Source organism: Ischnura elegans, chromosome 8 (genome assembly GCF_921293095.1).
Source record: "Ischnura elegans chromosome 8, ioIscEleg1.1, whole genome shotgun sequence".
NCBI classification, from domain to species: Eukaryota; Metazoa; Arthropoda; class Insecta; order Odonata; family Coenagrionidae; genus Ischnura; species Ischnura elegans.
Genome location: NC_060253.1, coordinates 18,552,475 through 18,692,044, shown reverse-complemented (window position 1 = coordinate 18,692,044; position 139,570 = coordinate 18,552,475). Strand labels below are relative to the sequence as shown.

Sequence of the window (139,570 nt, the reverse complement as noted above, 5' to 3'; positions counted from 1 at the left end):
TCTAGTCGTGCCAAGTTTCCACGTCAAAATATCTTCTCGCTTCGAGCTCATTATCGTGACAGTCCCGTCGAACAACAGGATCGATGTACAGAGAAAACCGTACTCCAGGGTCACTGCAAAATTACACCGAAGAATATAGCATTAGAAAGGTTTTTTGAATTAGTTGCACTTTATAGACATTGCACTAATCCGATTGTTTGAATAACTGTTAAAAGTGTTATCATCGTTATGTGCATAACTCCTATGGAATATGTCGATAAGATTATGAAACAAACAAATGTTTGTCTAAAATGTCAATAAATGACCACATTCTTTACGTGGATTAAATATATTTCTGAGATACAGGGAGGTTATCTGAGAAATTGAATAAATTAGTCGAAAAGTATTATGGGACTGAAAAGCCAAAAGCAATGTCGATAATCCATCTAGTGCAACCCGATAAGTCTATGTAATTTTAACGAGGGATGACCATTGACATGACAGCGCATAGGGCGCCATTGCACACTCGCGGTGGTGCGTAGAACTACATTTGACGGAGATTACGAAATTATAATTATAATGTCATCGCCAACTCAATCGCTGCCTCAAACGGAGGGTTCATTTGCATAGACGTAAATATGGAAAGTATAGCACTCACAGTTGAACAGCTTACTCCGTACTCCAATTCTATATTAGCAGTAAATCAGATACAATTGAGGCATCTTAAGATCATTTCCCAGAAAAAAGAAAGGAAACATTTATTTGAAAAAAATGCACGCAAGAGACCGACATTTACGGCCTGGTTACACGATACATTAACACGTACAAGTTAATGGGTAAATGTATGAATGCGTGAATGAACACGAAAATGCACCGTGTAAATATACAACTTAAGCGAATGCACGTACAGAAAATAGAATCTGTTCTAATTTGGCTTATGCATTAGTACATGTTCCGTTCATACCCACCAAAATCGTTCATTAATTCACACATTATCTCCTGCGTGATAATGTACCGCTTAAATATGCCTTAAACAGAAAGACATATCGTTGGAAGGGAAACCAATTTTCGCGCACATGGGTTAAAACGCAGGGCGGCCAGATTTGTGACGCGTTTCCAAGTCTAAAAGTGGAGAAAATTGCATCATAAAACGCAAAAATTGACCTTATTGATGTATTTTTATGGAAATTTTCCGAACAACGACGAATCAAGCAATGAAATGCACACTATACGATGACAACCAAAATACACATTAATAATATTTTACTCACCTACCCAAACATTTCCAATCACGTTAATGTCCTCCCAGCAAGCCGCTGTCTGCGCCAGGTTTTCTTCTAACTCTGACATCACATGCACAAATTGTTTCACTGTTTTTATATTTCCCCAGCAAACTGTGTGTGCACCAAAAAACAGTCACGTCGCTGCACCCGTGTGTACATTGGGTCCTTACACAGATGTCGTTGAAATTAGGGTCGGTGGTCCGCTGATGTACACTCTATGTCCCGCTATCAGTGTGCAAACAGTTTGAAATGACAAAAAAGAGAACGAGTCATGGTGCGATGACGGTTAACAAGACCGTTTAGCTAGGGTGTGGGAGGAAATTCAGGATGTGGGGAGGATTTGAAATAGAATGAAGGGACGGCTAGTTGAATTGAGCGTTTAATATCGTCGGAAAGTCAAAAGGGCCCGCGCACTAAGACTATCGATCTATTTACGCAACACAAGGAAATTAGACGTGACGTCAGGGAAACAAAAGACAATCGGTGTTCGAAAGCGTTGATCAAAAAGTGGGGTTATATATAGTTTTTAAAATTATTTTAAATAAATTTAAAAACAATATTATATATTAAAATTAATTTAAATTGAATATTACTTATTACCTGAACACTGATAATCTATTTTTATTTCTTTTAAGAAATAAATGAGAATAAATTTTTCATGACGTCATAAACGTCCTTCACTCACGTGACGAATCGCACCCGCGGAGCTCCGACCCTTCTCAGTTTCCTGCCGACCGTCGTGGAGTTAAGACGTAAGTAACCAAACCATATATAAGTTTTTTTATTTCCCCGTGTCGTACATATGTCATTGCTATATCATTTCAGTTTTTAAGATATCAGTAAATTTGCTGTGGTTAGTGCTGACAATAATTCGTGAGTTTCTCTGCTTTATTGAGATTTATCCAGCCTAAGATTATGTTTTTACCTTTTGCAAAGAACCTCAAGGCTTGAAAGTAGCGTAATTGTGGTATCTTCGCCGGTGATTGTATGATTTTATTGCTCCTGCCAAAGATACGACGATAGTGTGGATATTTTTTTTACATTTCCAACTCGTTCCTTATTCATCACAGCTTTTTCGCTTTCACGGATTCGATTGATGTCGTGAAACGAGATGCACGTAACTTGTTCATAATTTGAGTTAGATGTATAGTGATCTAGTTTCAGTAATGTTGTCAGCAAGTCTCACATATCACATGTTGGTAAATTGTCCGTTGCAGCGATCCATTCTGCGACGTTATTTTCACTAAGGCGGATTCTGATTAGAGAGACATTATTGCGATACTATGTGAATTGCTTACGAAGTGCTTTTCCCCAAGGTCATTCATACTTACTACTTCGATGATTTCTTATAGGTTTTGAGAACGGCTTACATGTATGGAAATGTTCCCCATCGTTGGCTGAAAACGATTGTTATCGAGAATTATCGTCTTCGTATCTCTTGCCGCGAGAATGTTCCGAGTTTTATGGGGCTTGTCACCTAGGTGATGGAAGTTTTGTAAGGCTGCCCCACTTGACCGCCGATGGTAACACCCAGATGTTTTCAGTCACGAGAGGTTATGCGGAGATCTTACTGGCTTATCCCTTAATATTTCGTGTTAATATTTATAATACAATTCTCTCCTATGTTTTATCGGCAAGTGGTTGTGATCGCGTAAATTCATCACAGTTATTCGGATATTTCGTCTGAATGCAACCAAGAAAGACTTCTCAGTTTTCTTCTTTAATTTTCTCTTCCTGACCGTTGAATTAAAAGACATAGGCAATCGATAAGAGAATTGAGTAATTAAGTGAGTTCACTATCATTTTTCACCAATTTCATTTACTTCTTACTGAAAATTTTCCCTTTTCGCTATAGCCGGACGTTGCTTCGATAACGGTTCATTATTCAGATTTTGTGCTTATTGTACTCTAGGTTTGCGCATGATGACAGCATTGTGTTAATATCTCCGTTTCTTATTATTTCCAGTAAATCGATTCCGTGTGAAAATAGTGCCGTGTCAGTTGTACGAGTGAAATTTCTGTGAATTATTTTACACCGGAGAGAGTTCCTGAGGGGAGAAATGGTAAGTAGATTTCATTTTTTTTCATAATATTTCATTATGTTATATGCCATATTGTTGACATTTGTATGCTAAATTTGACTTGAAATAGAAGCAATTGTTTTTTTTACATGCACGAGATTATATGATTCCGTCTACGAATAGACGATTTCATGTTTCTTTGGCTTGTTTGGGATGAATGGAATTATCAGAAACAACTACAGGGAAAATACTAAAAAAGATCGATAGAACTTTATGCGATTAGGTTTTTTTGTGCACATCTCAAGATGTAGGTGACGGATTAAAAAAAATTCTCATTGCATAGTTTACTTGTTTTAAAATTTATCATTTTACCACTTAGTAGCTTCTAAAACTTTACCTACACTTGAGTATTCGTCATGGATATTAGCGGAATAGGAGTAGGGTTGCCGAGTGACCTTCCGGGTGTATTTGGACTTGGAAAATGGTCGACCCTATTTATTTCGCTGCTGTTGTTATTTGGGAACAGTTGATTGTTTGCTTGGCAACATTAGAATGTTTATGCCTCCATGCTACTTATTGATTCGCCTGCTGTTATTCGATAATATTTGAACGTGATAAATAGTAGTAGATAAATAGTATGTAGTCTTGTCTTGTGGGCAATTATTGAAAACCTACTCAATAATATTCAATGAACTCCCTTCTTTGCAACGCAAGTACCTTCTGATATGTTATTGCGTCGGTCTCCCTACTGTGTGTTTAAAAGCATGGCAAAGGCTTATAACTAACCTTTCACTTCTTCCGAAAGCATTAAATCATACTGTCAGTTGAGAATTATTTGTCATTAGGAGATCCTTGCCTTATATATTCAAGGTTAACTCCCAAACAACCTATTCAGCTGTTTTCATTTACCGTATGAGACACCAAAATTGGAGTAATAGTCTTCGTAATGAAAAAAGCAACATAATGTCCAGCAAATATATATGGTTGAGAGCACGATCGGATGAAGATAACTTGGCTGCTTACTCCTTTACGAAAGAGAGTCGTTGACCTTCTGAGTTATTGACTTGAATTTTAGTATTCGCAAAGCTTTGCCGGTTCCAAACACTGGTTGGTTTAGGCCCTTCTTCTTATGAAGGTTGACCTTGTTGCTGCGGACATGACTCCAAGCTTAACTGCATGTTTTTCTTTCTTTCTTTTTTTTGATGTCATTGTTGGCTGTGAATCTCATTTCTGTCGCAAACACTTTTACGGATGGAATTCTCAATCGCCATTTTTTTATTTTTCTAAAAAGTGAAGTGAATCAGTCAGTAGATGACGTACCCCTATACCATTGGCGTACTTAAACATAGAAAAAATAAGGCCATCGCGGATTAGTGAAGCATGAAAGGACGAATTCGGCAATAGAGTTTAAAAAAACTTCAGTAGTTGCCGAAACAGTGTAAAAGCCAAACCATGTATGAATGTACGAAATTTTATGTTCCATTGCACCCAAAATGCTTGAGTATTTCATAACTAGCCATTAATTGTTGCTATTCAATCTGCAATGATAAAATTAAAGGCAAAGAAAAAATGTGAAATACATATGTACATATAAAATCAACAGATTTAGGCGTTACTTGGTGGAACGATGAGATATTCATGGTTAAATAAAAAACACAGTACTATTCCACAACCTTATATTTGCAGTCTACTAGTTTCAACGTTACAACGTCTTGATAATGACGTTGTAACGTTGAAACTAGTAGACTGCAAATATAAGGTTGTGGAATAGTACTGTGTTTTTTATTTAACCATGAATATGTACATATGCTCTTCCGAGAAAATTTCGCTTCTTTCAAACCGTAAAGCATGTTTATTTTATAGTGAATTTAGGTCAAATAACAACAACATCTCATTTGAAACATAATATCTATGGATTTTATTTATCCATTATGACGATATTTGTCATATACGTGGCATAAAAAGGTATAGGATTATATCCGACAGTAAAAACAGCATATTCCCATGAGACGGCATTGTATTGTAATGCGGGTTGCATGACTGCATACAGATACCGGATTCGGCCAACGTTGCGAAAACGGAACATTTTTTTATTACCATAAGCAAATTTTTTTGGAGGCCCATATTTTCAATTTACCTTATTTAGCAGGTTATTAGGTAAAATGAAGGGAAAAAATTATATATTTTCAAGTATTTCTTTACTCGGCCGGTAATGGGTTAATGGTTCCGGCGAAAAACGAATTCACAGGTCTATCCGTTCTTAATATCTCTCTTAATTTATCGTTTCTGTGGGACTTATAAATATAGTGGGTCTCTATTATTATGTCCTCCGAATCGCTCTTAAAGATGTCCATTATCAATTGTTCAAGCAATCTAAGCCTAGCTCGCAGCCTCCGAGTCTCCAGCGGCTCCCAACCTAATTCGCTTAACATCTGGGTAACGCTGTCTGTACGCTTGTTGCTATTTTTTAACGAATCGCGCTGCTTCCTTATGTATTTTATTAAGTTCGCGGATTAACTCTTTCTACACCGGATCCCATACGCTCCCTAGATATTCAAGGTGTGGTCGGACGAGTGCGAAGTAGCACCTTACTTTTACTTTCTCATTCAAAAATCTTCCCACAATGCGCTTGACGAATCCTAATTTCTTCAGGCCTCTGCAAGTAATATTCCTTATATATGTTCCTCACAAGTTGCCCCCTTTGATTCCGTGCGTAAAAAGAAAAGATAATAAAACATAATGTTCTACAAAATATGGATGAAAATACGATCAAATGATTCTAACTTCTTTGCTTACACCCCTGTGATACAGAGACGCTGACCTTCAGAGCCATTGACTTGAATTTTAGTCTTTCGCGAAGCTTTGCTGGTTCCAAAGACTGGTTACTATTTGTTTGTTATTTTAAAGGTTGACCTTGTTGCTGCAGCCATGACTACAAGCATAACTTCATTTTCAGATATTTCTACCTTTTACATTCTATTGTTAGAAGTGCATACTATATTCTTATCGCCGGCACTTTGGCGAATGAATTCACAGTCGTCATTGGTATTTTTCCGCTAGTTTTTTCTTCTCTAATATTCTGCATGAAGAGGTGTTGCCTGAGTAAATGATTGATGAATAGGGTAGCTTCCTTTATCAAAGAAAACGAAAGGCAGTGATTGCGATTCTTTACCCGCCATTAGTGTAATCATAATATATAAATTATTTGGTTTTCGAAATCCCAGTTCAGACGAATGGCAATGGCCATTTTTAACCACATTTGAAAAAGGCCAGGTTGGCGCCCAGGCGATGCCACTCCACGTGACGTCACAGGGACCTAGTTTCTATACGAGTAGATAGAAGTTTTACATCGTCTGAGATTACCAATGCATGGATGAGGCACAGAGCTCATGGAAACATCTCTTAATAATCACCTATTAAAATTGCCTAAAGTGGGAAAGTTTCCTTCGTTTGATAAGGTATTAATAATCCTTATTTAAGCCAAACGCTACTTGATAGCAGGGTACTATGCTACCTGATAGCAGCCTGCATCGCAGCGGCGCACACATCCTCGCCCCAAGGTCAGCTCACACGCCGAGAGCGGGAACCAGAATGGCGTCAAACGGGCTTTTCCCAGCGTTTATACTTAGCCATCGCTTTGTCGCGCGCTTGAAATTTTTCACTTTTAATTTAATCGCAAAAAATAGTTATCGTCATTAAAAAATCTAAATGAGTAAAATGCGTACTCCAGGAGTAATAATCCTTCAATTTAGGCAATAAAAAATAATAGGAAACCACCCTATTTTAATTTTTGTTTGGATTTTTGCTGGCATACACTCCCATACTTATCGTAACTGAGTGTTCTGTATTTATTTTGTTTTAATGTTTGTTCATTGTTTTGCGGTCCATGGATACTTTTTTTCCGGAGACTATTGTCGTATAAAAGGTTATGCCGTTTTTAGTGACGTCCAATTTTTTAAGCGGCGATTGCGTAAAATCAAATATTTTCTCATTTTGATCTTTTTTCCGTTGGTTATTTTCCACATTGGACATCGTGTGGTGATTGCTCAGTTAGTTTTATGTCGGCCCACCAAGTTCTTGTAACCCTCTTCTAAGATCACATTTATGCAACTTCATATTTGGTCATTTCCCACTTCCTTTGAGTCCAAAACCATGTGTCACAGCACACTATATGGAAAACTAATCAGGATTTTCTTCCCAGCGTCAAACACTAATGCTACTATTAGCTAACTAACTACCCATGGCTTAACTTAGGACCTTTTGGGGCCTCGCCAAAGTATCACGAGCCCTGAAATTTACTACGAGACATTTCTTTAATCAAATGGTTTTCTTGGCTGACGAAATCTTTCTTTTGATCTCAGAGGAACAGTTGAATATATTCTCTGTAAATATTCAAACAACACACCCCTTCCACCGGGGAAATATTACTCACGTCGCGGTTTAACAACGCGTATCAAATGCGACTGGGTCTTCCAACTCCTCATAAATTTATTACTCATCCTTTCGCCCAACCGGGATGGAGTTTTCTCTAGTTGGAACATCTGTGAACTTAGTCATGATTTCGAAAAATTAGTCGAAAAAAGTGGACATTGAAGCTACGAGAGAGCGCAATGTTTCATTGTTGCTGTGGATTTCGTAGCATGCTTTGAAACAAAGATTCTTTGTATTAAATATTAGTGAGGGATGATAAGGTATTGCACGCGCAGAATTTCTGATCATTGTAATTTCGCAGAACCGAGTGTGAGGCACAGAGAATGTCACATGACTGCACATGTACAACCTGACTTTTTAAAACTACATACCCCTCGTACTTGGGAAATTTAATCCCGTACGTCGCAGGAAGACAACTGGTAAACGAACCCTCTACGATTTCTTCCTCAATTTATCGCCCACGCTTCACTGGAGCCCTATCCAGTAACTACGTCTTCTCGTTTCCGAGATTTCGAAATCGAAATTTCCGTTTCCGTTACTCGGAAGCTCTTTTACGCTATCCACTATGCTTATCGGGATATGTTCCGTGCCCTCCCCTCGTCATCGGGAGGAGAGGCGGAGATTGCCGAAGTTACTACAGGCTACGTCACGGAATGCATGACGAATATTCACGCAGCCAATGGCTGAATATCATATGGCAATTGTTAATCATGCCATTGAATATGGAAAGCGGAGGGGGTATGTGAAAAATGTTTATTTTAATGAATATTGTTGTTTTAGGTCGCAAGAAACTATATTCACAAACTCTCCCAGCATTGCGTATCCCGGTCAAGACGAATGATTCTTTTCTCTGGGAAATAATGTGCTCAGCAGTCCAAACCGTCTTTTTATGTATATTCCACAAATCTCCAGTGAAGGTTATGAAGTCGCAGTAGCTCAAGCGCCTAGAGCATCAACCCGGATATTGGGGGATCCGGGTTCAACTCCCAGTCGCATGGATTGTTTTTTTTTCGGAGGAATCTCCATACAATTGTCTTGATTGATATTATCCTTTATATCCTCAATATAACTTTAAATATTTTAATGGGTTTTTGCTGGTGACCTAAGTTGATTTTAATCCTGAATCTTTGTAATGGCATAATTTGCTCAATAACAGAAGTTTATCAAATTCACTACGGACACTGGCCAAAGTGGTTCTCTAATACGGGTGACGCCCAGGGTGTCATAGGAGCAGAAGGTACTATCTACATCTACATAATACCCTGCGAGCCACCTCTAGGATGTTTGGCAGGGGGTGACCAATCACCAACATGCAGCATGCAAGAGAACCGCCACATGCACACCGCACGGTTATAGAAATATTACGTACACTAGAAAAATATACATGCTTATTCATAACATAATTGCTAATGGTTAGTAATTCCTAGAGCAAATACATGCAAGGTTAGACCTATGAAAAAACATGCAATGAGTGATCCTAGCGAGCGACGCCATTATTCCTATCAATTGAGACAACGTTGCTATCCTTAATAGTACGAGGGAAGAATGACATTTTAAATCTCTCTGTTTTGATGTGTATTTATTTTATTTTATTCTCATGATCACGTCTACTATAGTGCGATGGTAAACGAAGGATATGATTCACGTCGTCTGAGAAAATATCTTCTTCGAATTTCCTAGGTAAGTTAAGCCTTCGCTCTACGCTCGGTACTTCGATCTACGCTCCTGCAAAGATTCCCATTCTAACTCGTTTAACATACTGGAAACGCTGCACTTTTTGTCGTAACAACTCATCACAAATCTGGCCACCCTGCGATGTACTCGATTGATTTCACCTATCAGTCCTACTTCGTAATGGTCCCACACGCTAGCAGCATATTCCTAGTGAGGCCTCACTAGAGTCACGTAGCTTATTTCCTTCACCTTTTTCACCGCATTTACCGAGAATTCTTTTTACAAATCCAAGTATTCGGTTAGATTTCCCGCATGCTTTGCGTATGTGTTTACTCCACGAACGATCCCGGGTAATGGTGACCCCCAAGTATTTAACGAATTCGGCATTTTGTAGTGGAATCCCGTAAGCGGTGTAGCTCCTCCTTGAAGATATATCCTTGTCCCAAAAGTTCATCGCCATAATCTTTTCAAGATTTAATTCTAACTCCCAAGTACTGCACCAGTCATTTATGGCAACGAGGTCCTTTTCTAATGCTAATCTGTCGCTATGGTCGCAAACTTCTCTGTATGCAACTACATCATCTGCGAAGAGGCGGATTTTGCTCGTGACCACGGTGGTTATATCATTAATGTAAAGAAGGGACAAAAGAGGACCGATAACACTTCCTTGGGGTACTCCTGAGGTAACTTAAATTGTATCCGAGCTAACACCATCCAAAACAACTCTCTGTTCGCGATCATTTAGGAAATCTTTGATCCAACCAATTACGTTTGTATCTATGCCGTATGCTTCCAACTTTTGAATCAGCTTTAAATGCGGAACCTTATCGAATGCCTTTCTGAAGTCTAAAAATATGGCGTCGACTTGAACATATCTGTCGCCCGCGGATAAGATATCGTGAACGAAGAGGACAAGTTGAGTTTCACAAGACCTCTCTTTTCTAAATCCGTGCTGTTCTTATACTAATAGATTTTGGTTTTCTAGATGACCCATTATCGAACTGAAAATAATATGTCCCAATATTTTGCAAGAAATGGAAGTAAGTGAAATCGGACGGTAATTACTAGGCTTTTCCCTATCCCCACCTTTAAATATAGGCGTGACGTTCGCTGGATCCGGGTTCAACTCCCAGTCGTAGCGGATGGGTTTTTTTTTCGGAGGAATTTCCATACAATTGTTTTGATTGATATTATCCTTTATATCATTGATATAACTTTAAATATTTTAATGGGGTTTTGCTGGTGACCTAAGTTGATTTTAATCCTGAATCTTTGTAATGACATAATTTGCTCAATAACAGAAGTTTATCAAATTCACTATGGACACTGGCCAAAGTGGTTCTCTAATACAGGTGACGCCCAGGGTGTCATAGGAGCAGAAGGTAGAGCTCCATAATTTCACAGCGAAATTCAGGGGTATGGCCGCCAGCAAAATCGTTGTATTTCAAATTTAAAAAAATAGTCGAGCTAGCTCATTTTGGCAAGTCCTCTTAACTATTCATAATTTGCAACAACCTGTTTTCCCTCACCACCTCGCCAGCACGTAGCCAGGAAGGGGAATGGGGGGCTTCAGCCCTCGCCCTACCCCCTTCAAACTATTTTCCCTCGTGTTAGCACCCCGCGATGCATATGCTAAGGAGACCACTATCTCAGGGTAATTTATCCTCTGGCACTCTATTTTTCGATGTAGCTACATTTCGTCATGCCTGACATACAGTTACATTTGGGTGCTCAAATACGGGTCACGCCTTGGATGTTTGGGTTGAAATTTGAAAAGCGTGAATGCCTTGTACTATCAATTTGCTTTGAATTTTGACATTACATTTGGATTTCGATCGGCTAGCATTTTAATTTATGCTTTTGGGATTTTAACGGGCCTCCTGTACTTACTCTTTTTCGGAATCGGTACTTAGTGGCGTTTTTAGGCGAAGGCTAGATAAGGCTTTGACTTCGCACCGAGTGCATATTGATTTTCTTTTAAGATGTAGCTAGTACTCGAAACATCTTATGATGTGTCTTTTATCTTTGATAGGTTATCATTGATTTTTCGAGAAAGTTCGTTTGCTTCAGGATTTCGTGGCGATCATCTCTAACTGTTTTTCACATTTGGCTACTCCATTCCCCTGTCATCTGATATTTCATTGGCGTTCACGTTTGAAACGTTTTCGGGTTTGATATCCTCTAACATAAAAGATAGTTATTCATAAGGTCAAAAGAAATCAAATTCTCAATTGTGATCGTGCATTCCAATTTTTTTACAAAAAATTTCAATTAAATGACGTTAATTTCGCTTTCGACAATTTTGTAAATTTAAATTACAACGATTTTGTTGGTGGCCAAACTCGGATTTTCCATCATAAAATTAACGAGTTCTTGCTTCTCCTCCTATGACAACCGTATTAGTGCACCCTCTGGACTGATACCAGTAGTGAATTTTGTAAACTTTAGTGCCTGAGCGAAAAATGATATTAAAAAAATTCAGAATTAAAATTTGCTTTGGTTACCAGGAAAAATTCATCTAAATATTAATAATGATACCAACGAAGTAAACCTTGTGCAAAACATCCACAGAGAAAAAAGTCAGCTTTGATCGGGATTCGATCTCGTATTCCCGAGTATCCGATTGTCTACTTTTATCAGTTAAGCTATCATAACATCTAATTCCTTTCGCGGAATTTTATGGCCTATAACAAACAAGATAGTTTGAGAAAAAATCATTAGCCTTGACCGGGATACCCAACACTGAGGGAATTGGTTAATATAATTGTCTGCGATCTAGAACAACATTTATTAATTGAAGCTCTCGCGGCTCATGATGATTAAAAATAAGTCACATACGGGTGTATGCCGCGTGTCGTGATGGAGATAACCCCGACGTTTCGCGACCTACTGCTGGTCACTTTTTCAAGGGAATAATATTAAGATTGGGTTTTTGCTGCCTTTTTATATTTAAGTTGGGAGGGGTGGGCGGAGGATGTGGAAGTTAGGACTGGAGGGGGAAGAGAACAAAATGTTGCGGATGACTGGGTTCCAAGGATTGCTGATTCTTAATCCGGTATCTCTATTGTAGTTGTTCTTGTTTTTCTTTATTTCTATAGCCTCGCGGATTAGTCGGGTTTTAAAATGTTTTATCCTCGCGATGACTCTTGATTTTTCGAAGTCGATCGCATGTCCGGTAGCATCGTGCTCCGCTACGGCTGACTTTGAAGGGTAACCCAGTCGAATGGCCCGCTTGTGTTCTTCTATCCGAGTTTTGACTGTTCGTCCGGTTTCCCCGATGTATTTCTTCTCACACGATCGGCAGGGGATTTCGAATACTCCTTCAATTTGAAGTGGCATCCTATCCTTGGCATTTCCTCCACGACACCTCTTCGGACAATCGTTCATGTGGCCTAGTTGGTAAAAATGTCATGCTACGGATCAAAACTTAATAATGAATGATTGTGTTTTGCGCATACAATGTGCACATTTTTCTAATCACAAAAACTTTGCAGAAAGTCGTGTGAGGTGTGGAGGATTACTGTAGAATTCTTATGTGCTTAGGTATTTGTTGGAATTTTAAACTCCTACCTTCCATAACCATTCCGGCAGTTGACCGTAGAGGAAGTTTTTAACCTCATATTTCTCGTTATTTTTTCGGTTCCACTAACCGTTAGCTTCGCTTATTATGCATCACGGCCTCGTCTTCCTCGTCCATTCGAAGGGCAAATTCCTCGATGCTCGGCAGATTTGAGTGAAAACATTGGATGAACTCTGAATCTTCAATCTGGATATTTTGGGCTTTCGCATGTGTATTTTATCCGAAGCATTGACCAAATGATCGAGCGAAAAGAAATAAAATCCATAATAGATAACTCCAGGCTTGACTTTGTGAAACCTCTCCATGTTGGAAGTATAGGAGTAAAACTTTGTCAGGTTCACTATTTTATATTAATATGGGCACGACCCGGGTTTCGTAACGTAGTTACATCTTCAGGCGACTGATCTTACATGCATCTTGTATTTATGCGTACATATTGAATACGACAGTAAGGACATCTATCGGAAGGGGGTGAGGGTTAAGCAGGGAATGGAGGGGCAGCCTTGGTTTGGGACGAGGGTTTTTCCCGTGTGGATCTGACCAGCGAAGGGAAGGGAGGGTGAGGAGACACGAGGGCTGAGGAAGGAAGCGGCGTTGGAGACTAGAGAGAGGATTAGCGGGGGTACATTGAGTTATCCAAGAAGTCACAATGGTCTGTGGTAGTCCGGCTGTGGATGGTGCGGGCGTGGGATGATTTCCCCGAAGGACATGGGTCGCTGGGGAATTTTAGTAGAGGCATTTCCTGGTATTCTTTCTTGGAAATGTTAGTGGCCCACGGGTTGATAGGCACTTAGTAATTTAAAGGTTGTCACCGTAGGAGTTCACTGATAGGGAAGAGAGAGAGAGAAAGGGAACAGGGAAAAGAGAGGGAAGTGGGAGGGGAGCACTTGTTCGTTATGCCTGTTCTACACGCTCGGCTCCGCGCCTAGGATGAGCCGTCCTGGCGGCTGATCTTGCCGTGTAGAGACGTTGCCACGGCTCAGCCGAGGTGGTAGGATCATCTCGCCTGGGACCCCCAGCTGCGCTGTTGTCATCACCTTTCACTCACATGGCGCGTGCATTTGGCTGTTTTCGGTTTTCTTCTGAGTGTGGTTCTTCTCACTGAGCTAATAAATGATTAAGTTAGCGGAGCGTGCTCGAAATGGGATTGCGGATGAGAACAGCGTCCTTACTGGAATATTATAATACGTTCCCAGTGAACAAGAACTTTGAAAGCCTTTACCGTCGTCGCCTTCTCGTCGGCGTTCTTGCCATCTTCTCGCGGTTACCTTCATAACCATTCCATTGATGATCCAAAACAGTCGTAATATTTAATCAACGGAGTCATAATATACCAAATATATATTTCAGATTTTTTCGATGCATAAACTTCAAAATTCTCTACTTAACCTATAACAAAACCTGAGGAAGCAATGTATTATCGTCCTAGCTGACGAATAATCATCTTAATTATTGTAAATTCATCTCCTTCCGTAGAAGTACCTCGGATATCAACTCTGGAATTCACTGACCTGCAAAAATAAATCCGGTAATTATCTGCTTTGCTAGAACTTTTTCCAGTTTTTCCATGAAATGCTTCAGCGCTCGCCGATTCTCAAGTGCTCTTAGGCTTTCAGTTATTGTCATCAGATGGCGAGGGGTCGACTTAAGCTTCTCGTTAAGAATGGGTTCGCGCTGAGCGATTTGATTGAGCTAAGCCGGATGAGGTGATCCGAGCGTGTAGAACAGGCATTAGTAAGGGGGGGTGTTTTTCTTTAAATGTTGGATTGTCTCCAACGCTTCCAGGACATCGAGTCTCCTCCAGTTTCCTTTTGGGTGGAGGATGTCCGGCTTCAAATCACTCTTTTGTTTGCACTCTAATAAATGATTGGTGAAGTTGGAAAGCTCCTTTTCCTTCATGTAGCAGTTGTGATGTTCACTTACTCTGACCTTAACGCTTCTCTCCGTTCTACCGATGTATTTCATACCACAATCATCGCACTTTAGGCAATATATTCCACTTCTTTTTTCTGGTGGGAAACGATCTTTGCAGTTGGGCAAGATTGTTTTGAGAGTTGACGAGGGGTAATATGCAATTTGGTAATTTTCTCTCGGGAAGTAGGAGATAATATAATGGGAAATCTTCCCCAGGAAGGGAATCCTGGAATCCACTTTTTGGAGTGTTGATAGGGGAGAGCGAGGACACCATTGATAAGGCCTGTTTCTTCCGGACTTTATTGAGGACGTTATCAATGATTGCTGCTTGATATCTGGTAAATAAAATCTGACAAAATTTGCATGGCACTTCAATTAATTACTAACCTTGCACACATTAAATTAATTTTTAAATTATTAAATTATTTACGAAGGAGGTAACATAATCTGAGAAATATATTACAATACACGATGCACAAAGGGTAAAAAAAAACTTTGCTGTTCCACAAAAAAAATATATTAGGGATGGTCGAATCGGATACCTCGGATCCAAATATCCGCGGATATTGTCCTTCGTCGGATACATCGGATCCAAAGTCACGAAAGACATCAGATTTGGATCCGAAATTTTAAGCAATAGCTTCAGTGAATGCATAAGGGCGGAGAGAGCTCCGATGCTCTCTTCAAATGCGCCGTCGCATGCGATTCTTGTCCTACGTATGAACCGTTTTGTTTGAAAGCTCTCGCAGAGGTTACGTAGCAGAACTTAGCCGTGGATAATAAAAAGGCAAAACACGACTGGCATATAGTGTGACTCTTCCCAAGAGATTGAACAATCATCGGGGGAACATCAGCGTCGTAGGATAATAACCACGTCAAAAGTAACTACGTCGCAGATTTCAGAAAACCACCCTCGGCCGTCCATCAGCCCGTGCCTCTGTTTTTTCTTCCGAAATCACAAGAACCATAACTCATTGTCTTATAAGGAAAATATCAAATTACACGAGAAAAATCGGAGCGTGTTCCCAACTGACCTTTCCAGTCTCACCAACTGATCTTTTTGGGCCTATCTGCTTCAATTCTCCGTTTCTAGACGACAAATGCTAGGTGAGTGCAGACTTTCTGGGCCCGAAAATGTCTCGTTATCTTCGACAATTAGATGGCATTCACGAGATTAGAAAAAGAATTAGACCAAACGCGACGCATTCCTGACGATATTTCTGTTTATTTTTCAGCTCTAATTGATTGCCACTAAGTTTTCTATTTACAATTAGACTATACTAGTATGCAAGATTGTCCAAACAGCACAATTTTAAAAGAAACAAGCGCAGAATTAACCCATAAAACACGTAGAGATGGATTGGAAACGCCAACTGCATATATGACGCAGCGCGTCCGGCTTCGCTTTGAAGCCAACGACGTCACTGAAGCAAGAAGTCACTGAAGAAGAAGAAGCAAGTCACTCATTAACTAATGTGATGGTGGGTGTGGTTTGGCCCACTAAAATTTCCAACTGCTCGAGTGGGGAAAGAAATTATCTGTTTTTTCTTTATGTAGGAATATCGGTTCGAAATCGCAAGTGTGGTCGGAATCCATGAGATGTTTGGCAAAGTGTGAGGCTTGGTTGTTGTTAATAAAACATGAACTATGTTCCTTGGTCCGAATGCTGAAATTCCGTCCAGTTTTTCCCACTTAACAGGAATTACTGTAATTACAATGGATTTTATAAACTCCGCTTTGTTCTTCGGCACTAATTTTGTCTTTGGTACTCCCTAGCAGTTTGCCGAGTGTATTTTATTGTAGAAGGCAGCTTTTCCTTGGTCTTTCGGTAATAATTTTTCGGTTCTGTTTGGTATACGGCCGAGATAGGGGATTCTACGCCATTTCCTGTCATCATGTCATGTTGTTAAGTTAGAAAATTTCACCCGAGGTCAAATCTGGTAAATACGGTGAAATAAGTAGTAGTTGAAACTTAAATTCTGTAATTTAGGCTATTGACTCCTAACTGGTGTGCAACTGTGCATATTCTTGTTGAAGGAAGAAATTTTTCTGCTTCCAATGAGGGCGCTTCTCTTGATTTCCGCCATCATACGTTCCAATAACGATGCGTGATACTCTCCTGCATTCGTTTTCCCCTTTTCCAATTAATCGATGCCGATAATTCAGCATACATTCCAAAATGTCGTCTCCATGACTTGACCGGCCCATTTCAACATATTTGCCTGCTTTGGAGCCCATTCATGTTCAAAATTCCATTGTTTTACCTCTTATTTTGTTTTTAAAGTGTAGTTACGATTCCATATTTCATCAAAGGTCACGAATTGATGCGGAAAATCCCGATGATTGCGAAGGAAAAGAGGTAAAACAGCCGATGAGTTGACTAAACGATTACGTTCATTCTCCAACGTGAGAAAACGCGGATGCGAACTTGCAGATATTATTTTCACACCCAATTTTCCTGGCGAAATTAAAGCAATTGCGCATTGTGATACGACCCTGGACTAACCTGTATCACGTGCTTTGATTCGTCTATCACTTGAAATCATATCGTGAATTTTTCCTATTATTTCGGGGGTAGAAGACAGGGTAAAAGATGTGTAGGAATAAGAAATTGTTGTCCAAATACATAATATGAATTTATAATTTATACTGAACAATATTCCTTCGTTGTGAAGATATATTGATTTAAAATAATATCTACACCACCCACTTGCTCTTACAGTTATAACGGTCCGGGTCCTTATTTTCGGAATATTATATGGTTTATCCGTATGACTCCGTGTCCACTCTGGTATTTATATCTTATCGCATGGTAAACTCTTATGCAGAACAATGAGGAACTTGCATGGGTCGTAGATTGCTCTAAAAACTATTTTGAATAAGTCAAATGGATACATTAGCTCGCAAAAATACCTTCAGTTTCTCCATTAAACATCAAAAGAAATAAAAAAATTGCATTTAAAATCGAGAAAAATTTCTCTGAGCCGACCACTGCGCGAAGACACCCGAGCGGTGCCGAGGCCAGGCGTGACGTCATAGGTGCCTAAACAACCGTAGGGAGTAGGGAAATACGCTGAGCGCATGGTGTAAAATTTGTTTTGAGGGAGTATATAGCTGCTCATCGTCACTTTATTTTGTTCTGTTATTCTTGGGAAAGTTTTCCTATTGCTATTGTGCCTAGATTATTACTTGGGATATTAATAATGCGGCATCGGGATGATGAAGTACAAGCGTTTCACTTCGTGTGTTTTGGTTATCAGAAAAATGGATGATAACGTTGCCACTCGTTCGAATAGTACACCTGAAATTCATCTACGTCTACATAATACCCCGCCAGCCGCCTAAAAGGCGTGTGGCATGGGGTGTTAGGACACCAGCCTTTTTTTAGGACACCAAAAATTGATGCCACGACCCTCATGGAATTTGTTAAGACAAATTATTGCTATACGTCGGCGGCAAATCGAGTTGTAAAAGAAACTTGTAATACTGGAGGATAACGATCGTAAGCTGTGCTGTTGACTTTAGAGTAAGCTGTGCTGTTGAATTTGGCAACGCCGGATTAACGGAGAAGGTAGTCCTATCCGTCCTACGGTACGAATTCACAGCAAAACAGTCTGCACACAATCCACATGTGAGATCGCGAATCGGTTCCGCTGCCAACACACACACAAGTTACAACCTATTTCAATAATATAGGTAAATCCATAAACAATATACTAGCATATACCATAAAAATATAGTGGGAAATAGGCAAATACTCTTATCAAAAACTGGATGTCACTATCACATTCTTATATTCGTCACGTACAACTTACAATAACAGAACTCGTTATGATGAATACAGCTATTTATTCACTGATTTAAACCCTTAAATTAGCCCACACAAGTGACACAGGTGACATTTCTCACTACTTACTATTCGTTGAAATAATGGAATAACAAACTTCACACACATAGTTTTTATTTCAATAGCGTGATCGTGAAATGTCATATCTACGGTGAACAACGGAGATTAGCACGCCACTGACAATTTTTACACTACTGTTAGACATTTATCGATAGCGTAATAGCACTTTTTACAATTCAATCACGATGGAACACTGATAACTCTTGGCCGATATTTTTCAACCTTGTCAAACTTTGTGCATTACAACCACTGGCACTGTGATTATTAGCAGTAGCTTAACGGGAGATGTCACGTTGAAAATAACACTATTTTGGCACCAAAATGTTCATAGATGTCTCCAATCAGCGAGCAAAAGTTGCATTGACTGGAATTCACCCCATAATACAAGCACAGACAGTCCTAAACGACGAATTCTCCGGTACCTACGAATAAACGGATGAAGTTATTGTATATAAAAGCTAAGCGGACATTAGTAAACGTCAAAATCGTTCTAATTACATACTTAAATGAATGATATGCCGTCGATAACATCAACTTACAATTAACGTATCCCCCTTCCAATGGCCGTGGCTCAGACTCCTACAACGATGTTATTTAGGTATTATCAAATTTTTGGTTTAACTGCTCCAGTTTTATATTTTATGCCCTTACTCAGATATTAATATTATAAATAATGCAAAATACGAGGGCTTCCAAGCCTCTATCGTCGGATATTTATCTTTAAATATAAAATAATCAACACGTCTAACAAACGAAGCTCCCACAACTGCTGGCAACTATTACAAACAATCACAACAATAGCTTCGCGTGATGCTTAGGCACCTTTGACGTCATCGAGGCTTCGTCGGCAGTGGCTTGGGGGGTGAGGGAGTTTTTCCCGCGCTTTAAAATTCGTTATATTTATCATTAAATATCTCGCGAAGGAAAACTCAGATTTACATGCGGTTTTCTTTGTTGTATTCAGAAAATAATTTTCTGTCCGCTTATGGAATAAAAAAAATCATGCAAGTTCCCCATTGTTGATACTGACGTATCAAGATTGAAATAGTTGTGGAGCGAATAAATTAGTATGGAAAATTACTACAGCTGTTTGAAGGATTCATAATTGACACAGTCTTTCAGTCACGTTTACAATTTCGTAGTTTTTGGCGTCGACATTAATGTCCACAGCGTCACCTATCGCATGCTTTAAACGCTCATTTTTTTAGATTAGAAAATAAATTAAGCATGAGCACTTGATGATTTAATTACCAATTATTAATTTGTAACTTTGTGGACGCAGGGATTTACAAAGAAGCCTATGTTTCGTTGTGCCCGCATTTTACAAAATTTGATTATTGCTCTTTGTTTGAATCAGACGTATTATTGAAGCTTAAATCATGCATAATATGTATAAGCACTTATCTAGTGCTAAAGTTAGGTTACAATTAAATGACCTTTTTCCGAGTTTGAGTTACGAAAGTAGAATTTAAATATTGAAGATCTTGAATATTTTGAATATATCTTAGCTAGAATATATTGAGAACAGAGAAATTTTTGCTTCGACGGTGATAAAGTCTTCAAATGCGGTTATGAAGTAAAATGCAGTCAAAAGCACCTCAGAATTCAACAGGAAATATATTGACGCAATTGATTGATGCACGTAATATCTGCTTTGGTAATAGTCTTCAACTTCTACTCCAATTTTTCAATCAGTTTCTACCGGTAATAAACTCTACTTCCATTTACATCTGCATCTACATAATACCCTACGAGCCACCTCTAGGGTGTTTGGCAGGAAATGATTAATCACCAGCATGCAACTGGACTCCCAAAGCACACCACATGGTCCAAAAAGCGTCACGCATACTAACAATATGTACAACCATATGATCTTAGAAGTAATAATAAAATTGAGAAACATGCATTAAGTTTTACATAGGTTAGTAGGCTACACGACAAGTCATGCAATCTATTTATGAGTTCTATCGCTGCCGTTATAATATCTTATTGATCGTGGAAAAAAGGCATTCTGAACCTATCTTTTCTACAATCTATCTCTCTTATTTTATTTACATGGTCTGATCTTCCATTTAAAGCCGTTTTGCAGTATATTTCGACTGCTGTTAGTCCTAAAGTGTTCCTTTGAGATAAATTTACGTAAGTACTTGCGTCGATTGATATTTAGTGAGTATGTAAACTAGTAACAATGATCTAATGGTTGGAAGTAAATCTGAGTTTTAGTACTTCGAAGATTGTACTATTTAAATCATTTCATATTGTTTTTCCATCTGATTCAGTGGTCTACTGCATCATTTTTCTGGCAATTTGCAATAGCTGTCTTGGTTTATGAAATTTTAAGTACACAATTTTTTTACATCGTAAGTGTTTTCATGAACCGTGATATCGTTTTTGTAGAGAATTAAACAGGAATGGATTGATCTAATCGCATCAAAAAGAATTAATATAATATTCTCACTCTTTGTGCATATATATAATTGATTGCCGTAGCGTAAAAAAAAACAAGCGCGCCGAAATGGAGCATATATTTCATGACGCAGACGTGGTCGTGGGGACAGAGGTGGCTTACGGAAAATATAAGCGACAGCGAAGTTTTTCCTCCAGAATATAAAATTTACAGATGCGATCTTCGAAATAGAACTGGTGGCGGAGTTTTTATAGCCATTAAATCACATTTACACAGCGCCGCCCACGAAATAATTGACAACGAAATAGAAAGCGTAAGGTGTACAATTAAACAACGAAACAAAAGGAGTATTGATGTTTGCTCTTTTTATAGACCGCCGAACTCCGAAGTCCATATTATGTACGTTCTAGAAAATCAAATACCTGCATTTACTCAGAGAGACAGTAAAAGTGTAATAGTAATCGGGGGAGATTTTAATCTTCCATCCATAAACTGGGATATAGTAAAACTGTAAAACACCGTAAAACCGAATTCAAGGAATAGAGAAATCAGCGCGGTATTACTCATTATACTTGCAAATTACTCTGTCGCCCAATTAGTTGATAAGCGTACGAGAGGAACAATGATATTAGACCTTTTAGCAGTAAGCCATCCTGAGTTGATAAAACAAGTCGATATTATTGACGGTATAAGCGATCACAGAGCAATCCTTGCAACGTTAAAAATTGATGTAGTGTCAGCCTTAAAACCAAAACGCAATATTTACTTATTTGATAAGTGTAACTTCACTAAATTTGGCGAGGTGCTTAATGACTCCTACAAAAAATTCGAAGTTACATCAAAGGACCAAAGCACAAATGTAACATGGACACATTTCTTAGAAATTCTGCGCCAAGGAATCAACGAACATATTCCGAAGAAACTGAAATGTGATAATAAGGAACCTCGCTGGTACAACAACGTTGTCAGAAGGGAACTTAGGAAACAGAGAAAACTATACAACTTGTACAGAAAGTCCGTTACGTCAATTATATATTTCGAAGGAACTTGAAGCTAAAGAAATTTACGCTGCACAACCGTCATTAACCAAGAAATCAGTGCGAAAGTTTAAGAAAAAAGTACTCGGTGAATTACCCGAAGAAATTCCGAATTCCTTTTGGTCGTACGCGAGAGAGCTTCAGGGAAACCATTCAACCATAGATTCGTTATTTGATAAAGATGGTAATCTTGTCACCGAAAATATTGATAAAGCTAACACTTTAAATTCCCACTTCGAAAGTGTATACACTAGTGACGATACTTATTTCAATTTAGACACCCAGTATACTGACGAATCGATGGAAGAAATGTCTATACAACGTGATGGAATAACTAAACAACTACAATCGATTAAGAATAGTAAATCTCCGGGTCCGGAGGGAATACCCGCGCGTGTCCTCAAGGAGTTAGCTCCACAGATCGCACCTTACTTAGAGATCATATTGAAGAAGTCTCTCTCCGAAGTGAAGGTACCGCTACACTGGAAAATTGCAAGCGTTACTCCTATATCCAAAAAGGGAAACAGACATGACCCAGGCAACTACCGTCCGATTTCATTAAAATCGATTATAGGCAAGACGTAACTTCCTCCATGACTGTCAGCACGGATTCCGAAAAGGTAGATCATGCGAAACACAGCTCTCGCTCTTTCTTCACGACGCGGTCCATTGAGCTGTGAACGTCGCGACGTTATAAAATGTGATGACTCGAAAAGACAAGTTTACGCAGATATTTCTAGATTTTAAGAAAGCTTTCGACACTGTACCTCACAACAAACTTTTATACAAGTTACAGTCATGCTGATTAAACGAAACAGTTGTAAACTGGATACGCGACTTTCTCAGAGATCGTGAACAAAAAGTAGTTCTTGAAGGAATTAGCTCTGATGTTGTAAAAGTTACATCACGTGTTCCACAAGGAAGCGTAATCGGCCCCCTTTTATTCATTATATACATTAATGATACACAAAAGTGATATGGAATGAAATAGAGAAAAGTGCCATGTGTGGTTACATGAGATCCAATAATGAACTCAATTGATTAACCGATTGAAAGTGTTATTCGTCAAATAAAGTTCTCGGGACGTATAGATAGGACGAGAGTTCTCATCGGTTAATCCATCCTCAATTAGGCCAACTCCTAACCTCCTCTTGGACAACGAGAACACAGCATCTCAAAGAAAGAACTGATATCCTTCTCTACGTGAATGGAAACTATTCTAGAAATAACCTCGTCAGTTGTCAGAATATTATGTTTTTATGCTCAACTGTGTTTGAATGCGTGAGGAGGCCTCCTAAAGAGAAGGCCCGATCTGCGACGCTGGTTCAGTCACCGTAATGAAAGATAATTGATGTCTATTTTACTCAGTTAGTAAGAAAATAGTCTGCGGATTCCGAGAAAATACTTACACGCATGAATATGAATATTTTCAAATTGAAATAATTCTTAATATTGCGTCTAATCCACGTTTTATATAACCTCACCGTTATCCAGAAGACAGAAAATATTTTATTACTGATCCAATGACCTGTATCCGTATCTTAGGTTATGGAAGTTAAACGAGAAGTATTTATGCCGAAAATAAAATATTCTCTGTTAAGGTTTGACTTAAACGCTAAAAATCCTACCCTAGAGCCTTACGAAATAAGACATAAGAGGCCGAGGGCCGTATTTTTTGACCGCCGATGGCTCATGAACAGACGACGGAGAAATTGATGAAAAATTATTTTATTGCTAAATATTGAGCACTAGTTGATTGGTGTCCTTTCGACATAATGGCCTGGGCGATTGAGGAATTGATCGTGGCTGTGGACAAGTTTACTAAAAGTACCTTCTTCACAGGGTGTTGCCGCCAATGACTTCCAATGAATTACGCCTTTGTCCTGAAGATCATCGCCCGTTTGAAAACGCTTCCCTCCTAGCCACTTCTTCACCTCAGTATTAAGATGGAAGTCACACGGCACTATGTCGACATTGCACGGCGGGTGATCGAAAATGTTCCACTGAAATTGCTCAAGGAGCAGTTGGGCTGCATTAGCGCTGAGATCACGGGCATTGTCATGAATCAGAACACTTCCTGAAGCCAGCATGTCTCCTCTTTTGTTTTGAATGGGAATGGGTGTAATATTTCACACACTATCCAAATTGCATTAAAGAAAAATTCTCTTTTATCGGCCTAAAGGTCAATACATGTCAATTCTGAAGCCATTCGATGAGTTTTCTGGCTGTCCACACTTGGCGGGAGAATCAATTGACGCAGTGTTGTTGATGAGATTGCTACTAACCTTAAACTAACAACTTACCTTTAGAAATGACTTTAGCGTACTGAGGACGCGCAATTGCCCTATCCGCGCAGTAGCCGCCTGTCGCTTGAGTTCTGTTTTCGATGAGCAATCGGAGGTTGACAAAATATCCGGCCTCGCAAATGTTGTTCTCGAATGTAGCAGGTTAGAATGTACGGAAATACTGCAAATTTATCTTTCTTTCATTTATTTAGCTTTCAATGAGTTTTTCGTGAGCTTTAATTACTTGCTTGTCCCCGGAGTTCCTGTCAGTTTGTATTTTGCGTGATTTAAGTCTAGCATTGTATGGAACTATCCGTGTTTAATAATTACGACTATTGTTTCAATTTAATATAATGTGTACGCGTGCCATTTGGAAATTGATTTCATGATTACCTCTTTGCGTGACGTAGTTAATTGCGGTGTCTTGTGGAGTAGATATTCTTGAAGGAATTCTTCTCGGGTTTTCCACCGGTTGAGGCTTTCCATGGCCGACGTTTCGAGGCTCGACTCGAGCACCGTCATCAGGGCAGTTGAATGATATTTTTGGTTAGTATGCAATACGCCTCTCTATGTCAAATTGTGTATTCGTGAGGTTGATGACATTTTCTGTATGGGTAAGTGATCGTGCCAAACGTCTTTGTTGGAGCGGGGATTTACTATGTTAACTGCGATGCGATACTGTCCAAAATCGAAAGGAATACAAAGGGGCATACTCAACATTTGAGTAGTGGTATTACTGTTGCCGTCGTCTTAAGCACGCATTTGTTTCTCCCTAATTAGTATACGAAGGTATACAATCGTGGGACGAGTGATATGACATGAGTTTTGATTCAAATTTACGAATAATGATGCAATATAAGTTTTGTAGCGGCAGTATTCTGAGGGGGTATTGGGCTACCCTTGGGTAAGGTAGACCATTTAAAATATACCAAAACCTGTAAAGATACCGTGACTTGGCGACTGGGGGCCGCCAACAATTATGCCTCTCATCACCCGGGGGAGATGGTAACAGCTCTTCTTCACATGTGCGAAGGTGGTGACCATACTGGTCGGTACAGCGACACACATTCCACTACGGGCGTGGTAACATTTACTTTAACGGCTGTAGTACTGCGATGTGGAAGGCAAGGGGAAAACACCACATTATCATCCCGAGGAGTCACAGCTACTCCACTCAATTTATATAATGATGGAATTCTCTCGGGTAAAATATTCCGGAGGTAAACTAGTCCCCCATTCGGATCCCCGGGCGGGGACTAATCGAGAGGGTACATCGGTCAAACGAGATAGAATGTTACGGATAGAAACATGGAACGTCAGATCACTTCGTACCTGCGGTAAGCTAGAGAACTTGAAGGTGGAGATGCGAAGAATGAACCTCGATGTATTAGGCATCAGCGAAATGAAGTGGCCCCAGGAAGGAGACTTTTGGAGTGGAAGCTACAGAATGATACACACGGGATAGCTAAATGGTAATGCTGGAGTAAGCATAATGCTTAGAAAGAGCGCCGGGATGCGTGTTAAAAGCAACCTGCAGTTTAATGAAAGGATAGTAATGGTGAAGATAGATACTAAACCCGTAGCTACTGTAGTGGTACAGGTTTACATGCCTACGTCAGATTATGAAGACGAAGAAGTAGAAGATGTCTACCAAGATATAGCGGAAGTTATCAAGCAGGTAAAAGGGGAAGAAAATCTTATTATTTTAAGTGACTGGAACGCCGTCGTCGGCGAAGGTCAAGACGGAATAATAACTGGGTATTCGACAGGTGAGATACCAAAGGACTTCGAGAGGAACATTATAATCCCTATTCCTAATAAGAAAAAAGCGGAGAACTTCTAAGATTTTAGGACCATAAGCCTTACTACACATGCATCAAAGATACTGACAAGGATCATCTATAGAAGAAAAGAACGAAAAGCAGAAGAACTTGGATGAGGACCAATTTGGATTCAGGAAAAAAAGGCACAAGGGAAGCAATATTGACCCTCAGACTGCTCATAGAGAGGAGCATGGAAAAAAACAAGCCAACGTTCATTGCGTTCGTGGACCTAGAGAAAGCATTTGGCAACGTGGATTGGAGCACAATGCTTAGAATCCTAAAGAAACTGGGGTTCTTTACAATGACAGAAGAATCATTCACAGTTTATACAAAAACCAAGTAGCCGTGATAAAATCAGGGCCCAGCTGTGAAGAAGCAAGAATTAGGAAAGGAATGCGACAAGGTTGTACATTGTCACCCGTAATTTTCAGCGTTTACATTGAAAAAGCCATTAATGAAATCAAAGAAAAGGAATAGGGAGTGAAATCTATGGAGAAAAAATTAGCATGCTAAGATTTGCCGATGACATAGCCGTTATAGCAGAAACAGAGAGGATTTGAAAAATATTCTGGTTAATATGGGTACGGTAATGAGTAGATATCAACTGAAAAGAAGCTCGAAGAAAACCAAGATCTTAGTATGCAGCAGAAGAGAAGAAGTCAAGACCAACATTAAAATAGGGAGGCAAAAACTTATAGAGGTGGATGAATTCTGTTATTTGGGAAGCAAGATAACTAGTGACGGGAGAAGCAAGAAAGAAATAATCAGCAGAATAGCCCAGGCGAAAAGAGCATTCCACGAAAAGAGAGACCTTCTTACAGCGGGAAACTTAAATATGGAAGTAAAGAAACAATTTATAAGAACCTAAATCTGGAGTATGCTCCTATACGGAAGTGAGGCATGGACAATGACCGCAGCGGAAAAAGCAAGGATAGAGGCCTTTGAAAGGTGGTGCTACAGAAGAATGATGAAAATCAAATGGATCGACCGAGTTAGTAACGATGAAGTCCTAAGAAGGGTAGGAGAGAAGAGAAGCCTCATGAAAACCTTAATAAGAAGACGGAACAACCTTGTAGGCCACATCTTGAGACATGATGGCCTGGTGAAGACAATCGTCGAAGGACAAGTGGAAGGCAAGAATGGGAAAGGAAGGCCTCGAACAAAATATATGGAACAAGTAAAGAGAGATGTGAAAGAGAAGAAATACGTAGGTGTGAAAAGATTAGCTGATAGGAGAACTGAGTAGAGAGCTGCGTCAAACCAATCCTAGGATTGTTGACCAGTGATGATGATGATAATTTTTGTGCGCGCAAGCCGATCTATGAATGATAAAAGTTGGCGATCGCCTAAAGGGTGAGGGTTGCTGACTGAACAGCATTACGTTTCGGTATATATTCGCGTTTCTCTATTACGTCCACGGGATGTAACTTCAACTTTTCATTCGTTCAATTTCATTGAGAAAATAATATTTCCTTTATCGTCATTATTATTGATTTACATTCGGCTGATAACATCTGCTTATAGCAAATACGAATATCTTTCCTTGTTTAATTGGAGAGTTATACACGAATTTCTGGCAACCCCTAATTTGGACCCATGGCCATTGCACGTATTTTTTGATGAAGAATATTGGTTCTAGTTTCATGTGTGTCAAAATGAAATGTTGTAGACGTGTTTTTAGCCTTCAGGGCCTTCACATACATTCCGAATTTGTTTTTATTTACAACTAGCTGACCCGGCGAACTTCGTACCGCCTAACAATCAATGAACTTACAGTTTACTTACACCAGTTATAAATCAAGAGCGGCTGTATCGTTTTTAATCAAGTTTAATTTATTATAATAAAATAAGGATACAAATTCAATAAAACTACGTAAATGAGTACCAAAATTGCTTGTCAGAAAGATATTTTCTTTTTTGAATCTACACATGGTGGATCGAAGCACGTTTACGCGGATCTTTTTCAATAAATTTTCTTACGTTTTAGCTTAAGAAATTTTGGGCATTGTGGTTTAATGAAGCAGTTCATGAAATAAAAATTATACGCATTCAGTTGTTGGCTATTAGCGCTATTAGCTGTAAAAAATGTTTTTAGGTCCAAGTCTGTTGCATACACTTGGCCCATTCAGGGGGCAGGTTGACACAACCCCAGACCGTGGCTTAACTGATGCTCAAAATCGTGAAAGAAAAGCCCCTATGAAGCAGCATTCCCATTAAATGACTTAAGGCGCGCCAGTTTTAGTATCTCTGTTTGGAAAAAATGCAATGCGTAAACGTACTGCATGCGTAAACGCACCACGGTGAGCCCTACACATTCGGGTTTAATGTCTTGCGTCAAGCACCTTCTGAGAAACAACAGTTTTTGTTTTGTTATCAGGCGCAAGATGAAGCGGATGAAGCTAATTAAATATAGCGAAGCAAAGCAGTGACGCAGCGAGGGGAGGTTTTGGGGATAAACCCCCCCCCCCAAGAGCTTAAGAGAGTTTTTTTATGAAAGATTTTGTTATTAATATTAGGGGGACGGATGACTAACAAACAAAACATATTTAACTAATCACACAGTCGCAAAACCCACTATTTTGAACCATTTATCTTAAAAAATATCTGGGGGAAGTGCCCCCACACTTCCCGCTTACCTTAGTGAGTTTTCTATACCCTACAGACCCGTAGTATTAGCTGCGCCCAAAACCCCCTATCCTAGCTACGCACTTGAGGTGAAGGAAGAAATACAGAGGATGGTTTATCGACTCGTGAACATAGCACGTTAAATTGACCATGAGAAAATCATGGGTTTTCATTAGCACATGAGCACAAACAACACAAAAACTGAAAGACTGACCATGCGATTTTTAATCGTTATCACGAATGTAACACGAATTGGAAATTAAATACATTTAAGCTCATAAGGGCATATGAATTGAGATCATGGAATCTTCGGAATGAGGGCTTCCTCACCTTTGAAATTCCTTTGAGTAAAGTTACGTGAATCACATTCATTACCAATTTTTTAATCACCGAACACGTTCCGTTGGATAGCTATGGTTGGTTTATGCTTCGAAAGATCATGAACACAGAAACTACATTTTTTCTGTGAATCGTGCCTTGGTAAGCCAGGTACGTTCAAGGACTTAAAATATTCAGATAGATAGTTGGTGATTTCGTCTTCGTTTGTAACACATTTAAAAGATTCGATCCAATGCAGAGTACGAACTATTTGAATTTACCTCGTTTTAGTCATCCACATCTTCGTTCTTTCTCGCTAAATAAACCATCTTTGATTCTTTTGGTGATCAATCATATTCTGGAACGCTTTGTTGATGAGCTCACCTTCCGCTGAAAATAATTTGCAATAATTCCAAGGAAATGAGTTAAAACTACTCGATTCGTCGACAGGAACACGGACATTACCGTTTGTCAACAATTGCTTGGAGATTTGTTTACAAACACGGTAGTGAAGTGTCAACTTGAGCTGGGCCACGGCTGGGCTTACAATTAGCTCGAATTAATTTTTTTAAATTTAATTTCAATTTAATTAATATTTTGAATATATGTAGTAATTAAAATGTTATTTTGTTACGAAATTCAGTCATTGAAGTGGTAAAAACAAAACAAATTATTTTATTTGTAGTTTTGACCGACTTATCAATTGTTGTGTTACTATAACTCCTAAAAGCATGTCCATATGAAAGAGATGAATTTATTTTGTGAAATTATCCTTTTTTTAATGGCCTATATGTTAACCCCGCCTGAGACGAATCCAAAGAACCAAATCTCATTGACATCGGTGCAGCCGTTCTCGAGTTATAAGTGTTCTAACTAACACGATTTTCGACTTCCTTTTATTTTAGATTAGAAAACGTTTGTATGTGAAAAAGAAAAGGGCTGTTTTTAGGGTTTTCCCGGCAATTATTCGATTTTTTCTCGCCGTAAGAACCATCCTTAGACTTCAACGAACATTTTAAAAAAAGAATTGGCCAAATTGGTCCAGGCGTTGTTGAGTTATGCGCTTACCAACACATTTTGCGATTCATTTTTATATATAAGATTTGTGTTTCATATGTCAATTGTTGCGAAGACGTGCAAAGGCCCGACTAATCTCTCAGTACGGATTCTTCCAGTTTGTCCCTGGGCGAAAAAACACAACCTGTGGATGTTGTGAGCTATCGTAAATGCACAGTTCCTTAAGAAAGAAATTCTTTTTTGATTTGATTTGTGATTGTAGGGGCACGCACAAGTATTGGTGTCGCGGACTTCAAGATGTTTTAAGAGGACGCTATGGCTTTCTCACCCAAGGAACGGACGCAAAAGAAATATACGAATATATTTATTGCCGATTTAGAATTAGAAATAAAACACCTCCACTATGATCCGTCTATTAGGAAATTCACGTTTTTATTCAATTTTATTTGATTAAATTTGGAAGCAGAGTCACCGCCGTAAACATTAAAATAATTATAAACCTATATAGGTCTGGTTAGGGTTCATCTCACGGGGGAATTTGGGCCTCCTCTCCCGGAAAATTCTAGGGAAAGCATCTCTGGAAATGGATTTCGAAGCTATTATGGCTCTTCAAACCGGATAATAATACAAATGATATAGATTTAAAAAGAATCAAATTCTATGAAAAATGGGAATTTCACAGCTAATAGATTTTTAATAATCTATTTATCGTTTCTATTATCAATTCAGTGAATCTGACTCTTGAAACTGCACTGAAATCTAAAAAACCACATTAAAGTAACATTTTCGATTAACCTAAATAGAAATAGCATCGAGTTCTCTTTTATCTTGTGGCGCATTTATTTTACTTACTTTTTATACAATCTTTTTACACTGAGTTTATTGTAACTAAAGCAACCAATAAAAAGATAGAATATTATGATAGCAAAATGAGTTTGGTTCAAGTAATCTGAGTCCTTTTTATTACATCTTTCAAACATGATATTCACGATGGACGCGAGCGTTCTGGGGGGGCCCCTAAGGCCCTCAGGGCCCTCGGCGATTGCCAACCAGCCAACCTGACCCCTCTACCAATAGTTATTATTGCTAAATACAGGTCTAAATGGGCATAAATGGGAAGTTCATTGGCTTGAAGTTCTTTCTTTGAAAATGTTTTAATGTTCCACGCCTCTGAAGGGATCTGTGGAAGTTATTATTTGCATTCGACTTTGTGAGATGGAATGCCACCAAATCAGATAAAAAAGAGTTGTATTTACGACGTAGTAGCAACGATTTTAAAGGTTTGATTCAATTTGGGAGCAGAGTCACCGCTATAACCGTAATTACAAGTAACCGCCATTTTAAAAATTGAAGAGTACAGATCGTAATGGGTATGTATATGTCGTTTATCGGTTTGAAGTTCTTCCTATGAAGTTTTTCGTTTATGTTTTGTATTAAATTAAAATCATATCTCCGTATTTTGGTCGTAAGTTACAGTTGAAAAAAATTAAGTGCGTCATCATTGTACCAATATATCCTTTAAAGGCACATAGTCTCACCTTAATTTGTTATACTAAGATCGCGAGGGAAACTTTTTTGTTGATAAATTATTAAAATGCAATAATTTTAGCCGAAATTAATTGGGAAATAACTCTGACATGATATGTCTCCTCATATTTGAGATTAATAACAAAATATAGCAAGTATTGTATAAACTATTTTGGTGTGAAAGTTATAAATATGGAATTAAATGATTGAGACTCTGTAATACACTAAACAAAACGAACGTAATGGGAAACGTATTTACAATCTGATCTATTTCTTCAGCTTCTAGGGGGGGGTGGGGGGGGGGGGGGGGCATGTGCCCACGTCATCCTTTAAATCCGCCTAGGTCCTCCACCGTTATCGTACGTCATCCATCTGAAGATTGGTTGGGGTAGCAGACCACTCCATTTTCACGTCACGTGATATTTATTATCATATTTGCGTATTTCTTCTTCATTACACCCTTGATGAACTCATCTATTCATTCTGCACGATCCGTTGCTCACACAATCGGGTGCTCTCATAAAATAAAATTGTAATTTTTTACATGCGTAGATAGTTAAGTGAAAGTTATTAACATAAGCAAAATATTACTTCATAATTCACAATATTCTTGTTGCTACAGAGCTTCAAAGTTCTAAAAAAAATACTAAATTCTTTCGCGCTACAAGAACACCCTTTGGCGTCAGAATACGAGTAATCAGATTCGCTCCATTGCAATAACAAAACAGTAACGACGATAACAAACAACTACGACGATATTGATTTATAACCTGAAGGGTGTGTCAAAAACAGTTTTGTCTGGTTCAAAAGTTTTTGCGGTGTTAGTGTATTGCGCAATGGCTTACTCCGACTTCGTGAAGACGCAATCTAGGAACATTTTGAAGGTAGATTAAGTAATGGTCACTTATTTCGTCTCCAGTAATAGAGATTTCTCGGCGCGGAGTTGAGAAGCCGCGGAATTGAAAAAAAGCATAAATTAAATAAACAATCTCGTTTGCTAGTACTCTAAAGCTTGGTTTTTATTTCATTTAACTACTGGCATTTGCTCATTGCTTTCAATGTGTACTTATTGCACTATTAGAGTATGTGAAGTTAACGTTTTGGAGGAATACTACGGATCGTATTCTACGACGATTTACTTAGCGTTCCTAAGGTCTGTAAGGGAGACATTAGGTGTTTCAGGCTTTTGTTAGGCTCAGCTGTTAATAAATCCGAGCGTTTGCACTGTTGGGGTTAAGGTGACACCAGAACATAAAGTGAGATAAATAATCTTAGACTGTGGAAATCGCCGAAGTAGAGGAGGATGAAAAATTAATAAGCGCTATTTCTCAAGACTGTGCTGCATCTTCCAGAATGCATACGTTATTTAAAACTGTCAATAATGCCAGATAAATATTTCACATGACCGATGATGAAATTAACATATAATGCTATGAAAAAATACATTGTGCTGAGATACATAGGTTTTTCTAAAACTAGTGAAAATAGTCTACTGGCACCTCGCAAACGTATTGTTTACTGGACTCTGACGTCACGCTCAGCCAACATGGCAATGGGTCGTTTGGAGCGCAAGATTATTATACGATTTTCAGAGTGGAATTTTACGAATAATACGCAGGTTAGACCAGAATTACCTTCACTGCAATTTCCGGTGTGGAGGACATTTTTTGATCGCATAATCACTCATTTTGAGTGGAATTCCCAATTGATCCATTTGATTATAAATATAAACTCAATGCATCTCATATTCATCATTCTTCAGCAACTCCAAATTTCTAATAATTCCACCAGGACGCAGTACCTATCTGCTTCTGACAACGTCCACGCCAACAAGGTGATTCACTCGTGCGTAGAATGCCCGCTTCGCCTGCGCTATTCTACTATTTTTCTGGCTTCGGTAATCGCTTGTGATTAGGTAACTTCTGAGGAAGCATCACTTTTTCAGCTCTTCCAATTTTTTGCTGTCCTACTTAAATGTTTTGTCTTGTACCTTCTCGTTTGCTGCATATCTTAGCTTTCTTTTTATTGATTTGTAGCTGATTTATTGCCAATATCCTTTCCATACTTATTGGTCTTCTTCAATTCCCTGTTTCTCCCAGCTATGACTTCTATTTCGTCCGCAAATCATCAAATCGCAGCATTGCCATGGAATTGGGTACTTTCCTTCATCAAGGAAAACGAAATGCAATGATTTCGATTCCTTACCCACCATTAGTGTATTCATAATATACTAATTATTTGGTTTTAGAAATCCCAGTTTAGACGAATCTCAATGGTCAATTTTAACCGCGTTTGAAAAAGGTCAGATTGGCGCCATGCGATGCCACTCCACGTGACGTCACAGGGACCTAGTTTCTATAGGAGTAAGTAGGAGTTTTACATCGTCTGAGATTACCAATGCATGCATGAGGCACAGAGCTCATGGAAACATCTCTTAATAATCATTAATTAAAATTGCCTATGGTCGGAAAGTTTCCTTCGTTTGATATGGAATTAATAATCCTTATTTAATCCAAGCGCTACCTGCTAGCAGGGTACTCTGCTACCTGCTAGCAGCCTGCATCGCTGCGGCACACACATCCTCGGCCCATGGTCACCTCTCTTTGCGGCTGCGGGAACCAGAATGACGTCACACGGTCTCTTCTCATCATTCTTACTCAGCCTTCGCGTTTTCGCGCGCTTGAAAATTTTCACTTTTCATTTAATAGCAAAAAATAGATATCGTCATTTAAAAATCTATAAGTGTGAAATTTGTATTTCCAGGAGTAATAACCTTTCGATTTAAGCAATAAAACATAATGGGAAACCACCCCATTCTTTCTCCTTGGGCATTGTCTCATGAAGCCTTCTCTTTGATTTTATTCATGGCCTTTTTGATGTAAACAATAATTCTGTGGAGTGGAGTATAAGCTGATCCCGGGCGCGATATGTCTACGGATATCGTTTTTCCATTGTTTACTATTGCATATTATGTATACCCAAAAATATATAGGTACTTCTAGATTGGCAGTCCCTATGTTTTCCTCACGGTGGCGCTGAAGCCGGCCGGCAGAACAACTTTGCGCAACTAGCCATCTTGCTTTCACCGACCGCTACTCGTGTGCCATTAACACCCGTGTATTAGAGAGGATACTTTTACTGCTTTTGGTGCTTTTTAGAAGAAGAATGGTGAACCACTGCGTTGTATGCGGGTGCAATTTTAAGTACCCTTCGAGGAAAAAGGTTCCTGGGGTGAAAATGTGTCTCTACACTCGTAAATAATAGATATAAGGAAAGCATGGTTTACGTTAGGCAATGTCTCCGCTTCCATCTCACACTGCATGAAAATTTTTTCCAATGCCTTTTTTTGACTTTTGACATAAGTTTTGACTTTGTGAATATCTGTTTATTTAATTGAATTGTCTATGTTTCCCCTGCGTAAATTCAAGTATACAATTATGCTGTCAGCCATATATGTGTTTAATCATTTTTTCCGAACCTTACCTCATACCGCCTTATCATAAAACTCTGGGAGGGAGGGGGAGGAGCTCAAGTGATGAGGGGCGCTCAATGGAGAGGTGCCTATAGCGTAACTTTGGGTAAATCCGGCCCTTAGCAAGGCCATGTGGAAAGTGGTTCATAACGAGGTTGGTTACATTCAAAATAATTCAACCTTTCCACCTCGTGCTAATCAGTTACGTGATCATTTTGTGGATTCTATATATAAAATGGTGTGTGAGTGAAATCTGTGAGTTTTTCAAGCCAAAACTTGTTTTCAAGTTCCCTATTGGGTGATCGCGAAGGAAAATCTAAAACACTGCCTATATAAAATATTGTAAATTATATTTGTGATGCTTAAGGATATAGGAATTCAGTCGCATCGACTCTTTACGACTTCGAAAATGCATTTTACAGCGTCAAGCAGCCTGCCTTGTAAAGAAAGCTAGGTTGTAATGGGCTTAAAGAAGTACTATAAAATTTAATCAAGTTATATTTTTCGCCCGATTACTTATGGCAGTGCGTTGGTGGATCCAGGGGGGGGGGGCACGGGGGCACGTGCCCCCCCCCCAGACCCTAAAAAATATGCTAGATTTTTAATACCGTCCCATTATCATTTCGTTCGTTTTGTATGACGAGGTATCCTTGTGCCCCCCCCTGAAAAAAATCCTGGATACGGCCTTATGCCCCTCCCAGAAAGAAATCCTGGATCCGCCCCTGTGGCAGTGATAGGTTAGGGGGCATTTCTTCTAGTATCTTATGAATTGCGAGACTTTATTAAAAATCAGTGCAATTGACAACTCATACAGTTGGTGGAAACATCAAACCTTTGGCATTGTCGAATTATTTTGTTCGAATAGCATGACATTGCCGCTGGTAAAGCTAAGGGTGAACAATACCATGTATTCGCGATAGTAGGTAAGCTGACCGTTCCTAGCAGACGACGAAGTTAACCATTTTCCCCCATCTCCTACGCCCCTTTTATATTGGCGCACAATATTTCTGTATCGAGATAACTCTTGCATTTGGATCTAATATATTGAGCAGGAACCGAATTAGTAATAATCTTAGCTCTGCTTGCATTACCAATTTTATAACTTCGTACCGGTTATGTTCCGCTCAAAGATCGACTAATTTACCACGTAAGTGTCACGATCGTTCCCTTTTTTTTAATTTGATCTATCTTAAACGAAAATGACAACGTTTTCTATAGTTAAAAGCCTTAATTAAACCACCATTATCTTTTACAATGTAATTTTCCTCCAGTTCCTTACGTACGCTAACTCATATGTGGGTGAAAGCAACATGGCCGCCAGACGAGCGTCCCGGCTTCACCCCACCCCCCGCCACTGCCAAACTAGTGTATATATCTGTGTGTATACCATTCTTCATGCCTGCTTTGTTCTTTTTCCTCTCTTGTGAGCTTGTATTCCTGGGTCCAGCTTTGGGAACTATCCTTCCCGACCACGCCGAATGGCCTCCCATTTGTTTTATACATACATGAGTCATGGCCTTGAGTTGCTTGTACCGCGATTGTGGAATACACTCTGTTCCCCAGGGGAATGGCTGCCTGGCGAAAGGCACGTACGTTTTACCTCAGAGAAAATAGTGATAATATTTTTTTATATTTTAAATACAGGAGTTTACTAATTTGAGTGTGTTATATAAATCCTATCGATTTTCAGAGTGGCGCCAAGTTTTAAACTAATATTACTCTAGGAAATCGAGAAAGATGGCTGGTATAAATGGATTTCTGCGTTTTTGTCTTATTAGTGACAGTCGTCGTATTAGCAAAACTATTGGGAAAAGCAGACTATGCAATGGGAAAGAGGAGTAGCTTGCCCATCTGAACCTATGTCACAGTATTGCGTCAGCCATTGCACCCCGTAATCGCTAGCAGGGACCCTTATTGGTTTTCAACTGTCAAAAGTAAATATTTTGGTTCGATTTCTCTCATGGTTTTTGTTATGTGAATATAGATCGAAATCTGAGTAATTTTCCTCGATATAAGATAGACATTCCTTGTTCAGTATCTTAGTTTCCTTTGTTAGGAGGTCATTTGGAATCGACATTGCGTTTGTTTCTTTGCGGAAAAGTGTTATGGGTACGGTTGTGACATTCTTCCAGGGTACGGTTGTGACACAAGTAAAAGCTGTTTTTTCTTGTTTATTGCACTATGAATACGATTACAAAGACGTGAAACGAGAAACTTCTTTACGGAGAGCTGAGGTAATGCGCAGAGTAAACCGCATGCCTTTGATAAGATAAGTTCGCTAACGCGATAGCCCTGGTACAGGCGAAAATGAAAGCATTGTCAGCATGTGTTTGAAAACGAAGTGTTATCGCCTTTAGGCAGAAAAACAGCAGCAGCCATCAACATACTTAACACGCAGCGCGGACATTTATTTTGGACAATCTCCTCATGGACTTTATATTTCGATGCCTTGAAAGTATAGCTAGAAATACTTACTCAACTTATCAACTAATTGCTTATGAATACTGATGTATTAATTATGGAGTATATGTGATGACTGACATAATAATTTTAGATGCAACACTGCATTATTAGTCGTAGTTCATTAAAGTGTTCTCAGATTTTATTTCTTTTGATATTAAGTTTCAATGTTTTCAGAAAGAAGATTATACTACATTGTGTCAGCCATTTCTTGTAATTTAAATGATTTCAGACCATTTTAGAGTATTTTGGAAACCTGTCAATACCGCCCTCGGAGTGTGGTCGGTAGGCCGGCCCTTATTTTTTAGAATTGAGAAAAGTTATGATTTCCTAGTCTCAAAATGATCCAAATGAGGTTCGTATTCACGTGTTAAAATTTGGTTAATTTAAAATAGCGGCAACCCGTGCCCCAGGGGCCATAAGTACTGCGGACCCTCAATGGAGATTTTTGGGGCCGAAAAGGTGCTATATCTATGTAAAACGTAAAAGTTAAGCTATCTAGATCCAATTTTCTGTTTGTTTTGACCTATCTCTAAGCGTTTACGATATATCGTCCGTTGTAATGCAATCCACCCCCCCCCCCCAGGGCGCTACCCCGCACCGCGGCGCCGCTGAGCTACGGCCCACACCACTTACTAGAAACTTCCCCTACACCCCCTCCCATCCCTCGGCAAAGACTTTGTTCCTGTTGGCAAGGTACATGCTAGTGGTACACAATTGAAAAGGTTGTTCCTCTTGTGTCATGATTAAGATTTTTAAAGCCTAAGTTCAATGTCAATTTTAAACGTTCAACGACGTCCTATGTACTGTGCGCCGGCCCCTTAAACCCTAATTTGTTGCCACCATACGACCGCGCAGCATTACCGCATGCTTTTTTCCAAACTGCTCTTGATGTACAAAATGTTATAAGTATTTGATAACATTGTGTTTGTGAATTATTAAGGAATGAAGGAAATGAGCAGGGCTTCCAGTAGATAGAAATATTCAAGGAAGAGGAAAGGAGGCAGTCAGTTCACATTTGTAGATCAATGTGGAGAGATAGTTAGATCTTATGTATAGTGCACAAAGGATAGGAAGTGCTAAGTTTTTAGTATTTAAGGATAACAGCGGCGAAAAAACTAGTTTATTATGAATACACGTGACGTTCATTTTAAGACCAGGCCAACAAGAAAAAGGATGAAATCAAGACTAATTTCAGACATTGAACTGGTTAGAAAAGAAAATGAGGAAATACGAGGCTCAAAATTGCTTACGGTGATATAAGTACTGTCTTTTTTCTATAACCTAATGGGTTTGAAATGTATCAGACTTAGTGCGAGAAAAACAGTAAGAAATGCGTTTCATCCATGGAACAAAATGAGACTTCCTATTATACGGATAATAGGGCGATTGAAAAGTTAGAAAAATTACACAAAAAATAGAATAACGTGCGACGACATAAAGAGAGAACGTGAACTACCGAGGAGATGAAGAGAATCTTTCGTAACAAAACTTGATGATTTGTTTGACATTGCAAGGGTCGGTGCCATTGAATTTTAATTAATTAATCTCTCGGATAAATGTGCGTGGGGTGAAGAAATAAAATTCTTATGCACTCAAATAGGAGCACGAAATGCAGTTATTGGTGGAATAGATTTCAATATGCTCAAGACGAAAGAAAAAGTTGTGGTTCTCCGCTCTTTTGTGCTGCATCTGCTCCCAACAGTGACTTTCAGATCCTAAAATTACGAAAGTGTTAACCTGGACATAGCGAAAGGAGTACAAAAGAGGTTTTCAAACCACTTGTGGTACCTGAATAAGGAGTTGGTAGGCCTGTCATTCTCTGACGGATCCTTTTCTATGTGTGAAAATATGATACACCAAAGAAGGCATTCTATAAACATTAAGACCCAACCACGGTATATATATCAAATTTTGTCATTACTAACTCCAGAAAGCTTTGTAATACATTGGAAATATGAAATGCATTCTTTGATTTGCCCACTCAATAATGGTATGAACATCCTGGTTACAAGAACGATTAGCAAATTATTCGGGGTCTACAAGTGGAAGATGATTGTGCAGAGAGAGGGGTGAAACTAATTCCAGATTTTAAGTCAGTCACGCAGAAGGAAGAGAGCTTTCAAAATTAATTACTAACTATAAGTGTGAATTTTCATCTTCATTGTACAACCCCTAACGTGCGCAATTACACTTTTAATGCCAAATATGGGGTGTCAGTGAAAGGTAAGAAACACGAAAATGTATTTCGTTATGGGTAATATGCACTAAAATTCATGGACAAGTGAAAATACGAGTAAATTCATTGGAAGTATTGTCATGGCAATTAAATTCTTTCTAACGTAAGCACGTTTCTTCCAAGATTACATCTTGCCATCAGGAGCAAATTCTTTGCCGAGGGAAATGAGGGGGTGAAGGGAAAGTTTCTAGCAAGTGGTGCGGGCCGTACCTCAGCGGCGCCAGCGGTGCGGGGTAGCGCCCAGGGGGTGGATTGCATTACAATGGACGGTATCTCGTAAGCGCTTACAGGCACCTGGAAGTTGGAAATTTCTACGATCCACAAACCAATTCAAATCACTTTCACAAATTCTGCGCACTTAAGAGAACTTAACTTTCATTCACCACAGACAAAGTAGAACTGAGGGTATGATACACGTTTTAAAAACCTACAGGTTCCCGTGGAAATACCCCGTTAAGACGGTCAAAGGCTGCGCTCCGCGGTGTCATAAAACGACCGTTTTCGCGGTAGAATCCGGGGGTCAGGGATCGGAGAGTAAAGAAGGTATAAGAGTCTCAGCTGGTGTCTTTCTGGTAGGTCTTTTTGTATGAGTCCCAGGAAAACAACTCACTTTTTCGAGATTTGAACGCTTTTAATAGAAGCATGGTCTTCGACCGTATCCAAAGAAAACGAAATGAACTTCGATGAAACGTGCACTTACCACGGCTGAAAAAACTCCAACGTCTTCACCATAGACCTTTTGAGAATCGGTGTCTTGAAGCAAAACATGAAAACGGTGAATGCTTAGCGTTAAAACCCATAGCCACCGAGGCGTTGCCGGCCTCAGTGGCGGCGGGGTAACGTTCTCGCCTGCCAAACGGTCGCGGGTTCGAGTCCCGCCTGGGTAGGTTTCCCCGGTCCAGGGCATGGTCGTCTGTGTACGTTTACTTGTTATATTTGTTGAACACCCCGGTGTAAAATGGCCAATAAGAGCTGTATCCGGTGGTTTGAGAATAAAATAAAATAAAAAATAAAAATAAAGCTTCAATAACCTTACCGCGTCGCGGCTAATCCAACTCCCGACGCGCGGAGACGAACCCTGCTGCGCGTTCGAAAAATCGATGTAATTTCCGGTGACGCAAACTTATTTCAAAGATATCTGCATAAGCTCCTCAGGAAATTTTCAAAAAAAAGGTCTCATATAAGTTACTCCGCGTGACTTTGCCGAAAACCCATTTGAAACTCTACCTAAGTGTATAACTTTGTCGAAAAACAGTGTCCGCCATTTTGTAACTGTACGGAAACAATTTGTCGATGATATTCTTTAATATTACGGAAAATTAAAGAAAAAACTTTATGCCAACAGATTATGTGGTTTTTTATTCCGCAAGAATCCACCCATAACTTCACCATCTACTTACTTTGGAAGATTTTCAGAGAAAATTGAAGACGGACGTTTTTATGGAAATTTGTTCACGTTTGAGCCTCTGTATCTCAGTAACGGGTGAGACCTATGTCAAATGAAGTACATATCCATAAATTGCAATCATTTTTGAGTATAATTGCAAAGTTTCAAGTTTATAACTCAAAAAAGCCATTTTGTAATTTTGTCCGGCTTTTTCCGATTTCCGCCCACTGTGAGGCGGTGGTGTTCAAGCGTGCCCCGAGAGCAAGAGACCCTTGTGTTTTTCGACGGGTCAGTGTCGAGTGTGATTGAGGAAAGCAGAAAATGGAAAAACCGACTCCTTATGTGATTTTTCTTTTCTCGACAAATTTTATAAATTAATTAATATTGTAACAAATTTAAGTGCGACTTCCATTAGTGTTTACAATGTGCAATACATCGAAATAATTAATAGCTTCCAGCCGAGCGAACCACATTGTTCATCGAGTCACGCTCGCGTCAAAAAGTTTCCGGCTTTAGCCTTAGAGACGGGATTCTTAAAGGGTAATGAGTTCGCAATACATGAAGTTACTAATTCCACCTCTGAATACCCTTCACCAATTTTGAACCTAGTCGGAATTTTTCTGTGCTGCGGCGCGACCATGGTCCTTCCATGGGCGCGACATTAATTTTCTCCGGGCATTTTCAAACGAGTAAGATTTATAAAATGAGGATAGCATGACTCCTCAGCTTCAGTGCCGATTACAGCGCTACAGACTTCATAAATAAAAAAAATAATTTTGCATGATCCAAGGGGAGTTGAGATTTAATTACTGTTTATGAATTTTCATAAACACAATCATAAACACGTATATGTGTCACATAAAATAGACCACTTGTAAAAATTTTCGAATTTTAAGATATACTTTTAAGAAACTTTTACCTTTCATACTTGGAGTTGAAGCTTTCGAAATAGAGGTCATTTAGGATTCCTCCCAGCTGTACCAAAAATTATGCTGTCGTAGCCATCATAGGAAAAAATTATAATTGAAGTGCGGAATAATACGGAGTATTGAAGTAACATAAACGTAGATTTTGTGAAGGATTGCAATAAAAAACGGCAGAGAAAAAATGAAACTGCAATTAACGGAAGTGATACACGATTTCTTGCGTTCTCGTTTCGATGGATTATATTGTGCAATATCGGTTACCGGCGTGGAATAAGTCTTCGCATGCGGTCTATTTTACATTTATATTATAAATTATAAACGGCTATCTTATTTTCGAAGCATTCACGGAAGTACAGGATGAATAGAAATGGGAGACCTTGAAGAAAGCGAGCGGAATTCAATGCGGAACTATTCAGAGCAAAAGAGACCCACCGAAGGGCTGATCAACTAACGTAACACAAAAAACACAAAAAGAATTTTTTGGGCTTCAAGAGTTATTTTCAACACAAACAACTCCTTGAGATCTGTCAAGGTTATCCGAGATCCAGACCGCCAGTGGACTGAAATCTGACACCGAAGAAGGAGAACTCAGTCCATCTCCCCTACCATGATTTTTTCTTCGCTCTCGAGTCCCCCTTACACCCAGTCAACTTCCCCTCCAATTCAAACTGCAGCGGTCGCTTTCGGAACTAAATGCCAGCGACCGTTATCGCGGATTTCTGTCAAAGTATCCTTTCTCCTTAAGAAATACTCCTAGTTGAGCTTAGTAGCCCACTAACAGAACTAAGGGCGATTAAATGAAAATTGTCACAACCGGACCCAGTCTCCCCTACGACACTCTTTCCGAGGGACCCGGTCGACCGCTTTCCTCCCTTCCGCGATTCATTCATTCGGTTCTCGAAATGCTTATAAACTACCGCTAAGGGCCTCCATATGCAACCTCTGACTTTCATCGACCGAAAAATCTCAACTTTGGGCCTCACCTAATCTTGACTCTATCTGTCGTTAGGGCAACAACTGAACTTGACTTAATCTGACGTAGTACTTTACAGATGACTGAAGCTTCCATCGACTTAAATGGAAGCTTAGGCACACATGAGTGCTGGCCGCTCGCGCGTTGGAGGACCCATCCGTCTGGCCACTCCGATAATTACGTTGTTTTCAACATTTTTTGCAATGAAAGCTTGAAATGCACGTATAGTTTTATAATTTAATTGCAGTAATTATATTGTTTTTCAGAACATGGAAATAACCTTAATTTTCCCTGAAAAATCTTCTAAAGCCATAGAGGAAAAAATATATACATATTAATATATTGCATACAAAATAGTGTAACATTTATGGTTTAATTATTAGGTATCATTAGCGCTTTGAGCCAACGGATGAAATGATTACGTAAGGGGCGTGGAAAAGTCTTCCATTACCCTGACTATTTACATTGTTTGATGGATACAGCAATCTATATAGTTAGCTATAATTACGAGAACACGTACAAATAACGAAAACAAATTAACTTGTAAATAAGTAGCATGAAATGGCAACAGTCATTTGGCATATAACTTAAATGTATTAATCAATATTGATATTCACCGATTTGTTAAAAATAAACTTCAAAACTACAATAATATTTTTATCTATTTCAGGGTGAACGCAGAAACTGCTTATCATGAGTAATATGATCGTGCAGTTATCCGAAGCAAACAGAAAGCTGACACAATGGAGGATTCACAATGAAGGAGATACAGCATGTATAAAAATGACTTCGGAAGGCGTGTTTGGGGCAGATGGATCTCCTATCAAGTAGAGGTTTTCAGTGATGAGCAGGACGCTGCTCATTGCTGTGGGTTTATTTTTTCATATAATTCGGTGATTTCTATAATGCCGTTAATATTTTCTGTCTTTCCCAACAGAATTCATCGTAAGAAAAGCTAATTAGCATGGTATATATACCGCGGTATGATGGTAACATGAGGTCTCTCTTTGATGAGTGTGTTTCAATAGGGACCAGCTGGTATTATGAGCTATGAGTTGAGTTCAGCTCTGGGTAAAATCGGATCCGATGAGGTTATTATATGGTTATAGACTCAAATAGCAAATGGGTCTTCCTATGAGAATTCTTGTGAACACTAAGTACACAAAAACACATGGTGAAAAGAGTAAACTTGAAAAAGGCGCCATATATACAAAAGGTATCAAAATGTGCACAAATGAGGTCTAAAATACAAAACTTAAGTTGGCACGGATAAAGGTATTATATTGAGCAAATTGATGTCTGTGATTATGATTCTTTGTTGGTGATTCATTATATTGGTGACTTTGAATTTGTATATCATATATACATGTGCACTAACCAGCCCTATTACAAGATAATGTATATATCAAGGTATGAGGGTTACATAAGTTCTCTCTCTAATATTTTTTATAAGAGGGACCAACTGGTCTAACAAGGTATGAGTTGAATTCAGCTCATGGTAAAATCGGATCAGATGAGGTTATTTTATGGTAGAGGCTCATAAAGTAAATGGGTCTTCCTATGAGAACTCTCGTGAGCACAAAGTACACAAAAACACACGGTGAAAAAATTCACATATTTAAAAGGCGCGAAGCATAAAAAAGGTACCAAAATGTTAACAAAGAAGGCCTAAAATACAAAAATTAAGTTGGCATGCATAAAGGTACCATGTGGAGCAAATTTAATGTGTAATTATAATTTCTTTGTTTAGTGAGGCATTTTTTAGGTGACTTTGAATTTGTATACCATATGTCCATTTGCACTAACCATCCATATTACAGGATAATGTGGAAGAGAGAAGTCAACAATGTAAGCTCAAAGAAAAGCGATACGATATGCGTGACAACATTGCGTTTTATGCGATGCGTTGCGCGATTGAGCGAAAATTTCGTTTTATTTCGTGCGAACGGCGAAAGAATCCGTGTGATTTGTGTCCTCCAAATTTAGGAGGAGAAGAGAGAAGATGACAAGAGAAGAGGACCTCAAGAAGATTAATTTTAGTTTTTTTGTGTCGAACCAAGGTATGGCAGGCACTGTAAACCCTTGCAGTGTATGGGATTGAAACTGTGTCACTTGGATGGAAAAGTGGTGATTTCCTCCTTGTGTCATGGTGACTTCCCGTATATTGTAGTGGGGCGTATGCTATTCCTTGGGGGAAGGGTCATTTATTTTCCTTGTATGTACTCTCTCCCTCTCTCCCCAGGCTTAGGTCATCAGAACTTCACGTGAAGAGGACCCCAGCTTCACACCTAGGTTAGCTTTTGGGCCTTTAGGGCCGTGATGATTGCGTCGAGTAAGGCTAGGATTTTTTGTTTGCGTTAATTTTAGTTTTTTTTGTGTCGAACCGAGGTCTGGCATGCGCTGTAAACCATTGCAGTGTATGGGATTGGAACTGTGTCACTTGGATGGAAAAGTGGTGATTTCCTCCTTGTGTCATGGTGACTTCCCATATATTGTAGTGGAGCGTATGCTATTCCTTGGGGGAAGGGTCATTTATTTTCCTTGTATGTACTCTCTCCCTCTCTCCCCAGGCTTAGGTCATCAGAACTTCACGTGAAGAGGACCCCAGCTTCACACCTAGGTTAGCTTTTGGGCCTTTAGGGCCGTGATGATTGCGTCGAGTAAGGCTAGGATTTTTAGCTTGCGTTAATTTTAGTTTTTTTTTGTGTCGAACCGAGGTCTGGCAGGCGCTGTAAACCCTTGCAGTGTATGGGATTGGAACTGTGTCACTTGGATGGAAAAGGGGTGATTTTCTCCTTGTGTCATGGTGACTTCCCGTATATTGTAGTGGAGCGTATGCTATTCCTTGGGGGAAGGGTCATTTATTTATCTTGTATGTACTAACCCGCTCTCTCCCTAGGCTCAGGATGTTTCTTTGGCCGAAGATATGAAGACGTCTGAAGATTGAGACTATCAGTTAACTGAAGATGGGACGTGAGAAAATCAACCAGGAATTTCTTCACATGGATATCGGTAAGAATCAAGTTTTAAAATACATTTCTCTATTGCTCTTATGAATTTTGTTTCCATTTTTATATTTTACCACATTATGTGGGTGATATAATCGCGTTTGGTGGGCGGTTGAACATAAGTGTTTCCCGTGCACTTATTTGTTGCTAAGTTTTGGAATCAAATCGTAACTACTTCTATTTCCTCGTACCGAGTACCATTAAACTTAAATCTCTCTAGAAATTGAAGCTTGAATAATAAACTGATATACAGTTATACTTAATATGACTTCTCAGCAACCAATTACTGTTTCAACTTAGTTTTCAGTTGATTATTTTTTAAATTTTAATCCTCTTTTTACTGTATCCGAATGATTGTACATTTTTTAAAAATTCTTGATGCATATTATACCATTTGGAATGCTTTTCTCATTTCTTGCCATTTCTGCGCCATTAAAAGAAGACATCTTTTGTTCTCCTTGCTTAAAAAGAAATTTAAATTCATCCTTTTTTTCAACGTTTTTGTCTGACACACGTTCGCTTGCCACGATCCCTGAATGTAATCAGTTTTTTCAATTTTCTTAAGAGCGATTGAATTCGCTATCACTGCATTAATCTGTTGAATCATGAGTCACATTCAAGATTTTTTCTATTCCTTGTTAATGAATTTGACTCTTTCCTTAAGAAATTCCTAAAGTAGTTATTTTCGGAACATAACTTTTTTATTTTTGTGAATAAGTTTGAATACCTTTGAATGCGTAGATAACATTTATACTGTTGCCCACATAGTGATTCAATGGAAATAACTTAAAATCTATTTTTCACAGACTTCAATTTAAAGCTTTGAAACATAGCTGTAAGTTATCTTCAGGCTTCAGGTCACCATTTATTCAATAACTTAGTAAACCACTCTGAAGAAATTTCTCCTTATTCCCCTGAAAATTAGATTTTTATCATCATTCCTCTCTGTCGAAATGAATCACCTTTTCAACTTTTCGTGAAGAGGTAAGACACGCGCTTTTTATGCCATTACTTACAATTAGCGCACGTCTACATATAAAGTCATTTCTTGCGCCCCAATAAATCTCAGTGCATTTTAATGGAGTTTATATGAATCCACGGAGGAAAATTAATTTCCGTTTCTCTCTCTTCAGCTACAAGTCATTTGATCTTGGAGAATGTGGGCATTAAGGCGCTGCAAAAATCGCGCCAATCCGGAATGCGATATTTCACAGGATAGTTCACCACAAAAGGTAAGAAAATCATTACATTACGCTTTTTTTGTGTGCCCGACAATTAATTAAAAGTGTGAATATTTTTTAAAAAGTGGAATAAAATTATTTTATCCTGGTTAAATGCGGTAATATTATTTTTCTTGGACTTGTTCGTTGTGGTATATGGCAATTGATCGGATACCTTTTGGAACGAGACAAGTGTTCCAGGAAATGGCGGATTTTTATTCGGAGACCTCATCATTTCCTCAATTTTTGCCGTTTTTTAGAGTGTATGGAAAGGAGAATGAAATAACGAAATAACAATAATTGAAAAAGAATTAAAATCATTCTTCATAGATCTCCAACTCTTTCGTAATATAAGTTACGGTTACCGTCAATAGGTAAAATAGTTTTTCATCCAGTCGGGGTGGATATCCGAAATCCAGTTCAACATAAGTTTGGTAGTATTCCTGTCAGCTGAATTACTTCCTGCTAAAATGAGCATTGACCGATGAAAAGTACCTGCGAATTTTTATTAAACTACTCTATTTTTTTGCTCATTGTTTTACCATATTTTTGTTCATAGGATCGGCAGCCTTTAAAAATTGATCATCAAGTTTGCTGCATGCTTTTGTTTTATTGAAATTTTCAGTCAATGTTTCGGAAGTAAAAAAATATTTTTCGCTAAACCAGTGTCGTGCGTGATTTTATATCCGTCCTCCCCTATTCCTCGAAGGAGAATTAATTCTCAACCGTCGTCCAGCCTTCCAGTAGTATTTTTTCAGCTTTGCGAAAATTGAATGACGAATACTGTATACGGGATTTGATCTGGAGAATCGATTTCCGCGGAATGCTGAGACGAAAAGTCTATTTGTTTTTCGGAAATGATATTTAAAGGTGCCCATTAATGGATTTGTTGTTGTGGTTGTGAAGAGGTTTCATTGTAGCTTAATTTGGCCTTAAATTCTTTAATGGTGCCACAAATCACATAATGTATAAAAATAGTATGACTCTATTTTAATATCTTTAAATCACATGTAGGGTACTTAACTATGTGCGATGGAAATTTAAAATACTTATAAAAATTAATATTATTTCGTAAAGCAGGACAGGAAAATATTTTATAACACCTATCAAAGCATCTAATTTTTGGCAAAATATAAATGATTATGTAATACGTTGATAATTAATGGTTTCCAGAGATTTGTAACGAATTTTTAGTAATAGCACTAAAACTGGGGCTGAAAAATGAAAAATTTATATTCACTCCAAGAAAGCCATATTTTTCGTATCCATTTGATCCAAAGACGATGATTTTTACCACATGTTTTAAGGTAAAATAATTTTCGTGCAAAAAATCTAATTTGATTCAATTGACTCTTACGCCATTTACGAGACTAAAAGTAAAATTTGGAAGTATCAGGATGTTCACTTTCTTTTTTTATACGTCTTTTTTAATGATATTTGATTTTTTTGTAATATTATCATCAGAATGATTGGATTATCATATTTTTCCATCCTGTAACAGTGAATCTTAATTTTTCCAATCGGTATGGTTCATGTTTTGTTGTTCAGTATTTTGACAGGTGCATTTTATATATTTTTCTAGCTATTAAAATGTCAGTTAATCCTTGCGTACGTTAATATCATTCGCTACTCTATCATATTGACCCTAAAGGCTTGCTACTTACTTGTATATTTTAGCTGAAATTTCCCCTCTCATGGTGCCATCCATTTCTATTTAATACTGAGAGTATGTTTTTTTTACGCTTCGTAAAAATATCCTACCAGCCCCATTAGATGAAAATTAGTTTTTTCAAATAATTTTCGTAGACCTTTTTTTTACCCTTGTCTTCGTTTTGCTGATTTTTTCAAGAATGATAAAATAATCCTTTTAAATAATACCAAATTTTTAGCAGGGACCTAATATTCAGCGACTACACTGAATACGTTTTTTTTCTAATTTCGACATCCATTTCCGTTATTTATAGAACTTGATCATGTCAGTCAAACACTGTTTTACTTTCAATTATATACTTATTTTTACCACTTGGTTATGTCAAGAATAGTAACCTTTGTGCCGTACAAGGAGACCTTTCCACCTTATTGTTGAGTACATTGGATATTTGTTTTTCAACAGGATCTTGAAGAAGCAGATTTAGGAATATAATTAACGTGGAATGCCTCTTAGTTGACCAATTGAAGTGACTCAGGAACTCAGCGATATGAAGAAGGAAACGAATTGTATAGACTGAGAAGTGAAGAGCGTCATAGAAGAGATGAAGACACAGTGGGAACATATTACCCATTTGAAGACTCAAGAGATGAAGAATGGCGGCGATCCGAAGACTGAAGACTTAGATTATAATTTCTTTAATAGTTTTTGTCTATTTCAATTGTATTCGCCTTTTTATATTTTTTGATTAATTTGATTCCATTTGTGTCAATGAGTGTATGAGATTTAGATTGTATGTGAGGATGGGATTATGTGTGAATGTGAGAATGGTAATTAGTATATATACGTATAAGTAATTGAGTATGTGTGGGTTATATGACGTGCTTTACATTGAATGAGTGTGTGTTATTTATTGTGAGTGACGTTGTTACTTGGTGTTAATGATAGTAGTTTAATAAGTCTGAATGAGGTATGCTATTTCGTGCGAATGAGGTATGCTATATGATGTGAATGGGGTATATTATTTCGTGTGAATGTGAAATGTTGTATGATGTGAATGAGGTATGTTTTCTTCGTTTGAATGAGGGTGTAATATAGTAAAAATGAGTGTGGTATTCGTGTGAATGAGGTAGTTTTTAATGCGAATGATGTGTGATTTTTAGTGTAAATGTGAATTGTTATATTGTGTGAATGAGGTATATTATTCGTGTGAATGAGGGTATAATATTTACTCTGAATGATGTATGCTATAACGTGTGAATGAGGTATATTATTCGAGTGAATGTGGTGTATTATTAGAATGAATGAGGGTATATTATTTAGTCTGAATGATGTATGCTATTTCATGTGAATGTGGTATAATATTCGTGTGAATGAGGTTATATTATATAGTCTGAATGTGGTGTCTTATATGATGTGAATGAGGTATGTTATTTCGTGTGAATGTGGAATGCGTTATGATGTGAATTAAGTATGATATTTGGAGTGAAAGAGTTACGCTATTTCGTGTGAATGAGGTATTTTATTTGCTGTGAATGAGGGTTTATTATTTAGTCTGAATGACGTATGTTATATGTGTGAATCATGATATGTTGTTTATTGCGAATGGTCTTGTGTTACTGAGTGTGAATGAAGGTTTAATATATTTGGTGTGAATGAAAGTGCCATTTAGTTTACAGTGGAGGAAGCCATTTTAAGGGATGGCTGAATTAGTGCTTGTTTTTATCGTAGAACTTGGGTAGCGTAGAGTAGATTGTAGTGTAGTGCATGTCCCCCTCAAATCCAACTGCGTCCTCAACGTGGAGAGGGGGTGTAACAGCGGACAGTCATGCTTAACTGACGTTACCAAGGAGATTCATTCCAAACTGCTACATTATGTTCGGTGGCTTTATTGCTTACTTTCACAGCGTTAGCTAAGTATACAATGAAAACGGCTTGGACGTTTCCCTAAAGTAAAACTGGCTAATTAATTATATGACTTTCCGCTGGCTAATGCAGTTGGTGTTTTGTATCGGTATGGACACTAATGTATCAGAATTATCAGTGTATTTTCGTATATAGAGTTTATCTATTTGTGCAATCATATCATTATAGTTGAGAAATCAGTCTGTAATAATAATTTTTCAATTACATTTGCAATAAATTATATTTTTATTTAACTTTGCCTCTTGGTCATTGACATGGACTTTTAATTTTGAAATTCCATATGTATTAAGTGCCGATATTTAACCTTAAGTATTCTCTTAGTTCGTGTACTACCGACAGAAATTAAAATTAAAAGTTAACTATTTCCATTATGTATTTGTTACAGAAATTCCGTATTTACATGTTTCTATTTGAGTCTAATCTTGTAATTTTAAATAGAATTAAAGATTTCAGCCGTATATGATAGTTTTCCATTTCATTTATGTGGTAAAGTGTATCATAAATGTAAACTATTTGCTATTTTGTGAGAAATAAATACTTTAAAAGGCCTAATAATATCCGAATTCAATTTTTAGCATTTTTCCTGATAATGCCAATATGGATCAATGACACTCCCATATTTTATGTTGAATATTTTATAATTTGTATACTTTGAGTGGGAGAAAAAACAATCAATTTTGGCTTTATTCTCTTGCGGAAACATCAACTATTCATTTTTTAGTATGTTTGCACTCTTGTTATTTTAAAAAATATTGTACGATAAAACCTTGTGTGACTTAAAATTACTGCTTAATTAATTTTCTGTCGTGAAAATTATGAATTGAATTCAGTAATCTGTATTTCTTTCGTTTCCCAGAAACTTTCTGCATTCATTATTTTAATATATTATACCTTGTTACTTTCGATGTATTTTACTTTTAATACATTCCTAATCTATATGGTATTATGGAAAATAAAAACTTGAAAAATTGCATATTTTTATTCGTAGCGTGTACGGAAACCAGTGATATTTTTACTGCTCAAATTGTTTGAGTATTTAGTGATATAAATATAGTTTTTGCTGAATGTCATAAAGTGCAAATATGGTTATGTTATTTCATTTGTTAAATATCTGTTAAGTATGAATAGCTGTATGAAAGAAGTAAGTTTTTTAGTGTGTCTACTACGTTTCAATTAAGTGTGGATAAGGGTATGATATTTAGTGTGGTGAGAATGTGTAATTGAGTGTGAAATGAGATTTAGTTTAGTGTGAATGAGTAGGTATGTCATTTAGTATTATGCAATTGTGTGTGGTGTAAGTGTGCTTTCTTATGTGTCAATGAGTGAGTGTTACTTAACGTAAATTTGTGAATGTAATCTTGTGTAAACGAGGGAGTTCCTGTTGTTGTTAAATTTAAATGCATAACAAATCCTTCCCCATCCCCTCCCAAATAATTGCAAATTTCTTTTGATACCTAGACTTTAAAGCATAGAAACACGCAAAATGGGACACTAACAAATATTTTCCAGACCTTTCCCCAGTCTTCTAGAACTAGAGTCTGAGAGAGTGAACTGCTGCAAGCCTCTCTTGTAGCAGCCCTCAGTGACATAGGGGAGTGGGAGAGTAAATGTATGTGTGGTGCATTCTCCAATGCAATGGGCAGGGAAAATTTTGCAGGATATGCGGTACACCTCATTAGAGGATATGCAGCAGAGAGAAGATTAGGAATTGTTGATCCCTGGTAAGTAGGAAGAGTGGAACAAGAAGCAGCATTTGCATCTTTAGCGGTTGCAGGGATGAAGGAAGGGGGAGACGAGCGGGTGGATCTGAATATGTTCCGCAGGTAGGGTGCCCGTCTGTATGTGGAGGAAGGGAGGAGACTGGATGTAGTATGGTTTGTGTCGATGATTCGATCGAGGTCTGTGAGGATATTTTGTATTTTTTGGGTGCCAGGAAAGAATGTCGTGGAGAGGAATAACTTGGCTCATCCCGTGCCTCCCGCATAATTTCCTCAGTACAAAAATTAAAAAGCTGGATGGAAAGAGGGTAGCCTTGCCTTACACTTCGACCACTCCGATTCTCCTTAGTCTTCCATAACTTGTGCATCCTGGGAACTGCGAATGGATCGCCTATCCCAATTCAATGAACGCCTATTTACTAAAGAATGCCAGTGAACTTCTCTCAGTGAATAGGACTAAGCAAATCATTAAGTGTTGGGGAATAACTTATGCCATATTTTGAGTAATTGCTTTTGGAGTTGGTGAATCCTCTCTGTAGTCAAGCAGACTTCCAATGAAATATTTTCCGGCGTGCAGAATCTTAGAAGTCTACTCGGGTTACCCACAGTGTAATTGTTGAAATTGCTCGCGTCGCGTGTTAATAAATTTTGTGGAAATATTTTAATGTTTTAATCAATTGATAAAGCCTCAGGAAATTTAATTTTGATGGAATTCATTTTTATGTTTTAGGGAATGAGAGCCCATGTAACTCCGTTCATTTTAGTGTTGCCAGCTATAACTACATAGCATAATGCATCACTGCACGTCCCCCAGAGCGTGTGCAGTCCCTGGCCCTAAGTTGCACCTCTCTCTCGAAGCTGCCTTTCATTATCTCACAAATGTTTTGTAGGACAGATCGTGCGAGTATGCACTCGGGTATTATGACACAAAAGGTTCGGGTTGGTGTGATGGCTTGAGTACTGGCTTCCTACCCCGTGGCCTCTGCTTCAAATCCCGGCAGTGGCAGTGAAGTTTCAGAGAATGCTCGATTCCTGCTTGTATGATGTGTGGACTACATTTCAAGCGCAACACTCCGTCCGTCGGATAGGACGTTAAACCGTGGTCCCCTTGCCGGATATAGGTAGGGTAATGCCGTTGCACAGTGGTCTGAGGAGCGCTTTTTTCCGGACAAAAGTCGACTGTCCCATTTGTAGAGGTATATGATGGTGTAAGACAACTTAAATATATCTTCTAAAGCATGCATAATGACTTTCTCAAAAAATAAATACGCATTCGCTATTTTTTCTGAATAATTATACTACAACGACGTGTGATGCAATGGTGGTCTGAAAAACACGCATTTATAAGTCGCCAAATCCAGTTTTACATGAATGAATGGATGTTTTCTCACTTAGAGATAATTACATGACCATTATGCTTTGGGGGGGGGGGGGAGATATCTTTAATGAAAGTATTTCGTAGAATAATTAATTAATGAATCCATAATTAAGGGAAGCAAATGGATATGAGGAAGTAAAACAATTACTCCTCATCCGTAGTTTCTTCAATGTCTTTGTACACGGGTGCCGAGTCTACGTTTGGGGATGAAAGCAGTCGTAGCACCAAAAAGATAGCACAGGTTTTTTTAAAGGAAGAATTTCTTCTTTGGGAGGATAAAAACTTGCTGCCATTAGAGATCTGGCCCCTTTCCTGATGGACTTAGTATACTGATGTTTAGTCAACTCTGCCTCAATCATTAAGCCTAATGCCTCGTCTGCATTGTAGGGAAGAACTACCTTGGTGTCAGATCTAAGGATATAACAAGCTTGCCTTATATTTCTGGCTCTACTGGGGCTTATATGAATTGCCTCATCTACCATATGAGCTGCATCGCTTTGTTTGTTTGGCCGAAGACTTGCGTTTGTCGCATAAACCAGCTCTTCAGTTGTTTTTGTGTCGAGCAATTCCGTGGTTCTCCTCCCCTTTGATCGCTCGCACAACGTTTCAAAATTCTTACACGGACGACTGAAAGGACTACACACCTAAATAAAATCAATATTTGGATAGTTAATACTCTCATTTACGTAAATGCTATAATATATCCCATCGATAACATTGAACTTACCCGAGGTAGAGGGCTGAGAAGTTTCCGAGCTCGTTATCTGGGGCTCGATTTTTTAATTTAGCATTTTTGGATACTTTGAACGCAATCGAAAAATTGACTTTTGCCCGCCGAAAAAAGACCGAAAAGACCACTGTGCGTCGCTAGGTAGGATGCTATCGCTACGTATCTCTCTACCGTCCCTTCCCTCATGGCGCCAATGACCTCTGCTATCGGTGGCCTCCTCCAAATGCCATTCCATCCTAATATGATTCGATTTTATTGAAACTTATATTTAATTTTTATTGGGCATGCGAGCCCATAAAATCCTGTTCCTTTTAGTAATGCCCAGGTGCCGCCGTGTAACATTAGGCATCACTGCAGGCCCATCACGGGCGAGTACGGGTGTGGAGCATCTGAATATCGTAGGACGTCTCGCTCGAAGCTGCCCTTAATTATCTCACAAATAATTTGGAGGATAGCGCGTACTAGGATGTACTCGGGTATTTTGACAACACAAGTCATTGGGAGGCATGGGATGAGAATGAAAGACATTAAGTAAGTATTCCAAAATTTTAACGTTAACCGACCTGGTTTCGGCACTATGTCATTATGGAGATACAGGTAGCCTCTTTTACAAATCTATTTGTTCCGTGTATCACAGGGGTAGGGAGAAGGGATAAAGGTTAGGAGACCATGCTTAGGGAGGTTTGGGGATTCAGAATAGCATAAATGCAGTACGTGGAAAGGGAACAGGCGTTGGTGACAGTTATCATACAAACAGTTGTTGATGCACAAGACATTGAGGCAAGGGCGGGTCCAGGATTTTTTTTCTGGGGGGTCACAAGTGTCTGACAGGCAAACGATTTTCTCATATTTGAGACTAACTCAGTGTACAATTATAGCTCGAAATATTCCCTTTATTTTAATACTTAAGTTATTAATATGAAATTAAACGATTGAGAATATGTATTATAGAAACAAAACGAACGTAATTATAACTGGATTATAGAATAAAAATCTAGTCCATTTTTGAACGTCTGGGTTGGAGGGGGGGGGGAAGTACCCCCCTTTTAAATCCCTCTATGCATGGAGGGATGTCTGGTACAAAACCGGTGATTTCACATTCATCAAAAGGCCATTAACCTTGATAGAGGCACAGAGTGCCAAAACTTGGTCGGTCAACATAAAATTTGCGTAAAAACTTTTTACTGTTCTTCGTTCTCATTCCATGGAGATTAGGCATTTCTTACCTCGTTGGGAGGCAATACTTAACAGGGGGGCATCTGGGAATTAAGGCTGGGGGGGGGGGGGGGTTTAGGTGCAACTAATACCGGGGTGTGTGGGGGTAGGGACTACCCACCAGGATAATCGGTAGGTAAGAGATTTATAAATTTCGGAATTTTAAGATAAAAGGTTCAAAATGGTGAGTTTTACGGCTTTCTGAGGGATATTTTATTAATCCTTACACTATTCTATTAGTAATATCAATCAAATTAAGTAAAATGGATCAAACTTAAAAATTTCTCTCAGCTCTGTGGGGGGTTTTAACCCCCAAACCCCCCCCCCCCCCCCCAATATTTCATTCGCTACGGAGCGCTACAGGTTAAGGTGTGACGTCACGGAAAACGTCACACACCCGTTTCCCGCCTGGCTCCAGACGCTCCCGTGAAACCTAGGGTCTGCGGAGGAGCGAGTCATTTTTTGGCGGAAATTCGAAGGGAATTCACTGAGGCAATGGAGAGTTTACTCACGTTGAAATTGTTGGACGCTGAATGTGGCCGCCTTTTTTCTGTAAAGGTGACTACGAAGTAACGGAGTACGCGCACATAGTAAATAGATGTAAATTTAATAGTGATTTAAAGAAATAGATAGCAAGCACTAAGAGATGTGCCTACCCGGCAGGATGACCAACCGCAGGAGTTGCATGACGTGACGTAACAAACAGCAATGAGAAAATAACGCAAAGGATGCGTTGGATGCAATAGAAGTGAGCATACTAAGGCAGTGGCCATGTGGGTGGTTCGGAGGGTCCGAACCCTCCCCCCAAAAATGAAAAACATAATTACTGTGCTTCAGAAAATATAGCACAAAAGAATTGAAAAATCATGATTTAAAAAAGTATTTCTTTGAAAAAAAAAATTTTCGATTAAGAAAAGCGTTAAAGTTAGTTTAAATCCCTCTGATTAGTGCCCTTTTAAAAATTTCCCCCCCCTTTTTGGACCCCTCGTCGGACAAAATTCCTGGTTACCCCACTGCACTATGGGGTCCAGGAGCATGAGATGCACCTGTATCAGGGGCGGAAAAAATTAATAGACATCTCTTAGGCATCTATAAGCGGCCAGTTCAGTATCTACTTGTCTTAAAAATTTTTCCGTCGTAATGCTCTCATACAACCGGGAATTTTAAAGCAATATGCCCCTTGTACCGGGGAAATAATAATATCCGTCGCATTATGAGAACGTGAGATCCAGCAACGCATTCTTCCCCATATTTCCCGAAGTATGCTTCGCCCACGACTCACCTAGAATGGAGTTTACTCCCGTTGGGACATGTGTGAACACAGCCGACACATTGGGCATTGAAACTGCCTTAGGGCAAATTGGTTCCGGTCAGGGGCGCAGCTTGAAATTAAGGCTGGGGGGGGGTTTAGGTGCAATTAATACCAGGGTTTATGGGGGTCTGGAATACCCACCAGGATAAGCGGTAGGTGCGAGATTAATAAATTGCGGAATTTTAAGATAAATGGTTAAAATTGGTGAGTTGTACGGCTTTCTGAGGGATATTTTATTAATCCTCACACTATTCTATTAGTAATATCAATCAAATGGAGTAAAATGGGTTAAACTTAAAAAAATTGTGAGCTCTGGGGGGGGGGGGGGGTTTATCCCCCAAAATCCCACCCTCTCTGCGTCACTGGTTCCGGTGGCGTAGTGGGTCATGCAATGAACCAAAGGTTTCACGGATTAAGTCTTAGTGATGGATAATTTGATCCTGCACTCACACTGTGGGCATTTTTCTGATCCTAAAACTTCGCAAAACTATCACGAGTTTTAGAGGAGTTTACATGGCTGGTGAAATCAACGCGCTCGTTTATTTATTGAAATTCAACTCCTATATCTTGCACAATCATTAAGGCAGTTGACTGTGGAGTGAATTCTTACTACCTTTTCCACGTCGTCCAGCCCTGCTTCAAGGCTCCTAACATTAGCTGCATGTGAGATTTATCACGGAATGCTCTTCTAATAGCAAGGAAAAGTTCCTTGGAAGTTCCTCAGAGCTTAGTGAAGGCAGAATATTGAGCCATTGAATATGGAGGTTCCTCCTTCTTCCACGATCCAGCCGCCCAAACTCAGTGGTTTTCAATCGGGAAATTTTGGGCGTTTACGTATGTATTTCATCAGAAACATTGAGCAAATGATTTAGCTAACAGAATGACGACCTTAAGTTTTCCGACAAAATGTACTTTACGCATGCAGTAAAAAAATTTCATCATTACCAAGGAGCTAATGTTATTTGTAATTCTAAGAAAAAATTGACAGTTGGCATTTTCTGCTGTTTATCAAGTCCCTTCTTTCAGTTTTTAATGACTTTAAACACGTCAGTATGGGTTTAAGAATGTAATAGAGCTCATTTATGCGTGGAAATTTCGCATCAGAAATGCGGTTGTAAGACCGTTACGTTAATTTGCCTACTAACTTATAATATCCTCTTGTCTGATATAGATTTCGCTGATTTTTTCGTTGTGATTTCAAAAGACTTCTAAGATTTCTAAGGAACAAAATGTAGCAAATAAAGAATGATTTCTCATTACTTTTGCCTATCAATGAATAGATTTTATTCTTGCGATTACACGAATGAACAATCATTGCGACATCTTCATTTTCTGAGCTAGGGCCGGAACTAGGAGTTTTGTCAGGGCTGTTAGGGGGGGGGGACAAAAATCTGTTTGCCGCCCCCCCACCCAACTTTAAAATCTAATACGTCCGTAAGCTTTCTTTTTAAAATGCAGTTGATGGCATTACACACTGTATGTATGTTTGAAATTAAGAAGTTTTCTTAATTAATAAAAGTGTTTGCTTAATAATTTTAAAAATTAATAAATATTGTTAAATTATTTTATTATAAAAAAATAGCTTCCCGCGTTGCCCTATAAGAATAGTAGAGGAGAGGAAACTTAGAACTTGGAATTATAGTCAGATAGACCTCTCAATGGGGGAAAATGCAAAAGAACGTAAGAAAAACACGATATCGATGGCTAAGTTCTAACTACGCGTATCTCAAAAATAGCAACTTTTCATGAGAGCAAAAAAAACTATTATTTTTTTTAATTGTACGCTGAAATTAAAAACATAAAATTCATAAAACTGAAAAAGAAGCATACATTTGCCAACAAAGACTTGTTTTTTGCTTTAATTTTATTTTTTAAAGGCATTACACTTTGTTTAAGATACCTGTGTCAAGCCGGACAAATTTTGAGATACATGTTGTTGGAACTTAGCCATGGATATGTCGGAATGCACGGTTAAAAGGACAGCAAGGTTATTTGTGGGCCATTTACCTGTGAACGGTGAAGTTACGCGAAAGGGTCAGAAGCTGGAAAAAGCTGAAAGTCGCCAAATTGGCCTTCACCTCGTGCATAGCTGAACAAACATGTCATATTGAATAGGGATGTAATCGGAAGGTGGGTCAAAGGAGGTATGCAGTTTACTTCATGTTCCAATCTTCCAAATTTTCACCAACCCGGCTCCATCAGTTAAGTGGGTTTCGTGGGTGTCTACATATTATTGAAAACCAGGGGCGGATCCAGGATTTCTTACTTGGGGGGTTGGGGGGGGGGGGGGGGGCACAAGCAAGGCCGTATCCAGGATTTTGTTCTGGTGGGGGGCCACAAGGGTATCTCGTAATACAAAACGAACGGAATGATAATGGGACCGTGTTAAAAATATTGCATATTTTTGAGGGTCTCGGGGGGGGCATGTGCCCTCCACCCCCCTGGATCCGCCTATGTTGAAAACGATAGTACACTCACTGTCCGATAAGTAAAATTTGTAAATGCATGATTTTAGGTTTTCCCGGCGTATCAGTTGCTGAAAAGTTTGTCGGGTTTTCCACCGGTTGATGTCGTCCATGTCTCACGACGTTTCGATCAGCGACTTGCTGATCATCCTCAGGGGATCTTCCGAAGATCGCTGATCGAAACGTCGTGGGACATGGACGACATCAACCGGTGGAAAACCCGAGAAATTTTTCAGCAAAATTTGTAAATGTTTGCGATGAGAATCCGACGAAATGATCGATGGATTTTTCTCCTCATAGAAAAATCTGCCATTTTCGTTGGTAAATCAAATAATAGTTTCACCATTAGTGGGCCCCGTTGCCCACAAGGCAATGCGGGTTAGTCTCTATCCCTCACCTTCATCTTACACTCCTATCCTCTCCCGGGAGGCGTTGACGGGCTCCTACCGCAACGGCCGGCGCACAGTGGTCCCAAATCGAAAAAAGCTGGCCAAAATTAATTACGCCGTTGTTATTATGTATATATTTGACCTAAAGGTCTATTCTTATTGTTTTTGACCCGCTTATTCTGAATTTATAACTATTTTTTATGTATTTGCAATAATTTTATTGCTATTTCACATTTTGTTTAAACAATTAATTTTTTTAACATTGGAATTTGAGATTATACTGGTGATAGTAAATTAAAATTATACATATCATAAAACTGAATTAGTTATTTAAAACATACATAAATGCATATAAAATGACTGCATTGTTTATTTTTGGACAAATTTTGAACAACTTATTTTGAATGAACCAAGAGAACATTTTCTACTTTCTCATTTGTTTGATCGTATTTGATACGAAAAATAAGTTAATATTAATTGGAAATTTATATTATAAGTATATTATTAATATTATTGTACTGCATTCATTGTTTAAAAATTATAATATCTAATTCTAATTAAGTAGACAATTTTATAGTTCCTTGTAACGTGCCAATGGATTTGGAAGCAATTTTAAACGGGGTTCCGTATTTCACAAGTTTCAACGGAGGCATTATTACAATCATTAAAATGTTATAAACAATATTTCATAACTCCTATAACTCAAGTTAAACGCCAAATTTATTGATACGCTTGCAATAAGCTCTTTACGAAGTGAGGCATCAATTTAACGAGCACATGATTTGGTACGAAAAATTAAATGAGATTTTCCATTAATTTGGGCTTTTTTAATTATCAAAAAAATAAGTTAACATTTCTCCTTATCTTTCTCAGTCATTGTTACGAAAAAAATTTAAATACATTCATGATCACTATCCGACAAATCCTCATCACAGTCGTCATCCACTCAATTCTTCCAGGATTAATAAACTCTTTACCTCGACTGGTAATTGAAGTAATTTCCTTCTTTGAGCCTTAGAAATACTTGATATCATTGCATCTGAAGTTAGGAGTAATCTTTTAAACAGGTCTTCATTCGTTGCTATCCAGGAAAAATTCCTTGCATGGTGCTCCCTGAATCTTCTAATGTCCTTATTCCTCGCCTCCATTGCCTCCTCGGACAAGTGGACAATAGGAAGGGCAGCTTCTTTAGATGTCCGTCGGAGGAGCAAGTACTGATGTTTCGTGAAATTACCAGAAACGATCATGGAAAGGGCTTCTTCGTGGGAGATTTTACTTTGCCTCACATCCTTGGCTCTTCATTTTGATAACACTCGCCGCGCTCTTGAGAGAGTGGTTGTTGTCACCTCATTTATTATTTTCGCCACGAACTCATCACCTTTGCTTCGATAACTCATGGATGCTCTACTGGCAATGTGCTAGCTCTAAGATCCTCCGTTTTCCATCTCTAGGCCCTTTCACTGGACTTCTCAAATTGTTTAAATAAAGGCGGAGGAAATTTCAACTTCTCATTTAGGCAGTCAGCGAACTTTCTTCAAAAAACCTGTCATTTCTTTTTCTTTCCTTCCACCGGCGAAGATAATTTGAGAGAAAATACACTTCTCCGCAATTTTTTTTAGGATAACTTTTGAATTAACGTCCTCATCTAACTCTATCTTGTTGCTCCAGCAATCCAATAAGTATTGGTTTTTAAACGATACGGACCCTTTTCCACTTTCAAGAAATTTTCATGCATCTCAAGACGCGTGAAAATTTTCAGAGTTATCGAACTAAAACACTATGGGCACTCTTCTTTAACCCCACAAGTCTTCTTTAAAAAGTTCGAGGATACTCGACTTTTTCAAGACTCGATCTTCACGCTTGAGGAAACTAACTTTCACGTCTTTCGTTTCTGCAAAATCTGCAAAATCTGAGTAAAACTGAGTTTTGGCGAGAAAATTTCGGGCAAGCGATGTCTAGAAGTAATTTGGGGGTTCCACAGTGTGAGGTTCGCGATGCTATTATCTATATTTTCTAGTAAATATCACATTTGAAAGGTGAAAAGGCTTACTCCGTTCATCCCCGGTGGCCAGAGTGCAATTCATAACAAGTGTACGGAGAGCGGTGGTGTCGTTTTCCCGATGGGCGCAATCAATAGCCTAGGCCTTTTCGGCCGTCGTTTGCCCTGCATGTGGTTGAGGAGGCCGCTAAGGAGGCGACAGAGGGACAATGTGCCGCGTGAGGGCGAAAACTAACCCGTCTAACGGAAGGAAAGGGTGGAGTAGCATTTGAGGGATTCTTTTTTGTTTTGAATGCATTCATGTTTTTGAGGATTACTATAAGCACAGCTGTGAACTTTCGTTCCATAAATATATCCTTCCGCTCGAGTCCTTAAGCAATTTTTATGAGAGCATGGGCACGCGTAAATAAAAGGTAAGGTCAAATGGAAACTATTAATGATAAAACGTTCTACGTATGACAAGAGATGTTTATTCATAGGGTAAATAGTTTTTGTAGAAATAAAATATCCAACAATGTTGAATAACACCCATAAATACTGGATTTCCTCGAGCCCTACCACGCGCCAGCCAGGCCGCCGCCCGCGTCAGCGCATTGCATCATTATAGTTAAATCAATGCTGAGGTCGGAGTAGCAACTAGTAGCAAAAATTTTCTTCACTACTGCGTTGCATATACTTTTCCCTTTGTATTGGTGCAAAAGACACCGTGCATTCACGTGCCTTTCTAAACGATATTGTACATTTTATTTGAAAATTTGGGTAAAAAACACTAAAAGTTACAAAATATATATAAAATAGTAAACATAGTAAAATCCGAATAAAATTTATGTCCCACTATGTAATAATGTTTATATTTGTAGTTAAAAATGTTTTTGGCCAAATATATCGCGTAAAGGTTGTCCTGCATGACGCTGAACTTCCTCAAAATCGACCGATTTCACGCAACTGTGATTTTTACGGTGAATGCTCCATGTTTGACGGATCACTACAGCCGCTCTGATGAACAGAAATACTAACTTAGTAGTGTATTTTGTAGACCATATCCTGTAGAATCCGAAAATAAGGTTCAAAAATTCCTTGAAAATTTTCGAAAAAACGACTTTTGGCCAGCTTTTTTCGATTTGGGACCACTGTGCGGCGTCTCCTTCCTTTTTCCTTCCCACTCAATGCCCTCCCAGGGTGACTGGGCGAATCAGTTTTTGGTACAGAGAGTTGGTGTGTTGTATCCTTCCTAGGCCCCCCCTTGGGCTCTCATGCGTTGTGTGCGATGAGGATATTTTGAAAAGTAATTGATTACTTTCAATAATTATTCGGATATAATCGCAGCTAAATTATGCTCTACCTCAGAAAATCTCAGAGCCATCGTAAATCAAATAATTTAAGGATTTATCCCTCGTCCATTACTCACTTATTTTCTCCGCTGTGTAAGATGAATCATAGCAGTCGGACATCCCCCATAACCACGATCACAAGGGCGTTTCTTAGTATTTTATACGACACATTCAATTGTTACCACAAAACGGCTTTTCAATTGTATTTTGACATATCTTGGTGCCTGATACGCACAAAAATGCTTTCCGTGGATGAAATGAGGGCTTCAGGCTACTTCGTATCACAACTCAGGAATTCACGAGAATCCACACATACTGACCTTTACCTGAATGGACTTAGTCATCATCCTCCATCCCAAAGAAGATCGGTTTTGTCCACGCTATTCCTCCGAGCAAGGGCCATATCCGACTCTGATAACCCAGCATAGGAGATTAATCATCTTATAAAGACCTTCCGCCTGAATGGCTACAACAAGGGGGAGATATCTTCGGCCCTTAAAAGGGCCTTCAGCGATCGAGAAAGCGCCCGTGAGGATGAAGAACGTCAGGAACCGGTGGCAAGAGCCGGAATGCCATACGTGTCCACGGTTTCCGGCAAAATCTCCAGAATTTTGAAAAGACACGGAATTGAATCCTTCTTCCGGCCCTGTACTAAGCTTAGGGACCAACTAGTTAGAGCCGAGGATCCCTGTGTTCTCGCAACTCCCGGGATATACCAGATTCCCTGTGAATGTCGAGAAGTTTACGTGGGTGAAACTGGCAGGACAATTGCCACGATAATAAAGGAACATCAAAGGCATTTCAGGCTATGTCAACCGGAAAAATCTGGAGTGGCCGAACACGGCATCGTTCAGAACCACGCCATCCATTGGGAAGATGTGAAGATCATCTCTCGAGAAAAGAATTATTGGGAAAGAATTACGAAGGAGGCCATAGAGATCCAGCTAACGGACAAAAACTTCAATAGAGATGGCGGTTACTCCCTTAGTAACGTATGGAAATCCGTATTGAAAGAAATCCGATTGGCCAATACCAAGGACCAATCAGAGGGAACCTGACATCCCGGCACGCTATATAAGGCGAACACCTTCCGAGAAATGACACTCAGCCCTGAAGATGGACTACGACTCGTACCCCGAAACGTCGGTAGCCATGGAGGAGATTACCCGGTGGAGAACTCGAATAGCCTTCACTACCAGCATACGCCGGGAAAGCATCCGATCTACAGGCTTATTGCCTTATAGTCTACCTTACGTCCATGAAATGAAATAATATGCGCTTTGTACATGAATAGAAGAAATAGAAGAAAAATATTATTATTATTCCTTCATATCTCATCTATTGACCTGCGCCCGCGACGCGATGCTTTGTCTCGGGGAAAATGGGTGAGGTTGAAACTTACCCCATTTACCCTTTTCTTGGCATGTACCATCTCGTGAGTCGGCCTCGTAACCTTGTGGACGAATGTAGAAAGGGCTTGCCCTATAACCCCTAAGAAAATCGGTACGGAGGCTGATTCCCGTGTTTTTGGTTTCCGGGAATGGACAAATCTGTCATTTGGGAAGCAGGATAGCTAGCGATGGGAGCAGAAAGAAATCAATCATCAGCTGAATAGAGCATTCCACTAAAAGAAAGATGTACTAACTAATTGCAGCAAATTTAAACGTGGAAGTAAGGAAGCAATTAATAAGAACTTAATATTTAGAGTACGATTCTCCACGGCAGTGAGGAATGAACATATAAGCGGATAAATCGAGGGATTTTGAAATGTGGTGATACGGAAGAATGATGAGAATCAAATGAATCGACCGAGTAAGTAATGAAGTCGTAAGAATAGTTCTTCAGAGAGAAGAAAAGCCTCATTAAAACCTAGACAAGATGGAATAACCTCAGAGGCTTCATCTTAAGATATGATGGCTTATAAGGCCTATATTAATAATATTCTACGTACAAATAAGACTGCGATCCATTGCAATTCTTCACACTTACCTGTCCCACAGGAGCACGCTTCATTATAAGCATATATAGCTCCTCACCCGCTTTTGTCCTATATTTCGTCTTTTTTCATCCTCTCTATCCAAATCACCTTCTCAATTCCACAAAAACCATGTTTGAAATTTAAAAATTATATAATTGGCTAAAAATTATGCAACATTATATGAAGTCCCTTAGGCCACATCTTAGCTTTAACATTTTTCAAACCATGGCTTCAGGACAGATGACCGAATTGATAAAAGAAATTATATGATTCGAGCAGGCTGGGCCGCCGGAACACCGGGACGCATCCCGGTGCGCCTTCCAGCCTGGAAATGTTTGTAGCCCTCCTGTTCCGAAACTGACAAATTTCAGTCAAAATACCAACATTGAGCAGCTAATTTCATTTTTATAATTTCTCATTTAAAAGCATAATAAACACCGTCTACAGTAAACAAAATGATAATTTAAATTAATATTATTCAATCTAGTAAGATTAAATTCAATCTCAAGAGGTTAAGGATTAAAATTTCAAAATATAAAAATTTCCACACCCACATATCCCCCGGTATTCCTCCCCCTGCATGGTGCTGGCACCCTCTGGCCATTGCCGTCCACTGCCGAAAGAAGGGGTCCAGCACGGACTTCTTTTTGGCGTAAAAAATGCAATATGCGCAGTGACATAATTGTTTTCGGCTACCATTCTTATGGCATTTATTTTGAAGTGAATTCACACCCATATAGAGAAGGTCTATCTATGTTGGTTGTGTTGAGGTATGATTGCCCAACTAAAAATCTATGCGATAAAGTGTAATATTTGTGAACTTTTATGTACATACATACCACTGATGCCAATTACTTGAGGAAGAGGTTTGAAGATTCAAAATTTAATCTCACGTCCTACTAATGTAAAGGAGAGGAAACCTCAGGCAACTTTGGTAAGCTCAAGAGACGCCGAAAACACCAAACCTAATACAAAAAATATACTTAAAGTACCTACAAGAAAAGCGAAAATTTGATGACACCGTTTGGAATCTGCGATGGAAAGTCATTTCAGTTTCCAGAAGTATCAGAAAAATCTCACTTTCAAAATGTTTTTTACAAATAAGTCAGGTAAATAAAAATTCTTTTGCTGCGAATTATAATTTATTTACATCATTTGTGGTTTTTTCCCGGGTTCATACAACATAGTATAAAATAATGTAATAAAAGAAGGTAGAGTGTATAATTTTTGAAGTAAAATTCAGCCTGTTATAACTTCTGGCTCATTTGCTTTACATCTGATGTCTATGAATTGATGCCCAAGAATATTTTTGAAGAATTTCCTCGTATTCAGCATTAACGTGGCATGCAGGTCAGCGTGCTGTCTAAATGAAATCCATTTGCTCACAAAGAAGTTTCGTTGGTAGCAGTGAGCTCTTCGTCAGCAAGCGTCGCGTAAAGTATTCCTTAGTTGTGAGGATCACCAGCAGTTGCATTGTCTGAAAAAGTAGGATTCACAAATGGTTATGCAAACTTTACCCAGTTTGGGGAATCAGGAGGGTTTACTACTCGTGGGGAAATCATAAGAAAAATTTTAAGTTGATGGTGATTTTCCGAAATTACTCCGTTGGGATAAGGTTTATTTAGATACTTACTTGCTGTGCAGAGACTATGGTATTCACCATGGAATCCATCATCGCAGTCGCAAACTCCCACTCCCGAATCGAGCAAGCACTTCGAATTGGGCAAAGCCTCACATCCAACTCCATCCACACAACGATCGCCAACATGTGGATCACCTAGGAAAGGAGAAGAAGCAGCTTGAACATTCTCTTTCCTCCAAATTACACAACCTGACTCAATATTTTGAGCCTATGCTTTATCTCGGTCCTTCAGATCTCAGACTCAAACTGAACTTGAGTTGGATAACTCGAAAAGTGGGCTTTCGCTGCGAGAATCATGATAGTCGGAGGCTTTCGGGTGCAGCTTTGTATCACGATTTGTCAAGCGAACTTTCGCGGCAATTACAAGTAGGTAATTACATCAGGTAATGAATAAAAATTGGAAGATGGTGGTCATTAATGACGAAGCTGCATTCGAAAGCCTCAGATACAAATGAACTTGAATTAGAGTTCATATTTTAGAATATAACTACAACTTTCTTAAATTGAGCTAGGCTGTGATGCGATTTGGAAAATAAAAATTATATATTAAATAATGTAATTATATGATAGGTAGTTCAAGTCAATATCACCAAACATAGAGATACAAAAAAGAAACACTCACTCGGGAAAATAAACTCGGAAGCTTTCGAAGTACTAACTTCTTTCTCAACCTATGTAAGAATCTAGAAGTTACTGAGAAAGAAGTTAGTTCTTCGAAAGCTTAACTAAACACAACTTTCTTAAATTGAGCCATGATGTTAACATGGAATATTTTCAAAATTATATACATGCTATTACGCTATTAAATTTTGAATTTTGGGAAAAAACCATTTCCGCCCAACGTTCCCATATGCCTACATCTTTCCATTCGGAGCATGTATGAGGCTCTTAAAGAAAACCCGCACCCCTTTTTGCTGTCGAACTGCCACAAATATGTTGCTGAAGACAGCAATAACTTAATCAACTTAATAGTTTATTCGCTCACTCAGTGGCGGATTCAGGATAGCGACAAGGGGGGGGGGCTAAGTTGTGGATTACCTCAGAGTAGTAGAGAGGGTCCGAAAAAAATCTATTGTAAATTCCCACACCCAAGAGGGTGCAAAAGCGTATGGTTTTGTTTTATCCTTCGGGGTCTTCACTTCCCTTAAAGCTCTCCTAATGAATGAAGTAGCATACCCGTTATATTAAAATTGAAAAAAGATGTTTCATTTCACTTTCATTACGTCAAGGACTCTATTTTGAGGTCTTGAATATTATATTATTATTTTGTTTAATTTTTATTTACTTTTTAAACCCTTGACAACAATGGGCCAGTTTTCCAGCGGTACGAGAGAAAAATGTTCACATCTTCAGTCCCCTGACGACGTTCCCAGCAGGAGGAACGAAGCGTCGAGTTTAAATTAATTAAGCACGCAGACGTACACCCGAAAAATGGAATGTAATACTGCATCTAATCGCGGCGGAAACCTTAAAACCAAAATTCACGAAGTTTGTTTTGTTTAGATTTATGTTTCATCTAAATTGGTGCCTTCGCATAACAACAGATGTTCCTAAAGATGGGCAACTTTAATGTGATGATAAGATCAGGAATATTTGAACTTGCTTAAGCACGACAACTATTAACCCTCTGAGTGCCAACTGGTTTTGCATGTACTATGCCGAGGCATGTATGTACATAAGTATGTATGTACATAAGTGCCGAGGCATTTTTGCTGATTTTGCAGCAGGCTAGGGAAAAAAATTAGGTCTCAAAAACAAATAAAGGTATCTGTTCAAAAACTTTAGGAAATCCCTATTATATGTGGTTTCATCTTTTTATTATATAATTTGACGAATTTTTGGTAATATAAGATAATTTTTATAATTGAAAGAAAAAAGTTAATGTTAAAATAAAATGAATATTGACAATTGTATGATTAGTTAATTATCAGCATCTAAGAGTGACATTGCATGGGGAGCGCTATCGCGCTCCCCGGCACTTTAAATGTTATTATTGCAGGTATTGCATTTTATTCCACGATGAATACCTGATATTTGTCCCTTACCTTGCTCGCACTGTAGATATTGGTTTATGTGGTGTCCGATGTTGCAGACGCAGACCCCCTTCCCAGAGGTCGCAGTACACCTCCCGTTATTCAAAGTCTCGCAACCCTCTCCATCCTCACAAAGATCACCAATCGATGCCTGATCTGGAAAGAATGCCATTTTCGATGCGATTTGGAAAATAAAAATTACAAAAGCAAATATTAAAAAATGTAATTATATGATAGGTAGTTCATGTCAATATCACTAACCATAGAGATACAAAAAAGAAACACTCACTCGGGAAAATAAACTCGGAAGCTTTCGAAGTACTAACTTCTTTCTCACTAACTTCTAGATTCTTACAGAGTGTTTCTTTTTTGTGTCTCTATGTTTAGTGATATTGTCTTGAACTATTTATAATACGTGCTACGTGCATTTCATTTTTCCAAAACATTGTGTAATTATATGATAGGGATGCATAAAAATTTCTTTTTTGAAAGATTTGTTAAAGAAAGATTCGAAAGATTTTGTTCTACTAAATGATATTTTCATATATAGGTCAAATTTTAAATGAAACACCTTGGTTTCCTAAAAGAAGTAATTTCATTTTTTTAAATCTCTTAGCAATATCTGACGAGATGATTCATATCTTAGCAGTACCTCTGATTAGTAAGAGAAAAATCACGTATAAATAACAGTCCAGCATGGAAATTTCTCCTAATTATAGTTAACATTCAGTGCTCAAGACACAGGTTGGTTTGGATGGTTGAGGTTAGAGCTCACCCCATACTTGGCCACTGGCGTGCGAATTTTCCACATTCCGGACAGGGGGCCAGCATATTTCCCCGACCTCCTCAAATTTTGAGAATTTTTAATAGTGAGTCTGAGGGTTTACCAGGGTTTGAGCCCGAGGCCCTCCTTTCAAAAACCTCCACTCACTCGGTATATCCACGCTTCCCCAATATAGGTTGTTACAAATAATGGGGCAATAGGGTGGTTTCCTATTCATTTTTTTATTGCCTAAATCGAAAGATCATTACTCCTGGAGTACGTATTTCACGCTTTTAGACTTTTAAAGGACGATATCTATTAATCGCGATTAAAGGAAAAGTGAAAATTCTCAAGCGCGCGAAAACGCGACGGCTAAGTATGAATGCTGGGGAAACTCCGTGTGACGTCGTTCTGGTTCCCGCTGCCGCAAGTGAGGTGACCTTGGGGCGAGGCTTTGAGCGCTGATACGACGCAAGCTGCTAGCAGGTAGCAGAGTACCCAGCTTGCTGGTAGCGCTTGGCTTAAATAAGGATTATTAATACCTTATCAAACGAAGAAAACTTTCCGACCTTAGCCAGTTTTAATAGGTTATTATTAACACATGTTTCCCTGAGCTCTGTGCCTCATGCATACATTGGTAATCTCAGACGATGTAAAACTCCTATATACTCGTATAGAAACTAGGTCCCTGTGACGTCACGTGGAGTGGCGTCGCATGGGCGCCAATCTGGCCCTTTTCAAATGAGGATAAAATTGACCAATGCCATTCGTCCAAACCGGTATTTCTAAAACCAAATAATTTGTTTATTATGAATACACTAATGGTGGGTAACGAATCGCAATTAATGCCTTTCGTTTTCTTTGATGAAGGAAACTACCCTATTAAAGGTAATAAATTATATGAGAAGTGTTTCTCATTGCGTGACGAAAAATTCTGGCATCTAAGTTGTCTGGATTATACAGGGTGTGTCAAGAGGAAACTGCAATATTTCAGTAGGTAGTAGGCAAGACATTTTTAGGCATTTTTGTCCATAAACATGAGGTCGCAACTCCTTAGTTACTGAGCTAATGCAACGCACACTTCTTTTGATGCACTTTGCTGTAACCATGAAAAAGGATTTTCTAGGCTATCCGGCCTTTTTGATAATATTTTAATATTTTATACATCGGGAATTTTATGATTGTCGGAAACAACTAATCATTCAGTTTAATTTAACGAGAGCTTTGTGCGAGTATCAATGATTCGCTTGTGCAATATCTCCCATTTTGAGATTAATTGTATCACACAATTATAATAGCGCATTTTAGTCCAATCTTAATAATTTTATATGCTTAAAAATCTAGAGAATTGAATAAAATGTCGAAAAGGCCGGATGCTCGAGAAAAGCCGTTTCCATGGAAACTGCAAAGTGCATAAAAAAAATGTTTGCGTTGCCATAGCGTAGTACGAGGATTTGCTCTCGTACTTAAGGATTTGCGAACTCATATTCATGGACCAAAAATTCTTGAAATTGTCTCCCTAAACGCCTCCTGAAGTATTGCAGATTCCTCATAAAACACCCTGTATTCAATTGCATGACGAGTTTATAAGCATGTGAGTTCTTCTCCAGTCACTTTATCCATTCTTCTCCAAAGCCACATCTCGAACACCGTCAGTCTTTTCTCCTCTATCTTCCTAACTGTCTACCTAAATGTGTATAATCAGTTTGAATAAAACTTTCTTAAACTGTACATATAACGAGATACCTTTTCATTACGATAAAAGTAAAGGTAGCTCAAGATATATTTTGCACCTCCTATGAGTTTTTCTGTATCCGCTACTGCCGCTTCGTGCTGCCGTATAGTTTCTCCATACACTCTGAACCTTGTGTTGCTCAATGAGTATCCTTTCATTTTACCCCTTAATTTATATATAGTTACCAATTTTACCGGCCGATATCGATTTTACCTTGGTGTAAAGCGCGCCCACCTCTCCATCCCTCTGAAACTTTTCCATTTCCTCAAACAGTCTTTTCCACCATCTTGCCTTCTTGGTTACCCGCCGTAATTGATCATTTACTTCCCTATGCATCCTTTTGCTATGTTCTGTGTCCATGTACTTCTACTCTTGTCTCTCTTCCAATTCTATCATCATTTACTCCGTTATTCACGGTTTATTTATCCTTCCACTGTCAATTTAGCCATTTACTTTCCCAACTGTTTTGACTTTTCCAGGTTCAAATTAATCCCACCATTCCTGACAACTGCTTTTATTTTTCATTCCAGCCCACAGCCTGATGGCTAACTCTCAGAACTTACCTGGTATGCAATGATGGTTGCTACTGACATGATATCCATCGCTGCAAACACATTCTCCCGTTCCTGAAGCCACGCTACACTCTCCATGCGGTAAGGTCTCACAGCCTTGTCCATTTTCACATGGGTCACCTATCTTTGCGTCTGGAATAAAAAAATATATAAATATTTTGAGCTCCTGAAAAACACACATCTCCGAAATACGCATTCGCCAAATATGCTATTGTGAATTTTTTGTAATCAAGGATATGGTAGAGAAGGAATTCGTTGGCGTGAAAAAAATTGCTGAGAGGAGAATGACGTGGAGAGCTACGTATAACCAATCATTGGAGCGAAAGATCCTCAGAGAAAAAAATCATTTGCCTTGACCGGGATTCGAACCCCCCGATTTCCGGTCGAGTGCTTTAGCCAGTTAAGCTACCGACTTGGACTGCAGGGGATATGATGGCACTAGCAGTCCAACTCGTGCGCACAGCGCCACAGCCGGAGAGCAGGCCCGGACATAGAACACATAGAGGTGTTCGCTCTTGACTAGTTTTTTAAGTATTCCGGGACTAGCCACGGTGATAACTTATACGGGAGTCACCCGCAATGTACATTCGTGCGAAAGATCCACAGAGAAAAAATCATTTGCCTTGACCGGGATTCGAACCCCCCGATTTCCGGTCGAGTGCTTTAGCCAGATTTTTTCTCTGTGGATCTTTCGCACGAATGTGCATTGCGGGTGACTCCCGTATAAGTTATCACCGTGGCTAGTCCCGGTATACTTTAAAAACAATCATTGGATTATTTGCTAGTGACAAAAATATGCATTCGAGTACACCCAGATAGTGGGAGTAGGTAAAATTAATCCTTATATTTCTCTTCGTTACATAATTAGCGTGTAAAAGTCAAACATAGCATATAAGCTCTACCAAACCAATTTTTCTGTTTAGTTAATAACCTGTTCATTAATACAAAGAGTAGGTAATTTACTATTCACGATGCATACTTTAATTTTATGGCGACACATTGTACTTTCGTGGTGTCACTTACATGGTATACAGAGTCCGTGGTAGTCGCCATGAAATCCATGAATGCAGGCACAAACTGCGACACCCGTGTCACTCAAGCACTTTCCGTTAGGCAAAGCCTCACAGCCCACTCCGTTGACACAAAAATCTCCAACACTGGTTTCACCTTCAAATGAGGAAAAGAATACCTATTGTCAAAATGGGATCCTTCTTCAATTTAAATGAAGTTTTGACATTAAAACAGACCAGTATTTTTCCATTTCTCAAAAAACTGTTAAATCGTATTTTACCAAAACTCAGTTTAAACCTTTTGCAGATAAGTTGATAACGTCACGAGCTTGTGCCGATATGATCGCCGCTTCTCAAGGCCTGGTTACATGGTTCATTAGTACGTATTAGGTAAACGAGTGTCTAAGTGCATGAACAGTTTTGGCGGAATGGAACATGTTTTAAGGCACGAGCCAATTATTAGATCAGGTTCTTATTTCTGTTCATGCTCTCATTCAATTTGGGTATTTACACGGCGTACTTTGACATTCGTTCTCTCGTTTATGTATTTAGACGTTAACTAGCACGAGTTAATATGTCGGGCAACCAGGCCTTTTCACATTTTTTTGGCCGAGGGCCATGGCGGGGAGGGGATGTTGAAAATAGTGTTCGAGCGTAGAATGTAGGGCAAACGAGGGTGAGGAAGGAAGAGAATAGTTTTTTTTTTGACAGAATGAATAGGAGAAGACCTAATTGAGAATTAAAGAGGTAAGTCCATGAAGGGAGGGGAGATTGCCAGAATATTTATAAATTAATCCAAGAAAGCCTCCCATAATCAATGATAAATGAAAATAAAAACTTTGTATATGTCCACAGTATTTATTATCGTACGACGCGTTTCAGCAAATCACTTTCGCCCGATAATGGCGAAGGTTATTCGCTGAAACGCGTCGCAAGGTAATAAACACTGTGGACATACACTAAGTTTTTCATTTTCATTCATCATTGCAATATGTTCCACAACATCTCGCCGAACACCGTTGAATACATCTACCGTAATCAGTAGAATACTTTAATAATAAACCATGTCTCTCTTTATGTTCATGACTTGGACTGCTATTTTCTGAGTTGCGAAGACTTACCCCGTTCGCATTCTAAATATGCATTGACATAGTAGCCCTTGTTGCAGATACAAACTCCTTTACCGCTGGAAACAGAGCACCATCCATTGTTCAACGTTTCACAGCCCCTCCCGTCCTCACAAGGATCACCTACACCAGCATGACCTGTAAAAAAATTTACTCATTATTTTGTTTTTCACTTAGGAATATCCTTCTGAGAGTTCATATCAATTAAGTTACGTGATATCCGTTTAGCTGTGATTTAATCAGAACCGGCAAAACCTATCGTGTGGATAGCAATAAAATATGCGTATTTCTGTGGAATATAAACATCTAATTAGTAGATAAAGGGTGTATTTTGTGGTTTTTGGCAATCCCCATACATAAAAACAAAGCATTTGTGCTCTTCAATTATATACAGAACATTGGATACTGTTTGGAGCGACATTTTTTTTTAATATCACGGATATTACGACTTGGATATCTATGTAGCATTGTCAGAATATCGATCGTGTAATAACAACGTGTTTTTGATACATCTACCTTATTTAGATATCCGATGGATGTCGACTGCTACTTAGGTAGATATTCGTAATTTTTAAACTTTGTCACATTTAACCCTTCGTCGGTCACGTCACATTTAGGAACGCTATTTACCGCGCTATTTAACGCTATTTACGAGCTATCGGCTGCCTATGATTGATACAAATCCAATTACCAGCGGTTTTCTTCTGTTGATGATGCAGAACTCTTCTCTAGTAGACAGAAACTTTTTCAGTGCATTTCGAGCCTCTCCAACGGCTATTTCTCCGTCATTTGTGCATTGTGACAGCTGATACTGCTTTCGGTGCTAGGAAACGGATCGATGCCAGTCCGCGATGTGAAAGGGTGAAACGCTTTCCGTACGAGAGAAAGTAATGGAGTTGGCACATGAGGAAAGAAAAAAATAGTGGCGTTCTTCTGTGGCCATGTCGAATATTTTATTTACACATTCGCGATATTCTTATAAATTATGGTCAACTCGACGGACAATTTGTCTGATCTTCCGCCGTAACATAATTTTCCCTTCTGCCGATCTTCTAGTGTCTATTTCGTGCTCCATTTTAAGGGTTTGAGGAGTTAACCCTTCGTGAGTTGCGTCACATTCTGGAACGCTATTTTTCGCGCGGCACAGAACCATTTTAAAATGGTTAAACTAAATGCATGAAAGAAGAAGTAACAGTTTAAACTACAATAAGCCATGCATTGGATACTTGAATTCATGAATGGAAAACAAATTCATGCATAATAATGGTGGAGACATTTTTTTTAATAAAACACTGAGTATACTACCTATTATGACGTTTCTTACAGTTTTTCTTTTTTTTAGGAATTATATCAACATGTTTAATTTGGGCAATAAATGCAAACATATTTTTCACGGTTTTGCTGTACGGATTTTGCTAATAATCTAACAAGTAATTTGACAAAAGGGGGAATTATTGATTTTGAAGAAATTTTATACTGATAGCGCGTTCACTTGAACTTGAACCAAAATATCAATTTGGAAAGTTATTATTGGATGCAACAAAAAATTGTTATGTGTATATGTTTATGGCTAATGTTATGCATCTACATCAAAGTAATAAGCCACTATGAAGGTATATGACAGAGGGGAAAACGGTGAATTATACCCCTAAGTTCACTCAAATTAAGTGAGAACCATAGTAAATTCGCTATAATAGCTTTATTCAGGTGTTAAATTGTTTGCTATAAATATTCGTATAAATAGCACGCATATCCAAAATTAAATGCTTTAAATGGTTTTAAGTTTAAATCACAAACGTTTTTTAAAATTTGGCGATGAATATCACGGGTTAATAGCATGATAACGTATTGTAACTCAAGTTATCACGTGGCGTCAACCAGATTCCAAAAACAGCAAAATATCAAAATTTATTCCATAAATTTGACAAAACATACAATCATATTGGAGAGTATTTCAGAATCATAAAATAATATGGTTCAAGGAATATGAGTTTCCCAACTATGAAAACACGATAATAATAACAATAACAAAAAAAATAATAATAAAATGCCTTTATTCGGGCGAGGTTGAGACTATGAAGTCCCTTCTTCTACCTAACCCCTAAAAAAGTTCCCATACCGGGAATCGAACCCGGGCCTTCTGGGTGAACGCAAGATATCCTAGCCACTAGATCAAATGGGATGTAGGAAATTTGCACGATCTGGGCAAAGGAAAGAAAATGGGATGGCGTCTAGTAGACGTCACGCAACCAGAGGAGGGTTAAGCCGGTGTAATGAAAACTATCGTTGGAAAGTTACATTAATCTGTTATATTTTTCACGCTTGAATAGCCATGAGAAAGAATTACCCTGGACCAAAAATCGAACCACGGACCTTTGACTTTCCGGGCCATTGCGCAGACCACTACGCTATCCAGGTTCCTTAATTCCCATGGCTATAGTATACCGAGGCTCATGGTATTAGATGGTAGGCTTTTGCGGTGCATCCAAAATGGCAACGCGAAGGAGAGAGATATCTCCCACGAAGCCACAGCCGGTATAGAGCCTTAGGGCCGTATTTTTAAACGATACTCTTTCTCTTACTCTTCGCCGGAGTGGGAAGAGTTAGATATGTATCTCCACCTACTATTCGCAGCCAAGAACGTTCCTACAACGAAACCAATCTCTTCCTCTTCGAAGTAGTGAGTGTTGGGTTTATCGCTGAAATTCTCATATCTGCGTCATGCTTCCTTGACGTTTCGTGTGACGTTTGCTGCCTACAGTTCATTGCGCGAGGAAGCCGGAAGCCCGGAAGACAGAAAAATGGAGGACCAACGCATGGTTCGCCTTTCAAGGGAAGAGACGAAGTTGTTGGTTGACGTAATAGTCAAGCGTCCAGAGGTTTTGGAGAGCAAGAAGACGGATGCCTTATCAAATGCGAAGAAGGCGAAAGCCTGGTTGGATGTGCAGGAAGAATTTAATTTCAATGAATTTGTCCGGAAGGTAAGTAACGAAGTATGATGGTGATGAATGTATTGTCCGATTGTAGGAAAGGTTTTGTTTCGATGAACGATCAATTATGAGAAATGGTTATAGCTTCATTGCTAACTATTAACAAAGTCATTGCTTTAAAACTATCGGGAAATTCGGGGATATACTTGCGAAGAGCAATTCTGCTATTGACTATCTATGCATGGCAGTTCGCGAGACAGCTTGTTCAATTTCAACGGCAATCCAGCATAACTCGTATAACTCCATTCAAAAGAAGGACTTTTTTGAACGTTACTTAAGTCCTGGATCATTCATTGGCTTTGGGGTTAAGAATCGGGTGATAAATCATTGAAGTTTGTTTTCCATTCTTTGCTGGAATCCTCAAGTGCATTTTGGTAGTAGATTGCAAAAAACCTTCGTGATTATGTCGCTGTCAGAGATTTTACCTTTTAAACCTACCCTAAAGCTTTATTTTAAACCTACACTAAAGCCATGCATGGCGGTAATGTATAAACTTTAGATCCTGCCACGCGAATGGAGGTGAAATATAGGCACATAAATGGCCTTGAGGAAAGTGGTGGTGACAAGGTAAAGTCATCGCATGCCAAACAATAGTTCGCAGGTTCGAGTACCACCAGGCACGTGTCTCCCCCTAAAAGGTTAGAAAAGAGACAAGGTTTTGAATGCGTTTTTCTTTACGTTCGTTTTGTTGCGTGTATTTCTGAGCCTCAGTCATTTAATTTTATATTAACAACTTTCATACTAAAATATAGAGAGTATTTCCGTGTTGTCTTCAATCCCAAATATGAGAGGACCATTTGCCAGTCAGACCCTTCAGCTCCTCCACCCCCCAAAAAATTCTTGATCCGCCATTGCTTAAATTGTTTATAAAAACAATGTCAATGTTCAATATGTGCTATTTTCGGTGGTACGGGAATAAAAAATCCAACTACAATCAATTTAGAGGATTCATCCAAACATGAAGAAGCGATATACAATGATGTACCTATGTTACAAATTTTAAGGTAATTATCCCTCTTAAATCTCAAATTCAAATAAAAAAACAAAAATTTTGTCATATTTTTTAAACAAGTTATGACATGTTTACTGATGATTTTTAGGACGAAAACGGACTATTTTTAAACCACAAAAAACTTTGAGCCAAACGCTTCAATTGGCCGCGAGTTTGCCCTGTTGCCGGATGCCTTGGATGCATCGCGTTCTCTGGTAGGCAAAGCATTCGAAGTCATGAAAGTTCCTGACCATCTGGCAACAGGGCAAACTTGCGGCCAGTAAGAGCGTTTGGCTAAAAGTTTCTAGAGTTTAAAAATGGTATGTTTTCGACCTAAACATCATCAGTAATTTTGGTTTCTACTGACAGGAACTTTCAAGGGTTTTTACTTTATTGACACAATTTTTCTCTACCCCGTATACCTAGAGGTTGAGATGGAAGATAGAGTAAATAACGATAGATCAATGTGCATTGTTCATCGTGGAGGAAGGAGGGAGAGAGGCAAGGTTTCTCGATGAAACATTCGCGTCAATTCTTCCCGAGATTCCAACCGGGTTACTGCCTGCATGATGGATGCCGAATTTTCGTTTGGGAAAACGCCCAACCAAACGTCGTCATCCATCTCGCGGACCGTAACCCTGTAGAAAACCCGAAAAGAGTTCATCCGAAAGAGGAAAGAGGACCGCATGTTTTGTCTCTCCATTGAAGGAGAGACAAAACATGCGGTGTGTATGCGGTGTGTCTCTATGTGTATCTTGTGACTGTTAAACGTGGTATAATTGCCAATGACAGGATAAAGATTTGTTTATCTATCTTCCATTGTTTCTATATGTGTCCTATCTTCCTTCTGAATCGCTGGAAATGGCCACATGAATGCTGTTTATTTTGTGAAAAGAAAAGTTCGTGCGTTGTGGGTGAATATGGTTCAAGAACACGAAAAAATTGCACAAAATATTACGAAAGAAGTAGCATCAGGAGAAGGGCAGAGCAAGTCCGATTATTGTTTTTAGAAATGAACTAATTGTAAACAGATGTAAGTTTCTTTTAGAGATGATAAATATCCACTAAGAATAAATTGTGAAATCAGTGAAATGTGACTGATTGAAGTGAGTAGATATGCCGCAAATATATAATATATCTGTGTGAGCTTCAACCCTTATCCATATTTTTGTGTGTCTTGAAGCATTTCAGGTGGTTCCCAAAAGTCTATAGGTCTGTTATTTATACTTAGAAGTCTTCTGGAAGTCTCATATTGCTAGGCTTCCAGAAGTGCACTCGTTCAACGAATGTTAACGTTTATAACTTACTTGGCGAACAGAGTTTGTCGTCATCAATGAAATATCCATAGCTGCAAACACATATTCCCGTTCCCGAGGTTGAACTACATTCTCCATGGACAAGAGTCTCGCAGCCTTTTCCGTTCTCACACGGGTCACCGTACTTCGCGTCTGAAAATAACATAATATTTTCATAAGTTCAGCGTTTCCCATATGTTAGGCGATTTAAGATGTGGATATTTTGATACCTCCTCTGGCCAAACGCTCAACAATCGCCCTCGGAATCAAATCCACTAATCTTGTACTACAAGGTCTACTAAATGAGCGGATTTGATTCGATAGGCGTTTGTTGAGCGTTTTTGCAGTGGAGGTATCGATTTATATGCGCGTAGGGCAAAGTGTTGGCTGAAATTGTCAGTTATTTCGGGGAAGATTTTTTTCCCGGAAGATGTGAAAATGTCCTGTTTATCGCCGTACTATGGTAGATTTGATCGCGAGTTTAAAATAATGGAAATAGACTGTAAAACAGAGAAAATAGCAAACTGAAAAGAATACTTGTAAATTTTTGTTCAATTAATTTTTAAATGAACTCAAATGTAAACACATTAGAGTTATGATTCTGCATCATTTTCGTTTCTTTAAATGATCGCAGCGCCGCCATTGGATTTTGGTGGCCTTTGCATGAACTATTCTCCATATTCAATTTTAAATTCTGTACGTAAATCTAGGTACTCTTAAAATCATAATGAAAGTGTTAGCATATGACATTTTCATCTAGTTCTGAGTTATCCTAAAAATTTCAGCATCCTAACTAATTGGGTGGTTTAAAATTAAGTTGCAAGATTTGACACGGAAAAGATGGCAAACAACAAAGCGAGTCCATGAAAACATTTTAATAAGAATCTTGCAATATTGAGAATATTTAATTTACCATTGGCTTTTCTTCCTTTTTATCCTTGCCATTGTTATCATTATCATAAATCTAATTAAAATACTGTACAAACCAATAAAGCTCGCTTCATACTTGATACGATTGATTCCACATATTTGTTTTAAATTTACAAATATAATATTTTATAGAAAAACATTTTCTAAATGAGAAGAATTTTTTAAATTACATACATGAGGGCGATATAATATTCTTCTGCATGTACGCATGATTTGGCATAACGATGACACAGTAAAATGGTATATATTTGTTATAAAATAACATAACAATGTTACAGGTAGTGGAAAACGTTTCCTAAATGAGAAGAATTTTTGATAACATGCATGGAGGCGAAATTGTATTCTGTTGCATTTATACCATTATTCGGCATAACGATGGCGCAATAAAATGGTATACCATGAGCTTTTTTAAACACTCTATTTACATTATTTCTTGCGTGAAACGCAGAACACAATGGTTTCAACATCAAATTTGAAAAAGAAAAGTATGGAATGAATTTATTTTTCATTCTCTCTGCGGTTTGTGCTAATGGGAGCATGGGGCACAAAGTCTTCCTTTTACTTACTTGCCGTGCATTGACCATGGTAGTTGCCATGAAATTTTTTGATGCAAGCACAAACTCCCACTCCCGTATCAACCAAGCACTTGGAATTTGGTAATGCCTCGCAGCCTACTCCGTTGACGCAGCGATCACCGATTGTAGGATAATCTTTAAATGATGAAAATATAATTATATGAAATTAGTATTTCATTGCTTAACATGAAATTAACATTTGAAATTAACATTGAAAATTAACTGTGACAAAATATTGATAGAAACAATAAAAGTTAGAAGGATTAGTCAATCATCCTTCAGTGATCACTAAACTGCAGAACAATGTCTTCCGAAAGTGTAACGGGCAGCTTTTTTATTTGAAGCTAGAAAGAAGAATTGAGAGTAAGTAAGTAAGTTAGCATTGCAATTTTCATAAGATTAGTCAAATATATATTTCAATTTAAAACCTACATTTTACCCTATTTTTCAGATTTTGAAAGTCCTTGAACTATTTGTAGGAAATATTTCCGAAACGTAAACTACTTATACTACGAGGGAAGAAATTACAGCTTTTCCAACTTTATAGGTCGTTTTACACGTTACACGGAAAATCTCAGTCTGACGTGCGTGTGAAGGCGCAATCAAAATAGCGTCGTGTAAAGCGGTGATTTGCTAGAACACATGCGAGAATGCGTGGACGCGAGACGGCAAAATAGCCCCTGTTCTAATTTCGTTCATGCATTCGCGCAATTCCACGCCATTTTAGAAATTAATGCAGCTCTAACCTGCGCAATTCCGTGTACCTTGTAAAACGGCCTTATGAGGTTAGTCACGTTCCTTGTTCGCATAGAATGAGATATTCGTTCCGTATTATGAGGAAATCATGATTTTTAATTTTTAATTACAATTGTGTAAATATATATTAGGGTATAGTAGGTAAGTGTAAAACTTTTTATTGAAATAGACATTGTCTACACTAACGAGAAAATAGAAAGTAAAAACATTAATCTTCCGTCGGGCGCAATGGATGTGATAGACACCACGCGGGTGTTTTTTCATTTCTATGCGTCACTAGGCGGCGTATACCCTTGACGCTAATAGCAGCCTTTTGTTTTGACACGATCTACACAGCCTTTCCGTTTTTTGAATTTGTGGCGACATGTCATTGGCGAATTATTTAGCATATTACAGCAATATTTAGCATAATTAGGAAATTAACTGAGCATAATGAAGAATACGGATCATGAAGAATCCACATGCAAAAATACATTAATTGTATTAATAATAAATAGCTTAAAAACACGTTAAATCACATTTGGCATCACACAAAGAAAGTAAAATCACAATAGGGTAGTTTCCTATAATTTTTTTCTTGCCTAAATCAAAAGATTATTACTTCTGGAGCACGTATTTCACGCTTTTAGATTTTTAAATGACTATATCTATTTTTCGCGATCAAATGAAAAGTAAAAATTTTCAAGCGGGCCAAAACACGTCGGCTAAGTATGAATGCTGTGAAAAGCCCGTGTGACGTCATTCTAGTTCCGGCTGCCGCCGTTTGAGGTGGCTTTGGGGCGAGGCTATGAAGGCCACTACGATGCAGGCTGCTAGCAGGTAGCAGAGTACCCTGCTAGCTGGTAGCGTTTGGCTTAAATAAGGATTATTAATACCTTATCAAACGAAGGAAACTTTCCGACTATAGGCTATTTTAGTAGGTGATTATTACTAGATGTTTCCCTGAACTCTGTGCCTCATGCATGCATTAGTAATCTCAGACGATGTAAAACTCGTATCTACTCGTATAGAAACTAGGTCCCTGTAACGTCAAGTGGAGTGGCATCGCATGGGCGCAAATCTGACCTTTATCAAATGAGGTTTAAATTGACCGTTACCATTAGTCTAAACTGGGATTTCTAACACAAAATAATTTTTATTTTGTACACTAATGGTGGGTAACGAATCGCAATCAATGCCTTTCGTTTTCTTTGATGAAGGAAACTACCCTATGGTTGGATTGGTTCGGGGCCGTATGAAGGAGTGCTAAGGGACCTATGCAAAGCACGTAAGACATCAGTTAAGTGTTGGACTACACTAATAATGGTGCTTTAAACTTTAAATATGTACCATTGAGCCATGGTAAAAGTTAATGTTTTATTGCAAGTGTGCCAATCAGGCACACTGGAATCGATTCATATCGAAAGTATAGTAACTCGAGTTTTAACCTATATGAAAATCATACCATACTAAGCTATTTTTATGAATTTGGCACAATTAATTTTCTTGTTAGTTATGCATAAATGGTATTGGTTGACAAATTAAGCAATGGGCACTAACATCACCGTCACTTGGCAACAGCACTGTGCCAACACACGCTGTTTACATCGATGGTCGCCGATCGCTCCTCGTAAAAATATAAAAATCGTTATAAAATCAACGTATTATTGCAAAAAATTGATATTGTGTGTAGATAAATACGGAAGGCAAGGAAATGACAGCAATGTCTAAGTTCACCTCGTACGGGAAACCGAAGCTTAGAAAAAGCTGTTTCATAAAAATACAGTAACAATTGTTTTAATTACGAGATACGTATGTAGCTTAATATCAAAATTAAAATAATTTTACTCAATAACATATATAAATTTGATAAAATTAATCATGCGAGTTTAACGTTGACCAGTATTTAAAATTGAGGTTTACTCGTAAAGTCTAAAAAAACCGGCACTTTTTTAGTCTACGCTAGTTATTTATTTTATATCTATGTGTATCTTGTAGGGTAAAATCTTTTGCAGCCATACTAATCAACGCGCAATACATCAAGTGAGGAAATGGTACCAAACACCTTGGCATAGCTTTAAGAGTATGGTTTTTTAAAAGCGTTTGAGCTCGAGTCTCTATACTTTTGGTACGGACATTAGGTTTTTATATATTATATTCTTATCAATTTTGAAGCGTACATGAAAGGCGTAATAAAAAAAGATTCAGTTTGAAGCAAAGTTTTTCCTTGCTATTAAAAAATTCTCCGATTTCATTAGATGCTGTATTTACAACATACTGAGCGCCAAAATATTATATAAAAAATATAAAAAACGGGACAGTCGTGAGACTTGCCGTCAGAAGTGAAAACTGAAATAATTGTTATCCATATATTTTTTATATAGATTTAATATTATTAAAGAACTAATTTTTCCAGTAATACTCATTTTTCAGCAAATATTGAAATTATTTTTTTCAGGAAACTGATTATTATTAAAACTTTATACTTCACGACCCCTTATTATATATATATATATATTTTTTTTATCACGAGATGTGGGATCTCGTGATTAAAAAAAAAATATATTATTATTAAATATATATTAAAAATACGATGTGTATGATTAGAATTTTACATCATTTGTATATTAAAATATAATATGCTTTATTTCTTTTATTTAATATGCTTTAAACCTATAATTGTTCACTATACACATAAAAGAAACTGCCTTAAATTGTACTGACCTGTATTTTTATAGCGTGTACACTCTTCTGCACGTTCATGCACGAGCTCTTTATATTTAATGAACTTATACAATATACACTATAGATTTTTATTTTCAATTTTAATATTTTTAAAACAAAGAAACTTTAGCAGTCTATATATTAACAATATATTAACAAAGTGTATATATTAATCTCTATTAAGAGTCTAAACAATTATACCCACTGTATAGAAAAAGTACATATGTACAGTATAGAACTAGAAGCAGACAGATGCCAGTATTCAGTATGTAAAAGTAAAGCGGTGACGCAACCTATACCATTGTATACACCATACACACTATGCATATGTATATCTCGCTGTATCTATCGCGGTGTCGGGTCGGTGACGCTCACGCGAATTCTATGCTTTTTCCCCACCCCGCAAAAGTGCTTAACGCCGCTAAAGAAGTTTTCACTTCAAAAAATAAATACATCAGAAGATAAAAGAGAACTTGACACTTTTGGAAAGTGATATTCAAAAATATTCTTCCAGAGTTTATTTTTAGATTTCAGAGCAGTTTCAATGAAAAGTTCAATACATAAATTATGGAAACATAAAACACTATTAAATTATATCATATGTGAAATTCTCACTTTCCAGGGTATTTTTATTACGAAATTGCTATTTTTTATTGATTTATATCTAGTTTTTAAGAGTAAAAAAAGCGTGAAATCCAGTTACTTTCCTAAAATCCCCAAATCCTTTGCTAACGAGGGCCCCATCATGAGTCCAAGCCGAGGGCACCCAATCATCTCAGACCGCCCCTGTATACTATTATGTTCCATTACATCTCCCGTCACACCGTTGACTTCACACGAGGCCATTCATTTAGGAAATATCTGTCCGTTATTTTCACTTGCCTTGCGCGCATTTTAGGTACTCGTTGACATGGTATCCGTTATTGCAGGAACAGACTCCTTTTCCGGCGGTTGTAGTACACTTTCCATTCTCCAAAGTCTCGCAACCCGCTCCGTCCTCGCACGAGTCACCCACCAATGCGTCGCCTGGAAAATGAAAATAAATATGCATCAAATATAAAGTTCAGGATATTTTCATTCTCAAGGTATATTGAGTGAGCCTAACTATTGTGGTTGAAACAATCACATGGGTTGGATTAGGGAAATAGACTGCAGATTTAAGATGTAGTTTTTTCCGCGCACAATAAAGGACCATAATTATTTCCATAGCTTAGCTCTGAGATAGCTTGACTCGGATTAGGTAAAATAAGATCTGTATGAGTAGTTAATACATTATTATATCTGTAAATACTAACTATCTGCATGAACTTTTTTGCATGGTATATCACATTCGTTAATCACTTACTGCGCTAAATTTTCGTTTTCTTTTATTAAATAATTTTTTTATTTGTATGCTCGCATGTTCATATAGCAATAGCCCTCTCCTTATTTCTGGTCTGTCGTTGTCATGAGCACTATTGGTCTGTGTCGGGCGAACGACACATTTCTAATTAAGTCTAGGATTAGTGCTGCATTCCTGGTGTAGAATAACCCCCTCCCATACGCCCTGGTTGTGGCTTGCAGGGAACATCGCACAGTGGGCGGAAATAAAAAAAAATCTTTGAAAAAAACCCCAAATTTAACTATTATTTTGGGAAAAAATGGTACAGACTGATAGCATAATGGCTGAGGTTTAAGGAACTATGGCTTTTTAAACATTTGGTTAATCCATTTAATCATCAGAAGCCGCAGAAAATGAGCCAAAATAATATTAAAAAATTTGTCATATCGGAATTTTCGCACAAAAGAGTTTTTTTTTATTTTCGCTCGTAAGTTGTCATGCTGTTTTTTTGTGTATTTTAAAACATATTTTCGATATAATATTTCTTGGAGTTTAAGTCAATTTTAAACAAGTTTCAGCCAACGTTTCGATTTATTTTTAAATCATCATCAGGGCTATGTAAGAAAAAAATATGAACAATATAAAATACAATTATTAAAACGATACAAAATATATACACCTAAATAAAGAAAAAAAGGTACAATCGGGTTTTTTATACAATAATATAATTTATTAAATTCTAATGGTTTTTCCGTGAAATATGTTATCGCTCAAATTCAGAGCTCTAAATTAAAAAAATAACAAGTATTACTTAACTATTAAGTAATTTTCTTTTTTTAAAATTTATTATTTAATATACCAGATAACATATCCAATTTTCTAAGCTTAGGTCCAAAATTTTCCCTCCCCTATACAATTAAAGATTTTCCAATTACACAATTTTAGCAGATATAGACAGTGTTACATTTGAATTGAATAATTCATCAATTAGAAACAAAATCAGAGCACAATGCACAAATATAATAACTAACTTCATTCAAAAAGAGAAGGTAAACTTTAAATCGTCTAATATGATCAATCTATTGCATAAAACAAAGTTTTTTTTTAAAAATAACCCAAATATTATTGTACTTAAAACTGACAAAACTAATAACACAGCAATAATGTAAAAGAAGAATGTAATAAAAAAAATAATGATTTACTCGATGATAATGACATATTTACGGAGATTCCAAAAAATAAAAACTTTACAACTTCACTTCAAACTAAAGTAAATACACTGGTTAATAAACTTTTTAAAGAAAAGAAAATAGATTTTAAGACAAAATGTAAATTAACAAAAAACAACGGTACTCCTCCAAAATTGTATGGTTTATTTAAAGACCATAAACCTAAAATACCCCTAAGACCGGTGGTGAGTTTCATAAATAGTCCTACTTATGAATGTGCCAAATTTCTTGCAAGCATTCTTAAGAATCTATCCTCAGATAAATATAACTTAAAAGATGAATTTCATTTTTATAATAAATTTAAACAACAAACAATTCCCTTAAATCATAAACTATGCTCTCTAGATGTTAAATCTCTATTTACAAACATCCCAGTAGACCTATTAAACAACATTATTATAGAAAATTGGCCTTTAATATCTGATCATACAGTATTAAACAAGGAAGAATTCTTTGAATTGTATGATATTACTGTCAATAAGGCTATTTACAATATAAGGACCGTCAATATCAAATAAAAATGGAGTTCCCATGGGTTCCCCAGTAGCGACCATTTTAGCTGATCTGACGATGAACCATCTCTTAGACAATATAATCACTAGATTGCCTTTCAAAATTCCTTTCATTTACAAGTTTGTGGATGACTTATATTTAGCACTTCCCAATGACATCAAAGAAGACACCATTTTAAATTATTTTAATAGTTTCCACGCTAAATTGCAATTTAAAATAGAATATGAAAAAATAATATTCTACCATTTCTTGATATGCTAACTATTAGAAACCACGATGGATCGATTCAGATAGATTGGTGGAAGAAACCACACAAATCGGACAGATTTCTAAATTTACAATCACATCACCCTCATAAACATAAAATATATGTAGCACTTGCACTAAAATTTAGAGCTCTGAATTTGAGCGATAACATATTTCACGGAAAAAACCTTAAAATAATTTAGGATATTCTGAATAAAAATCATTTCCCAAAAAAAATTATTCATTTTTCAACTTATATAACATTCCATACTTCACAAAAACAACGCAATATTTTCACATACTCAAAATTCACTAAACAATAAAGATTCATCAAATACAACATCCCCATACCGTGGAATCATCTATATTGGTAAATTATCTAAACAAATAACGAAGGTATTCAAAAATATAAATTATAAAATTGCACACAAAAATCATAGCACTCTAAACAAGCTCCTTTACACAAAAATAAAAAATCTGAAACTCCTAAATATTTAAAAAGTAATATAATATATAAAATTTCATGCCTCGATTGTAACACTTGTTATACAGGACAAACATCACAATATTAAAAAAAAAAATTTCACAACACAAAACATCAGTAAAGGCCTGGTTACACGGTACATTAGAATGGACAAGAATCTGTACATTTTTCTGAATGGTTTTCTGAACAGATTCTTGTACATTCTCATGGACAAGATCCACGAATGGGTGGTTACACTGTACATTTTTTCGGACATTTTTTCGTACATTTTTTAATGCGCAACAAATTATTTCAACTTCAAATATAAACCAATGGGGAACATGCAAACTTTTTTAAAAGTACTAGAATAATAAGATCCTTACCTCAAATGGACTTGCCGAAAATTTCGCGGATGAATAATGTTTTATAGCTGAGATATGAGTCTTTAAAAATAATCTTCTTCGACTGTTTGCAAACACGTGACGGAGCGTGCGCGCGTTACATCACGGCCTGGAATCCACTGATGACAGACTGAGGAAGTGGATAGAAAAAATGTCTATTTAGGGACTCAAACGCAAATTTGGCGAATATAATTGCTGCTTTAACGTCAAACTTCGGATTGTGAATATAATGGGTTGCCAAGGCGTTGTTGAAATAAATAAAGGCGATTGTTTGGGGGGCTTTGGAAAGATTAAATTAAAATAAGTTGATTGCAGATTGTGATCTACGTTACACACCTACATCATTGGCTTAATGCAGTAAGTATATTGTAGCATGGACCTTCAATAGAAAAACGTGTGAAAACCATGTAAATAGTGTATCCCATAAAACCATATAAAGTGCCCCGACGTCTAGTACCTCTATTTACTCGCCGGAGAAGTTTTTTGCTTGTGTTCGAAGGGACAAAAATAAGAGTAATGAGTGGTTGATGATTCACAGAATGGAGTCAAATACATTATCTATATTGTCAACGGGATATCCTCAACGTAAGTACACTATTAAATCATGGTTACCGCAGGATTTTATCAAGTTACTTATTTCACTTTGTAAACAACTCTAAAAATGCACCTATCATTCTACCCATTGTAGGATCAAATTATAAGGAAAGTGGCTGTTTACGAGAATAAATACTGATTACGATTAAACCACGGTGAAAAATAAGGAATGTAATGGGCGGCCGGCCGCTCGTCACAAGGAGCCCCTAACAAGGAATATTCTCAAAGTGTCTTTCGCCGATATCGTTAAAATTTTGTTGGATAGTAGTGTTCCATAATAAAAGCACATTTTCAAAATTTCTCGTGCCCTTAAGCCTTGTGATATAATAAACAGGACATAATAAAGGCAGTTGAATTTTAGATTTGAAAGCGAGTGTGTCGTGATTTCTCTCCATCCTTCTCCTGTGAATCGGCGCACGCTACAGGAATATACGAGAAATATGAGGCTTTTGGCAAGGTAAATTCAATATTTATTACTGCGATGCCCATAACGTTCGCTGCATGTCAACGCAACACCTAAAATTTCGACTCGCTTTGCAGTCGGTCTCGATTCAAAAACAGGAACTTGAGTAAATACAGCGTAAATAGTACTTGAATCTTATTTCTTTGCCTATCACATGCTTTTTATGACCTTTTAACGATCATTTGGATCTCAATCTTGGACATTCTCGCGGTTCATACATTCAGCGCCTTTCCATCTGATCCTTCATTTTACCCATCCCCTTTTCTTGTGTTCCATTCTTTCGCTACCTATATCCAATCAGTGAGATATCCAAGTCAAGCAAGATCATATCAAATCGAAATAACTATCGGGGCCGTACGTAAACAAAGAAGTCGCCTATACAAGCCAGATGAAATGAATGTGTCGTTTTCGTATTCTGCCACCAGGTGACTCTGAGTTCAAATTGTATGATTGTCTGAATGAAATTAGAGCAGGCGTTCAGAAATTCATACATTCTTACATTTTGCGTGGTTACACGGTGCATTTTCGCGTTCATTCTGAGATTCAGACATTCTCACATTTTCTTGTACATTCTCATGTACCGTGTAACCAGGGCTTAAAAGGTGGTATATTAACTCTGTGTTCTCTTGCTAGCCATAGCATAAACAATGGCCATGGTTTTGATTTTGAGATCGCCGATATTTTAGAACATGAGGTTATATTGAAAAAAAATTTTTCAAGGAAATGGCTTACATTTCAAAGACAAAAAATTGTTGTAATAAAAAAACTGACATCGATAACCTTAGTAAAAGTTAATTTTATTTAATACATCAAAATTAATGGTAACCTAGGTGTGGCAATACCTTAGCAACAAAAACATCAATAAATGTGTTAAAGTTAAGAGGTATGTCAAAATATTTTGTACGATTGTACCAAATCAAACTCTAAATAATCAGCATGAATGTTCAAGATCTGTGAGAAAGGGTTCTTGGTTCTCCAAGAGTCATCTGACTATAAGTGAAATTTTAAAATTAACGAGTCAATGGTTAGGGCAGTGTATGCAGAAGTACAGTATGGTATGACTATTTTGATTCGTACCTCTACGAATATGTGTGGCGAAAAAAACACGATCACTCTGTGGGCCCAGACGCTTTCGAAGCCTTTAAAAACGATAAACTAAAGGTTTACCCCTTGGGTCAGAGACAGTGAAATTGATGACGATAATCGTCCAAAATCCAATTAAATACTTTTTCCTGTTAAATTTCATATTAATTAATAATTTTTGCCTCAATAACAAACAAAATTTGTTGAAATTTATGATTTGTTGATAAAATTTTCGTAACCATAGCGCGCGGGAAAAATAGTTCTAGAAACCACCGCCAATACGCCAAGGGACCTAAACTCCGGTCGCGCCCCTTTTTTATATATAAATATTGTATATATCGTTTTAATATTTGTATTTTATATTGTTCATACTTTTTTCTTACATAGCCCTGATGATGATTAAAAAATAAAACGAAACGTTGGCTGAAACGTGTTTTACAATTGACATAAACTCCAGGAAATATTATGCCTCGTTCAGATTACGATAGTCCGAGCCGTCGTCGGAACTATCGTGCATTCACACAACTATGGTTGAAACCTGTGCTGCTCTCTAGTGCTGACATCTAAAGTGAACGGGAAATTGATAATTAGCAAAGCTGTTGTGGTTTGCATTGACAAGATATTACTGTTTTCAACGTGTATTTACCGAATAATTTTTCTTCCGCCCATATTCTTCCTTCCTAGGACAAATCCATGAAATGTCCATGAAAAAAATAGAGCTTCACGAGCATTTCGTCTTTCTCTTGTCGCTTCCGTTTCCGGTCTCCCAGCGCCTAACCATAGTAAAGTGGCAACGTTCGGAACTACGTCAACTATAGTCAGAACTTGCATTCACACGGCTAGTTCGGTCAACTATCGTAAGGACGACGGCTCGGACGATCGTAATGTGAATGAGGCATTATATCGTATATAAACAAGGTCAAGAAAAAGAAAAAAAATAACAAACATATTTCCTTAAATAATAAGGTTTTCTTAGAAATATAATACGGAAAAAATTATTTAAAAATAATTTTTCATATAGTAATTAAATATTCAAAAATATATTATTTTTTGAGCGTCTTCGATGTAGATGAAAAGTAGAGCAAAGCACGATACAAGTGACTTAGTACGCAACTACGCTTACGGGTGTAAAGTTATTCACACCAAGATTGACACTTTCCTTGAAAAACCGCTTTGTTTAGCTATGATTTGTACCCGGATATCCCAATTTCCTCACAGTTGGACATAAAACCAAAACCATAGCCATAATGTCTAAAAATATATCTGGCTTCAAACCTTTTATTTTATTATATGGAAGTGAATAATATCTCAAGCGTAATATTTGCCTCAATTTAACTTGATTGATCAATATTTTTATCGTAAATCTACCTTCAGTCCATGAATCATATGTAAGCCGGTAATGATGGTATTCATTACTGACATATAATTATCTCACACTTTTAAATCAAGAATAAAATTTCTATTTTCCATTATTATACGCAAGTTTTCAGGCGGGAAATTTTAATTCATTCGGAAAAATTAAAAATCTATGACTTGTGTAGTGAAGTCATCTCCGAAGAAATTTTAAAATCCACTTGCGTCTCCGAAAGTCGCGATAATTGCTTCAATAACTAATTTGCGGCTCAGCTACGCTCACCAAGATTTAATGAAATTTTTAGAGTGATATTTTGATGAAAAAAGACTCAAATTGAACCAAATTTTTTTGCCATTGAAAAACTACGATATCATTAGATGGCTTCTTTACAACATACTGAGTGCCAAAAGATGAAATATAAGAAATAAATAAAATAAACATGTCAGAAAATAATAGAGAACTTGATAATTTTTGAAAGGATAATTGGAAAAGGTAATTCTAGAGTTTTTTTCTGGTTTCGGGGCAGTTTCAATGAAAACGGTCAATAAATAAATTATAGAACCATACTTAAATAAAACCTATTAAATTTTATCAGATGGACAATTCTCACTTTCCAGGGTATTTTTCTTACGACATTGCTATTTTTGTTGATTTTTATCTAGTTTTTAAGAGTGCGAATAGCGTCAAAATCCAGTTATTTCCTAAAATTTACCGGGGGAACCCCCAAATCCTTTGCTAACTAGGGCCCCATCATGAGTCCCAGCCGACGGCACGCAATCATCCCAGACCGCCCCTGTACAGTATTATGTTCCATAACATCTCATCTTTCACCGTGGATTTCACACGAGGCCATTCATTTAGGAAATATCTGTCCGTTATTTTCACTTGCCTTGCGCGCATTTTAGGTATTTGTTGACATGGTATTTGTTATTGCAGGAACAGACTCCTTTTCCGTAGGTTGTAGTTCACTTACCATTCTGTGAAAACTCGCAACCCGCTCCGTCCTCGCACGAGTCACCCACCAATGCGTGGTCTGCAAAATGAAAATAACTAAGCATCAAATATAAAGTTCAAGATATTTTGATGCTCAAGATATATTTTTAGTCAATTATGGTGGTTGAAACAATCACATGGGTTAGAGTAGGATAATAGACTGCAGATTTATGATGTAGTTTTTTTCCGCGCACAATAAAGGACCATAATTCTTTAGACAGCTTAGCTCTGGGTTAGCTTGACTCGGAATAGGTGAAATAGGCTCTGCATGAGTAGTTAATACACTATTATATTTGTAAATACTAACTATCTGCATGAACTTTTTAGCATGTTATATCTCATTCGTTAATCACTTACTACTCTAACTTTTCGTTTTCTTTTATTAAAAAATTGTTTTATTTGTATGCTCGCATGTTCATGTAGCAATAGCTCTCTCCGAGATTCTGGTATGATCACGTGTCGTGGTCATGAGCACTATTGGTCTGTGTCGGGCGAACAAGCAAATTTCTAATTAAGTCTAGGATAAGTGCTGCATGCCTGGTGTAGAATCACCCCCTGTCACTCGTCCTGGCTGTGGCTTGCACAGTGAATCCCACAGTGAGCGGAAATAAAAAAAAATTCTCGACCAAAACCCCAAAATTTCACTTTTTTTTTTTGGAAAAAACGGGTAAAGTCTGATAGCATAATGGATGGGGTTTAAGGAACTTTGGCTTTTTAAAAATTTGGTTAATCCATTAAGTCATCACAAACAGCTGAAAATGATCCAAAATAATAAAAAAAATGGGCCTACCAAATTTTTTTCAATCCGGAATTTTCGCAAAAATGGAGATTATTACACTGATATCCCAATTTCCTCACTGTGGGACGGAAAACCAAAAACTATAGCCATACAGTCTAAAAATATATCTGACTTCAAACCTTTTATTATTTTTATATGGAAAAGAATATTATCTCGAGCGTAAGTTTTACCTCAATTCATCTTCAATGATCAATATTTTTATAGTAAAGCTACGTTCAGTTCATGGCTCAGTATGGTAGCCTGTAATGATGGTATTCATTACTGACACATAATTATCTCATACTCTTAAATCAAGAATAAAATTGCTATTTTCCATTATTTACGCAGTTTTCCGGTTTGAACTTTGAATTCATGCGTAAAAATTAAAAAACTATGATTTGTGTTGTGAAGTCATGTCTGAAGAAAATTAAAAAATCCACTTGCGTCTCCGAAAGTCGCGATAATTGCTTCAATATCTCATTTGCGGCTCATTGTCAGCTACGTTCACCAAGATTTAATAAAATTTTTAGAGTGAAATTTTGATGAAAAAAGAGACTCAATTGAACCAAATTTCTTTTGCTATTGAAAAATCTACTTTTTTATTAGATGGTTTCTTTACATACATACTGAGTGCCGAAAGATGATTTACAAAAAATAAATGAAAGAAACATGTCAGAAGATAAAAAAGAATTTGATGCTTTTCTGAAAGGATTACTCAAAAAGATAATTTCATTGCTTTTTTTAATTTTCGGGGCAGTTTCAATGATAACGTTCAATAAATAAATGATTTTACCATAACACACTTTTAAATTTTACCAGATGGAAAATTCTCACTTTCCAGGGTAATTTTCTTACGACATTGCTATTTTTTGTTGATTTTTATCGAGAATTAATAGTAAGAATAGTGTCAAAATCGAGTTATTTCCTAAAATTTTCCGGGGGGAACTCCCAAATCCTTTGCTAACGAGGGCCCTATCATGAGACCCAGCCGAGGGCACCCAATCACCCCAGACCGCCCCTGTATATTATTATGTTCCATAACATCTCATCTCACACTATTGATTTCACACGAGACCATTCACTTAGGAAATATTTTCCGTTATTTTCACTTGCCTTGCGCGCATTTTAGGTATTTGTTGACGTGGTATCCGTTATTGCAGGCACATACTCCTTTTCCGTAAGTGTTAGTACACTTTCCATTCTTCAAAGTCTCGCAACCCGCTCCGTCCTCGCACGAGTCACCCACCAATGCGTGGTCTAGAAAATGAAAATATTAAAGCATCAAGTATAAATTTCAAGATATTTCGATGCTAAAGGTATAATGAGTAAGCCTTATTATTGTGGTTGAAACAATCACATGGGTTGGATTAGGAAAATAGAATGCAGATTTAAGATGTAGTTTTTCTCCGCGCTCAATAAAGGACCATAATTCTCTCGATAGCTTAGCTCTGGGATGGATTGACTCGGAAAAGGTAAAGTAGGGTCTGCATGAGTAGTTAATACACTATCAGCATACTATCTGCATGAACTCTCTTGCATTTTATATCTCATTCGTTAATCACTTACTGCGCTGACGTTTTGTTTACTTTAAATAAAAAATTGTTTTTTTGTATGCTCGCATGTTCATATAGCATTAACTGTCTCCTAATATAATTTTTGGTCTTTTCCCGGCGAAAACTTGCAGTGAAGTTTTCTAGGGTTTCACACCGGGTAAGGTCCTTCATTTATCCTTGCAACGTTTCGATGAACTCACCCATCGTCTTCAGGGATTCAGGAATCCAAGGGAATTGGATTGACGAATCCCTGAAGACGATGGGCGAGTTGTTCAGCGAAACGTTGGAAGGAGAAATGGAGGACCGTACCCGGTGTGAAAACCCGAGAAAACTTCACTGCAGCTATCTTCTAGTTTCAAGTCTGATTACCTGTCGTTGTCATGAGCACAATGTGTCTTTGTCGGGCGAACGAGCAATTTTCTAATTAAGTCTATGATTAGTGCTGCATGCCTGGTGTAGAATCACCCACTGCCATACGCCCTGGCTGTGGCTTGCACGGATCATCGCACAGTGGGTGGAAAAAAAAAAAAAAACCCTCGACAAAAAACCCCCAAATTTCACTATTGTTTTGGGAAAAAATGCTAGTCTGATAGCACAATGGCTGAGGTTTAAGGAACTATGGCTTTTTAAACATTTGTTTAATCCATTAAATACTCAGATGCCGCTAAAAATTTGCCAAAATAATAAAAAAAATTTGGTCTACCAAATTTGTATCAAATCGGAATTTTTACAAAAATCGAGAATTTTAACTTTCGGTCGTAAGACTTAATGCTGGTTTTCCGTGTATTTTAAAGCAAATTTTTTCTAAAATAATTAAAGTTTCCTAAGGAATATAATACGGAAAAATTATTTAAAAAATAATTTTTCAATCATAATTAAAGTTTCATAAATTTACTATTTTTTGCGCGTCTTAGATGTAGGAGTAAAGTAGAGCACAGCATGATACAAGTGACTTAGTACGCAACCAGGGGCGGATCCAGGATTTCTTTCTGGGAGGGGCACAAGCAAGGCCGTATCCAGGATTTTGTTCAGGGGGGATACCTTGATACCTTGTTATACAAAACGAACGAAATGATAATGGGACCGTATTAAAAATCTAGCATATTTTGAAGGGTCTGGGGGGGGGCACGTGCCCCCGTGCCCCCCCCTGGATCCGCCTATGTACGCAACTACACTTACGGGTGTATAGTTATTCACAACAAGATTTTAATTATCCCTGAAAAATCGCTTTGCTTAGCTATGATTTGTACCCGGATATCCCAATTTCCTCACTGTGGGACAGAAAACAAAAAACTAGAGCCATACTGTCTAAAAATATATCTGACTTCAAACCATTCGTTATTTTTATATGGAAGTGAATAATATCTCGAGCGTTAGTTTTACCTCAATTTATCTTCAATGATCAATATTTTTATAGTAAAGCTACGTTCAGTCCATGGCTCATATGGTAGCCTGTAATGATGGCATTCATTACTGACACATAATTATCTCATACTCTTAAATCAAGAATAAAATTGCTATTTTCTATTATTTTACGCAAGTTATTCGGTTTGAACTTTGAATTCATGCGTAAAAATTAAAAATCTATGATTTGTGTTGTGAAGTCATGTCTGAAGAAAAATTTAAAAATCCACTTGCGTCTCCGAAAGCCGCAATAATTGCTTCAATAGCTCATTTGGGGCTCAGCTGCGCTCACCAAGATTTAATAAAAAGTTTTATAGTGAAATTTTGATGAAAAAGGATTCAAATTGAACCAATTTTGTTTGCTATAGAAAAACTCTACGATTGCATTAGATGGTTTATTTACAACATAGTGAACAAAAGATGATTTATAAAAAATAAATGAAAGAAATATGTCAGAAGATAAAAGAGAACTTGATACTTTTTAAAACGATTGTTCGAAAAGTTAATTCTAAAGCTTTGTTTTTGATTTCGGGGCAGTTTCAATAAATAAATTATAGAACCATAATACACTATTAAATTTTATCATAAGGAAAATTCTCACTTTCCAGGGTATTATTCTTACGACATAGTTATTTAGTTGATTTTTATCTAGTATATAAGAGTAAGAAAAGCGTCAAAAGTCGGTTATTTCCTAATATTTTCCGGGGAGAACCCCCAAGTCCTTTGCTAACGACGGCACCATCATGAGTCCCAGCCGAGGGCACCCAATCACCCTAGACCGCCCCTGTATAGTATTATGTTACATAACATCTCCTCTCACACCGTTGATTTCTCACGTGGCCATTCCCTTGAGATATATTGGTCCGTTATTTTCACTTGCCTTGCGCGCATTTTAGGTATTTGTTGACATGGTATCCGTTATTGCAGGCACATACTCCTTTTCCGTAGGTGTTAGTACACTTTCCATTCTCCAAAGTCTCGCAACCTGCTCCGTCCTCGCACGAGTCACCCACCAATGCGTGGTCTGCAAAATGAAAATAACTAAGCATCAAATATAAAGTGCAAGATATTTTGATGCTCAAGGTCTATTGAGTAAGCCTAATTATTTCGGTTGAAACAATCACATGGGTTAGATTAGGAAAAAAGACTGCAGATTTAAGATGTAGTTTTTTTCCTCGCTCAATTATGGATCATAATTCTTTCGATAGCTTAGCTCTGAGATAGCTTGACTCGGAATAAGTAAAATAGGGTCTGTATGAGTAGTTTATACACTTTCTGCATTCTATCTGCATGAACTCATTTGTATTTTCATTTGTAATTCTCATTTTATATCTCATTCGTTAATCACTTACTACGCAAACTTTTCGTTTTCTTTTATTAAATAATTATTTTATTTGTATGCTCGCATGTTCATATAGCCATAGCTCTCTCCTAGATTCTGGACTGACCACGTGTCATTGTCATGAGCACTATTGGTCCTTGTCCGGTGAACGAGCACATTTCTTATTAAGTCTAGGATTACTGTTGCACGCCTGGTGTAGAATCACCCCCTGCCACACGCCCTGGTTGTGGCTTGCAAGGTAATCTTATAGTTAGCAGAAATAAAAAATATCATTGGCAAAAAAACCCCAAATTTCACTATTTTTTTGGGAAGAAATGGTACAGTCTGATAGCATAATGGCTGAGGGTTAAGGAAATATGGCTATTTAAACATTTTGTTAATCCATTAAATCATCTGAAGCCGCTGAAAATGAGCCAAAGTAATTTAAAACATTTGGCCTACCGAATTTTTTTCAAAACGCTAATTTTGCTAAAATTGAGATTTTTTACTTTCGGTCGTAAGTCGTCATGCTGGTTTTCCGTGTATTTTAAAATATATTTTCTAGAATAATAAAAGTTTTCTAATAAATATAATACGGAAAAAATTATTTTTTAAATAATTTTTTCCGTATTATATTTAAATTTAAAAAAATTATTTAAAAAATAATGTTTCATGTCATAATTAAACATTCAAAAATTTACCATTTTTGGCGCATGTTAAATGTAGATGAAAAGTAGAGCATAGTATGATACAAGTGACTTAGTAAGCAACCACGCCTACTTGTGTAAAGTTATTCACACCAAGATTGAAATTTTCCCTGAAAAATCGCTTGGCTTAGCTATAATTTGTACCCTTATATCCCAATTTCCTCGCTGTGGGACAAAAAACCAAAACCAAGGCCATAATGTTGGTAACCTTTTCTCGGGATTCCCACCGGGTTAATGTTTTTATGTTGGCCAACGTTTCAAGTACCGTCTCGGAACTCATCGTAAAGTTTACCCACATTATTCACCGGAAAAGCATTAAATCATATTTCACAAGGCCATAATGTCGAAAAATGTATCTAGCTTCAAACCTTATATTTTTTAATGGAAGTGAATAATATCTCGAGCGTAATTTTTACCTCAATTTATCTTCAATGATCAATACCTTTATAATATAGCTACGTTCAATCCATGGCTCATATGGTAGCCTGTTATGATGGTATTCATTACTGACATATAATTATCTCTCACTTTTAAATCAAGTATAAAATTTCTATTTTCCATTATTATACGCAAGTTTTCCGGCTGGAAATTTTAATTCATTCGGAAAAATTTAAAATCTATGATTTGTGTAGTTAAGTCAAGTTGAAGAAAAATTAAAAATCCACTAGCTTCGCCGAAAGTCGCGATAATTGCTTCAATAGCTCATTTGCACTAGGCTACAATCACCAGGATTCAATAAAATTTTTAGAGTGAAATTTTGATGAAAAAAGACTTAAATTGAACCTAATTTCTTTTGCTATTGAAAAACTCTACTGTTTCATTAGATGGTTTATTTACAGCATACTGAGTGCCAAAAGATGATATATAAAAAATAAATAAAATAAATATGTCAGAGGAGAAAAGAGAACTTGATACTTTTTTGAAAGAATTATTCGAAAAGGTAATTCTAGGGTTCTTTTTTAATTTTCGATCATTTTCAATAAAAAGGTTCAATAAATAAATTATATAACCATAATGCACTTACATTCTATCAGATGAAAATTCTCTCTCTCCAGGGTAATATTCTTACGACATAGCTATTTTTTGTTGATTTTTATCTAGTATTTAAGAGTGCGAACAGCGTCAAAATCCAGTTTTTCCTTAAACGTTTCCGGGATGAACCACTTAATCCTTTGCTAACGAGGCTCATCATGCTAACATCATGACTCCCAGCCTAGGGCACCCAATCATCCCAGACCGCCCCTGTACACTATTATGTTCCATAACATCTCCTCTCACACCGTTTCTTTCTCACGATAGCATTCACTTAAGAAACATCTGCCCCTTATTTTCACTTGCCTTGCGCGCATTTTAGGTATTTGTTGACGTGGTATCCGTTATTGCACGCACAGACTCCTTTTCCGTAGGTTGCAGTACATTTTCCATTCTTCAAAGTCTCGCAACCTGCTCCGTCATCGCACGAGTCACCCACCAATGCGTGGTCTGGAAAATGAATATAAATTAGCATCAAATACAAAGTTCAAGATATTTTGATGCTCAAGGTATATTGAGTAAGCCGAATTATTGTGGTTGAAGTAATCACATGGGTTGGATTAGGAAAATAGCCTTCATTTTAAGATATTTTTTTTCCGCGCATAAGAAAGGACCATAATTCTTTCGATATCTTAGCTCTGGGTTAGCTTGAATCGGAATAGGTGAAATAGGCTCTCCATGAGTAGTTTATACATTATTACAATTGTAAATCCTAAGAACGTGCATGAACTTATTGGCATGTTATATTTCATTCGTTAATCACTTACTACGCTAACTTTTCGTTTCTTTCATTAAATAATTGTTTTGTTTGTATGCTCGCATGTTCATATAGCAATAGCTCTCTCCTAGTTTCTGGTCTGACCACGTGTCGTTGTCATGAGCACAAATCATATTTCACAAGGCCATCATGTCTAAAAATATATCTGACTACAAACCTTTTATTATTTTTATAGGGAAGTGAATAATATCTCGAGCGTAAGTTTTACCTCAAATTATCTTCAATGATCAATATTTTTAATCTAAAGCTACGTTCACTCCATGGCTCATATGGTAGCCTGTAATGATGGTATTTATTACTGATATATAATTATCTCTCACTTTTAAATCAAGAAAAAAATTCCTTTTTTCCATTATTTTACGCAAGTTTTCAGGTTTGAAATTTGAATTCATGAGAAAAAATAAAAATCTATTATTTGTGTAGTGAAGTCATGTCTGAAGAAAAATCAAAAATCCACTAGCTTCGCCGAAAGTCGCGATAATTGCTTCAATAGCTCATTTGCACTAGGCTACAATCACCAACATTTAATTAAAAATTTTAGAATGAAATTTTGATGAAAAAAGACTCAAAATGAACCAAATTTTTTTCCTATTGAAAAACTCTACTGTTTCATTAGATGGTTTATTTACAACATACTGAGTGCCAAAAGATGATATTTAAAAAATAAATATGTCAGAAGAGAAGAGAGATCTTGATACTTTTTGAAACCATTATTTGAAAAGTTAATTCTAGTTTTTTTTTTAGATTTCGGGGCAGTTTCAATGAAAACGTTCAATAAATAAATTATAGAAACATAATATACTTAAATTCTATCAGATGGAAAATTTTCACTCTCCAGGGTATTACTCTTACGACATTGTTATTTTTTGTTGATTTTTATCTAGAATTTAAGAATAAGAATAGCGTCAAAATCATGTTTATTTCCTTAAATTTTCCGGAGGGAACCCCCAAATCCTTTGCTAACGAGGGCCCCATCATGAGTCCCAGCCGAGGGCACCCAATCACCCCAGACCGCCCCTGTGTAGTATTATGTTCCATAGCATCTCATCTCACACCGTGGATATCACACGAGGCCATTCATTTAGGAAATATCTGTCCGTTATTTTAACCTACCTCGCGCGCATTTGAGGTATTCGTTGACATGGTATCCGTTATTGCAGGCACAGACTCCTTTTCCGTAGGTGTTAGTACACTTTCCATTCTCCAAAGTCTCGCAACCCGCTCCGTCCTCGCACGAGTCACCCACCAATGCGTGGTCTGGAAAATGAAAATAAATAAGCATCAAATATAAAGTTCGAAGTATTTTGATGCCGGAGGTTTATTCAGTAAGCCTATGATGTGTCGGGCTAACAAGCACATTTCTAATGAAATCTAGGATTAGAGCTGCATGGCTGGTGTAGAATCACCTCTTGGTTGTAGCTTGCACGTTACATCACACAGTGAGGGGAAATGAAAACAATTGTGTGCAAAAAAACCCAAGTATGACTATTTTTTTAGGAAAAAATTATACAGTCTGATAGCATATTGGCTGAGGTATTAAGAACCATGGCTTTATTAACATTTGGTTGATCCATTAAATCATTATAAGCCGCTGAAACGGAGCAAAAATAATATAAAAAAATTAGCCCACCAAATAATTATCAAATCGGAATTTTCGCAAAGATCTAGGTTTCTTTTACTTTCGCACGTAATTCGTCATGTTGGTTTTCCGTGTATTTTAAAAATATTTTGTAAAATAATAAAATCCTAAGAAATGTTATTCTGAAAAATTTATTTAAAAAATGAGTTTTCATATCATAATTAAATTTTCATAAATTTACTATTTTTTGCGCGTCTTAGATCTTGGAGTAAAGTAGAGCACAGCATGATACAAGTGACTTAGTACGCAACTACACTTACGGGTGTATAGTTATTCACAACAAGATTGTAATTATCCATGAAAAATCGCTTGGCTTAGCTATGATTTGTACCCGGATATCCCTATTTCCTCAATGTGGGAAAGAAAACCAAAAACTATAGCCATACTGTCTAAAAATATATCTGACTTCAAACCTTTTATTATTTTTGTATGAAAGTGAATTATATCTCGAGCATAAGTTTTACCTTAATTTATCTTCATTGATCAATATTTTTATAAAAAGGTACGTTCAGTCCATGGCTCATATGGTCGCCTGTAATGATGGTATTCATTACTGACACATAATTATCTCTTACTTTTAAATCAAGAATAAAATTGCTATTTTCCATTATTTTACGCAAGTTATTCCGTTTGAACTTTGAATTCATGCAGAAAAATTAAAAATCTGTGATTTGTGGTTTGAAGTCATCACTGAAGAAAAATTTAAAATCCGCTAGCGTCACCGGAAGCCGCAATAATTGCTTCAATAGCTCATTTGGGGCTCAGCTGCGCTCACCAAGATTTAATAAAAAGTTTTATAGTGAAATTTTGATGAAAAAGGATTCAAATTGAACCAATTTTTTTTGCTATAGAAAAACTCTACGATTGCATTAGATGGTTTATTTACAACATACTGAGTGCCAAAAGATGATATATAAAAAATAAATAAAATAAATATGTCATAAGATAAAAGAGAACATGATACTTTTTTAAACGATTATTCGAAAAGGTAATTCTAGAGCTTTGTTTTATATTTCGGGTCAGTTTCAATAAATAAATTATAGAACCATTATACACTATTAAATTTTATCAAATGGAAAATTCTCACTTTCCAGGGTATTATTCTTACGACATAGTTATTTAGTTGACTTTTATCTAGTATTTAAGAGTAAGAATAGCATCAAATTCCAGTTTCCTTCCTAAAATCCCAAATTCTTAGCTGACGAGGGCCCCATCATGAGTTACAGCCGAGGGCACCCAATCATCCCAGACCGCCCCTGTATGGTATTATATTCCATAACATTTCCGCTCTCACCGTTCATTTCACACGAGGCCATTCACTTAGGAAATACCTGTCCGTTATTTTCACTTGCCTTGCGCGCATTTTAGGTATTCGTTGACATGGTATCCGTTATTGCAGTCACAGATTCCTTTTCCGTGGGTGTTAGTACACTTTCCATTCTTCAAAGTTTCGCAACCCGCTCCGTCCTCGCACGAGTCACCCACCAATGCGTGGTCTGCAAAATGAAAATAAATATGCATCAAATATGAAGTTCAATATATTTTGACGCTCAAGGTATATTGAGTAACCTTAATTATTGTGGTTGAAACAATCACATGGGTTAGATTAGGAAAATAGACTGCAGATTTAAGATGTAGTTTTTTCCTGGCTCAATTAAGGATCATATTTCTTTCGATAGCTTAGCTCTGGGTTAGCTGGACTCGGAATAGGTAAAATAAGGCTCTGCATTAGTAGTTAATACATTTCCTAAAAGACTTTAAAATTTACGCCCTTTAGGTAAATTTAGCGGCACATTTTGAACTAGTGGTGGAATTATATGCGGGGCGTCGGCTTAGCATGATTGCTGTGAAAAGCCCGCGTGAGGTCATTCTGGTTCCTGCTGCCGCCGTGTTAGGCCAACTTGGTGCGAGGTTATGAAGGCCATTTCTTAGTGTCCTTCTTTGCAGGCTGCTAGCAGGTGGGGCTAGGCTTAAATAAGGATTATTAATACCGTATCAAACGAAGGAAACTTTCCGATCATAAGCTATTTTAATAGGTGATATTTAAGACATGTTTCCCTGAGCTCTGTGCCTCATGCATGCATTGGTAATCTCAGACGATGTAAACCTCTTGACTACTCGTATAGAAAATAGGTCCCTGTAACGTCACGTGGAGTAGCGTCGCATGGGCGCCAAACTGACCTTTTTCAAATGAGTTTAAAATTGGCCATTGCCATTCGTCTAAACTGCGTTTTCTAACACAAATTAATTTTTATTTTATACACTAATGGTGGGTATCGAATCGCAATCAATGCCTTTGTTACTGTATTTCTATGAAACAGCTTTTTCTAAGCTTCGGTTTCCCGTACGAGGTGAACTTAGACATTTCTGTCATTTCCTTGTCTAACGTATTTATGTGCATACAATATCAATTTCATGCAGTCATACGTTGATTATATAACGATTTTTATATTTTTACGCGAAGAGATTGGCGACCAACGATATAAACAGCGTGTGTTGGCACAGTGCTGTTGCCAAGTGACGGTGCAGTTAGTGCTCATCGCTTAATTTATCAACCATCACCATTTATGCACACCTTACAAGAAAATTAATTGTGCCAAATTCATAAAAATAGCTTAGTATGGTATGATTTTCATATAGGTTCAAACTCGAGTCACTATACTTTCGATACGAATCGATTCCAGTGTACCTGATTGGCAAACATTCGATAAAACATTAACTTTTACCATGGCTCAATGGCACATATTTACAGTATAAAGCACCATTATTAGTGTAGTCCAACATATAACTGATGTCTTACGTGCTTTGCATAGGTCCCCTAACACTCCGGCATACGGCCGCGAACCAATCCCACGATAGGGTAGTTTCCTTCATCAAAGAAAACAATTGATTTAATAACGAGAGACGTACGTAACTTAATATCAAAATTAAAAGAATTTTACTCAATAACATATATAAATTTGGTAAATTTAACCATGCGCGTTAAACGTTGACCAATGTTTTACCTTAGGTTTAAATGGAAAGTCTAAAAAAAGCGGCACTTTTTTAGTCTATGCTAGTTAGGTATTTAGTTTAAATCTATATTTATCTTGTAGAGTAAATTTTTTTCAGCCATACTAATCAACGCGCAATACAGCAAGAAAGGAAATGGTACCAAACACCTTGACATAGCTTTAAGATTATGGTTTTTTAAAGCGTTCGAACTCGAGTCTCCATACTTTTGGTACAGACAGTAGGTTTTTTTTATGTATTATATTCTTATCAATTTTAGCGTACTTGAAAGGCGTAATGAGAAGAGACTCAAATTGAACCAAATATTTTTTGCTATTAAAAAACTCTACGATTTCATTAGATGCTTTATTTACAACACATTGAGTGCCAATAAAAAATAAATAAAATATATATATAAAAAAATATATAAAATAAATATGTCAGGAAATAAAAGAGAACTTGATACTTTAATGAAAGGATTGTTCGAAAAGTTTATTCTAGAGTTTTTTTTTAGATTTCAGGGCAGTTTCAATGAAAATGTTCAATAAATAAATTATAGAACCATAATACACTATTAAATTTTATTAGATGGAAAATTCTCACTTTCCAGGGTATTTTTCTTACTGCATTGCTATTTTTTGTTGATTTTTATCTAGTATTTAAGAGTGAGAATAGCGTCAAAATCCAGTTATTTCCTAAAATTTACCGGGGGGAACCCCGAAATTCTTTGCTAACGAGGGCATCATCATGATTCACAGCCGAGGGCACCCAATCATCCCAGACCGCCCCTGTATAATATTATGTTGCATAACATTTCCTCTCACATCGTTCATTTCGCACGAGGCAATTCACTAGGAAATATCTGTCCGTTATTTTCACTTGCCTTGCGCGCATTTTAGGTATTCGTTGACATGGTATCCGTAATTGCAGGCACAGATTCCTTTTCCGTAAGTTGTAGTACACTTTCCATTCTCCAAAGTCTCGCAACCCGCTCCGTCCTCGCACGAGTCACCCACCAATGCGTGGTCTGGAAAATGAAAATAAATATGCATCAAATATAAAGTTCAATATATTTTGATGCTCAAGGTATATCGAGTAAGCCTAATTATTGTGGTTGAAGCAATCACATGGGTTAGATTAGGAAAATAGACTGCAGATTTAAGGTGTAGTTTTTTTCCGCGCTCAATAAAGGATCATAATTCTTTCGATAGCTTAGCTCTGGGTTAGCTTGACTCGTAATAGGTAAATTAGGCTCTGCATGAGTTGTTAATACATTATTATAATTGTAAATGCTAAATATCTGCATGAAATTAAATAAAAAATAGCGTCGCCGAAAGTCGCGATAATTGCTTCAATAGCTCATTTGGGGCTCAGCTACGCTCACGAAGACATAAAAAGATTTTAGAGTGAAATTTTGACGTTCCCTACTTCAAATTTTCCGTGCTTCGAATTTTTAAAGTAGTCATATATATTGAATAACCCTATAGCAACGTAACGTGCCCGTTTTAGCCCCTATTAACGGTATGTCTTGTGTGCTCCAGCCTTATTGACAGTAAAGCTTTATGAGTTGTTGGCAAGTTTTTCCTTTGAATGAATGCGGTAGTATAATTAGTTAGTATGCGTAACACTTTTACTACTGCGTGGTGCGCATGTGGGAATCCTATTGAATGCTGGTGATGGATCACCCTCTGCCAAAAACCCTAAAGGTGGCTCGAATGGTTTTATTTGATGTAGATTTACATAAATGTGTAGTAAATCTATTTATTTTTCACCAATATGCATCGAACCTCCTTCGGACAGTAAAATACACGTTTATGTTTTCAATTATATGCTTCTAATCCGAAATTTCTGGGTGTTTCCTTGTAAAACACCTCATTTTCAAGTTAATTATTAGCGATAACAATATTCTAGCTAAAATTTGCCTTAAAATTTCTTGGTAACAAAATAAATGTTTACATTGAAAAGAATGCCATTCGCGTTGTTTCTCTGTACTATTTCCTAAAAGGCTTTAAAATTTATAGCCTTTTGTTGTATTTGTGCTGGAAATAAATGAGGCTCGATTGGCTCGACCGGCACGCCGCCTACCCCGGCTTATCAGCGGCAGTTGTGAGCTCGGGGAGTTGCTACCCTACCTGCGGCCGAGCCAGTCGGACTCGCGGAACTGAAAACCACGTTGTCTTGAGTCATTGAGCGGTACACCACAAATGGCGACGAGGATAAACTATGTGGAAACTAGCGTTATGTAACAGATCGATAACGGCTAGGATAAAGGAAGTAATTCTGTGTGATCCAGTAATTCTGAAATGGCTGGAGTAATAGGCTCGGTTGGCGAGTTTGATAGTACGATAGACACGTGGTCGTCGTATGTCGAACGATTTGAATTGTTCGTGGAATGTAACGAGATAAATGCGGCTAAGAAAGTGAGTACTCTCTTAACCGTTGTGGGAGTTAAAACATTTAATTTGATTCGTGATTTGTGCACGCCGAACAAACCATCATCAAAGACGTATGGCGAGTTAGTAAAGCTGGTAGAGGACCATCTTTACCCGGCACCATCATTTATTGCTGAGCGCTACAAATTCAGCAAGAGAAATCAAAATGAGGGGGAGACGGTAGCTGATTACATCGCAAACCTCAAAAAGCTGTCAATATATTGCCAGTTCGGGTCTTCCTTAAATGACTATTTAAGGGATCGCCTAGTAAGTGGCATCAGGAATGAGTCGACGAAACAGCGACTACTTGCAGAGGCCAGCTTGAGTTTCGAGCAGGCAGTCAAGATTGCCAGCTCAGTGGAGGCGGCAGAGAAGAACGCAGCAGCCTTGGCTGTCCAAGGAGTCGACAACGGCGGCCGAGTACAGCACATCGCATCGTGGAGAGCAACGCAAAGGATCAACAACCCTACATCGACCACGTCAAACTCAGTGTCCAGGGATGGTGGTGTGAAGTGTTTCTGTTGTGGGCAAATTGGGCATGTAAAGAATCAGTGTAAATTGTATGGTGTTACTTGCCATAAGTGTGGGAAGAAAAACCACATTGCCAAGGTTTGTCGATCGACGAGTGCGTTGACAAGTGCGACAACTGTGCGTAATAATAGTTACGGCCATTCCAGACCTCCAAAATGTAAGTCTTTTAATAAGTCTATGTTAAAGCCAAAACACAATTTCGTGGGTTTGGAAAAATGTTCCGATACGCAGAGTGCTTTTTGTGTGGGAAATCAAGCTGACGATTTTCACATCGAAGATATTCAGCATATGTTTGTCATGTATGAGGAACATATTGAGAAAGTCAAAGTTGACCCAATAAGGGTAGATATTGTCGTTCAGGGTGAAATGACTACGTTCGAAGTAGACACAGGAGCAAGTGTGACTGTTATTAGTGATACATTTTACAAGAATAATCTAAGTTCTTGTACGCTTTACCCTAGCGAGTTAAAGCTATGTTCCTATACCAATCAACCGATTGTTCCAATTGGTAAAATTAAAGTCAAGGTCAGCTATCAGAATGTAAATAAACTTCTTGATATGTATGTAATCCAAGGGGGATCACATCCGTTAATAGGACGTGATTGGCTTAAAATATTGGGCATAGACATTTCCTTCAAAAATAAATCCGATCTGTACGGAATTAGCGATTCAAGTAAAATATTTGATAACTTTGATTTAATGGTTAACAATTTAGTAAAAAAGTTCCCTGAAGTTTTTACCAATAAATTAGGCCAGTACAAAGGCGAACCAGTAGAATTAATTCTGAAAGAGAGTGCTAAGCCGAAATATTTCAAGCCAAGACCCATTCCCTTTTCCTTAAAGTCAAAGGTTGAGAGCGAATTGCAACGTCTAGTGGACGAAAAAGTGTTAATGCCTGTACGTAGCTGCAATTGGGGTACGCCAATTGTGCCCGTGTTAAAAGCTAATGGTGACATCAGAATCTGTGGGGATTTTAAGGTCACATTAAACCAGTATTTGGAGGTTGATAAATACCCCATACCTCGCATTGAGGATTTATTTGTAAGCATGCATAAAGGTCGGCATTTTAGCAAAATTGATTTAAGCAATGCATTTATGCAATTGACCTTAGATTCTGAGTCACAGAAGCTTTGTACTATTAGCACACACAAGGGTCTCTTCTCTTATTGCAGAGTGCCCTATGGTATTTCGAGTGCTACAGGAGTATTTCAAAAGGCCATTGAACAAACCTTAGCAGGGTTAGAAGGTACTGTTGTGTTTTTAGATGACATTTTGGTTAGTGCACCGGATACTAAAACTCATTATGAGCGATTGGAGGCTGTGTGTAAACGTCTAAGTGAATGTGGTCTAACAGTAAAAAAGGAAAAATGTAAATTTTTTGCAAGTAAGGTTGAATATTTAGGGTTTAAAATTGATAAAGACGGATTGCACACATCCCAAGATAAAGTAGCTGCGATTGTGAATGCACCCATACCAAAATCAGTCAATGAAGTTCGAGCATTTATTGGTCTTGTGAATTATCATTCTAAGTTTATTAAAAACATGTCAACCATTTTAAATCCTATGTATAAACTTCTACGTAAAGATGTTCCGTTCAAATTTGGCAAAGAATGTCTTTATGCATTCAATGAAGTAAAGAAAATCTTGACGCAAGCACCTGTGTTAGCACACTATGATCCAACACTGCCCGTGAAATTGGCAGTTGACGCCAGCTCCACCGGACTTGGTGCTGTTTTAAGCATAGTCACTCAGGAGGGTGTCGAAAGGCCAGTTGCATTTCATTCGCGAACCTTGTCTCCTGCCGAGTGTGGGTACTCACAGATAGATAAGGAGGCATTAGCAGTTGTTTTTGGCGTCAAGAAGTTCAACCAATATTTGTACGGACGGAAGTTTACTTTATGTACCGATCACAGACCCTTAGTAAGCATTTTCGGCCCAAAAAGGGGATTACCTGTTTTTGCCGCGAGTAGACTGCAGAGATATGCTTTGTTTTTATCAGGGTATAATTTTGATGTTCAGTACGTTAAATCTGAAAAACATGGTAATGCTGACGCTCTTTCACGTATGCCATTACCTGACTTACACTCTGTTAATGAAGAAACAAAATTGGTAGGAACTTATTTGCATTGTATAGCTGAGAGTTCCGTACCACTAAATTTTGAACATGTAAGAAAAGAAACACAGAGTGATCCTATCTTAAAGAAGGTGTATAATTATGTAATGAATGGGTGGCCTAACTTTATCTCAGAGGAAAATAGTGAGTTACAGCCATATTTCTTAAGGAAAGATGAACTGACTGTAGAGCATGGTATTATTATGTGGGGGTACAAAATTGTTGTTCCAAGTAAATTGCGTGACTATGTTCTGAACGAATTGCATTCGGGTCATCTAGGTATTGTAAAGATGAAATCTGTGGCTAGAAATTATGTTTGGTTCCCTAATATTGATAGACGAATAGAAGACCTAGCTAACAATTGCTCGCCTTGCCTTAGAGAACGTTCTAGCCCTCCCAAGAGTGAACTTCATGTGTGGCATTATCCCGCTTCTCCTTGGGAGAGGTTACATGTGGATTACTTGGGCCCTTTTAAAGGAAAGATGTATTTAGTGGTGATTGATGCTCATACTAAGTGGCTTGAGGTATTTGAAGTTAGCTCTACCTCGGCTAAGGTAACCATAGAAAAGCTCAGAGAGCTATTTTCAAGATTTGGACTACCTGTTTCCTTACATTCCGATAATGGCCCACCTTTCACTTCATTAGAATTTAGAAATTTTATGGTATCAAATGGTGTGAAGCACTCATTTTCGCCGCCATACCACCCTCGATCTAATGGCCAGGCGGAGAGTTCTGTTAAGTATGCTAAGCATAAGTTAAGTTGCGCTTTTGTAGAAAATGCAGATGTAAATATTGCCCTGAGTAATATATTGTTTAGTTACAGAAACTCTATTCATAGTACTACGAATGAAACCCCTGCTAAACTAATGTTTGGCAGACCTTTAAGATCCAGACTAGATCTATTGAGGCCTAATGTGGTCAAGAGAGTGGAACTTAAGCAAGAAAAACAAAAAGAGTATTTTGGTGTTAAGAAAACAAGGATTTTGTTTGAAAATCAACCTGTTCTAATTAGGGATTATCGCTGTAAAGACAAATGGGTTGAAGGGATCGTATTAAAACAATTAAGTGGTGTAATGTATTCTGTAATGTTCAAGTCTGGTTTTGTTTGTAACAGACATATTGATCAGCTCATTGGGATGAATTCCAGCTCAGTGTATGCCAATTCTGATGATGTTAAAACGGGTGATTTCAATGTCAATAATGACGCAGTAGCGGAGAGGTTCCCAAACAAAAACAACCTTTCCCCTCACTCCTCACCCACCTCTAGCATTCCCAGTACGCCACGTTTGCCTCACGCATCCCCATCGCTGCAATCCCCGGTTCCTTCTCACTCTGACACTCAGTCAAATGCAAGTGTTCCATCTCCAAACGAGGGATCAGCTGTTGATAAAAGATACCCTCAGCGCATTAGGAAGCCGGTTGATAGATTTCAATCGCAATGATCTTGTTTATTTGGTTATATTTGAGAGTTTAGTTGGTGTTTATATTAGTTTTTATAGTTTATGCATTGTTACACTGCTATTGTTATTGCCTTATATTTCCAAATATGTGTTTCCAAGGAGTTGTTAAATTTTTGTTTATTGAAACAAATTTATTTTTTTTGTTATTAAGTTTTGTTCTATGATGTAACCATTTTTGAAAGGGAGGAATTGTTGTATTTGTGCTGGAAATAAATGAGGCTCGATTGGCTCGACCGGCACGCCGCCTACCCCGGCTTATCAGCGGCAGTTGTGAGCTCGGGGAGTTGCTACCCTACCTGCGGCCGAGCCAGTCGGACTCGCGGAACTGAAAACCACGTTGTCTTGAGTCATTGAGCGGTACACCACACCTTTGAAGTAAATTTAGCTGCGTATTTTGAACCAGTGGCGGATATATATGGGGGGCGCGCCCCCCAACCCTTACGGAGCCGCCCGCATTGCTTAGCATTGCAGTACCACATAGGTAATTTTTTTGTATCATAAGATTGCATTGTCTTTGATAAGTTCCCACTGTCCCTATCTGGGATTTGTCTTCCTCATAGAAAAATCTCCCCGGGATGGTGGTAGAAAAATTGCGCACGCATGGTTTCGCTAGGTAGGGCCTCCTTTGCTTCCATAGCACTGGAGTGTTTTAATCCTATTCCACTCCCTTCCAACCCTTTCCTTTCCCTGGAGGAGTCGGCGGGCTCCGATCGCGACGGCGCGTCTCCATCCTATTTCCTTCCACTCCAGTCCCTCCCCGGGTGTCCTGGCGTATAAGCCTCGGGCTTGGTTCCGGGCCCCGGCGGTTGTAACCTAGAAGAGCTCCCCTTGAGCTCTCATTAGATTTTGTCTTTGATATGATCTACCGATTCGATCGATGGATTTTTCTTCCTCATAGGGAAATCCACTAGGATTGGTAGAACATTAATAGCTCACGCTTGGTTTCGCTAATTAGTAGGGCCCCTTTCGCTTCTATAGCGTTGAGGTGTTTTTCCCTCGTTCCGTCCCTTCCGTTCCTATCCCTTCCCAGAGGCGTCGGCGGGCTCCCATCGCGGCGGCGCCTCTATCCTTTTTCCTTCCTATAGCCCCTCCCCGGGTGATCGGGCATATAAGCCACTGGCTTGGTTCCCGGCGCCGCACAGTGGTCCCAAATTGGAAAAAGCTGGCCAAAATTAATAACGTAGTTATTTTATCCAAATTAGAAACAAAAATGACTGTTTCTTATATATTTTGATTGCCTTAATCCGATTTTGACATTATTTTTACTCTATATCTTCATTTAAACATTTTATGAGCTGTTATTATTTAAACATTTTTCAGAAAATCTCGATATAGAAGTCATTGCGAATGGCGATCATTTGTTTTACATGGAGAACTTAAAACAGACTAATTTTAAGATAAAATATGCATAAGTTGTTGGTAAAAGCCATCATAGAATTAACGACATGAAATTGACGGGATTCGGACCCGCGACCATCAGCTTAATCGGCGAGATACCTATATCGGAAGACTACTCACATTCACTCCATTTTTGGCTTCCATGTAGTTGATGAGTTACATTAGACTATGTAAATTAAATGAGAATAAGGGAACTGAGGAGAATAATGTATAGATTCCAATAAAAAACCTTTATTTCACACAAAACAATTAATTCAGAAAGAATCGTCGTCCGATGTCACATCGATAGACTCATTGTCGCTCCGCGAATCACTTAAACTTAACAGATATTTTACCTCAACAGGAAGACTGACCTCGTTTCTTTTTGGAACTCATGATATGATTGAAATGCATGGGTCGGACGTTAAAAGGAGTCTCCGAAAGACATCTTCATTATTTAATATTCTAGAAGACTTTCTTGAATGATGCTCTCAGAATTTCCGCATGTCTTTGTTCCTGGCATCCAATGCTTCCTCCGATAGAACCCCAATGGGAAGAAGGGATTCTTTGGCTATTGCTGCTCCATGAATCAGAATTTTATGCAATATGGGTGGCATGTAGTACGAGCTATAAAGCTGGATGTACAGCTAAGCTGTTTCCGTGCAATATTGGTGGAAGGCTTCAATATTTATCTCATAGCCGCTGGATAGTAAACTTAATATCACAGAAAACCGATTTATCAGTCTTTCATCGATGCCTGTAATGAAAATTGCAAATCAAATAAATAATTACATTTAACGCATCATAAGAATCTGTTCGTAGATTTTTCAAAATTATGGAAACAGCTCCATTATTCAGTTAAATGCCAATGAGGGAAAATGTTTCTACTTTTTTATTATATAATTAATGGTATCGGGAGTAACTTGGTGGAAATCCTTCATCGACGGAATTTAAGGAATAAAAACTTAGCTTTTTCGACAAGATGATTTATTTTACCCAACCATAGTTTCATTGCAGCGTAACATTTCACAGGTTCATTTCAAACTCACCTTGAAAATGTTACGCTATAACGAAAGGATGGTCGGACAAAATAAATCACCATATGGAAGAAGCAAAGTTTTTATTCCTTCAATTCCTACTTTATTATTATAGTTTTATACGTACCCGTAATTTCAGCTGATGCCTTGCTGTCTGCGAAAAAACGCCGAGCCGTGTTTCCGTCGTTCGATGTTTTTTTTTTAATTTTTAGCCAATAAGAAATTGAAAAAATTGAGTTGAAAATGAATAAAATATATGGAAGCTTAAATATGCTTACCTCGGAGTTTCCGGCGTAAACTGAAAGTTGGATGCCGGGCAAACCAAGTGTCTCAATCCTCTGGACGGGAGAAGCTTCTTCAGTTAGCGGAGTTAAAACCACTCGAGCACAGCACTTGTTCACTAAACAAATCACTAAAGAAAACTGAGTGGGAATTATTCACCACATCTACACAGTGGTCATGGTGAGGGAGGCCGTCATCCTCATTCCGTTATTTTCTAAGAAAAATAACGCAGGTGCAAGATGCACCCTTGCACCCTTGGTGGGCTTAGACGAATTTTTCCCTCCTCATCCCATCCTATCTACGTTTTCAGGCTGTTGAAAGGATTCTGGAAACAATACTTGGCGGCACTGGGGCGGCAAGGGGATTAGGGAGCCTTTATTGCTCCAAGCGCCAAGACCTTTTTTCGGAGTAATGTGTTGAAAACGCTGTCCAGCATGTAAGCAATCTTCGCTCGATAAAAGTATGAGGAAAATTTTGCAGAAGAAAACATCTAGTGGTTACTGTCAATTGCTTGCATAGTGAGTAATGTAGCCATTTTAGATTACGTATAATTTGCTGATAAAGAGCATGAAAACCGGCCCTCATTGGTTTAATGAATATTTAAAAGAGAGTGTTCATTACATAGTGTTCATACGAAAAGCTTAAAACACATTATGAATAAAATCTCACAGGATGGAGAATTATGTTAAGTATACACCACGTGTTTTCAACAACCGATACAAGAATATTTGAGTGATAATGCCACTCGGTCTTCCGCCGGCCGCCGGCCAGCCGCCCTCAGCGGAGCGGTGCACCGCTCAACTTAAAACCCTCTAGATGTCGGATAGGCAAGTATAGGCAAGATTTTTTTTCTCCATCTTGTTGTATATACTCTTGCCAAGCAATCTGCATAGGAATGTTCGGGGGGCACGGAGGGCACCAAACTGTATCGACGCATTTTACTAAAAATAGGCCCAAAAATAGCTATCATTATAAATAATTAAATATTGTTATAAAAATACTGAAACGAACAAAATTTACCGTGATATTATGCAAAAAGATGCAAACATACCGCGTAAAAATTGGCAGACGAATCTCATGAAAATAAAACAGTCATATATTAAGTTGAATTTCCCTAAAACCGACCATTTCCATTCGTCGAGCGTTTTGGCCTGATCATGCCCGTGTTTGACGGGTTACACAGGTCAACATAATAATCACACAGATCTATGAGGTACGAAATATTGTAGGCCATATCCTGTAGAGTACGAATAGATAATCCAAAACTTCCTTGTAAAAAGTCGAAAAAATGACTTTTGGCCAGCTTTTTTCGATTTGGGACCACTGTGCGCCGGTGTGTTGTATCCTTCGAAGGTTTTGCCTTGAACCCTCAAACTCTTTGTCTTTTATATGCTATCTAGCAATTTCATCGATGGATTTTTCTTCCTCAATGGAATACCCACTATAATCGCTGGCACATTCATTGCGTAAGCTTGGTTTCGCTGTTAGTAGGGCCCGCCCGCGTTTGTGACGGTGCGGGATACCTCGTCCCTTCCCTTCCTTTCCTATCCTTCTCTTGGAGGTGTCGTCGGGCTCTCATTGCGGCGATGCCTCCTATCCTTATCCTTCCTCTGTCCTCCCCCTCTCGAGGTTGCATGGGCGTATAAGTCTCGGACTATGTTCCCGGCCCTCGAGAGCGTATCCTATGCGGTGCCCGTTCTGGGTTACCCGAAGCCACTGTCTTTTATATGCATCTAGCGATTTGATCGATGGATTTTTCTTCCACGTAGAATAATCCTCCAAAATCGCTAGAATAGTAATGGCTTTGCCTGGTTTCGCTATTTAGTTGGGCCCTCTTCGCTACTATAGCGTTTAGGTGTCTTTCCCCGTCGCATCCCTTCCAACCCTATCCTACCCTATAGGCGTCGACGGGCTCCTACTGCGGCGGCGCCTCTTTCCTATTTCCTTCTCTCCAGCCCCTCCCCGGATGATCGGGCGTATAATTCTCTGACTTGGTTCCCGGCCCCGGTGTGTTGTATCCCTGAAGGGCTCCCCTTGAGCCCTCATTCTCTCTGTCTTTTATATGCGTAATATGGGTTTAAATAAAAATTTCTACAACTTTGCATGTGACTTATTTGTTTGTCATTACTACAAAAGTAAAGGTAGCTCAAGATATCTTTGGCGCCCCCCCCCCCATCGAGTTTTTTCTATATCCGCTTCCGGTTTGAACAGGGATATGTCATGTAAAGCAAAACAGACCTATTTGAGGTTTATTTTGCGTTTTATATGATTAAAAACCTATATTTTAAGCACCGTTTCGTGCCATTTCAGTCACTCATAATTACGTAGATATATTTCCAGAACTAACTTATACCTTCTTAGTCTCAACCTCGCCCGCGCAAAGGCATATGATTATTATTTTTTTCCTTTAAATTTTCTTCAGCTTTCACTGAGTTGTTTTAGTGTAAAGAACACGGGTTCTCACCACACTTTACTATTGAATTGAGTTGAGAAATTTTCTCGCGATGTGACAGGTTGAAATTATTACAGCCTTTTGCAATTTGATGTATGTATTTGGATGAAGGTTGAGTATTTTGAAACTGTTTTCTATATGTTTCGGGATGATACCGGTAGCTGAGATGACAATTGGAGCTATAAAAACCTGTTTCATATTCCATATTCTTTTTATTTCTAGTGCCAATTCTTGGTACTTATTTATTTTTCACGCTATTGTCTTTTCGATGTTATGTGACAGTGGCACAGCAATATCAACTATGTAACAAGTTCTATATTTCTTATTATTATTATTTTCCTTTTTCCCTCTTGCTATCTTGCCAAGATTGTTCACAGTGAACGGACCAGGCCAAGTTCACCTAAGTTTTGTTATTAGTTCAGTTATTATTCTATTGAAAGGAACCGTCGGACAATTTGACAGGTGTCCAGGATGACTGATTTTTGTATTTTTGGTAGAGTTTTCTCCAAGTTTAGGTTCTTTATCTGGTGTAAAACTTCGCACGGTGTGAGTCCTCTTGTTGTTATCACTCTTGGGCATATATATACTGACTGCATCTTCCACAAGGTTTTTATCTCTGCTGCAAATTCTGCATACTTATTAATTTTGGCGGAGTTAGTTTTTAATTTTTTCACTATTTTTATTATTATTATACCGACGACCTTTCCACCCCTATCCACTCGTCGGTGGTCGCTCATTGCAGGTTTCACAGTACATAATTACCTGTTGTTTGAGACCTTTCGATGACATTTCCCGTTACATGGGTCACAGTCACGATCACAGAGATCAAGATGAGGGGGTAATACGAAAGTGCTGCCATCGCTTCCTTTCCGTTATCGTTCACTCTTCCAAGGACTAAGGGGAAGAAGGAAAATATTATCAATATAATAACTGTACAATTTATCCAATCCAAATTCCATGTAACTGTTCAGTTTTGGGAAAATTATTGCCGTTATAAAGGTCTAAAAAAATTTCTTAGACAATGATCGGTTTAAATCTGAGTTGGTTAACTCTACGTTATAGAACGCAATACTTTAACGCACGAAAATTATTTAATAATGGCTGAAGAAAATTCACGTAAGCATTGTTTTGATTACACAATTCCATGAACTTAAACGTTACATTTTATGCATATGAGGGTGATCACTTCCCAATAATTAATAAAATATGTGGATTACTTAATTACTGGATGCATGTTTGGCATTTTTTAAGTTTTTCTGCGTGAACACCCATTCCTAAATGTTCATATGGATATCAGAAGCAAATGATATCCAAGAGCTGGAGTGAAATGCAATTTCCTACATTGCTACATTAACGACATGTTTTGTGTGTTCCAGCTCTATTGGCAGAAAACCTTATTGAGTAGTTGGGAAGTTTTTTCTTTGAGCGAATGCGGTAGTATAATTTGCTAGTATGCGCAACGTTTTTTCTACCGTGTGGTGTGCATGTGGTAATCCTATTGCACGCTGGTGATTGATCACCCCCTGCCAAACACCCTAGAGGTGGCTCGCAGGGTACTATGTGGATGCACATTAATATGTAGTAAATCTATTTATTTTCTTCCAATATGCATCGAACCTCCTCCGGGCTGTAAAATATATTTACGTTTTATTTCAAGTGTTTCAAATCCGAAATTTCTGCAAAATACCTTATTTTCAAGTTCATTATTAGCGATATCAATATTCTAACTAATAATTGCTTTAAATTTCTTGGTAATAAAATGAATTTTTACATATTCTTCGTGTTTTTTCTACTTATGCTCTTGATATAACTAGTAAAGTATTATTATTTAATAACAATAAATTACGAGCACATTACTTACTCTTACAATGAAAATTTTATAAAGAACGGTAATTGGGAAGTGATAAGCATATCTCGAAACGGAGTGTGTCATGAATCCCTGATAAAATTAATTGTGGAAAATTATAATTTGCTCAGGTTTAAATGCGTAATTATTTTGCTACGCATCAATATTCATGCTCTTTTAATCTCGAAATTCGTCATACATGACCAGGCTTTTATTTATCTGGATCTTGTCACCAGAGTAAAAGAGATGAATTTTAGCGATAGTCTTGAAAAAACATGCGTCATTCAAACAACAGATTACCCAACGGGAGCCATTTGAAATACACGCCGGCTTAATTATCGACGAGAAGGTGTCACACAAAGTTACTTATCACGAGAGATCAATATCTAAAGGAAATAAAAGATATGAGGTGTGGAATTCCACTAAGCTGTGTTTGCGTCTTTCACCTTAAAGACGTAAATTGGACGTACACCATCGCTGTTGGGGAAAAAATCTCCGTGTCATTTGGTGAAATATCCTGAAACCTCACATTCTGCAATATTACTTAATTTTTTTAATGGTATACCAGACCCACGGACAGCTAGTACATTTATCGAGGCATTCCACTGGTCGAGGTAGCTTTACACAGACCATTTTGCTAATTGTACCGGCCTCTATTCCCATAATCTGGACTTAGAACTCTCGCAAAAAACCTCGTAATACAAAACGAACGCAATGACAACGGGACCGTAGTAAGAATCTTGCATATTTTTGAAAGGTCTGGGGGGTCGAGGTGGGGGGGGGCGGCACGTGCCCCCCCACCCCCCGTAGATCCGTCTATGCTTTCAGAACTCCGTGGTGCACGCTTCGAGAGTAAGCTAGCTATGTTGCCAAGTGGTAAGAGGCTTTTTATCGAGACAGTATTTTTCCGTTCACTGAAAAATTCATTGCTCATTTTTATTCTGTACCTATGCAAATCCTATTCTATTCCCTTACCTCCCTCGCTAACGTTAGACTGTTTTAACCATTCCCTCTCCGTTCTGTATTCACCTCGCCCATACCCTCTATCTCCTCCATACTTCATCTAGAAGCTGCCCCTCCTCACCCATCATCATCGTCAATAGTCAACAATCCTAAGATAGATTTGACGCAGCTCTCAATTCCTCTATCCTATCCGCTAGACCTTTCATAGCGGCGCATTTCTTCACTTTTATATCCCTTACAATCTGTATATATGTATAAATATAACTAACCTGTATATAGTGGCGGATACATATGGGGGCGAGGGGGTGCGCCCCCCCCCCCCCCTTGCGGGGCCGCCACCATTGCCTAATATTACAGAACCACATTTGTAACTTTTTATATCATATGATAGCATTGTCTTGTGTAAGTGTATAATCGTTTAAAATGAAAATTGCTTAAAATCTGAATGCTACTTATTTTTCATAACGGTAAAAGTAAATGCAGCTCAAGATGTATTTTGCGCCTCTCCTTGAGTTTTTTCTATATCCGTTAGTTTTCTGTATAAGTACCTATAACTCACTCGGGGCCGTTTCTTCCCCTTCTTCCCTTCCACCTGTCCCTTTACAATTACTTTCATCAGGCCATCATGCCTCATAATGTGGTCAACTAATTGTAAGTTATCCAGTCTTTTGCTTAGGAGACTTCTCTTTTCTCCCACTCTTATTCTACCGCGTAAAGTACATTTCCATGGAGTATTTAAGAAGTATTCTGGCAGTCTACTCTTCCTCTTCAATTCATAATAAGGTCTACTCCCTTTCATTCTATCTAAAACCCTATTCTCTTCCTTTCTCTCCCTCGTTTACCTAACATTCTTCCCTCTAATACCGTTTTCAACATCCCCTCCCCGCTAAGAACTCCCTCCATACATACTTTCTATCTCTTCTGAGTCTCATCTAGAAACATCTTCTCCTCACCCACCATTTACAGCACTTCGTCGTTCCTCCTCATCCTCTACGTTCTCTTCACCTTATCCATTCTTCTCCATACTCACATCTCGAGCACGCTCAGTTTTTTCCTATCATCCCATCCTGAACCGTAAAGCGCGACACTCTACATCTGACTCTTTCTTAGTCTTTTCATAAAACTCTTACCAAACGACCCACTTCCCAGCTCTTTCCTGTTCATGTACAGTCGTACATCCTCAAAGCAAGCGGAACGTAAAGCAAATAAGTGAAATGGTGAGGCTAGAAAATGATTTTTCATGTCCTTGGCGATACTTAATTCACATTCTGTTCGCGCAAATTTGGCGGTTTACGTTAAATCCAGAGACCTAAATTCATTATGTGTGTATTTTAATGTGCTTTGATATCCTCTATTACTTGCGTTTAACGAAAAAATATGTGAATTAACAGACTTTCGTGGGGAGAGCATCTGGAAATGACTGTTTTTTCGTATTGATAGTCACTAAAAACATTTAAGATGTCATGGAGAATAGAAATTTTAAAAAGCAGAATTGCCACAGAGTTTGTCGAAAGGTATAACCTTAATGAAAGTCATTGACTTCAATTAAAAATGTAGACATTATTTAGAGGTTACATTATTTACTTGGTCCTTAGAAAATGAAATGGTTGTCGTGTAAAAGATCAGGGCAAAGGATAGCTTAGAGTTTAAAAAAAATATATTTCTAACATTAGCATCTCTGTACATTAATCAATAAATTAAACTCATAGTAATCCAATTATTGGCTCAATATGCCACGTTGTAGTATATAGTATAAGTAAATTATGCAAGAAATATGATTTACTAGGTAACCCTTGCGAAAATTTGGTACTCTAACACCTTACATATAGATTCATAATATTCTTTTATTCTTAAAACAACTTCACAGCACACTATCACTCTTGTACTTAACAATTTTATACCTTTAAATCATGTACAATCACTGTGTGCAGTTCGCACTTTTTTCATTTTTTTGTTGTCCATTCCCGCTGCTGATAGTCTTTGAATACTTTCAACACGATATTTTTATTCACTCGTGATATACATCATCTTTTAAGTTCCTTACACAAGATGCCTCTTTCAGAGAACTTTTAGCAATATTCATGTTTCTTAGATTTTATATGCAATATTTTTGCCTGTTTATGTTACTTTTCTTTGGTTAAGCTATGGATTTAACGGGTTTTTGTGCCTTTTTTGACGATTGGAATAAAAAAAATGTGTGGAGTCGATATACCTTGAGCAAGTAATCGACATGGAAATATCGAAACTTTCAAGTCAAATAAATGGATAAATTGTGAAATCTGAGATTGCGATTGTATTTTTCGTCAGAAGCCGGTGATTCAACATTTAAAATAAATCTTCGTTTATCACTGTAGGTGCAGTATTAACAAAGCATACACGGAATGACAGAAAAAGACCTTTCTGTAAATATATTATATATATGATTAGGGGGGATCCAGCACAAAAAGTCAGGGGAAACAAGTTTCGAATCCGGAACCTAAAATTTAGATTAACTCATGTTGGACCGGATGAAGTGTTAAGCAAAATTAGATAGCTGCCGAACACACTGTCAATTCATGGACTCATTTATCTACATCCACATAATACCCTGCAAAGCACTTCCAGAATATTTGACAGGTGGTGACCAATCACCAACATCCAAGACAATCTCATCATGCACACCATACTGTCATAATTATATTACGAATTATAACAAAGAGTACGTCCAAATTCATGCAAAGGTGAAACTTGCTCACGATTGGTACATCCTTAAGGTAATCCATGTTAGGTAAGAATAGTGGAATGTTAAAAACATGCAATGAGTCGCTGTTAATGTTATTAATCGAGACACCGTTGCAATCCTTAATATTACGTGGAACGAATGACATGTCAAGCTCTGTTTTACGGTCTATTTCCTTCATCTTCTTCGAATGATCATGGATGGCTACCATAGCACGACGGTAAACGAAGTATAAGTTTCACGTCGTCGGAAAAACACTCCTCTCCGAATTAACAAGGTATATTTATTTAGTATTTTCCTCCAAGTTACTGCAAATACTCCCAACTTAACTCGTCCAGCATATTGGAAACGTTGAACTTTTTATCGCAACAACTCATCACGAATCTGACCACCCTGCGCTTTACTCTGTTTCATCAAGTCAGCAGTCGTACGTCATAAGGATCCCACAAGCTGGCAGCATATTCACAGTGAGGCTTCATTAGAGTCAGGTAGCTTATCGCTTCCACCTCTTTATGGCATTTACACAGAATTATTTCTACAAATCTCATTTTCCTGCATGCTTCGCGCATGCGTTTATTCAATGAAAGATATATAGTTGCCACAGACATCGGCAATTTGCAATAAAATGGAAGATGATATCACATGAGACGCTTGAGATATCAGGTGAAGTGAAAACTCTTCCCATAAAACATATTATAAGTGACAGTAAAATTATCGCTTAAGGCTTACCGATTTTGTGGAGTACGTCGACAATCGGCTATTCTTGCACACCGGTATCACAAGGAATAAAATTTCCTTGAACGACTCAACGCTTCTCACCATAAACTGATAATGATTTTAATCTCATTCGCCACCTCATAAACCAAATATTCTCAAATCATCACCCATTGTTTCGGGTCCAAGGCGTGTTGCGTCCATAAATCTGTCGAAAGTTTCATCCTGTCACCGTCTCACGAACCTCACAAAAAATAACCTGGACTAAAAAAAAGATTCTTGCAGCGGTTGATAGCTATGATCATTAAAGGTTCTTTACGTCAAATAATCCTGATATATCAACGCTGACGTGAAGTCCGAAGCATATCATTCTATTCATTCGAGAATGTTACCACTTCATCCTCTTTAGTTCCAAGAAAAATGCTTTTAGTTCTTGCTGTTATTTTATTATTGAAATAGCTCTTGTCTACGCCAGATTCCGGATAAGCGTGATGCAAGAAGCATTTCACGTAGCGAGCAGGCAAAAGGTGGTTTCGTAAGGAACATTAGCTCCATAACATGAATATGGCTTTTGCCAGATCAAAGTTTCGACGGAAAGGCTAATAATAATTATTCCAGATGGCGGCGAAGCCAATAGGGTGGTGCCCAATTTTTTTAAATTGCCTAAATCAGCTCTTATAAAGGCTCGCTGAATTTCACCGACAGGCTTTGAATTCGTCGGGCAGAGCAGCGTAGCATATGCATTACGTTGTTCAGTCGCCTTTGACGCTCCAACAGAAGCAACTTATGTTTATCTGAGGACATTTGACGGCATTTTTACCTATTCTACCCTACTATCTTATCCTTGCCTTATTTAAGCCCCTGAGCTTACGATAAGCTGCCTATCATTTTTTTCCGTAAGAAAACCATAAGAAACGGATAACTCTTTCACTTTTTAATATCTGGGGTTACGCCCGTAGCACGCAAAGTGCTCAAATTTCTAATCGATTTTTGACAATAAAGAAATTCTATTTTCTCATTTTTTCCTTTCTGCCCCATTTTTCTCGCATAATTTCTTTGATCTATGCCAGATATCATAAAATAAATTAAGACAAATAGCAATCGCGGCATCCGCCTCATGATGCTGATATATTAGCAATTGGTTTTCCAGATCTTATCCGAGTGCTTCCTTTTCCATTTTCTTTCCACCAACTTTCGTTTACTAACCAATAGGATTCCATATACATCTAAAACATAAAAATGCTGAAAACTTAACGATGACGTAAAACCCCCATTTTAAACATAAGCTACAACAAAACACTTTCACAGACCAAGAAAATATTTGGCTGAAGAAATTAAAAATAGCGTATACGTAGGTCGGAGTTCTATAAGATATCCCTGAAGAAGTTGAGTTTCACAAATCTGCAAAGAAATTATTATTTAGCTGAAGGATAAGCCCCTCAAGGGATGGAAACAGGCTCGTAGTTATCACGAATAGGTCAATTTATTGTCATTCATGGGATTCCCATGAAGCCTATAAAGAAAAATACTAATTGAAATTATAGTTTCTACAATTTAGCGCCACTATGACTTCCTGAGAGCTTGTGCCGTTTACTTAGTTGCGGGCATCCATCTACAATATTATTTCTACTGTATAGATACCTTTTTCTCAACTTATACGCAACCATGCTCTACAAATGAGGTACCAAAATGCACAGAATTTGTCAGAGAACATGCGACGGCATATATTAATTCCTAAATATTGCTATTGTTTTCTAAAATTGGTTTTTAAATAATTAAAAAAAAAACAAAAAAACAAACAAATAAAAAAGAACAAAAACCGGTAAATATTCGTGACGTTATCGGCGCACAAACTGATACATTTGTTCATTTGCAACAATATCTCGTATTCTTTAAATAACTTTTATCAAAATGCGACTGATTCCACATTCTATTTTTCTGTTGATACTTAAGTATGAGTCATCATGTGCGTTTAACAGAGGATAGTGTAATTACTTCCAATGTTGTGTTTAAAGATGTCCTCTGACCTCAATTTGTACATGAACATTCCAATTAAATTTGTACATAAGACCCTGCTTTTTTTTACATTTTAAAATTAGAAACGCGCCTATCCCTCTGTGGATCTGCATTGAAAAGAGCGGGGGATGCCCGCTGGGAGCGGGCGCAGCACGCACGTTAGCTTATATCAGCAGAAATACCATCGATATTCCACTTCATTCAATATGGAAAGGCATAGGTGTACTTTTCTTGAAAGAATAATATCCTCACGTGAAATAGTGTACCCTTCTTTGGCTAATAGCTAACAGTGCCCCCTACCTGTTCCACAGCCAGATTGACTCTGCTGCGCTACCGGTCGCTGCCTTGTCGTCTATCGTTGTGGCGCTGTTTCCCATCATAGTGTTGCACCTTTTGCTGATTACTATAGTTTTACAAAAGAGAACCACAATTCAGTGGGGACACAGGGATTAATTGTGGCTTGCCACTGTTTGCCTGCCGTTTTGTGGGCAGGCTGTTTTTGTACCTTTTTTGCACGTTTTTTGCCCGCAAGTTTACTAAATTCCGACCTAAATCTCAGGGACCAAGTCTAAAATGTGCGTGCAGAAATTCTGCGTATTGCGTGCGCGATGATGTATTTTCGAAAGCGTGAATCGTGTCATGCGAGTACAAATTTTACGTGCAACCACGAGCGAGAATTTTTTAGAGCTCACCCCGGGCTAGGCCGCTGGCGTGTGAATGTCGCACATTTAGATAAGGAGAGCCAGATCTAGTGATAACAAATTTTATAATATTTCTTGGAGTTTAGGTCAATGTAAAAAAAGTTATAGCCAACGTTTCGATTTATTTTAAACCATCCTCTTTTTTATTGTTTTGATTTTTAAAATCAAAATTAACGGTAACTAGGTGTGGCAATACCTTAGTAACATAACATTAATGAATATGTACGAAGTTAAGAGGTATGTCAAATTTTTGTGTGTATTCTATTCTGTTCCTAACTATATATATATATATATATATATATATATATATATATATATATATATATATATAAATAGTTCAAGTTAATATCGATAAACACAGAGACACAAAAAAGAAACACTCACATTGAATAAATAAACTCGTCGAAGCTATCGAAGCACTTCAGGCTTCTTCGTCAGCTGAAGTATGAATGGTGAGGAAAGGAGAGGGTTGGAAGAGGGAGAAGAGGGGTAAGGGGAGAGGTGTATGGGGAGGGGGAGTTAGGAATAGGGGTTAGGATGCGACGTTCAGACCTGGAAAGCTATTGGCTTGAAAGTGCCAAATGCAAGCCAATTCGAGGGTGTGGAGGTTGAGGGCGGAGTCGGTGGGAGGGAAGGAGGCAATAATGGATACTTTGTAGCATTGATTGAAAATGGAATCATGTGAAAGACAATGTGTAGGAACTGGTAGAGAGGAGTGGGGGGAAGATGGACAACAGGAGGCGCGATGATTGTTAATTCTGAGATTGAGAGGGGTAGTGCATTGGCCAATATAGAAAGCAGGGCAGAAATTACAGTGAAGAAGGTAAATGATGTTGGTGGAAATACAAGTAGTGGAGGGGAAAATCGGTAGGAATTTAAGCTTGGGGAGAAAAGAGGCAGGGGGTGGAGAGAATATCTTGCAGGTTTTACACCTGGGACGATTGCAAGGTGAGGGTGTGGAGATAGTGACTGACTGCGACTTTTGGAGAGGGCGGGTGGCTTTAAATATGGTGTTTAAATTCGGCGGTCTCTTAAATGTTATCCGAGGAGTGGAAGGGAAAATCTGAGAGGTGGACTTGTGTTTGGAAAGGATGGGGTACAGGTCCTTCAATATATTTTGTAGCAAATGAGCACCAGGAAAGTAGGTTGTGAGCAGAGAAGGAGAGCAATGTTTGTCTGCGCGGGGTTTATTGTGAATAGCCGGTTTTTTTCTTATTTTGTTCAACAAGAGTTTTTCGGGGTAGCCGCGGTGAAGAAGAGAGGTGTGGAGTTTGGAGAGGAATTTTTGAAGGTCTTCGGGGTTATTACAGATTCTGTGTCCCCGGACAGAGAGGGAATAAGGGATGGAACGTTTGGTGTGTGGTGGATGGCAACTGCTGTAGTGAAGGTATTGTTGTTTGTTGGTAGCTTTGATGTGAACCGATGTTTTGAATTTGTTATTATTTGAAAGGTGTATGTCCACATCTAAGAAGGTGATATTGGTTTTGGAGATTGAAGAGGTGAAAGAGACTGAGGCAGAAGCGTTAAGTGAAGAAACAAAGGTATTGAGAGAGTCGATGTCATGAGGCCAGAGAATGAAAATGTCATCTATGTATCTGAGCCAAAGAAGAGGTTTTAGAGGGCAATTAGTGAGGAAATTTTCTTCAAACAGGCCAAGGAAAAGATTTGCATAAGAAGGGCTAAACCTACTTCCCATGGCGCAGCCAGATATTTGCAGATAGTAGTTATTGTTAAAAGAGAAGGCATTGTGGGTGAGAATGAAATGGGAAAGATCAAGAAGGAAGTCAGTGCTAGGGTTTTGAGGAGTGGGTCGTAATAAAAGATAGTGGCGGAGAGCAGTGAGTCCCTCAGAATGAGGGATTGAAGTGTAAAGTGAGGTTACATCAATGGTGGCCATGATAATGGGCTGATTGGGGGGGAGGGAAATGGAGTTGAGTTTAGAAAGGAAGTCATGAGAATCTTTGATGTATGATGGAAGGGACTGAACGAAGGGTTGGAGATAGAAATCAACGAAGGCCGATATTCGCTCCGTAGGAGAGTTTCGAGAGGAAACTATGGGGCGGCCTGGGTTATTAGTTTTATGAATTTTTGGAAGGATGTAGAAAGATGGTGAAGTGGGGTGAGCTGGTAAGAGAAGAGAAATGTCTGACTGGCTTAGGCCCTCAGAGGGAGCATTTGTTTTTAGTAGGGCATTCAATTCTGTGTGAAAATCAGAGGTAGGATCTGATGAGAGAGGGGAGTAGGAGGAAGGGTCTCCTAGTAGTCGGTTGCACTCTGATATGTAGTCGCTGGTGTCAAGTACAACGACCGTGGAACCTTTGTCGGCCGAGGTAATCACTATGTTAGGGTTTTTTTGGAGTTTCCTGATGGCGGCGGACTCCGAGGGGGAGAGGTTTGGCGGCGGGTGGAGAGAGCGTAGGAAAGATTCACTCGAAGCCCTAGAGAGGAGACAGTTGATAAAAATTTCAAGCGGGTGGTGGGGAGGAAGAGGTTTGGGCTGGTGAGAGGACAGGGAGCGGAATTTGAAGAGGGCATTGTGAACACCCTCCGGCGCCTGTTGTCTCATGTGGGAATTCCAGAAAACCTTCCACCGAAGGTTTCGGCAAAAATGCAAAATGTCCGTGAGAAGAGTAGTGGGGTTAATCCTAGGCGTTGGGGAGAAAGAGAGTCCGCGGTTGAGGACAGAAACCTCGGCGGGGCTGAGCTTAGCGGAAGAAAGGTTTACCACTTGCTGGTCGGTGGGTTCCACTGGGTCCCGGTCGTTAGGGTCAATTGGCAAAGGATCGCGCCGAGGAGGCCGGGTTGAGCGCTCCGGGGCTGCTGTGGGTCGCGGCGGAGGTGGGGGTGGAGGGGGGAGTTTAAAAAGTGTGGCCAGGTCTGGTTTGACACCTATGAGAGGAGGGGGGGCCTGTGGGTGGGGTGAGAGACGCAGGGGGAGGGAAAGGCCATCTCGGAAATGTGAAATGCATAGGGAAGAGAGTTTGTGCAGTGAATTCTCGCGTTTCTTCTCGAGGAAGAGGTGCGCCGAAACTAGAATCGTGTTAACTTCCTTAAGAAGGTGAGGTGAACAGAGTGAAATTAATTTTATGAGAGAGAGCAGAGAGTTATAATATTGATCAACTAACCCTTGGTATTGCGTGAGAGTGAATTGGCATAGGGAAAGCGAGTATTGAAAAGAAAGAATGTGGAAGGAGGGACGCAGAATAGGTGGAATGCCCGAGAGAGCGAATTTTACTCGAAGGCCATTCGGAAAAGTACCTAGTGAAATGCAGGATGAGAGAAATTCTGTGTGGCAAGTGTATTGGGCTAGTTTGAAGGAGAATTTTTTGATTCGTTTAATCCAAAATGTAGTAGGTTGAACGTGATCCATTGCAAGGGAAGTGGGAATAGGAGATGAAAGAGAAATGAAGAGAGGAAGGATGGATTAAAGGAAATGAAAGGAGAGACAGGACATTGAGGGAAGTCAGCTACAACTCACAGTACAGGAACCGAAGAGGCGGCCGATGGACGGACGAAGAAGAAGATGATGCGCCGATCCAGGCACAAATACACAATGTTTTGGAAAATATGATATGCACGTGGCACGTAATATAAATAGTTCAAGTTAATTCTTCCCCCCACTCCTCTCTACCAGTTCCTACACATTGTCTTTCACATGATTCCATTTTCAATCAATGCTACAAAGTATCCATTATTGCCTCCCTCCCTCCCACCGACTCCGCCCTCAACCTCCACACCCTCGAATTGGCTTGCATTTGGCACTTTCAAGCCAATAGCTTTCCAGGTCTGAACGTCGCATCCTAACCCCTATTCCTAACTCCCCCTCCCCATACACCTCTCCCCTTACCCCTCTTCTCCCTCTTCCAACCCTCTCCTTTCCTCACCATTCATACTTCAGCTGACGAAGAAGCCTGAAGTGCTTCGATAGCTTCGACGAGTTTATTTATTCAATGTGAGTGTTTCTTTTTTGTGTCTCTGTGTTTATCGATATTAACTTGAACTATTTATATTACGTGCCACGTGCATATCATATTTTCCAAAACATTGTGTATATAACCTGTGAATTTATTTGTATGTTTACGCTTAAGGCGTCGTGTGAATGAATGAAGTAGTGTATCGGCCATATTGGCTTATTTCACTTGGGCTCTGCGTGCCCCGAAACGCATGTTCCTGTCTCTTTCCTGCTATCGTGTGAGTGTGTACCTTTCCTTTCATCCTTGTGTCCTCGTCCATTCCTTCCGTTGGTGAGTGGTGAGCTGCCCCAGTGCCATCTATTGGCTACTCTTGTGGGCCAAAGCAAAGGGAGTTTCCTGTGTATAAACCCCCGCCGAAATCATGGTAAATCTAAGCGTCCTGGTAGCGCAACTGGTAGAGCACCTGGCCGGCAACCAGGAGGTTCTGGGTTCGAGTCCCAGTCAGGCCGCATTTTTACCCTCTGATTTCTGGCTTTTTTCCACCTACCACAGCACCGTTGTCCTTGTCCTTTTTCTATTCCATGTTCCTATCCCTTTCTTTCCTTACCTGTGAATTTATTTGTATATATATATATATATATATATATATATATGTGTATACTTTAAATTATATTACTGTTGTTAGCCCCCTCGGGCTTGATCGGGCAAATTTGGCAGGGATTTGAGAAAGGAAGGTCCAGAGATGTTGGGAAAGTACCGTTTATTCCTCGTTACATTGCACTTCCATCGTGACCGCCCACCCGAGTTCCCTCTGCTCCTCCTTCACCTTGCTTTTATCCCCAGTCAGCCGTTTGTCGTAATTCGCATTCCTCCGGGAAAGGTGGATGGCACAAAGGGTGGGGAGGGGGCGTCTGTGCGGGGGGGGGGGGGGTGCCGTTGCTGCAATTCGGCAATCGGACTTCGTTGCACATTCCTCTAGTGTGCGGAAAGGAAAAAGGTAGATGGGGCAAGAAGGGAGGGAGGTGACGAGACATGAATGCTGACATGGGGACTTACACTGTATAAAAAACGCGATCGTAACATTTTTATGTAAAAATATTGTATATCGTTGTTATCTTTGTATTTTATACTGTTCATGTTTTTTCTTTCATAGCCCTGAGGATGATTTAAAATAAATCGAAACGTTGGCTATAACTTGTTTTACATTGACCTAAACTCCAAGAAATATTATAAAATGTATTAAACAAGGTCAAGAATAGAAGGGAAAAAAATAGTGATAACAAATTGCAGGCCTAAATCGATTTTTCGAGCAATTGACTTTAAATGGAAATCAAAAGCTCCAAAATTCTTTTCAGAAATCAAAATTTCGACCAAAATATCGATTGATTGAAAAAATCGACGGATCTTGTAGAAAGAAATTTAGTTCGTGCAAAAAGGTGTTTATCACTCATTCGATAAACACTTAAAATACGCATTTCATTCTTGGGAAAATTATCTTCTGCGCATTGAATACATTGTTGATTTATTATTAATAAAAATTCACAAATTCATACATATTAAAGTTTTGCGACCATTGATTAGAATCCTTTGATTTCACTGAAAGTTTTATCTTTTTATCACTACACAATAAAAAGTTATGGTGCTTTTTCAGACAATTTATTTAATACGACCGGTTTCGTCGCAGATACGACAATTTGTGGCACAGAAATCGCTATTTTTATAGTTATTTTGCTATTTATTCGTTGCTATTACGCGTTGGTAGGGGAGGGTTGCGATGGGGTTGGAGCGTTACTCAACTTCAGGGGAATTTCCAAGAGCGGGGAATAGTTGACAAAAATATTTTCATTTGCTAAAATTCCATTCCTGCTGTGCTTCCTGATCTCCAATTCCTCCAAGTAGTCCATCCTTCTTCCTTTTTTCTCAAGGTGGAGAATTTCCGGAACAAAATCGCTCCTGTGGTCACTCTCCCATAGGTGTTTCGCGAAATGCGATTTGTCTATCTCCCCGTTTCTTTAATGCCTTCAGTGATCCTCTGTTCTTACTGGGAACGAACGTCCAGTCTGGCCTATGTAACAGGTCTCACAGTCGTTGCACATGAGTCTGTAAATACCACTTTTATCATTTATGTCAATTTTATCTTTCGTATTGCGTAATAACGCCCTTAAATTCAATGTGTTATAATATGCAATTTTAAGTTCTTTTCTGGGAAAGAGGTTTGCGGTTGCCTGTGAAATATGTCCGTAATAAACTGAGTTTGCACCAGCGTTTCTTAGGCTCATTATGATTGGATGATTGTAGATAAGTTTCTGTGCCCGGAGGGAGCATTTCTTCCTGAACAATTTATCGATGACACTTTCTTCGTATCCGTTTGATGGTTTTTATTTCAATGACAAGGTTCTCGGCAGACGGGGGGGGGGGATGTTGAGTGCTCTGTTTAACATGGAATGAAAGGCGGCTAACTCATGAGAGGGGTGGTAGCCTCTTTCCTGTAGATTTTGAAGTCGCAGCCTTTCTCCGTGGTTGAAATGATATATAGAAAGTTGATACTATGGTCGGATTCTTTTTCACATGAGCACTTTATGTTTTTGGTTTTTGTATTTAGTTAATTAAAAAAAAATGTCCAGTTGCCTCATAGTACCAGTCCATACGGCAAACACATCGTCAACGTACCTGTACCAGCAGTGGATAAAATTGGTGTTCACTGAATCTTCACTGAAAATTTTCTATTCAAACTTGTCCATATATAGTTCCACTAAAAGCGGCGATAGCGGAGACCCCATTGCCGAACCTTCTTTCTGTCTGTAGAATTTGTTATTAAATTTAAAATAATTCTCTTCCACACACGCTGTCAGTGATTTCACAAAATCGTCGGGGAAGGGTGGATCGGCTCCGGCTTTCCTCAGTGTTTCTTCTGCTATTTTAACAGCCTCGGAAATTGGAATGTTGGTGAATAAATTTTTCAAGTCGAAGGATACTAACGTATGTTTGGGTGAGAAGACGGCACAGTGCAGTTGAGTTCTTCACCCCGTATCTTGGCTTGAATCCGGTGAATTCTCTGAAGAGTAAATTGAGGTGGGAGGCTAGTTTTCTTGATGGTGCAGCAACACTTGAGACTACGGGTCTGAATGGCACGTTTGTTTTGTGTAACTTTGGAAGACCAAAAAGTCTTGGTGCCTGCGGGTTCATTACTGTTACTTTGTGCATCTCATTTGTTTTAATGATACTTGGGGCAGAATTCAGGGCTTTTTTCACCAACTTCTGAAATTTTTATATTGGGTCACTAGGTAGTTCTACTACAGGGTTGTTCTCAATGAAAGCGTTACACTTTTACACGTACTCAACTTTGTCCATTCCTAGTCCATTTGTAGTTTCCTGGCTTTTACATGTGTCTAACATATCTTTTGATACTAGTAAATATATTTACTTAGGATTTACTTCATAAATTGTGAATATTTAGTCAAAAGTTTCGTCAACAGTTCAGTATGCAAAGGTTTGACGCAGTCTCGAATCTAGTAAAATTGATTACTGTGAATATCTTTAAAAAATCACTTTTGAAGTTTGGATTGAGCTGAAGTGTAAAATTACCCTCACATTTAATTTCAAATTATGTTTTTATTTTTAAATTTTTGTTTGGTGACTCTTTTGCGCAAATAATTGGTATCCCGAGTATATCACTTGACTTCAGCCGATGGCGCTCATCCTACCTTCGATTTTAATTGAAATCGATTTTCCAACCCTACTCGTCACGTTCCCTTCTCGGACGCTAACGGTATTGGCAGTGACGGGGAAGGAGAGGGGGATTTTGAGCGGTCTCTTCATGGGCGGGGGATAGGGGTGATGGGCGGCATTGGTGGTAGCGGAAAGGGCCTACTCCTTTGCGGGAGAAATGTCTCCTCTCTCCACGCTGCACAGTGGTCTGAAATCGGAAAAAGCTGGACAAAAGTCCAAAATTGCGTTTTTTGAGGTAGAGACTTGAAACTTGGCGTATATACTCACAAATAGTTGGTGATCACGGTATAATAAGTTATTTCTCCTATATCTAATCCGTTACTGAGATACAGGGGATCAAACATGACCAAATTTCCAAAAACACGCCCGATCTCGTTTTTCTCCGAAAAACTTCGGAGTTAAACTGCTGGTAGAGTTTTTGAAGGATTTTAATGCAGTAAAAAACGTTATATTCCAAAAATATGGTACTTTATCTACATTTTCCATTATTTTTTAACTTTTTGGTTAGTATTGGTGCAGTATAATGTCGCAAAATGGCGGACCCTTTTTTCTGGCCAAATTTGACATAAAGTAGACAATATCTTTAGTTTAAGAAAAAACATATCTCCAATAGACATCATTTAAGAGAATGGAGCAAAAATCTTTGAAAAAAGTTTGCCCCTTCATTAATGAACGCGATTTTTCGATCGCGCTGCACGTCCCGGCTCCGCGACACGGGGGCCTAGAGACTCGGGGACACCGTTGGATATTTCACTTTGTTTGGAACTTAATTATTTAAAATCGTAATTTTAAGCACACTATACAGTCTCTATTGACCCAAAATACTTAACTGAAGACATTACTAGAATATTGGATCGATATACTTGGTTACTGAACGCCGTAACTCTGGTAAACATGCTTTGGTTTCGAAACCTAACTGAATCATTACACTTTTTCTTTCACTACGGAAGCACATTAGGAACACCCTTTGGGTAGGATTTAAGTTTTCTCGCGAAGCTTGCCATGCACAGTTACCAGGAAAGGCTGCAGCCCGGATTCTTTCACTAATTCTTTCCCTTTTCACCCACGCCGAGGAGGAGCGTGCGAAAAGGGACATTTTATGATACCGCGCGGCCGTTGAGGGAATTTCCGAAGGGGTGTTTCCAAAGGGGTATTTTTCTTTCCCCTTCAGAAATGCATCTTACAATGCATCTTGTAGATTGCAGATCTATTTTGAACTTGGTGAAAGAGTGTTGTGCCTACAGTGACCTAGTGAAGTGGTATAATCTTCTGTGTGTCCAGTGAATTTGCTTGTACATCGTTGTATTAGTTTCGCTTTTTACTTCCATGTTCGGGCCTCGGTTTCCCTTGTTGTTCTTCTGAGTAGAGCCATTTTTCCAGTTGAGTCTTTTTTATTTTTCTCTATCATGACTTATTTTTATACGTCATTCCGAAGCTTTTATTATTCCGTTTGGTAATATCTAGTGGAATAAGTCTCAATCATGCAGTATTCTCGGATTACAGGCATCCCCCGAGTTACGTATGTCTCGACTTACGTAAATCCGTACTTACGTAAGCGATAACCGTATTTCAAATGATTACGTTAATTTTCGAATGCGAGCGCGAAGAAGTAGATATTCGCTCGTACAACCTATGGTAGAAAAAATATCGAATAGTTATAGAGTTTTTTACGTGCTAAAAATAACAAAGTGACCCATTTTTGTCATTCCTCGAAGGAAATTTCATTAATTTCTGTAGAAAAATCGCTTATAAATCCCAAGTCAGCAATCAACGTGAAAATTTGCAGTTCTAGCGATGGATGTGGTGGCGTATGTGGTTGCGCTCATTTCTTTACGATACAACTTGTTATACAGCAATCTCTGAAGCGCCAACGCAAAGGTTCGACTTACGTAAATTTCGACTTACGCATAGTCTGCCGGAACGCATCTCTTACGTAACTCGGGGGATGCCTGTACTGCCGGAGAACAGCGGAACTGTACGTGGACCTGTACCCATGGTATTATATGCCAACCACGGTCCATAAAGTGCTGATGCATGGAGGAGAAATTGCGAAGGAGGCAATTCTCCCACTAGGGCAACTATCCGAAGAGGCATTGGAAGCTAGAAATAAGGACTCCCGAAAATTTCGTCAAAGGTTCACTAGAAAGCACTCAAGAGTGGCCACTAATCAGGATCTCATTCAAAGACTGTTGATTACGTCGGATCCATTTATTTCATCAACCCTAACAATAAAACAGAAAATATCAAGGAAAATACCTAAAGAATTGAGGGAACTACTAGATTTAGATGAAAGTGAAGGAGAAGAGTCAGATAATGGTGATGACCAAGATTCTTCGGAGGACTGAAGTATTGAATTGATTGAAGTTTCAAACAATAATCATAATTACTAACACCCAGGGTGGTATTAGGCAACATCAAAATTGTACATTTTCTTATTCCTAGGTGTTTAAAATTAATTTTATTTCATTAGTAAGATTTATAGTTAGCATGTTTTGCTTATTTCATTGTACACATGTTTATTATGATTTCAAATTATTCCCTTCAGGAGTGTATATCCTGCTTTTTCTTCATCAAATTTGAGAAATATTTTTGTTGGTCTGTCTTTTGATTTAGTATTAATTGAGGTATATTCTCTAGATAATTTACATTGGATGGGATGTTCAATAGTTAAACATGCAATGGAAGAATAAAAATGCTATTTCATAATTTCCATCTTTATATATAATACGCCATGTTATTAAAAAATAAGGTAAAAAAATCTATTTAACCATTTCATTATCCCATCATTACTAAAACTTCCTCGTGGTAATATTGCATGGTTAAAAAGGAAAGGGAGCGGAAAAACCCTTTGGAAAAACCCCTTCGGAAATTCCCTCAACGGCCGCGCGGTATCATAAAATGTCCCTTTTCGCACGCTCCTCCTCGGCGTGGGTGAAAAGGGAAAGAATTAGTGAAAGAATCCGGGCTGCAGCCTTTCCTGGTAACTGTGCATGGCAAGCTTCGCGAGAAAACTTAAATCCTACCCAAAGGGTGTTCCTAATGTGCTTCCGTAGTGAAAGAAAAAGTGTAATGATTCAGTTAGGTTTCGAAACCAAAGCATGTTTACCAGAGTTACGGCGTTCAGTAACCAAGTATATCGATCCAATATTCTAGTAATGTCTTCAGTTAAGTATTTTGGGTCAATAGAGACTGTATAGTGTGCTTAAAATTACGATTTTAAATAATTAAGTTCCAAACAAAGTGAAATATCCAACGGTGTCCCCGAGTCTCTAGGCCCCCGTGTCGCGGAGCCGGGACGTGCAGCGCGATCGAAAAATCGCGTTCATTAATGAAGGGGCAAACTTTTTTCAAAGATTTTTGCTCCATTCTCTTAAATGATGTCTATTGGAGATATGTTTTTTCTTAAACTAAAGATATTGTCTACTTTATGTCAAATTTGGCCAGAAAAAAGGGTCCGCCATTTTGCGACATTATACTGCACCAATACTAACCAAAAAGTTAAAAAATAATGGAAAATGTAGATAAAGTACCATATTTTTGGAATATAATGTTTTTTACTGCATTAAAATCCTTCAAAAACTCTACCAGCAGTTTAACTCCGAAGTTTTTCGGAGAAAAACGAGATCGGGCGTGTTTTTGGAAATTTGGTCATGTTTGATCCCCTGTATCTCAGTAACGGATTAGATATAGGAGAAATAACTTATTATACCGTGATCACCAACTATTTGTGAGTATATACGCCAAGTTTCAAGTCTCTACCTCAAAAAACGCAATTTTGGACTTTTGTCCAGCTTTTTCCGATTTCAGACCACTGTGCGCTGTCTCCTTCACCTGCGCCTTGAGTAACCGTATAATCTTGACAACTTTTCACCCATTCGTACTCCCCTTCAGGGCGGGACGAATCAGTTGGCTGAGGGACTATCGTATTGGTTCTGTGTCCCTTTTCCTGCAGAGTACACTGTTCGCCAAAACTCACAACCTCAGGGGGGAGGGAAGAACGGTGATAAGGGTTATCACGACCTATGCTTACAAACAGGGTTCGAAATGGAAGCTTCATCATTAGATTGCTCTTCAACAAGCATTAGTGCCCTTCCACGGTCAATGGAACTTTTTCACTTTCTCTACCTTAAAACGAGGGTCGCTTAAAATCGCGTTGTACACTCCCTTATATTCTCAAATTTCAATATCCATTGTTTTACAAGTGTGACGGATACGGTTTCATCCGCTTGGTCGCGTAATGGCACTATTTCCAAGTTTCTCGTAAAATGGCCTGGGTAAGAACAAATACATTGATTTCCACCGTGTCTCCCTAGAATAGCCCAACATATCGATAGCGATAAACTGAAAGGGTCCTTTCTCTGCTGGTAACGCCTGTAGAAGGCCTATCCACTTCAATTAAGGACCTCATTGAATGCAGACTGAGCAAAACTTCACAATGTCCTTGGAATCTCTCGAAACTGTTTCCACCCATTGTCCCTCCTGACTATACTCGTGCTTGTATGAACCCTCAGATGCCCAGTAAGTATGTGGTCATGGCACTGGTGCTATGCTCTATCTCGGAAGTTGTGTGGTATCATTGTATTATCTCCTCACTTTTTCGATTTATATGTATATAACCCCCCACAACGATCATGATTCATTTTCCTTTCTCCACTTAATACGTTTTAAGTCTCGTTTCTGCCCTCCTCCGAAATATACATCTTCCTCCACGTATATTAGACAAGCTTTCCTGCTCCAAACTTGTGCATTTACGTGGATTTTTAATGGTCTGTGTACTACCGGGTAATCATATTCACCCAGTTCCAATGTCCACCTGATTTATCCACTGTTAGGATCCCTTCACCGTTAGACCGCGGGAAAGTTTTTTTAACGTTTTGTACATTGACTGCGGGATAACGACGTTGTTAGAAGTTTGACAATCGCTCGACTACCTGCGATAGTTTCCAAACTTTTTTATTCCTACCTGGGTAGAGCCCAAGTACACTTTTCTCACTGTAGTGAACGCTAATGTGGCTTAATTCTTCTCTGTAATCCTTCACGGCAGGGGATACCTCCCGGCATTCCCTGCCGTGAGGTATCCCCTTTCCATTTTGTATCATTTCCTTCCCGCTTCACGCTGTTAATACGTCTTCAAAAAGTGCCCAAATGTACTTAGGTCCATTTGTTAGTAATAAAGATGTAAGGGTTTCATCGGATTATAAAGATTCATAGCTTGCGAGGCATTCCGCCAGGCTAGAGGACAAAATATTTCTTGGTTCTCTTCCACATAGGTTGGTAGATAAAATCATGTACTCCCGCAGATAAAGGGTTAAAAGCAACAGCCACCTGAATTCCGCGTGGTCTGTCAAAATGGTATTTTATGGGCCATCGGTATTAACACGGTAATGTTCCATTGCCCAAGTGACGCCAAGTGGTTCCTCCTCAGTTATGGTATATTTAAACTCAGATTTCTCGTGAGACTGAGAGTCAAATGCTATCTCGAGGACTGCATTCATTGTATATTCGAGAATGTAACCGAATCAGTCGAGATGGTTAAAGCCAAGCAAAAATCTTACTGCACCAATAGGGGAGTGCTCCTGAATCATTCATTTTAAATTTTCCAAAGACTTGTCGCTCTCGGGAGTCCAAATGAATCCGGTGCCATTTTTTAAGAGATCAATTGAGCGGTCAATTGAAAAAACACGGGCATTTTAAAAG

General features: G+C 38.2%; 1 protein-coding gene across 5 annotated transcripts; it reads right to left on the bottom strand.

Moving 5' to 3' along the window:
• Positions 1 to 66,725: 66,725 nt before the first annotated feature.
• On the bottom strand, positions 66,726 to 123,614 carry LOC124164214 (fibrillin-1-like). 5 transcript variants are annotated; one of them, XM_046541442.1, is made up of 18 exons: positions 123,529 to 123,614; positions 118,034 to 118,165; positions 106,471 to 106,614; positions 103,949 to 104,092; positions 102,071 to 102,214; positions 100,486 to 100,629; positions 98,000 to 98,143; positions 95,276 to 95,419; positions 93,365 to 93,424; positions 85,607 to 85,750; positions 81,257 to 81,400; positions 79,773 to 79,913; positions 74,479 to 74,622; positions 73,371 to 73,514; positions 72,339 to 72,479; positions 69,290 to 69,433; positions 67,236 to 67,379; positions 66,726 to 67,079 (listed from the first exon to the last, which is right to left on the bottom strand). In XM_046541442.1, exons 2-18 carry the CDS (start codon positions 118,128 to 118,130, stop codon positions 67,048 to 67,050), a joined length of 2,199 nt encoding a protein of 732 aa, XP_046397398.1. In that variant the 5' UTR covers positions 118,131 to 118,165; positions 123,529 to 123,614; the 3' UTR covers positions 66,726 to 67,047. The 5 variants fall into 5 exon arrangements, with proteins under 5 accessions (XP_046397398.1, XP_046397400.1, XP_046397399.1 ...); XM_046541444.1 differs by lacking the exon at positions 98,000 to 98,143; XM_046541443.1 differs by lacking the exon at positions 100,486 to 100,629.
• Positions 123,615 to 139,570: the final 15,956 nt, after the last annotated feature.

Excerpts from the sequence above, each read along its gene's own strand:
- LOC124164214 (XM_046541442.1), bottom strand. The coding sequence starts at position 118,130 with ATGGCAGCACTTTCGTATTACCCCCTCATCTTGATCTCTGTGATCGTG. Across the intron at positions 106,615-118,033 it reads CGAAAGGTCTCAAACAACAG|ACCACGCATTGGTGGGTGAC; the intron begins GTAATTATGTAC and ends TTCATTTTCCAG. Across the intron at positions 100,630-102,070 it reads ATACCTCAAATGCGCGCGAG|ACCACGCATTGGTGGGTGAC; the intron begins GTAGGTTAAAAT and ends TTCATTTTCCAG.